This window comes from Mangifera indica, chromosome 10 (genome assembly GCF_011075055.1).
Source record: "Mangifera indica cultivar Alphonso chromosome 10, CATAS_Mindica_2.1, whole genome shotgun sequence".
NCBI lineage: Eukaryota > Viridiplantae > Streptophyta > Magnoliopsida > Sapindales > Anacardiaceae > Mangifera > Mangifera indica.
The window spans coordinates 11,325,163-11,469,341 of record NC_058146.1 but is presented as its reverse complement, the minus strand read 5'-3'; the positions used below and the strand labels follow the sequence as shown (position 1 = coordinate 11,469,341).

The 144,179-nt window shown below is 31.8% G+C and overlaps 3 protein-coding genes across 5 annotated transcripts in view; all 3 read left to right on the top strand.

Annotated features, from left to right (window-relative positions):
* Positions 1-3,852, top strand: part of LOC123227465 (ADP-ribosylation factor GTPase-activating protein AGD3-like) — a 13,106-nt gene extending 9,254 nt beyond the window's left edge. The window contains exons 11-19 of the mRNA XM_044652270.1: positions 1-30; positions 127-258; positions 340-564; positions 696-782; positions 862-1,200; positions 1,483-1,628; positions 1,722-1,815; positions 2,772-3,259; positions 3,416-3,852. The exon at positions 1-30 is cut by the window's left edge and continues 186 nt beyond it. Of these exons, the coding sequence (XP_044508205.1) occupies positions 1-30; positions 127-258; positions 340-564; positions 696-782; positions 862-1,200; positions 1,483-1,628; positions 1,722-1,815; positions 2,772-3,259; positions 3,416-3,530 (1,656 nt within the window). The 3' untranslated portion in view covers positions 3,531-3,852. The remainder of the gene's footprint in view (positions 31-126; positions 259-339; positions 565-695; positions 783-861; positions 1,201-1,482; positions 1,629-1,721; positions 1,816-2,771; positions 3,260-3,415) is intronic.
* A 38,481-nt stretch (positions 3,853-42,333) lies between these two features.
* LOC123227466 (inactive leucine-rich repeat receptor-like protein kinase CORYNE) lies at positions 42,334-45,274 on the top strand. The gene is made up of 2 exons (XM_044652271.1): positions 42,334-43,907; positions 44,611-45,274. Exons 1-2 carry the CDS (start codon positions 43,066-43,068, stop codon positions 44,918-44,920), a joined length of 1,152 nt encoding a protein of 383 aa, XP_044508206.1. The 5' UTR covers positions 42,334-43,065; the 3' UTR covers positions 44,921-45,274.
* Positions 45,275-76,602: 31,328 nt separating this feature from the next.
* On the top strand, positions 76,603-101,286 carry LOC123227336 (protein LNK2). 3 transcript variants are annotated; one of them, XM_044652100.1, is made up of 11 exons: positions 76,603-76,840; positions 84,917-85,046; positions 85,188-85,259; positions 85,356-85,482; positions 89,603-89,918; positions 90,017-90,106; positions 98,868-98,976; positions 99,208-99,584; positions 99,670-99,827; positions 100,500-100,885; positions 100,995-101,286. In XM_044652100.1, the coding sequence occupies exons 1-10, from the start codon at positions 76,817-76,819 to the stop codon at positions 100,855-100,857; spliced, it is 1,761 nt and encodes a 586-aa protein (XP_044508035.1). In that variant the 5' UTR covers positions 76,603-76,816; the 3' UTR covers positions 100,858-100,885; positions 100,995-101,286. The 3 variants fall into 3 exon arrangements, with proteins under 3 accessions (XP_044508035.1, XP_044508034.1, XP_044508036.1); XM_044652099.1 differs by having other exon boundaries at positions 98,868-99,584; XM_044652101.1 differs by lacking the exons at positions 76,603-76,840; positions 84,917-85,046; positions 85,188-85,259 and having other exon boundaries at positions 89,589-89,918; positions 98,868-99,584.
* Positions 101,287-144,179: the final 42,893 nt, after the last annotated feature.

Here is a 144,179-nt window from a genome sequence, read left to right as displayed (position 1 = left end):
GCAGTTATGCAATCTGCTGCGAAGGGAAAGGTTTTTAAGTTGCTTTTTACCTTTTTATTCTATTATTGGGATATTTCTTTGTCTTCCTAATTGTCTTTCTTCTTTTCAAATTACATAATCTTTCAGGTTCAAACTATCCGACAAGGTTATCTGTCAAAGCGGTCCTCAAACTTGAGAGGAGATTGGAAAAGAAGATTTTTTGTTCTTGATAGCCGAGGAATGTTGTATTACTATCGCAAGCAGTGCACCAAATCATCTGTAAGTAATTTATTCCTAAAAATTATTTAAGACAAGATTTGAAGTTCACTACATACTTTTTTCTATCATCTGTCTTTACAGGGTTCTGGCAGTCAACTTGCTGGTCAGAGGAATAGTTCTGAGCTTGGATCTGGATTGCTGAGTCGATGGCTTTCTTCTCATCATCATGGTGGATTACATGATGAGAAATCTGTCGCTCATCACACAGTGAACCTTCTTACCTCAACGATCAAAGTTGATACTGATCAATCAGATCTTAGGTTCTGTTTCAGGATCATTTCACCAACCAAGAACTACACTTTGCAGGTATAACTTGAGTTGTAGCTCACTTGTGAGTTTGAGCCCCTACATTATTCTGCCAAAACTGGTGGGATGGTGTAGGATTGATTGGTTGGCAATGGGTCCTCAATAATGTTTATTTGTGCTTGTCAGTGCAGGCAGAGAGTGCACTGGATCAGATGGACTGGATTGAAAAGATTACTGGGGTTATTGCTTCATTACTTAGTTCTCAGACTCCTGAGAGGGTAATTATTAAAAAGCTTTGCTTGATTGGTGGCCATCGTTTTTCAAAATCAATCTGATGATTGTAGTTTAATATGTCAGTGTCTGCCCACTAGTCCCATGGGAAGTGGCCATCACCGTTCTGGCAGTGAGAGTAGTTCATTTGAAAGTTCTGACCTTGATCATGCTGCTATTGAAGAATATACTTCTGAGAGGAACCTTGCAACTACACATCATGAACGACATTCAAGGGGTTCACTACATCAGCGTTCTTGTGTAAAGAGTGAGAAACCAATTGATGTGTTGCGAAGAGTGTGTGGAAATGATAAATGTGCTGATTGTGGTGCCTCAGAACCTGATTGGGCTTCTTTGAATCTTGGTGTTCTTGTTTGTATTGAATGCTCTGGTGTTCACCGAAATCTTGGTGTACACATATCAAAGGTAAAATCTATTCTGTTGCCTGACCTTTTTACATGTTTCCAATAAATGTTTGATGGCTTAAATGCCATAAAATTGCAGAAACGATTAAAGGTTCTGATCAATATCAATTTTATTACAAGTACACTGACAATAGAGAATATTCAGGCTGTTGTTTTGTGGAAGTGAGTTATTAATTCTTTTGATTGACAGTACTTAAAATGTGCTTGAAAAGGTTCAATGTAGATATTAGTGTTGCTTCCACTTCCATAAAGCTGTTGCCTTTGCAATTGGCCTATGTTGCAGGTTAGATCGCTGACCCTTGATGTGAAAGTGTGGGAGCCATCAGTTATATGTTTATTTCAGTCTCTGGGCAATGCCTTTGCAAACTCAGTCTGGGAGGAATTATTGCAATCAAGAAATGCATTCCATGTTGATCTTAACCCCACAAGGTAAAGAATCCTCTTAATGGTTGAATTTAGATTCTTTTTCATATGCTGCAATCTTAAGTTGGTGTCACTAACATCACCTTCTTGTTGCTGAAGCTCATACAAGTCTGATAAACCGCAATTACTTATTTTGGGCAAACCTAGTGCCTCTGATTCTATATCAGTGAAGGAGAAGTTCATTCATGCCAAGGTGTAACATATTAGCATCTACATTGATCTCTGCAGTGAAATTGTTTCCATGCTTATGCATATAGATAAATCTAAGAAATTGCATCATGTGCACTTGTTTGTGTTTTTTAGCTAATGCACTTCTTTCATTATTTGTGGACTGAATGGTGTAAAAGATTAACATTTACTTTGGCCTTTATAATTGAATTCCTTGCATGCATATTTTTATAGATAACCTATAGAATATGCATCATCTGTTGTTTTATATGTTTTTAATTCACATTTTTGCATTATTGTTGACCAACAGAGTCTTTTTCCTTTATGGTTGGCATGTCAGTCGTTCACAATTTTGAGTTTCTCTTGATGTCACTCTTTAATTAAGAATATAAGCAATAGTTTGATTTGCACTTAATTTGCCTTGTGAGACATCTCATTGGTACTTGAACAATAGTTCCTATGACAAGCAACATTTTGTCAGAAAATGTTTACTTACCTGTTTAGAATGTGATACTGAAATTCCATTTCTACTTCTGGGAAACAGTCATGATGCTCTTTTTGTTGCTTCTGAGAAAAAATCTTGTCATACTGGTCATGCTTGTAGATGGTGTGCTCAGTCAGAAAATGATCTCTGTTTGATGCTAAATGATGGTTCAATGAATTTAATTTGATTATTGATGCCAAAATTATATACAGACAAATATATGTGCATCTTTGGCTGCTCAAATTATACTTAATACAATGTGTCATATAAGGATTATATTAAAAAAAAAAAAGTTGTGGTTTTCTGGGTGATAATAAGAAACTGAAGTCTGGCAACCCAATTCTATAATTTTTCTGTTTTTTTCAAACTCTGATAAACAGGCCTCAGAATTGCATTTTTAGTAGTTGAACATCCTAATTTTTCTTCTTGTAATTGATCTTTTTAATATATGCAACCTGCTAATTATTTAAGTTCAGAAACTCTTTTTTACTTTGCAGTATGCGGAAAAGCTTTTTGTTCACAAACCAAAAGACAATCACTATTCCCACAGTGTGGCACAACAGATCTGGGAGGGTGTTCGTGCTAATGATAAGAAAGCTGTATACCGTCACATAGTTAATAGTGAAGCAGATGTGAATTCTGTGTATGAGGGGTCATGCAATCCTTCCTTAACGCTTGCCAAGGCAATGCTACTGAACGAGCAGACAAGCCTTGAACACAGCTTCAGATGCTTAACAGGGACTTCATCAGACAGATCTTTGTCAGGCTCAGTGAATTTGGGCAGTACAAGTGAAGGTCAAACCATAGATGATCTAGATGGTTGCACCCTGCTCCATCTAGCTTGTGAAACTGCAGACATTGGCATGCTAGAACTCTTATTACAGTATGGTGCAAATAGTAATGCAACTGATTCAAGAGGTCAAGTGCCACTGCACCGTTGTATACTCCGAGGCAGACCCCAATTTGCTAGACTGCTTCTTATGAGGTAAACTTTAGAATCCTTGTTTTTTAGCTTGTCAGAATCTGAGTATATTATCATCTGAATATTATATTTGCCCCATGGTAATCACCGAGGGAAGAGAGTGTGGATGATATTTAGCTATTACCTCAAAAAATGATGATAGAAATTTTTACTTATCAGAGGTGCTGATCCACGGGCTGTTAATGGGAAAGGTAAGAGTCCACTTGATCTTGCTGTAGAGTCAAACTTCAAGGACACCGATGTGCTTGCAGTGTTATCAGATTGGAACGTGTAAAATTTCCTGTCCAATCAAAGGAATTAGTTTTGTATAGTTTTATATTTGATGGAAGAATGAATTTGAGATTATTTAATTTTGGGTTAGAGGAGGTGTGGGAGTGAAAATGTGAGTGGTCAATTGAATAATTGGCTTTATTTATATGAGTTGAGAGATGAGATGTATAAGGTATGGTCATGGTGTGTTTTTATTTAATGAGTTGGATTTTATTTAAATTTTTTTTCCTTGGTGGGTGGAGATGTGATGTGAGGGTGTAGTCTAGGGCATTGTGTATTGGTGTTGTACATGGGTATTTTAGTAAATTTGTATTTTTGCCTGCAAACCTTTTTTTTCTTTTATTTTTCCCCGTATCAGTCTCAATGGTGTCAAAATTAGAGTAATTGAGAAATGTTAAAAATAAGATGTAGAATAAAGCGGCAACGGTTTCAACTTTCAACTCCAAGAGTAGACATTTGTGATTGGGGTCATAATCCTATTTCAAAAATTCTTGGGAGATTTTTGTAGCCGTGGGAATAATTGCATTGTATTTTTATATTCATTGTTAGGAGCTCTGAATTCCTGTACGGGGTCTATATTGTAAAATTGTGGTTTCCAACACACTAAGTAGCGGTGTGCAAAAACAGTGAATTCAAAAAGGCGAGAGGAAATTTTCCCACCGAAAGTATGCGTGTTTGTCAGATTGCACCGTTTAATTTAGAAAAACTTATTTATCCATTCATAGACAGTTAAGTTTGTTAGTTTTAAGAGTAAAATTTTTATTTTACCTATAATATTAAAAATAAATTAAAATTTTAACTCTTTTATCTCTCTAAACTTTAAAACATAACAATTTTTCCTTTAGGGTTTGGTTTTTAATTTTTGGTGATATCTTCGACGTCATCATTGATAGTGTCTTCCTTTTGATGTTTCATCTCCCTTTAGTGGTTTTTCTCTCAGAATTTGTCTTTCTTCTAATTGGTTATTTAAATTAGAAAGATAAAGAGTTTTGTCTTTTCAAACGAAGATGAGATTTCTCATCTTTATTAGGAAAGACGAAGAGTTTTATCTTTTTGACGAAGTTTTATCTTTCTGGCTTAAATAGTTTGTCAAAAGAGGGAGAAATGTTGAAAGAGACACCGTTGGAGGAAGAGGAAGCGTTGGAAGGGAGAGATTGTTGATGATAGTGTTGGAGATTTTACTGGGAATTGAAAACTAAACTTGGGGGAAAAATGTTGTTTTTTAAAACTTAGCTTGAGGGGGAAATAGTTAATTTTTAGGGTTTATAGGGAAAAAAAGAGATAAAATTTTAAGGGGTTAGGATTTCGTTAACTTTAATTGTCTCTCTGAGTGACTAAATGAGTTTTTAAAAGTTAAACGGTGAAAATTTGGGAAAAACGCATAATTTGGGTTGGAATAAGTCCTTTGGCCATTAAAAAAAGCAATTTACAAATGAAGTACTTTCCAAAGCATTAGTTAATAGGGAAATTAAATTAAATGCTCTAAATACAAAAATATCCAACCCTGTTAATATCGGGTGAAAATACCCCATAATTGTGAAATGACTGAAATAACTTTATATATAAATAAAGCCAAAACAAATTTCCTATGCTATTTTTCATGAAGTCACTTTTGACATTTTTTGAAAACTCTCGAGGTGACACAAGATTGATGATTTTAATGTTTCTCTAGCAATTTTTATAGATTTTCGTCAACGAAAATGAGAAAAGAGGCTAGTATATCATTTTTTTTCATATTTTAATTATTTTAGTATTGAGATTTTACTAATTGGATAAAGATTTTGGTTGTTATTAGTTAAGGTTCTTGGTTTTGAACAATTGATTTTGTGGGTCGATTCTTATTTTTTTTTTATGAATTAGTTAAAGGATTTTGTGTTAGAGTATGTGTTTGTTGTTGAAATGGGAGTTGAAAAATACAATTTTGGTCAAAAAATTAGGTTATGAGAGGGTCAGTGCTCCCCCTCGGGTAATCTTGGGGGAGGGGGCACTTTACCAAATTTTAAACAATGACATCTTGGGGGACCTTGTAGGACGAGGGAAATAGCATGTATTTTTTTTTAAATTATCCACCTCGTAATTCCTCGAGGTGGATAATTTTCTCCTAAGGCTAAATGTTGATCTAGGGGGGGGGGGGGGGGGGGGGACCTGAGGTTGAACGCCAATCTCAAGGAGAGGGTATTTGTCATTTTTTAAATAATGAGCTCTTGTGAGAGCCTAGGGGAAAGGGAAATTGTGATTTTTTAGACAATATCAACCTATGAAATCACGAGTTAAGGTAAGAAGACAAATTGATTTTTTTTTCCATTCTAGGGTTTTTTTTAATGTGTAGATTTTGAATTTCAAGTGTGTTTCTTTATTTTTAGATATATAGTTTTCAAATTTGAGGTCTATTTTTTCTATTATAGGATTTTTAGACATAATTTTTGAATTTTCGATTTGTTTTTTCCATTATATGGTTTTTGGACATATAGTTTTTGAATTTTAGGGTAGTTTTTTTCAGTTATTTCATATTAAAATATTTTAACATGAAGATTTGAAATTTTATGTCTGTATTTATGAAATTCTTATTAAATTTGTTGTGATAATAAATTTTTTTACAAGAAAGTTCACAAAAAAAAAAAAAAATGTGAGGACTTAAAGGGCCTATTGAGATTTGAGCAACACTTTTGGTAATAGGTTGCATTGCGTGTGTTGGGAAATCCTATGTTCAGATCAAATTGACATTAAAAAATGAGCAATTAAGGTTGTTCGTCCAAACGTGTTTTCGGCACTTTCTACATCTCGCAGACACAAGATTTAGTAAAGTGTTTGTACACTTCTCCATATTAACACAGATACTAATGGGTGATGCGAGAAATAAATTATGGTTTCGAGTTAATTAGGTTGATGTGAGGGTCAAACCTATTCGAGTTTACACTTATTACGGGCCTTCACATTTCTTCCATGGGGTGTTGGACATAGGATACATGACACCTATTTCAGGGGACATGAAAATGTGAAATACACAGATGTGTAGGTAGTATTTTTAGCAAGGCCATAGAGGGATGATATCGATGCCATTAAATCAATGCTATTGTATTGTCTTCATAAAGTGTCACTGGAGAATGACAAATGGAAATAGATATCTTTAGAGTATCTTTAGTTGGTGAATCATTTAGACATATTCAATTTTTACCTGTGGGGTGTATGGGTATGAGAGATAAACTTCCGTTCCATGTGCCATTCCATTGAGAGATTATGCTCCGGTACGTCGGAAGATATTGAGAAGTGTGAAATCTACGGGTTCTCGTTTGCATTCCAAGTAAGTGTGTCATTGTGAATAATTTTTTTGATTACAAAAAAAAAAATCACTACAATGGTAATTTGTGTAATTTAAACATTAATGTTGATATTGTAGTTTTTGATATACGAAATGCTAGACATATTAGTTGCCTGGGTGGAGTATTTTGATTATAATGTGCATCCATGCATGTTTTGGTAGCGGACGAGATAAATCCCGAGATGAAGTCATATGGAACAAATATTCAATAATAATGCGACTAGTAATTCTTTATTGATTAATTGATTGCTTAATTAATTTAGTAATTAACTCACAAAAAATTCTTATTAATATATTTTAATGAGCATGATGATGTTAATTTCCCAATCATGCCTACAAACATTGAGAAGCCTATAAAATGGTATGCCAACGTCATTGAGTCCATGAGAATGTCATTTTCATAGTCTTCTTCCTTGGCATCCTCGCGATGTACCTTCTCTTGTTGTCCTATCTGTCAACATTCAAGTATTGTCCCCAAAATTGAAAGCATATCACTTGCCTCTCTGAGTGTACCCCCTATTATTGTCGATGTCTCGGGTGTACCCCCAATGACCACATCCCCGATTGTGCCCTCTACAATTATGTCACCCTTTGATGTTGCATTGACACGATAGGGCAATCTTCTATAAGACGAGATGTATTGTTTGCAAGACTAGTTGTCTCATCTGAAGGATCATGTGGACATTGGGGTGACTCAATTTGATGTTAGGATGAGTCATGTGGAGCACACATTGATCTGTATCTGGCTAGATACTATCGATTAGGTTAACAAGCTATAGATATTTTATTTTTTCATTATTTACATTTTATTTACTCGTTAGACTGATGTGTATATCTTGTTACAGTCTATTCGTGATGACGTTACGACATCTTATATGAAGTGTTATTAAACAATTTATTATTAATATTTATACAAAATACTGGGCATGAGGAATCATTGGTTGACAATTCTTCATGTAAACCATACCCGATTGTGGAGATTGATAATTTGTGGTTTTAAGATGGTCGAATATAGTTTAATCTAACTGTGGGATTAATATAATTTTTTTGTTGTCTTTTTAGGATGAATGTGTGTTCCTCATTACAGACTTTCTCCCTAGCACTAGTAGAAAGATGATTGACATTGCCTCTCAAGAGGACGATGTGGTCGATGTCCTATCACAAAAAGCTCTTAATGAGGTGTATACATAAATAAATGTTCATATTTATATATGTTGGCCAATTTTTACAATCAAATGTTATTAATAAACATTATGTTTCCAGGGGCTACAGATGGTTGACTTGACAGCGTAGCTAAACCTCCACCTCATTACATGCATAGGGTAAAATTACCAATTCCATCGTGTGTGTTAAGTAAGATTAATTATTTATTTATAAATATCTTTATTTGAACGGTTCATGCAAACCGCTCATAGTTGAGTCACAAAAAAAGTCCATTTGTTCACATCCTGTGCACAAACTCATTGAAACCAATGGTCAAACGATTGATTCATGTAGTTCTAGCTAAAGGTCACTAAGCATGAAAAAACATTCCAAAAGTGGTATGAGACAACTCAAGGATCTAATGGGTAGAAGGTATATGCTATCAGAGCAAAGTCCAAAACAGCTTTCTAGAGCATGGTTGTAGAGTTGCACTAGTGGCTGACCAATGATGTAAGTGGACTTTATATAGTAACATAGTTTAAATGTTTTATTTATTTATGTAAACATAACCATTGTTGCTTTCATGTCGACAATTGGCATGTAGATTCGTTGATGATACTTCTGTGTTGGCACCAATACGAGCAGTAGGTCATGGTCTAACAGAATTTGACAAGAGCACACATTCTTTGTAGGGTTCATTGGCAACTATGACAGGTGGCATGTCACCTTGTCGGGTCAGTATGTGTGGTTTGAGCATTTTACGAAGATGGTGGAGGTAGATTATACATTGGGATTATTTTACAAACCATTATTGATTAGACATTGTATATACGTGCAGGATATCATTATTTATTTATATATTTAAAATGTCTTTATTATAATTTTTCGGTATTTGCAAGTTTTCATACTTGTAAATTTTGACTATGTTCACTGGGTTATCGAGGTCCTTGAGTTGTGATCGTGGATGATCATAGTATACGACTTGCAGAAGAGTTTTACAAGAACCCTCAATGGGCTTGTGTGTTAAATGTGACTGTATACCAACTGCATATCGACATTATTGTAGGCCACGAGTTTTTAGTCCACCGCACAAAGGACACCATGGAATGATGACTTAGTAGTGTGTTAAAAAGAGGATGTCCCCCAGCAGGACGCTAGCTCCAACAATGGTGATGTATTTATGTTACGCTTCGTAGAGTATATGATGCTTGGGCGGAGTTTAAATTTCCCTCACAAGTCCAACATATCCATGCATAGGCGTTTGACGAAAGAGTTATATTTCCATTGCATCGAATAGATTGCGTATTATACATGTGGTTATGACTTTGTATATTGGTTATGCATATGTTTATTTATGATTTTATTTGTTATGTATATATTTTATTTACAATATTTATTGGTTACGCATATAATTTCATGTTTTATATGTTTTATTGTAATATTTATGTTGTGGTGTTATTAATAATAATTTACCCGATAAGTATGAATCAAAACTCAAGTAATGCATGAAAAGTAATAACTGATAAATAAAAATTAAGGGATGTATGAAACATAAATAAATAATACTAACATAATATTTTAGGGATTATATCTCATTTTAACAAGTACATTAATAAGTTAAACATAAATAATACTAAATAGAAGGTCAAAATTGTAAAGATTTTTTACCTTTATCTCTTGTTGATGAACCTGATGGAACGAAGCTTGACACTAGTGTTGGGATTTTGCACTTTGTTTGTACACGCACAGGTTGATTACATTGACTGCAAAGCTTTGGTATAACGATTTCACCTTGCGAAGGATTTTGTTTCTTTTTTGAAAGACAATCTAGTTAGTAATGATCGATAAAGGGTGGCAGGATAACTCTTTTCTCCTTTCCATGTAACCATTCTAATTGATCTCCAAGTGGATTGACAGTTTTCATATACACTACACGATACAATTCGATGTTGTAGAAAGGATAAACTCGTAGATAAACATTGGTGAGTCTTATATGTCTTGCAACAACAACATACTTGCATGGAATATATGAAAGGTGAAACATTATTCACGTATGTGCCTGCTCATGAAAGTCCATAATGCTGATATATTTGCCACAACCTATAACTTGATACCGAATATTTATAATTGGACACACCTTCAATTTCGCAGACTTTAACACATGACAACCAAACTTTTCCTTTATCCATTATGTAACCTGGTGGGTGCATTTATCTATAATTTTAAAAAGTATTAAGACATCCGTTTGTAAATAAGCGTAAGTGTAAAAAAGTATGGTCAATTAAACAATTAGTATTAAAATTATACATACTTGTATGATTTCTCCTCTTGAAAAACCATCGTTGCAAGGTGCCCTGAATGAACTTAGCCAACATTGTGATGGGCAAACTTCATGCATGTTTGACAAGTGCATTGAATGACTCTTCGATGTTGGTTAAAAAACGAAACCTCTTTTGACAAAGATGAATATTTGGTTGACACATTGACAAAACCTTTATTGTAACAGAAACATGATATTTGGATACAACATTAGATATATAACCAATTGGCTATAGTGCAAGTGGGCGCTTATTAGGGTAGGTGTTTTAAAGCCAATCGTGTTCGATATTTGTGAATTGTAATTTTATATTAATCATTAATAAAAGGGATTTATTATTATTGAATTTATATAACAGTTAATTAATTATGATTTTACGAATAACATGTCCTTAGAATGTAAAATTATGATAAGAGAATCAAATAACTGATCATGAGAATCTTATACATACATTAAGTGATCATTTTAAAAATGTCTATAATCTAGATATTACAATAAACAAGAGCATATGTAATGATGATGAGATTACCATAGTGTTGAGTGATCTTTTTGAAAAGTGGCAAAAGTTCTCATGTTTAAACTATTCATAGACAACTTGGTGTAATACATGGGTGCACGTGATAAATATGTTCACTAGATTGACTCGATTAAAGGATATTCATATTGATAGTTGTTATAGTATCTATAGAATAAATCCTTTGAACACCATAAGTGTATGTGATCTATTGACTTGAGATCACTAGATTGTCTCGTGTAAGAATTGGTATGGTTTAATGTTATCCATCATGTTAACGTAACGAGGTAACCATAAAGGTAGTGATTGACCATATCATAATATACATAGAGGCTATGGTTGATTGATAAAGAATTTATCACTTTTGAGCACAAGAAAAAATATCTCGTATGAAAATACTGAATAACATCTATGATTACTTGAATCTATGACCATAATAGGATTAGGTTTTAGCTTGATTCGCGTTGGTTATTAGTGTTTATCAGTTTATATTGAGGAGTCACTGAGATAGACACACTTTTATATCTCAACTTCGATAGATATTGGCGTAGGGTTTTCAGGGCATCGATAACCAATAATGAAGTAGAATTTAAAACTTAAAAAACGAAAACAATCATAAAAAGCCCAGGTAGGATACTTGTTTTAAATATAACAATCATTAAACATGCAAAACACTTATAGGATGTTGTAGAATTATACTTGCGTTGATGACTCTTTCAACCTTCACGTGGCTAAAGAAAGTACACTATCCAACCATCACGAGGTGACGTCTTAGTATCCATATAAAGCATGAATGTAAATAGAGGAAATCTATGTGAAAGGCTGTTAGGGCTCTTGATTGAAATTATTGTTCATGACGAAAAGAGAGATAATACAAAACCAATGGCTAAGGTTTTTTTTTCTGTGTTTGCTTCTCTATATCTTTACGTGAAAAATATGCCTTTTATATAAATGCAGGTATCCGATCACAGTTGTAATTTCAAGTGTGCATGACACCTTTAACACACATGCACGACTCGCATGTAAGATGCACAATCATCATTCGCAAGCCATTTGCATGATTGGCATACATATGTGTACTGGTCAACATGACTAAGACTTGCACAGCTGGCATATATATGTGTGCCAATTGGCATGACCATAAACTTTTGCGGTTGTCACATAGTTGTGTGTCAGTTAACAAGTTTTTTGTTACGAAGTGTTAGCTAGTATCATACACTTGCATGGGTGGTACCATCACACTAAATGCACGATTGACACTTGGTCAAGGCATGGTCAAATCTAGTCCTTTCAACCTATTAAGCAAACCCAGTCTATTTATGATTTTTCTTTATCGAAGCAGTAGTGTTTGGATCAAGGTTAATCTAAATATAGACCAAGATTAGCGTTTAACAAAGTATCATGACCACCCAAACGATAGAATGTTAATAGAAATCTCTTAAGCGTTTAATAAATTACAGTTATGTGGAATTCAATCATTTCATCAATCAATATCTCTCGAAGTTAAGACAAAGAAATGTGTCTATCTTAGTAATTCCTTAGTATAAATTGATACACATCAATGACTAACATAAATTTGGCTACAACATTATCCCATTGTGGTCATAGATTCAAGCTAGCATAAATGTCATTTAATATTCTTATATAAGATATCTTCTCTTATGCTTAGAAATGACAAATCTTTGATCAATCAACCATAGACTCCATATATCTTATGATATGATCGATTATTATTTTTGTAGTTACCCAATTACAAGCGCAAATTAGATAATATCGAACCATACAGATCTTTATACAAGATGGTCTGATGACCTCAAGTCAAAGGATCATATATATCCGTAGTGTTTAGAAGGTTTATTCTATAGATACTAAGATAACCATCCTTGTGGGTACCTTTTAGTCAGGTCATTCTGATAAACACGTTTACAACGTGTACCCATATGTTGAACTGATACATATCTGAGAATTGTCATCACTTTTGGTGGAGTCACTCAACACTATGTGATGCAATCAAGGTGCCAAGCAGGTCAAATGATCCTTTACTTTATGAAGGTCCAATGACAAGAGCAGGGGCGAAGCGGTTCAAACAAGCTTTGAATTCATTTGTTCTTCATATCATAAGCAAACATGTGGATTCAAACCGTTCTAGTCCTTTGGAGATGCATTTTGAAGATTACAAGCTAGTTAGCTTAATTTCCTATTTTTAAGCTACTTAGTTTGTTGTTCATTTTTTTGGAGTTAATGAAGAATATTCAAGAAGATCCTAAAAGATTTCAAGAAAGATTTTTGGAGAATGAAGAATATTTAAGAAAGATCCTAGAAGATTTCAAGAAAAGATTTCTAAAGATTCAAGAAGTGACTCATTCAAACTCCTTCCTTAGTTGGCTGAAATTATAATAGTCCTTATTTAGTTAGGATTTGCTTTAGTTGTCTTTCCTTAAATTTTGCCTATCTTATAGGGTTAAGAGAATATTTCTTTTTTTTGTGTTGCCTATTTAGTAGTTAATTGGTAGCTAAATAATCTATATTTGCCAAATACAATTAGGAGTGTTTTATGATGTTATTTTGTTTCCTTTCCAGCAAGCTTTAGTTGCCTTATACTTGTTGGAAAAAGTTTTTGTTTATCTATAAATAAGTGTATACGGCAGCCCTAGAAAAAAGATTATTAGTCGTGTTATCTAAATTTACAATTTAATCAAAGAAGATGAATTTTTTTCTTTACTTTGTTCTTTGAAAACTTTACAATATCTTGTATTGTTTTCTAATTCTATCTTATCATATCAATTGTAAAGCTTATTTTTAATCTTTAAAATTGTGTGACATACATTTTTTTAATAACTAAGGTTCTTGTTTCTTTATAAACAAAGGGTCTTAGTTTCATCAATTACTTTTACCATTACTTTGAACGATCTTAGACAACGAATCAAAATTGGATATTGGGTTCTAATTTTTAAATAAAGGTGGGGTTTGTATCACTATGATAATTCCGTCATCATTGCAAATGCCCTTATTTATTGCAATGTCGGGATTATGGACATTTGCCATTTAATGCATATTTATGGTTCTCATGATTAATTATCTGATCCTCTTGTTATAGTTCCACCATTATAAGAGTATGTTATTCATATAATCATATAAATAAATAACATATGAATTGAATAACAATAAATCCTTTTATTTATGGTTAATATAAAATTACATCCACAAATACCAAATTCGATTGGCTCTAGGACATCTACTAATAATTGGTTGACTAAAGGATTGAATTTGCTCGTAACTGCGATGTTGAAAAAGCATAAGTGATGTCTACTGACACTATCCCATCAGGGTAGTCATGATGTCTTATTAAAGGTCAATCTTAGTCTATGCTTAGATTTGATTTGAATTTAGATACTACCAGCTTGATAGATAACTTATGGGTTACACACATATAAAAGTTGATTTGAACTAAAATGCGAGGATTATTTGCTGATAATCCTGATGTTTAAGGATGAGAGAGAGATCGTGAATTAATTGGACTTGTCTAATAGGGGTGAAAACCTAGTTTGACCATGTCTTGACCTAAGTGCACGACCATGCATAAAAACTGCCAGTCATGCACCTTGGTGGGATGAATGTCGATCGTTCCATGTAGGGGAGTTGATCGTGCATGATGTTTTGGAGGAGAGTCAATCGTGCATCCAACTGGTACCAACTGTGCCTTGATTCCTAAACATATATATAGGCATGCATTTGTGAAATTAAAGAGAACAAAGTTTATATTATATATACCATAGCCACAAACTCTCCTGTGCACAAAGAATCCAATCTAAGACGTCTAGTAACCTCTCAATTAGATTAGTCTCTTCCTTTATTTGTGCTCCATATAGATACCAAGGCACCGCCTCTTGAAGGTTGGATAACATTTTGTCTTTATGCAACATGAATATTAAAGGAGCCATCAATGTAGGCATAATCATAAAACACCATATAAGTGTTTCGCATGTTTATGAAACTTATGTTTAAAACAAGTATCTTGGTATGGATTTTTGGGATTGTTTAATTTTTAAATTTTTTAATTCTGCTACGTTGTTGGTTATTAGCACCTTGAAAACCTAACAAACATCAGCCTTGAAAAGTTAGGTGGCATATATACTCTTTTCTTAATCTATCATGTCAAACAAGGCCTTAACATTCTTAATTGATTCTAACCATTCTTGAACTATGGCTACATCCTTAGCACCTGTAAATTTTTTAGGCTAATGCATGTTGAACAAATTGTAAATAGGAGGCTTCTGAGGATGTCTTTTTCATTGAACCTTGTGTTGATAATGCCTAGACCAACTCACTAGCTTAAGCCAAAGAACCTCCTTACTCTTTTAACACCTCTCTAATCAAGTTTCTAATATCATTGACATCTAACATCACTTGGGAGGTAGGTTAGGACTACTTCCTCACTTAAAGCCTTTTGTGGGTTTTCCTTCTAATAATTTCTGACTATTCTACTTGTTCTCCTCATTTTCCTAAAAAACCCATAATTATGTGCTTCAAATATAACTTAACAGGTAAAAATAAAACTTTATTTATACTAATCAATTGTGAGTGCGGTCAATGTAGCATGAGGAGCTTACTTTTTTAACTTAGCTACACATATCCTAAGACATCATTTGGGTACCAAAATTATACTCTGATAGCAACTTGTAACACCCCATCTAAAAGTACTACCTTTTAAAGAAAGATGCGACTAACTTTGACTAAATGAGCATACATTCACTTGATAAATTAAAACCATTTATAACATATACCACCAATATGTAAAATTACCAAAATACCTTTTAGACAATACTGTGGAAACGTGCAAAGGATGTCATATAAATAATAAAACCATTATCATCCTTGAGATACAAAGTGTGTAGCAAAACATAACAAAAAACATAGTGTCTTAAATCCCTAATACAATAACATCATAAATACATAAATATCTTAAATAACACATGTGTCGTCATATGGACTGCACTCATTGACTATAACTCACCCTACAACCATCATATCACTTATATCGACACGCATGAAAAGTAAAATAATGAGTAAAAACTCACTTACTAAGTAGGATACTTTACTAATTTCTTATGGATAATTACCAAATTATCGGTTGCTCGACCTACCATATCTTAGTTATTTGGAGTCTATCCCTAAACTCCTATTAGGATAACTTGGATCCTGTAACTTATATTTATAACTTAAGAACCTTTAGGTTACATAATATATCTCTCGGGGTTAATTGTGTATCGCTTAGTCATTAAAGAATCACTTTGAATCCCAAGCTAGTGTGGCCATATCATCTCTTGATGAAAGTTCCATCATATTTGTAATTGTAGTTGTAAATAGGGATACAAGGATTTGGTGCCCTGACGTTATGTCATCTCTTAGGCACATTGGATACTATTGCATACACGAGAAATTTGTACTATCTCTTAAGATAACCCTATAAATATCTAGTCTAGTGCCTTAACACTATGCTTTTAACTAGGGGTGAACTGTTTTACAGTAACTCAATGGAAAAACGCGCCTGAAATGTCTGCGCACATGACCATGCATGAATGGCTTCTGATGTGGATGCTTACTAAAATTGGTGGCATTTTTCATTGGCACTGAAATTTCCATGGAAGGCACAACTGGACACTCTTTATGCACAGTCGTGCCTGATTAAAATTTCAATAAGGTCATGCACGACACCAAGCTATTCCACAAGCTATGCATGTTTTTGGAATTTTGTTAAATTTCATAATTGAAGCATGCACTGCTAGCGCCTTCCTTTGCATGCTGGCGGAGGCAAAATTTTCTATTTGGATCTTATTTTGATTAATAAAGACTAAATTGTAATTTTTTAATCTTTTTTGTTTGAAATGCAATTATGCAAAACTTAAGAGACTAAAATGTAAATTAACACTTAGGTAAAATGATTAAAATTAATTAATTTTAAATTTGTCTATGATATATGTATGTTTGCATATGCATGATTTCTAGTATACAACTTAAGAACTTTATGTGAATGTCTTTTATTTATTATTTGGGTTTGTAATAATTAAAATAGGATCTACGTGTCCTATCTTATTTAAAGTTTTATTGTACTTCTCTTCTCATCTGACTCCCCTCAAATGTAACTTGAGGTTTTTGTTTTACGAATATAAAATTAAAATAAGATTTAATTTTTCATTATTAGAAAAATTGTTACTAGGAAACGAAGTCATGTATAATTAAAAACTGAAGATGAAGAAATTTTTGAAAACCTTAAGAGTAGGACCTAGGTTGCCCAGTCAACCTTTTATGGGTCGAAGGGATTGACATTAGTTAAAGTTGTATACTGACACATTTAATTTGTGTTGAAGTATGCATGTTAGACTTTATTTTTCAAATAATCACTTTCCATGCTAAATAACTAAAATTGATGAGACCATAATAAATCTCTTAAATATATTAAGTTAAAAATAACCAAATGCGTTCTAATATAATGCATTGAGGCAAGTATCTGTTTGTCGAAAGCTTGTTTGCCTACTAAGCAAAAGATCGAGTGATTGTTTGTATTGGGTCTGACTTAACTAGTACACCTATTTTGTTCATCAAAGTGAAGTTGAAAGTGTATTAGAGGGCAAAATTAGGTATATGCAATTATCATCGCATAGGTGAGATATAGTATCCACTCTTCTGAAACTAAAAATCACAATTGATATCTCATAATTAGTTCATACAAAGCTGCTGAATTAGAGATCAAGGATTTTTGTAATTGGTTTGATTGACCTATCTAATTGGTTAATTCAAACTTATTCACCAAAGCAAAACGGAGAATTAATTCAATAGGATCTCGACCGCTAGGAAGGCCATTGTGATTTTTCGATTCTAATAGAAAGGGCTATTGTCTTGAATAAAATAGTGAGAGCATTTATTCGATGAAAGACCACGTTAAATAAATATGAAGTTAAAATATGACTTTTTTTTTAGTTTTGTAGAATAACCTTAACCCTAAACACTAACCTTTGAAAATATATTTGAAAATGAGTTTAGGTTAGATGTAAAACATCTCAACTGGTATCGATGTCTACGGATTGTACTATAAGATAAAAGAATCTTGTATGTTGTCGTACAAAATTTACTTGTTATGCTCAAACTTGATGCTGAAATAAGGGAGAATCCATTAAAGGTTTGATAAGGATGGTAGTGAATGATGACATACACATAAGAACGGTTAAACAAGTTAAAGACAGTTTGAAAAGAGAGGAAGAAAGAAGTAAGGCTAACACTAAGCTGAATTCTGAATCTTAGCCAGTACGTTAGAACATGTTAAACTCTCATAAAGGTACATTTGGCAAAAGTAAGGTAATTTGCTTATGATGTGGTAAGCTTGGCCACTAGAGCAAATACTACAAAACCTTACTAACTAACAAAAGAAGGAAGACTAAGCCTTCAACTTCAGGTAAGATTGAGAAATGAACATTTTCTCGAAATCTCATTATTATTTAACATAAGATTTAAATTCTAGCATTTGTTGATGAGAAGAAACTAATGCATTATGGATGCTATCCGAGAGAAAAGGTGGACCTATAAGATAGAAATATGCATGTGCATACCACATTAGTTGCAGGATCTATGTACTAATTCTAACCTACAAGTAAGATGAAAAGAAATTAAAACTAGTTCTAATATTTTTCAGAAATAAAATTTTTGAGAGATTTATAACTATGATTACTTCAAAATTCTCAACTTTATAAATTAATTTTAATTTGGACTGATGATTTGGCATGAAAAGATTAAGTCATGACTAGAATTTTGATTCATTCGATTTTTGTTGAATGATAGATACTATTATGTCTTTTAGAGAAATATAACCATGTTAATCTTTCACTGTTTTTAGTAAGAGCATTGTACAACTGTTGAATTTCGTTTAAACAATGAGAATTAATAGTTAACAGTTTGTGCTAGACAAAACAAATTTTGAATTTCATCTAATTCATTATAAATTTCAATGAATATGATCTACAGATCTTTGGAAATATAATTCTGAATACCTTAAAGAAATTTAAGAATGAAACAAAAAATTTGTTAATGTGCATATTCAATCACTTGGGTTAAGCCAAAAAGGTGAACATGTAAGACGATTAGTCTTACTTAATGTTTGAGGTGTAGTGGGAGTTTTAATGCCTACTAAATATTCTAAGGTAATATCTTAGTAATTGTAATTCACGTTTATGTCTATGAGTATAACAAATTTTATATGTGTTGTACGCATTGGATTGAAGTCCAATGACTAATTTAACAATGACAGTTAAACTAATGTTAAACAATTAGTTTGAGTTAGTTAAACTATATGTTAAATAGATTAACTTGTGTGATATTATAAAGAGAACTTAAAAATATTGCCCTTTCAATACCGAATAGATTTTAAAATATATTTTGGAAGTTTCTTGTAGACATCATTCTCTAAAAAAACAAGTGGGAGGATAATAGAATTCAATCGAATTCTAATGCACAAGAAAGATAGACATAAAGTAAATAATGTACCAATAAGTACAATTGAGCTTCACAATAGAGATTACTAAATTCTTAAAAGAAAATAGGTAATTAGCCTATGTATATAGAACAATGCAGGAAAGATGAGGTGTATTACAGGTTTATAAGAATTAAAATTCTCATAACTCCTAATAAACACACTATTCATTTATGACGTTAAAATCTAAGACCTATGAATGATACTAAAATCTAAATGTGCTCATATTTGCTGCATACTATTAAAAGTTTGGTAATAAACGCTATAATGGTTGTTAATACAACCAGTGGTATTAACCTTAAAAATGAGCTGATTGAGTATGCAAGTTGATGAGTTCTATTTAAGAATTTATGTGAATGTCGAAATCTAGATATATTCATACAAATAAAACCATAAAATCTTTTGGTTTTACTATGATGAATATGAAATTTGTATACAAACAAAAGTAGGAGTACAATGATAATTTTGACATTGTATATCTAAATGATAATAAGCATATCATAATTAAATGTCATATTTGTAGCTAGTATAAGACTTCGGTAATCTAGTGATCCTTCGTAAAAGAAGTTAAACTAAGTAGTTCATATCCACACTTGATCTATTATTGTAGATCATATAGATTGTTGAATTTAAGTTGAAGTGTTTATAATAGACGGAAGCTTAATAGATTCAACAAATAAGAATCCAAAAGGATTCTTTTTTGTCATGATGATACATGTCTATCTTTGATAATGTGACATTGAACATATAAATTGAGAGACAAAGATGAATAGATTTCTATTAGTGTCAGCTATTAGAATGATCATAAATATCATGATATACACTTAAAGTTGAACCTCAATCTTTTAGGAATATCAACTGCGTCCAAATAAATGCCATTGGATGACACACTAGGAAACATCTTTGATTTCCTGAAAAGAAAGATAGATGATTTTTAAGGTCGCTGAATAAGAAATAGTGACATAAGACAAATCTGGTAGAAGATAATAAATATCAATTCAAAAGGACAAGTCATATACATGTTGAAATAATTCTACGTTAAAAGTCGAGTATAAGGTATTCAAAATGCAAGGCCATAAAAGGCATATTAGACCATAAAATTGACTTCTAAATTTGTTGATTTGGTACTATCAGTGCCAAACAGTTATTTCATGGAGTCATGGTCTCACCAAACAGTCTAGTTACATGTTCCAGTGATTTCACCTTGTCAATAATAATTGACATGAAAAGAGGTTAATTAGCCTTGGAAAACTGAATGAACAAATTTTATCAATTAATACTCAATCATAGTAAAAGCAACGATAAACACATGCAGTCATTTGATATTGTTTGCATAAATGATTGACAATAATGCAAGTGGGAGACTGTTGGGGTTAGTGTCATAGAGCCAATCCTATAACGATTCAAATTTAATAATAAAGGTAATATTGTAATTTACTATGACATTCTTTATCTATAAAACATATCAATATATACTTAAACAAATGTTCTAAAAACGGTTGAACTGTGATGAGAGGATCAGTGTTCGACACTGTAACACCCTTCTCTAGATACATGCCCTTGATAGGAATATACTAAAAGAGGTGTGTACAATTGAACTATTTGAAAACTTTAATACATTATCATAATTATAAAACATACAAAAAGATGATGCAATAAAAACACTTTATCAATCAATACTTATATGATACATGTGTTTGAAAATACTAGCAAAAATGACAATAATAAAAATGAGAATAAAAATAATAAAACTATATATCTAATGAAAAATGAGTAACAAAAGGCCCTACTCATCGTGCAGCTACTAGCTAGACCGCTGGATCCCCCGTTTGCCTCACTACTCACCACCACCTACAAACATATGAAAGGAAATGCATGACTAAAACTCAGTAAGTAGTGGCCTTTTGGCACCCAAAACTATTATAAATAACTAATGGTAAAACTTTTGTTCTATTTGTAAGCTAAATGTGATCACACTGTGACACCTTGGTGTTCTAACATGGATCATCCACAGAAGGTGTGAGGACCTAAACTGAAATCGATATATCTTATGCCCTAGTGAAAGCTACTATTGTGCCTTACGTATATGCCAAATAGCTTATTGGGCTATCTAACTAGGACACCTTCATCACACAATAGCAGCTCATTTCTTTACCATATAAAGTAATCAGAACTACTAATTAACTATCGAAAGATTACCGTTATCTCGGGTACATATGTGATGCATCCCATTGACCATGTGAGTAATATCTAAAAGCCATATCCCTACCATGCACACCTAAACTAAACAAGGTAATTATGTGTTTTGGGGTAGAGTGCATTATGCATTTCATAGGTATCCGACCTTATTGCTTCCATAATTATCATCACTTATGCATATAGCTAGTGACCATCTAGTTATATGACACTAGTCTTAAGGTTGTTGACTTTGACTTAGATTCGATTAGATATGAGTTTGTGTCATTGTTAACATAGTTAAACACCTTACCTATATCTTTCTTGAATTCCTTGTTCTCTAATAGCTTATTTTTCTTTTTACTTAACTCTCCCCTTCTAGACACATAGTCTAGGGGAATAATAATCTTTTATCTTTGTCTAGGGGTATATGGTCGTGTGCTTCTCTACCTACACACATATGCATCGTAACCCATATACATGGGCGTGTGTTACTCAACACATGGTTGTGTATAGAGTAGATGCACACAAGGAATTAACTTGGACATACTCTTATACACAATGATTTACTTATGTAAGCCATATGCCTTCTCTTGTGTGTCATCCACTTTTGGAAAACCATATATGGATGTGTATCCTATACCATATGATCGTGCATATCTTCCTTCAAAACAAATGCAGGATCTTTAGACTTTTAAAATTTTTGGAACGACATATAGGGGTGTATAAGGCCATACATGACCATGTGTCGTGATCTAGAAATCACTTTCTAGAGTTTCTATAACCTTTCATTATAATTTTGGCAATACTCATACAACTAATGCATAAACAATAGTCTTTAAGCATCATAAACATATTGTTTCCACTATTCTTTTAACCATAAAGCATATATATACATAATCTCATGGCATCAAATATAACCTTCACACAACAGTGAACATTTAAGCCAAAACATATAACCTTCACACAATCAAGAAACTAGACATGTATATAACTCATCCTATTCGCATATGAAATCCATTTCATCAAATAGATCATCACAATCATGTTTAAATCACTCTAGATCACGTGTATAACATAAAACTTCACAAATCTCATGATCAAACAAGAGAAGCTACTCCACTTACTTGGATTCTGACAAAAATGTTTTTTTTGCATGACTATGGTGATTTTGATGATCGCTAACAGCTCCACAGGTGACAAAAATACCCCTTCTCTCTCACACATTCTTTATTTTTTACGATTATGAAAGATAATGCAAAAGAGTTTGGGTTATTGCATTCTTATTGTATCTCTAAGATGTAATACACAAATGTGTATAGGCCATACACAACTATGTGTCTAGTTGCATAGCTAAGACAACTTCCTATTTCATTGCGATCACAATTTGATCTACCAATTTGACTTTCTATTGACCATACATGATTTTGTATGTCTCTATACATAGGCATGAAATCTTGAAAATCATTAATTTGTGAATTTAAAAACTAAAAAAAAGACTGAAATACCCTTAGGCTTACCTTAGGTGTTACAATCCTCCTCTACTAAAATGAATTTTAACTCGATGATTCCTCCAAAAAACTTTTACTAAAAGAATCTACTTACATTTAAGCGCTTTAACTCGTTGGCCTAATATTTGAACTAGACGCTTCTCGTAGACCAAATCATCATTTGGATCGACATCCCTAATATTGAGCACATAGGTAGGGTCACTAATATACTTGTGTAACAATGATACATGAAACATATTATGAATGTGATTTATGCTCATTATTAGCACAAGCTAGTAGATAACCTTACTTACACGCTTCAATACCTTAAAGAGTCTTACAAATCTTGGTGTTAACTTGCCTTTCCTGTCGAATCTCATAACAAACCTGTAAAGGGCTACTCTGACAAACACCTTATCACTCATCTGAAACTCAATATCATATCTTCTCTAATTTTTGTAACTCTTCTAATGGTATTGGGCTTGTTTCATCCTCTCTCTAATCATCTTTACATCTTCAATCATTCTTTAGGTCAGCTCGGGTCCTAATGACTAAGCTAAGGCACCTCTCTATCCTATCTCATGCTAGTGCAATAGTGATCTACATTCTCTACCATACAAAACCTCATAAGGTGTTATCTTGATAGTTGTCTAGTAGCTACTATTATAAGCAAACTCTATCAGTGACAACACATCCATCTAACTCGCTCTTCTGTCCAGGAAACAAGCCTTCAAAATGTCCTCAATCATCTGATTAACTTTCTTAGTCTGTCCATTGGTTTGAGGATGACATGTTGTGCTAAATATCAATCTTGTACCCAAAGATTTCTACATACCATGCCAAAATGCTAAAACAAATCTAGTGTCTCAATCTGACACTATCGTCTTAGGTACTCTATGAAGTCTGACAATCTCTTTCACATAGATCTGACCCAACTGATTTGTACTCATAGTGTCTTTGACTACTATAAAATATGTTGGCTTGGTTAGCTAATCCATTATAACCTATAATGCATTATAACTACTTCTAACCCTTAATAGTCTAACCACGAAATCCATCGATATGTGTTTCTACTTCCATTCAGGAATGCTAAAGAGCTGCAAAAGTCTAATGGACTCTGATATTCAATCTTAACTTGTTGACACATAAGACACTTAACCAAGAAGTCTACAATGTCTTTCTTCATTCTTAGCCTTGAAAATATCTTTTTCAGATCTTGATATATCTTTGCACTCTAGGGTAGGTCATGTAAAAGGAACTGTGTGCCTTTGCTAGGATCTTAGCTTTCAAACTCTACTTTAGGGGAACACATATCCTCCCACAAAACCTTAAGATGTCTTCTATCATAATGAACTTAGTCATAGTATTCTCAACCATTTTCTATCTGATTTGTAGACATCCCTCATCTGATGTTTAAGCTATATAGATCTTATCCAAAAAGGTTGACTAAATTTGGAGGCTTGTTTACTGTTGTGATTACCTCAATATGTTTTCTCACCAACTCCTATTATAACTCGCGGTGAGTGGTAATTTGTGATATGAACACTTTCCTACTAAAGGTACCTACAACTACATTAGTTTTACTCAAGTGGTAGTTAATCTTGCAATCATGGTCTTTTACCAAATTTAACCACTATCTATGTCGTATGTTTAGTTTCATTTTAGTGAAAAAATATCAGAAGCTCTTGTGATCCACATAAATATTACTTTTAACCCCTTATAGGTAATGCAACCATATCTTAAGTGCAAACACTATAACTGTCAACTTAAGATCATGGGTGGGGTATCTAGTCTCATACTCTTTTAACTGACAGGAAGCATAAGCTATCACTTTCCTTTTCTACATCAATACAACTCCCAAACCCTGATATGAGATATTTGTGTATAAATCATAGTTCTTACCTTCTTTTGGCAAGGTAAGAATGGATTTGAAGTCAATCTCCTTTTCAATCCCTAGAAACTCTACTCGTAGGCCTCTGAGCATTTAAAATGAATCTCTCTATGTGTTAACTCTATAAAAGTTCGAGTTAACTTGGTGAACCCCTTAATAAAGTGTCTATAATAGCTTATCAATCTAAGAAAACTCCTAACCTCTTTATCTATCTCAGACCTCTAACACTCTAGTACTTCCTCAATTTTGTCATCTATTGAAACCATATGACCCAAAAATGTCACTCTATTTAGTCAAAACTCACATTTAGAGAACTTTGTGAATAATTACCTTTTTCTAAGCCTTTAGGGCACAAATCTCAAGTGCTGCTCATGCTTCTCTTGAGTTCTAGAGTAGATTAAGATGTCATCAATGAATACCACCGAGAACTTATCTAGAAAATCTTAGAATACCCTATTCATAAGGTCCATAAATACTGCAAAGGTATTGGTCAATCTAAAGGGCATAATTATAAACTCATAATGCCTACACCTTATTCTGAAGGTAGTCTTGGGTATATCTTGCTCTACTACTTGGCCTTGGTGATACCTTAATCTCAAATCTATTTTTTGAAAACACTGAGGTACCCTTGGGTTGGTCAAATAAATCATCAATCCTCAAGAGTGGGTACAAATTCTTCATTGTCACCTTATTCAACTCTTTATAGATAACATACATCCTTATCAATCCATCTTTCTTCTTTACGAATAGAATTGGTGTCCCTTATGGTAAGTGGATCGATTTGATAAATCTACTATCCAATAGTTCCTATAACTGTTTCCTTAATTCTTGTAATTTGGTTGAGGTCATTCTATAGGAGGCTTTAAAAATTAGTGTTATTCTCGAGCTAACTCAATATTGAACTCTAACTCTTTCTCTATGCTAACCCTAGAAGGCAATTAAGGAATACATCTAAAAACTCTTACACTATTAAAGTATCTTTTATGCTTGAAACTATCTCACATGATTCCTGAATCACGTGTACTAAATATGCCATACACTCTTTACTTAGCATTTTCTTAGCCTTGATACTGTTAACCATCATGTTAAGAATTCGACCCTCTCCAAATGTAAATTATTCACTGTCATCCATATTGAATCTAACTTTCTTCTTCTTGTTGTTTATTTATGTTCTATATCTACTCGAGAAGTTCATGCCTAATATCACATCGAGGTCTGACATATCTATGGTTATTATGTCTACAACCATGACATGTCCTTCCAAGAAAACTCTCCCTTACCAACATTAAACTGTTATGTTTAATATCTTTATTTTGATCTAAGGGACAACTAAAGGCTCCAGTCTTAATCTTTCAATAATGCCTCTAGCAATAAAACAATGTATGGTACCAAAGTTGATTAAAGAATATAAAAGATAAGAATGAAACAACAATTGACCCGCCACAACTATAAGGTTAGCATTTACCCGTGTCTAAGTATTTATGAATACTCGGGCCTGTCTTCCCTCAACTATTAACTCTACAAGGGTTGTAACCGTGACTAAGGTTGTACATGCTTAGCAAAAGTCCTAGCTACTTACATTTGTAGCATACCCTTTATCTAGCTAAATACTCGTAAGTATGCCTCCTACCATATCTATGACATGCTAGGGAACTATCATGTCTGGGTTGTTCCTTTTTTCTTTATTTCTTATCCTTACAATTCTTCTTATTCTTAGGTTGGAAGAGCTTCTTGCCTTTGCAGTCTCTACTAGAACCATCTCTATTATTACCAATATAGGTAGCTGACTTTGTCTTTACACCTAGGCTGGTGGTGTAGACTCCTTTAACAACTCTCTGTCCTTAGCCATGCGCTACCTCATGGTCTTAGATCTTAATGCTTAATTGAAAGCCTCTAAAAAAGTCTTGGGAGAATTATTTCCCATTATCACATCTTTGGCTATGTCTAGCCTCAACCTTCTTACAGACATATCCAATTCGCTTCTTTTTGAATTAGCCATGCCAAAGGCATACTTGGCCAACAAATCCAGCTTAGTCGAGAACTCTTAAACAGACATGTTCCTCTGTTTTAGATAGAGGAACTCTCAAGTCTTCATATACATGACATCAGTTGAAACAAACTCTGACTCAAAGGCTTATTTAAAGTCTACCCATGACATCTTTGAAACTCAACAGGTTTCATATAACATCTACCACTAGACCTTACAATAATCTTTTAGCAAGATATTGGCATACTGTATCTTATCAATATCTATTATTGAGTATATTCTCATGACATCCTTTATTGCCTCTAGCCATTCTTTGGCTAGTAATCCCTCTGATACTATACTATTTTTGAAATTTAAGGATTGATGATGACTAGATAGGCTATAAATAGGAAGTTTTTGTCCTCTATTGCTAGCTCCAATCTCTACTCGAGGTACTTTTGCATTCCTCCTACTCTATTAAAAAGGTGTCTTTGTATTTGAATGTAGCTTTGACATTGGTAGAGCTTAGGTTGGATACCCTACATTGACTAACACCTCTTTATTCTATCTCAAAACGTCTTCCATAATCAATGGATAGCAACACTATCAATGGAAGGCACAACTCACACGCTAAATGCCTATTCCTGAACCTATGTTTAGCTTCTTTCTTGACTAAGGGCCTTTAAGCATCTTTGATTAATCTCCTAGGTCTCTACATCTTGAAATCACAACAACCTTTAGACATATATTACTATAATGTAGAGTAAATATTTTATACTTACAACGGTAGGAATGCGGGGGCAATTGATGCTACATAATGGGCTATTTTCTTACTTAACTTTTTATGCATATTTCAAACGCATAAAATTTTTCACCTTTTTAGGTATCAAGATTATGCTCTAATACCATAAAATAACACCCCTCTCTAGATACATAGCCTTGATAGGAATATACAAAAAGAAGTGTGCACAACTGAATTATTTGAAAACTTTAATGCATGATCAAAATTACAAAGTCTGTAAAAAAGTGATGTAATAAAAACACTTTATTAATAAAAACACATATGATACCATGTGTTTGAAAATACTAGCAACAATGACAATAATAAAAATGATAATAAAAAAATAAAATTATATGTCTAATGAAACTAAGTAACAAAAGGCCCTTCTCCTGGTGTAGCTACTAGCTGGACTACTGGATCCCCTGTCTGTCTTGCTATTCACCTCTATTTGTAAACATATGAAAAGAAACGTGTCAATACAACTCAATAAGTGGTGGTCTTTCAACACCCAAAAGTATTATAAATAACTGATAGTAAAACTAACATTCCATTTGTAAGCTTAATATAGTCATATTATAACACCTTGGTACCCTAACATGCATCATTCATGGAAGGTATGAAGACCTAAGCTAAATTTGACATATCTAATACCTTGGTGAAAACTACTATTGTGCCTTGCGCTCATGTCAAATGACCTATTAGGCTATCTAATTGGGATACCCTGATTACACAAGAAAATCTCTTATAATAGCTCATTTTCTTGCCACATACACTTATCAGAACTACTAGCTAACCATCCAAAGATGACCCTTACTTTGGTTACATATGTGGTGCAACTTATTGATAATGTGAGGAATATCTAAAAGTTGCATCCTTATCGTGCATTTCTAAACTAAACTAGGTAGCTGCACGCTTTGTCAAAAAATGCATGATACATCTCACAGGTATCCAACCTTATTGCTTCCACAATTATCGTCACTCATGCACATAGTTGGTAACTATCTAATTATGTGACATTAGCTCTAAGGTTGTTAACTTTCAACTTAGATTTGACTCGATCTGAGTTTGTGTCGTTGTCCATACAGTTAGACACCTCACCTATGTCTTTCTTGAATTCCTTGTCCACTAATAGTTTATTATTCTTCTTATTTAACTCTTCATTTCTATGGACATAGCTTAGAGGTATAATCATCTTTTTTCTTTGTCTAGGGGTACACAGTCATATGTTTCTCCACCCACACCCGTGTGCCTCCTAACCCATATATATAGGTATGTGTCACTCAACACATGATTGTGCATAGAGCATATGAACACAGGGAGTTGACTTAAACACACTCTCATGCATGATGATCCACGTGTTCAAACCACGTGCCTTTTAACATATCACATCCATTTTTGAAAAGTCATACACTAGCATGTGTCCCATACCAAACGACTATGCATATCTTCCTTTAGAACAAGCGTAGGATTTTCAGACTTTTAAAATTTCTAAAATGACACACAAACATGTATGGGATTATACACAGTTATATGTAATGATCTGAAAATCGCATTCCAGGGTTTCTATGCCTCTCTAATTACAATTTCAATGATACTCACATAACCAATGCATAAACAATAGCATCTAAGTATCATAAACATATTGTTTCCACTATTCTTTTAACCATAACACATATATATACATAATCTCATGACATCAAAACTAAGAACAAAGAACATTCAAGCCAAAACATATAACCTTTACATAATCAAGAAACTAGACATGCATATAACTCATGCTATTCGTATATGAAATCTATTTCATCAAATAAATCATCACAATCATGTCTAAATCATTTTAGATCAAGTGTATAATAGAAAAACTTCATAGATCTCATGATCAAACAAGAGAAGTCACTCCACTTACTTGGATTTCGATGAAAATGTTTCCCTTGCATGAATATGGTGATTTTGGTGATTGATAATGGTTTCACAAGCGATGAAAATACCTTTTCTCACTCACACACTCCCTGTTTTCTACACCTATAAAAGATATTACAAGAGAGTTATGATTATCACATTCTTATTTTATCTTCAAGATGTGATACACAGACGTGTATAGGTCATACACAGTCGTGTGTCTAGTTACATAACTAAGGCAATTTCTTGTTTCATTGTGATCATAATTTGATCCACCAATTTGACTTTCTGTTGACCATACATGATCGTGTATCCTTCATATATGGGTGTATACCCTTGAAAATCATTAATCAGGAAATTTGAAAATTAGAAAAAAGACAAAATGTCATTGGGCTTACCTATAGATGCTTCATCTATATCTTAGCCTCAAAGAGATATCGTATGATGAAAGGATCGAATTATACAAGTAACCATATCACTGATAGGTTAAAAAGTCATATGTTGACATTTCATTAATCAGATGGCCAAGATGTCTTGCTAGAGGTCGCTTTTAGTTTATTTTTAGAGGGATATCAAGTTAGGAGTTTGATACGAATTCAATCACTATTGACTTAGTGGAGAGACTATAAGTCACACACAAAAGAAGTTGATCAAATTCAAAAGGTGTAAGATTTTTTGGATTGAATTTAAGTCAAATCCAATCTAGATTCTGGATTAAGGGCTTTAAGTCTTAGAAAGGTCTTTAGACCCAAAATTATATTCTATGGTACTGAAGGATTAAAGTGAAATAATCTTGAGTGGTTAAGGTTTTATGTGAGAAAGTTTCAAGCCCAACTCATACCTTCATATGGGTATAAGATTAAATAAATAATATATTTATAACCAACACAGGTAGGCTTGCATGAATAAATAAATAAATAAATAAATAAATATATATATATATATATATATATATATATATATATATATATATATATTCATGTTTCTCACAAGAAGGAGAATGCAAATGTTCTCACGAGAAAGCAAAAGCCATGGCATACCATGTGCACATAAAATAACCCTATCCACCACCTAAGATGAAAATGCATTGTCATGACTCTCATCAAAACTAAATTAACCATTCTTAAGTCTTAATAGCCTTTGAGCATAATTTTAGCCTCTAATCTGATTCCTGCTCATGTAGATACCAAGGTTTAGGCCCACACTTGGTTTTGCGAGTGACTTTGTAATCTGTCTTAATAAATGAAAGTTAGAGGAACCATCTACATAGGTATATTCTATAAACACCTTATAAGCGTTAATAACATGTTTGTGAATTAATTATCCTACAAGGTCAATCTAGAAAGTGTCTTTGTAGTATTTTTGTTTATTAATTACTAAGTATAAACAAAAATGTTATAGTAGCATCATTCAAGTCTTGTTCAATTACTAAGAAAAATATATGTTTGCAGATGTGATCAATCGTGAAACGTTTATCGTAATGGAAGCACAACTATTGTTAATGACGCTACTATAATTCAATTGGTGTCAAGCACCTAATTTAACTATTTGGAGTTATGTTCCTTCCCTTTAATGAAGTCAGGTTATGTGAGAAAGGAAAGGTTTGATTCGATTGGGTTTGTTCAACTGAACCTTGACGTGGAAGTTGTTATGGTGGTGCCTTAGAGCTAATAAGATTTGTGTATTTGTAATTTTACAAACGTTTATTTATTATTAATAAAATGTATTATATCATGTATTCATATTTGTATTTATACAATATGTTCATAAAAATGTTATACCCCTATAATGGTAGAACTGTGACTAGGGAATCAAATGACTAATCGTAAGAACCCTATGCATACATCAAATGGTCATTCTAAAAGCTTTCATAATCATGACATTACATTGAGTGAGGGCACAAGTAATGATGATAGAATTATCATAGTATTGAGCGACTCTACTGAAAGGTAGTAACAGTTCTTATATGTCGAAGTCGTTAGTTAACAGTTTAGTGAAACACATAGATGCACTTTGTAAATATATTCAACGAATTGACTTGATTGAGGATTTTTATATAGATGGTTGCTCTAGTATCTATGGAGTAAATCCTTTAACTCATGGGTGTATGTGATCCTTTGATTTAAGGTCACCAAACCATCTCATACTAGAACCTTTATGATTTGATGCCACCAACGTGCCACCATAAAAGGGGTAACTATAAAAATAGGCATTGTCCATCCTGAGGTCTATATGGAGACTATAGTGGATTAATAGAGGATTTATCACTCCCGAGTATAAGAAAAGACTTATTTGATGAGAATACTAAAAGATATTAATAACCACTTGAACTGTGGCCATAGTGAGACCAGGTCGAAGCCCAATCTGGATCATTCAATCATTGATAAATATCAATTCATATCAAGGGCGTACTAAGACAGACATGTATTTATGTCTCATCATCGGGAGATGTTAATTCACAAAAAGATTATATTATACATAATTGAAAAGTTGGTAAGGCTTTAGAGTTGTTCATTGATACTCTGTTAACCAGATGGTCATGATATTTTGTTAAAAGTTAATCTTGGTTTGTGTTTAGATTTGATCTAAAATTGAACACTATCAATTTAGTAGAAAGCTTATGGCTGACACATATATAATAAGTTGTTTTGGATTCCAAATGCATAAGATTATTTAAGATGGATCTAGTTCAGATATTGGATTAAAGATCTTGGAAGGTTTGAGGGACCAAAATGTAATAATCCTAGTGTTTATGGGTTATAGAGAAATTATGATTGGATTAGGCTTGTCTATTAGGATTGAAAAGTCCAATTGGCCTTTGATCAAAAAGATGAATGACTATTCCTCTTGTAAGAACCATCGTTCGTGCTAACTTGAATTTGGATATTTTATCCAAAATCTTATCCATATGTGTGGTGTGATTTTTAAGATTTCATAGATTTTGGATGAGACAAGATAAAAAGTAGACGATCATTTCTTTTAGATAAATGTCCATTCATGGCAAATTTTATAAATGGAATCATGCGACCATAATTTTACTTCTTTATTACCTTTTAGAAAATACATAGAGAACATTCGTTACCCAAACACTGTCACTTGTTCATATGTCCCAGTAAACCACAATGAGTATTTTCTTGCCTTCACTCAATCCAAACTTTGTGTGGATACCTACGTGCCTCATTTTCTTGGGTTGGAAAACACATTCTTTGCCACATAAAGATTAGTAAAGCCCATAAATGTTGATATTGCCTTATTAGACTATGTCTAATTGAATATGTATGTTAATGTAATGCATTGTGCATAATATGATCCGTTTTAAATTTTCAAATTTGTTCTTCCATTATCATGATTCTAATCATTAGAGTGCTCCAATTGAGGCCTCTAGTCCTAGACTGGAAAATCTTCTTGTATCTCACTTTCAAAGATTTTGGTGAGACTAAAGACTAATAAAGCCTTGGGATATTAAACTTGTATATCAACTCTAACTTTTCTTTCAGTTCACTAAAGAAAAAACTATTTCTTGTTCTATTGATAAGATTCCCACACATGACAAAAATCTATCAAATTGATTTTGATAATCATTGACTGTTCCAATTTGCTTCAATTTGTAAAGATCTATAAATGAGTCTTCATACTTTGATTGTCAAAATCATTCTGTTAAACCATCATAGAGAGTCTAATATGTTAGTTCTCAAAGTATGCATTTCTACCTTTGGAACTACAGTTACTTGTATAACGACATTACTTTATCCAAACTCTGTGTGGATACCTAAGTACCTCTCTTTCTTAGGTTGGAAAACATATTCTTTGCCACGTAAAGACTAGTATAGCCTACAAACATTGATATTGCCTTATTAGACTATGTTTGGTTGAATATGTATGTTCATATAATGCATTGTGTATAATATGATCTGTTTTAAATTTTTCAAATTTGTTCTTCTATTATCGTGGTCGGTTTCTTGTCATTAGAGTGCTCCAATGGAGGCATCTAGCCTTGGACTCGAAAATCTTCTTATATCTAGTTTTCAAAGATTTTGGTGAGACTAAAGACTAATAAAGTCTTGGGATGTTGAACTTGCACATCAACTCTAACTTTTCTTTTAGTTCACTAAAGAAGCAACTCTTTCTTGTTCTATAGATAAGATTCCTACACATGACAAAAATTTATCAAATTGAGTTTAATAATCATTGATTGTTCTAGTTTGCTTCAACTTGCAAAAGTCTATAAATGAGTCTTCAAACTTTGATTGTCAAAATCATTCTATTAAACCATCATAAAGAGTCTCATATATTAGTTCTCAGAGCATGCATTTCTACCTTTGGAACCAAAGTTACTTGTATAACAACATTACTTTATCCAAACTCTATGTGGATACCTAAGTACCTCCCTTTCTTAGGTTGGAAAACATATTCTTTGCCATGTAAAGACTAGTAGAGCCTACAAACATTGATATTGCCTTATTAGACTATGTTTGGTTGAATATGTATGTTCATATAATGCATTGTGTATAATATGATCTGTTTAAAATTTTTCAAATTTGTTTTTCCGTTATCGTGGTCGATTTCTAGTCATTAGAGTACTCTCATGGAGGCTTCTAGTCTTAGACTCGAAAACTTCTTGCATCTCACTTTTAAAGATTTTGGTGAAACTAAAGCCTAATAAAGTGTTGGGATGTTGAACTTGCACATTAACTCTAACTTTTCTTTTAGTTCACTAAAGAAAAAACTACTTCTTGTTCCATAGATAAGATTCCTATACATAACGAAAATCTATCAAATTGAGTTTGATAATCTTTGACTATTCCAATTTGTTTTAACTTGTAAAGGTTTATAAGTGAGTCTTCATATTGCGATTATCAAAATCATTCTATTAGGCCACTATAGAGAGTCTCATATGTTAGTTCTCATAACATGCATTTCTGCCTTTGGACCAAAGTTACTTGCATGACGATATTACTTTTTCCAAACTCTGTGTGGATACCTAAGTGCCTCCCTTTCTTAGGTTGGAAAACACATTCTTTGCCACATAAAGACTGGTGGAGCCTGCAAACGTTGATATTGTCTTATTGGGCTATGTTTGGTTGAATATGTATGTTCATGTAATGCATTGTGTATAATATGATCTGTTTTAAATTTTTCAAATTTGTTCTTCCATTATCGTGGCCGGTTTCTAGTCGTTAGAGTGCTCCAACTGAGGCCTTTAGTCTTAAACTCGAAACTCTTCTTATATCTCGCTTGCAAAGATTTTGGTGAGACTAAAAGCTAATTAAGTCTTTGGATGTTGAACTTGCAAATAAACTCTAACTTTTCTTTTAGTTCACTACAGAAACAACAACTTTTTGTTCTATGGATAAGATTCCCATACATGACAAAAATCTATCAAATTGAGTTCGATAATCTCTAACTATTCTAGTTTGTTTCCATTTGCAAAGGTTTATAAAAGAGTCTTTATATTGCAATTGTCAAAATCATTATGTTAGACTATCATAGAAAGTTTCATATGTTAGTCCTTAGAGCATACGTTTCTACCTTTGGAACCAAAGTCAATTGTCTCTTTCAAGATGATAAACTACTATGTGAACTTGATCTTTAGGGATATAGCTTGGAAGTCAAAAAACTACTCTACCCTATAGATCCATGTTGTTAGATCCTTTGATCCATTATATTTGAGAAAATTTACTTTGGCAAGCTTGGAAGTGACAACAATTGTGTTGGTTCCTTCATCGTTAATGGTCAATAAAACTGTCCTTTACTTGTTCGACAATGTTGGATCGTGTGCTTGCAACAATTGAAACATGTTTTCTTCCTATCACTATAACATTACAACCATTTGTCTTTGAAATGTCTTAGTAATTTGTTTTAACATTCATTCCAGACCATATAGCACCCATTAGTAAGCCCAAGGGCATTATTGCTAATTAATGATGTGTTATCAATGGTGTATACATTTGTGTATGTTAGGATTCACAATTGTACATCATTAACAAGATTTCAAATTCATGGATAAGATACCAAGCACGATCACAACAAAATCAAAAAATTGTCTAAGTTGTATAGCGTCATAGATGCTCATGTATAGGAGATACACGCCTGTGAATCATGCTTGGTAGACAAAAATTAAAAAAAAAAAAGTGTTTAACCTAATGGTTGAAATATTTTGCATTCACAATAGATAAGTACCAAAATGTGGGAGAGAGTTAATTGCCTTGGGATATCAGAAAAGAGCCACTGACCATCAAAAATCTTATAGCCATGTAAAGAATTACTGGTTATTGGAGGACAAGTAACTGTTCTTTATAGTTTCAAGTTGATCACTAAAACATATATAACCTATATATGTGATTCAATGACTATTGAAATGTATTTTGGTGATTGTAATGATAGAAGTGATAATTTGATGCCAATAGAATGTTGGAATATGTTTAATCATGTGAATGTTTAGGTTAATGTTTCATGTACAGATCCATGTTTGGAAAATGGCCATGTTCTGAGAGCTAAACATGTTTAATTGTCTTTTGATGCATGTATGAAGATATTAGGGTATTTAGAAACTAGTATGTGTATGTAGAATAAGGTATATGCCATGGAATTATCGAAAGTCACCAAAAACAAAAGATTAGAAAGTTATATGTAATGATACACGACTGTGTAGGACATTTTAAATGTCTTTGTATCCCTACTATGAGAAAGGAAACTTAGCACGACATGTTCATCTTAAGAAGAAGCACACACGACCATGTGGTATAAGACACAGACCTATGTATGGCTTTCCTAAAATTGAATGCCATGTGTGAAATAAGCATACCCATGTAGAGGTGTTATTAAGGATACGGAGGTGTAAGTAGTGTAACACAACAATGTATGTGCAATTAGAGAAACATTGAGGTGCAATGTATAAACACACACATGTATACACTAAGAATAGGAAAAAACTATTTTATTGCTAAACTATATGCAACAAAAGAGAAGGGAAAACAAAAAGAATAGAAAGACCTTAATAAGACATTATAAGATACTTAGCTATAGAAGAGTGTCTAACTGTATAGAAGATGACACAAGCCCTATTCGCATTGAATTCAAATCAAAAATTAAAAAGTTAGGAAAAGTGGTATACACTTAGATAACCACCAGTTGTGTGCATAAGTGACGAGATACGTGAAAGCAATAGGGCTATATAAGACATAAATACCCATGAGTTGCATCATGCACTCAGTGCTAAGGCGAAATAGCCACATAGTTCAGTTCAATTCAGTTCAGGTGTGCATGGCAAGGGATAGTGGCACTTTAGTTAGTTTTTCACATGGTTAGTAAGATGCATCACATATGTGTCATGGTATGGGCCATCTAAAGATGGTTTTTCAATTATTAGTCCCACAGTATGCATATGTGGTAAGGGAGAGACTACGACATCAAGGATTGCAAGTAGAGTTTTCAGGAATCAAAGAAAACACTAACATTAACTCTTATTTTGACTTTTCCAATAGAGGTCAAAGAGTATGATATTTTTATAAATGGCTCACATTAAGGATTAGAGGCAGTGTTGACGTAAAAAGCTAAAGTTATAACATATGTCTCCCATTAGTTGAAAGATTATGAGATTCAATACCCGACACACAACCTAGAGTCAGTAGTAGTTACATTTGCTTTGAAGATATGATGACATTACTTGTATAGGATCAAAAGCGATATTTACAAGGATTATAGAGCCTCAAGTATTTATTTACTTAGAAAGAACTCAATATAAGGTAGAGTCAGTGGTTAAAGTTAGTGAAAGATTATAATTGTGAGATCAAATACCACTTAAGCAAGACCAACGTAGTTGTAGATGCCTTGAGCAGGAAAGTACTTTTGTCTTAGATTACAGCTCACCGAGAGTTACAATCAGAGCTAATGAGAGAGCAAATTAAAGTGATCACTGTTAGTGCCCTAGGAACTATTCCTGTTGTCAGTTTTAACGCATTTTATCTCATATATATGTGTGTGTGTGTGTGTAGTAATTTATTAATAAAAGCAAGGTTCTTTTACTCATATATATAGACTATTTTCTTTATTTATATTAATATAAAGTATATATGTGAAATGTCCTAATAATTCACTTAGTATATAAAACTAAATTATCAAATTGTTCCCTACAGATGTGATATAAATCGAGCAATAATATCACATAGTAGGCATATTGAATGCCTCCATTGAATATCATAAGATGATATTACTACGGATGATGTTTCCCTACAGATGTGATATAAATCGGGTAATAATATCACATAGTAGGCATATTAAATGCCTTCATTGAATATTATAAGATGATATTACTATGGATGACAATGATGGTCATATCATTAAGGTATTAGTATGGATTAATAGTTAGTGAATTATTTTTCAAACGAGTCCAATAACAATAAGTCACATGATTATTAAATTGTAATTAATGACTTATCATATGATTGTACTAGTTTAGAAACAATCCATTGACATAAGACATCACGGTCGGATCTGATATGGATGTATATGGTTCTTCTGCTGTACAAATATGGGTAATCATATTTCGTATAAAAGGCCATGTTAGTCATGCATTATTTGTATACAAAGACGAATGATGATCAAGACAGGATCTATTAACTCGATTCAGTTTTGACTTCCTAAACGAATGTCTATAAATATTGGAAACCAAAATCTATGACTAGAGTATAATATAAGTCATACGAAGATTGTTCATGATGACACGTTTTAAATATATCGATCAATGACTTGTAGAGTATCGAGATTAGGGTTTTAATATACAATGAGCCTGAATTTGATCAAGATTAGACAACGAAAAGATTTTACCTATATGAAACATACGATTGGGAAATTAGGTACAATATAGTGTTTCTTCATCGTGGTTTAGGAGTTATGACACATTGTTAGATGTTTACCATAATCGTTGAGTTTTCAGACAGATTTTCCAAATCATTTAAAAAAAATGCTTATAACTACTTTAAAGTGAACCTAAAGAGTCATACTAATGAACCAAATATTTTATAAAGTGAGGATTAATTATTCGAGGTTGGCTAGCACTTTTTGAATGGTAATAAAGATTACATCATATAAAATGTTGACATACATTGTGATCATAGATTGAATTGAGAATTTACAAGGACCATACAACAAATAGATATTTGCTAACTAAGCCATTATTATATAAATGTCCATTTTAGGTCATTTAGGCTTATAAAGTTCATTTGAACTGAAAAACACTTCTATCACTAAACTCCACTCCCTTATCTCTAAGAATTTGGCTAAGGTGATTTAGCTTGGTTTGGTAAACTACTTTAGAGGCTTGACATTTATGGAGCTATCATCTATCATTTTACACCAAATACTCGAGTTGATAGGTTGACAAGTGTCAAAGGAGGATACAATATCTTGTGGGTCATAGTTAACTGGTTGACCAAGTCAACGCACTTTATAATAGTTATAGACACCACATGTACAAATTAGTTAGGTCAGATATATGTCAAAGAGATAGTCAGACTTCATAGGTACCCAGTAAAGGAAAAGGTGAAGAAAGATGATGAAAAACAATCACGCATATACATAAAACCAAGAATTACCTACTCATTTGCTTTTGATTTTACTTTAGGATGATGAAGGTAGCCTTCCATTTGCAAGACCTCCAAAGAAATCCACCAACAAGCCAAAATTCCCCTTTTGTTGAGAGTTTTTTAGTTAGAAGGTAAAGGATTTAGTTTGGTTTTAGTGAGAGAATGTTTTTTCTCAAATGAAGTTAGTTTTTTCAAAATGAATTAAAAGGCCTCCTTTTATAATAGTGACTCATTAGTAATTTTAAAATTATCATTTGGGTTTAAAATCTTAATTTAAACCAGGCCCATGCAAGTATATTAAACATATATTTTAGCCACTTTAATTTTATCTCACTAATACCTTAACTTTTAAAATATTATTTTTGCACTCATATAACATTTTATATGATTTTTATTATCTTTTGAAAGGTCCTAGCCAACCTCGGATAATTAGTTCTCATTCTTAAAAGCTTGGTGTTCACTATGACATAGTCGTAAGTCTCCTTTTGAAAGATCTGAAAATGTATGTAAAAATTCAACGACTATGATAAACATCTAGTAACGTGTAATAAACCCTAACCACAATGAAAAAATGCTCAATCGAACCTAATATCTCTAGTTGTATGTTTTGTGCAGGGTTATCGCTCTGTTGTCTAATCCAGATCGATTTCGAGCTCATAAACTGTCAAAGTCCTAATTTCGATTTAATACAAATCATCAATTAATATATTCACAATACGTCATCACGAAAATCCTTCTTATGACTTATATTATACTCTAGCCAAAGACTTTGGTTTCCTATATTTATCAACGTTCACTACGAAGCTAAGATTTGAGTTTAATCAACACATATCAAGAACTCAATATTTTCCAAGTTAATGGATTCCATCTTGATCACCATTCGTCTTCACATACAAATAACACTTGACCAACATAAATGGTTTCTAAGGTGTACATTAACAAAACTCCCACTTGTATTAAAACCGTTCGTTGTTGTATCGCATACCCATCTTCTCCAGATGATGGTCCTACTACTTCAATGTCATTAGCAACATTGTTTGTTGACGGTGTCTTATGTATTATTATCTCTCTAGTTCCAATGAATTCTTTTAAAATGCGATATTTTTGCTAATTATGTTTGGACTTCTAATGTAACTTTAGTTTTTTTGCCTGTGTAATAACACCAATATTGTCACAAAGCATGGTGTTATTCGATAAGCTATGTTTGGAACTACACTAAGTTTCGTTACAAACTTGCGCATCCAAATAGCCTTTTTGCTTCTTATGAAACAACAATATATTCAACCTATGTAGTGGAGTCAACTATGGCTGATTATTTGGAACTCTCCCAACTATTCGCACCTCTATTACATATGAAAATTAATCTTGACATAAACTTTCTATCATTAGCGTCTAACTAGAAATCAGAGTCTGAGTATCTTTGAATATTTAACTCTGAGCATCCATAACTCTGAACAAGATCCTTAGTTCTTTTTGAGTACTTAAGGGTTGATTTCATAGTTAACCAATGTTTTTCCCTTATGTTAGTCTGAATCTGCTCATAACACTTATAGTAAATATTATATCAGGTCTATTACAAAGTATTGCATACATGAGTCCACCCACAATCGAAGCATAAGGCACATTACACATATGTTATTGCTTTTCATTAGTCTTTGGACTCATATCTTTAGAAAGATGAAGACCATGAATGAAGGACTAAAGTCCTCTTTTTGAGTTTTCTATGTTAAACATTTTCAATAATTTTTCTATGTACAAGTTTTCAGATAATCCAATCATCTTTTTTGTTCTATGTCTATAGATATGAATTCCAAGAATATAGGTTGCATATCCTAAATCTTTTATCAAGAAGGTTTTGGATAACCATATTTTAACCTCATTTATCATGTTAATATCATTACCCATCAGAAGTATGTCATCTATATACAATATGAGAAATGTAATAGCATTAACTTACCCTATTTGTAGACAAAGGGTTCATCTGAATTCTTTTCAAAACTAAACGATTTGATTGTTTCATCGAATTAGATGTTCTAACTTCTTAAGGCTTGCTTTAATCCATAAATAGATAAATGCAACTTGTATGCCTTATGTCTTTCAACAGTGGATATAAAACCTATGGATTATTCCATATATATGTTTTCCTTAATAAATTCATTGAGGAACATCGTTTTGACATCTATCTACCAAATTACATAATCATGGCATGTTGCGATAGCTAGCATTATCCAGATGGATTTAACCATAGCTATAGGCAAAAAAGATTTCCTTATAATCCAACCCTTGTTTCTAAGTATAACCTTTTCGCTACAAGGCAAGCTTTGTAGGTCTCCATCTGTCTATCTTTACTAGTCTTACTCTCGAAAACCCATTTACAGCCTATAGAAACAATTCCTTTTGGTGGATAAACAAGTGTCCATACTTGATTAACATGCATGAATTTTATTTCAGAATTCATTACTTCTAGCCATTTACTTGAATCAGTATCCAGTATAGCTTTCTCATAACTTCTAGGATCATCACCATGATTCATTTCTTCTATAAGTAAGATTCAAAATCTTACTTATAAAGAAATTTATATCCATTCAGAGGTCTAGATACCCTATAAGTTCTTTGTGTTGGTTCTACTTTCTTCAAGTTGAATCAATCTTCTTTGTCCTATGTGATCTAATCTATAATGTTATAGAATCTTGGGGTTTGTTTTACTTTGAATTCTATTATTAGTAATATAATTTATTATATGATAATCATTCAGTTTCAATACATACAAACTATTTGTATTTATAGTTTTACTCACTAAAATATTTTCAAAAAAATTAAACGTTCATTTTCATTAAACTGAATATTGTAACCAAGTTTACATAATGTACAAACAAAAATTATGTGTCTAATGGCTTTTATAAAATACAAAACTTTATATAGTCTTAAAATTTGCCCTATTGATGGTTGTATGTGGTAAGTCCCCATGGCCTCAACTACAACTCGTCTCGTTCGCTATCTTCAAAATAATCTTACCTTTTATTTGTTTATATATTTTAAAAATTAGTGAATTTCAGTAATTGATATGACTAAATGTGAGAAAAAGTCAATTTTCAACTGCTAGTATGACAATTTGTCGTTTTAGTATTATTCAAATGGGAAATATTCGATCTCCCTGATTCAAAATCACCAAAGCTTTGATGATTAAACATTTGGTGTGCAATTTAGTGTTTTATGTTTACTTTTACTGAATATGTTAACAATTTAAAATTTTTTTTTTTTTATTAGTTTGAAGCAGGAGTATTTGTACAAACACAAAGAAAGAAATATGGTTACCAAACTCTAGGTTGAAACACTCGGCACAACCCGACTCACAACGCTCATATTTTTGTACTAAATTTGTTGTGGAGAGTAGGGTATTTCTGTTTCTTCTCTAATAATAGCTCAAAAACCACAGTAATTATTGGGCAAGAAGGGACTTTGGTCTTGTATTGGCTAGGTTTAAGTCTTTGACATTAATTCTGAAGCTAGTTTTGAAGTTTAGCAAATGCTGAAAGAAAATATGGTATTTAATGTTAAGATGCTTGAGAGTGAGTGTGAAAATCTTGGAACTTTGTAGGATCAACGACAGTCGGATTCTTTTGAGAAGGAGATGATAAGAGTAAGTGGCAAATGATTCTGTGTCTTTCTTTTGAAGATTTTGAGCAGAAATTCCTTTTTCATCCAGTAAACACTCGTCGTTTGAGAGTTTATGAAGAAACTAAAAGGTTCTCTCTTCTGGAGTTCTTGTTTTCAAGTTGAAAGAGGGAAAAGTTTGGAGCTTTCTTTGTTTTTCTTCCGGGTTTGAGCTCTGAAATCCTTATCTTTGTCTTCAAGTAAGTTGAGCTAACAATGAAGTTTTTTCATGTGGGTTTTGCGTTATTATGAACTTTTTGTTTTCCTTGGTTTCTTTTTGGTCTCATGGAGAAAACCTCAACAGTGTTTCTGCTGTTAATGATTCTTTGGTTTCAATGCGCAAATGTGCATTGCCAAGAAAGAATTAGTGAACCTCCATCTTCTTCTAAGTCAAACCAAGGCGATAATGAGATTAAAAGAATTATCCTTAGCATTGTATTAGGAATATTGACTGGTTTGATTGCAGCCATTCTTTTTGCTTGCATAGTTAGATGCTTTTTTGGTTACATGAACCAAACTCCGATTCTCAAAGGGCCTGTTATATTTTCACCAAAAATTGCTTCCAAGACTCTCCAAGCAGCTCTGGCAAATGAGAACCAGTTGCTAGGCTCAAGTCCTAATGGAAAGTACTACAGAACAGTTCTTGATAATGGGCTTACAATTGCTGTGAGAAAGCTTGAACCCTTTGAAAGTAGTGGTTCACCTGATAAACAGAACAAAGTGGCCAGGAGACGGATTCAACAACAGCTTGAAATTCTTGCAAGCTTGAGACATAGGAATTTGATGAGCTTACAAGCTTATGTTCGCAAATCTAATAGGTTTTTTTTGGTTTATGATTATGTGCCAACTGGGAGTCTCGAGGATGCTGTGAATAGAGTTAGGGAAAATCAGTTGCAGCTTGGATGGGAAGTCAGGCTTAGAATTGCCGTTGGGGTCATTAAGGGGTTACAGTATCTTCATTTTAGTTGCGATCCTCAAATTTTGCATCTTAATTTGAAGCCTGCAAATGTGATGTTGGATGCTGAATTTGAGCCAAGGCTGGCAGATTGTGGATTGTTGAAACTAATTCCGGATTTGGATAGAGCAACTTCTGCTTACAGTGCTCCAGAATGTTTTCAGAATCACAGGTATGCATGCATACATACATACATACATATATATATATGTTTTAATTTGTAGTGTAGTGAATTGTCAATAGTTATGTTAACATCAACTGGTAGAACTAGTAATGTTTTGCATCCGAGCTCTTGACCACAATTGAAGTTTGCCTCAGGACAATGGTTCTTGCTCTTGGTTTTCCTCTTATCTACACTACTATGGAATTAGGATACAGTTATTGCTATTAAAATGAGCCATTTTGATTTCTGAATTAGTAATTATTCTCATGCTCTTGGCGTTTCTGCTCTTAACTGGAACTGTAAAGTCTGTGGTGGTTGATTGAAAATGACACTCTTGATTTGTATTGTCAATTAGGGGCTATAATGTTCTGTTTCTATGATTTCTAGTTGTCTAGAATTGGAGCGAAATTTATTTAGTTAACATATTTAGCACTTAAGACGGATGTAGAACATCATTTTAGATTTGTTTTTTCCTGTTGTCTCTGCTTCTAAGAGAGTTTTATAGAGCTCTAGGACCTTCCATCGCCTTCATTTTTGTTTTGGTTTTCTTATTAGTGGCTAGTCCAGGTACATCATCTGTTCTAGTTAGCCAGCTTCGACTAAAATCTGTTTTTTATGAATGCCATAATTTGTTTCAAAGCATTTATTTGAAGCCAAATACGCAACATCTGGTATAATGAAGTTATAATTATAATATGATGTATATTTACAGTTATACAGTTAAGAGCGATGTCTTCAGCTTTGGGATGATATTGGCAGTTCTATTAACTGGTAGAGACCCCAGTGATCCATCCTTTGGTGAAGCAGCCAGTGGTGGAAGTTTAGGGCGGTGGCTTCGGCATTTGCAGCAAGCAGAAGAAGCACGAGAGGCACTTGATAAAAGTATTCTTGGGGAGGAAGTTGAGGAAGACGAGATTTTGATGGCAGTGAGAATTGCAGTTGTGTGCTTATCAGATTCACCTGCAGATAGGCCTTCCAGTGATGAGCTTGTCCAAATGCTCACTCAACTGCATAGTTTTTGATTCATGTGTAAGTAATCCATTTCAGAAATTGGGTACTTTCTCTGTTCTACAATGAGAGCTTTGGTCCGCAATCGCTGTGGAGTTCAGTTTAGATTTTAAAGATGCAGTTATCACTTTTTGAATCGAATCAAAGTATACGATGTTCAGTTTCTGTACATGACTAATGAAATATAGATTTCTAACAGGAAGAAGTGGACCATTTGATCATTGAGCCACATAATTGTGTTCTCAAACATCTAGTAGTGGTGGGGTTTTGTTGGCCGTCTTTATTTATACACAACTTTATTGAAATCAGTAGGATTACTTCATCATACAATCTGGCAAGTTTTTATTTGCTTATTCACAGTTGTTGAATATGGTATCATTGTATATGTACATCTTTTTGTTCTTCGTTGGTACAAATTCTAATAATAATAAGGCGAAAGGAATAATTCTCATCTATCTTTTAATTTTTAAAATCATATTTATCTATTTATAGACAGTTAAAGTTAATAAAACTTTAACCCTTAAAAATTTTATCTCCCTTTTTCTCTCTAAACCCTAAAAAATAACTGTTTCCTCTAGGTCAAGTTTTAAAAAATAACTTTTTTTTTTCAGGATTTAGTTTTCAAACTCCAACATTATCTTCGGCATCATTGTTGGTGATCTCTCCCTCTCGACACTTCTTTTCTCTCTGACAATTTCTCTTCTCTTATTTGGACATTCGATCGACATCAAATGAAGTTGGGGGAATGTCATTTTTTAAAATTTGGTATAAGGAGGAATGATTAATTTTTAGGGTTTAAGGGGAGAAAAGAAAATAAAATTTAAGTTTATTTTTAATATTGTATATGAAATGAAGATTTTATCTTTAAAACTACAAAAGTTAATTATCTATGAGTGGGTAAATAAAATTTTTAAAGTTAATAGGTAAGAATGTAGGAAAATAAAATACTTTGAGTGGGAGTAAGTCCTATCCTTTGGCCTAATAATAATAATAAATGAGATTCCAAATCACAAGGCTTAGTGCAAAAAAAATTTTAGAAATCCAGCACAATGCCATAGGTTTGGCGATATGTTTAATAATATAATGGGTTAGAAGAAAGAGTCTAAATATCTGTAAGAGTAGTATAACATAGAGTTTTAATTATTATATTTGCCAATTTCTAAGTTTCTTTTTTTATTAAAGCTTTTTTTTTTTCACAGTTATCTTTTTGTTATAGTTCCACCTAACATTACATCAAGAATTATTTTTTATTTTAATTAATACCATAATTATAAAAATTAATCATCTGATTTGAGATAGATATATTTGGTTGGTTAAACCTCTAAGAATAATCTAATTGAGATGGGGGTTCTCTTAACAAAAATAATAATAATAATGAAAAAGTAGGGCATAAAAATAGTTTGTCCTTGGTAAAGCATGTGACAAAAACATGCATGGAATGCATAGGGAGGATTAAAAGTCTGGAAAAAAATGCATGTGGTCTGGCTGACTCACTGACAAGTCATGGCTGCCCTCCCCTCTGCAGCATGGTCCAAAAGTACAACTGTCTGCCTATTCCCGTCAATCACTCCACAAGCCTGTCGTTTGTCATTTCATATTTCAAAATTAACAACAAACCTTTTTTAATTTTGGAATTTGTAAGAGCCTCCGATAGGTGGAGATAGGTCTGACCACAGCTGGCCTAGAACATGGTTGATTCAAGCATGATTTGAATAAAAAAATAATTTAATTTAAATTAAAAATAACTAGAATTTAAATAAAAGAATAGTTTGTTTTGAATTTATAAATCATATTTGTGATTCAGATTTAATATTTAAATTCATATTTTATTAATAAAATAATAATATTTTATTAAATAAAGTGTCAAACAATTTTATTTTATCTAATAAATAATAAAATAATATTATTTTAATAATTATTTGATGTCATTCAAATCGATTTATAAATTAAGTTCAAACTAAATTGAGTTATTTGTTCAACTTGTTAGTCCGATTAAGTTGAACTTCTTCTAAATTGAAATTGACTTAGTTTAAAAAATAAATTGTCCTTTCTAACTTAAGTAAGGCAATATTTGAGCTGAATTTGTTTAACCTAAAAAATGAGTTTAGCTTAAATGAGCATAAAACAAGTTTAGTTCAAGCAAACTTGAACTCTAGTTCAAGCAAACTTGAACTCTAGTTCGAGCTCGAACTCAAGTTTAAGCTTGAGAGTTAAATATTTTTTAATTCAAGTTCAAACATGAATTTAAGAGTGTTTCATTCACCAAGCTTGTGAACTTAAAAAAATTTTATACAAATTGACTAAAATAATATCATTTTGATCAATATATATATAAATAATATCATTTTTTGATCGGCTACAATACTAAGCAAAGTTGGCTTAACACTATAATGAAACTCAAACTCGAATCTACGCTTAACTCTAAGAGTTAAAAATTTTCAAGGTCAAGATCAAGTTCGAGCTTGAGCAATGTTCATCTCACCAAGCTCGTAAGCGTAAAAAAAATTAGTATAAATAAAATAAAACAATATTATTTTGAACAATATGCATTAAAATAATATTTTTTAATAAACTTTTACCTGGTTATAATATCAAACTAAGCGCAAAGCTTGACTCCACATTATAGTTAAACTTGAGCTTGATTCCTCTTAAACGAACTGAGCTTGAATAACTTTGTGAAGAGCTTGGTGAGCTCAAACTCAATCTCAAGTTTTCTCAACGAACTAAGCTCGAGCCCTAAGCTCAAACCAAATTAAAATAACTTTCAAAATTGAATCAATTTAATTCAAATTTAACCCTATTTATATGATGGATTGTTCTTTGACGTAAATATTTCCCTTCATTCTCCTATGCTCCACGCACCTTTCTCACGTATGCTCTCTTCATTCTCCTTTACTTGTGATTAACTTTGTAAAGTGAATTAATAATTGCTCTAGCATCTGTAAGTCGATTTTTTTTTTTTTTTAAGTGTATAAGTTATACCTATAACCAAGCTAAATAGGTTATTGTTTGACTTGAGTTTAATTTGATTATATTTAGACAAAATTTAAACTTGAATTTGACAAGCAAAAAAGTTGTAATCTCGAATTCAAATTCCAGATTAAAACGGTTGTTTCAAGTTTGGTTTAAAAAATTATAATTAAACTATATAACTTATATATTTATCAATTACTCTTATATTCAAAATCAAAAAAAAGATTTTAATACTAAATGTGCAAGATTTTTAACTTTTAAATGTTTATTGATATTATACTTAAATTAAATTATGAATTTGCGATTTCATCAAATCGAGCAACAAAAATCACAACCCAACTTGTTTGCAACACTAGTTTTACCCTTTTGTGGTTGTCATATTTGATTCTAATGTTGGTAGTCTTACGACCAACAAGGTTTCTCTAAATAATAATATTTTCCTCCAAATACATAAGCAGCAATCTACACTTTTTTTTTTTTTTCACTTTTCCATTAGGATTTTATTGATTGACAATTTGACATACATTTTTTTTAATACTTAAGCCATTAAATTAAAAAGAAACAAAATCCCAACAAATATATATATATATATATATATATATATATATATATATATATATATATATATAGAAAATTAAAGTAAATACCCATTTTACCCTCATTTAAACAAAAATGCCTCAAAAATTTTTGAAAATACCAAAATTATCCTTCACCACTTCTATATAAACTCACATTCTCATGCATTTCTCACATCATTCAAACTCTTTCATTTTTATTCAATATTTGATATTGTAGGTTTGTTTAGAAAAAAATTCGTCTTTCTGAATTTGAATCGAAACAAATCAATTTGTGAGAAAAAGGTATTTATTAGAATCTTAACTCAAAACTTAATTTTATTTGTTAAATCAAGTTCGTATATTATATAAAAGGGGCATTGGGATATTTTTAATAATTTAGGGGGTTAAATGAAATGTTAGAAAAATATGGAGGTATTTTGATATCAATCAATGTATGAAGGTTTTAAAATATTAGAAAAATATAAAGACATTTCGATACAAGACAATATATGAGAGTGTTAAATGTAATATTAGATAAATATAGGGGGTTAAAAAATGTTAGAAAAATATGGAGACATTTGGATATTAAACAATGTATGAAGGTTTTAAATAAAATATTAGAAAAATATAGAGGTATTTCGACACAAAACAACATATGAAGGTGTTAAAGAAATATTAGATAAATATAAGAGGTTAAATGAAATATTTTAAAAATATAAAGTATTTTGATATTAAATAATGTATGAAGGTTTTAAATGAAATGTTAGAAAAATATAAGGGCATTTCGATACAAGACAACATATAAAGGTGTTAAATGAAAAATTAGATAAATATAAGGGGTTAAAAATGTTAAAAAATATGAGGGTATTTTGTTATTAAACAATGTATGAAGGTTTTAAATGAAATGTTAAAAAAATATCGAGGCATTTCAATACAAGACAATATATAAGGGTGTTAAATGAAATATTAGATAAATATAATAGATTAAATAAAACATTATTTTGATTTCAGATAATGTGTGGGTGTATTTAATAAAATATTAAAAAATTAGAGGTGGCATATTGATATTGGTAATTAGGTCATTGTGGATTTTTTATGATCAATATTTAATTTTTTACCACAGGGTTAGTAAAATGGCTAGTTATGTTGTTGTTCGTTTCCAAAAAGAATAGATCAAATGTGATGAGAATACGATGAAATATGTTAGAGGTTTTAAAAAATTGATTAAAATTTCCTCTAGAACAACACTTGAGAGATTTATTCAACTTTTGAGTGAACAGTATGGTATTGATCCAATTAGAAACTACATTTAACTATGTATGAAATAAAAAAGAATTGAGCTCGACTACCTTATAAAGATTGGAAATCACGAAGATGTGTAAGACCTTATTGACATGTCTCAATACTTCAAGAAATATATTCTTGTTTTTGTTACATGTACTGCAATCGAAGGATAAGAAGAAGAAGAAGAAATTAGTAGCTACAATGATACTAAAGTGAAAAAGAAATCTACTAGGGAAGACTTGATTGATTTTTGTAATAATGCATTTTCTATTACTATTGAATGGGTTTATGAAGACAAAGAGAGAGTTCTAGATTGAGGTGACTTTGAGGGGAATGAGATGACTGATATTCTTCTTGTAAGGTAAACTTCAAGGATATGTCACATGTTAACTATAATAGAAATAGTCTCTAGCTTAAAAATCTTATTATAGGTGGCGAGAATTATCAAGACCATTTTTTGATAATGTCGCCACAAATCGATTTAAGTGGCTACCCGATTTTTCTCCACAGTTTTTAATATCATCAAATGGTGTAGGATTGATCCGATAAGGGAATGCTATAAACCTTAGTGACGTTTTTAATGATAAAAAACACTTGAAAGATGTTATTGTCCAATTTGCCTTAGAGAAAAGATTTCAATATAGAGTGATTGAGTCTGACATGAGAAGATGGATGATTCGGTGTTATGATAAGAAATGCAAATGATTTATATCAGGAAGAAGAGTTAAACCTAGTCAAGTCTTCTAAATCAGTAAAATGAATCCAACTCACACATGTTCAGTTTATCAAATAATGCCACATCATAGAAAAGTTGGGACCTAAGCTTTAGGTCAATTTATGAAGTCAAAATTTATGTTGATTGATTGTATTTATCGACCTAAAAAGATTATTATCGACAAGTATAAAATTGATTTTTCATATTTATAGGTTTGGCAGGTAAGAAATTGAGTATTAAATTCATTGAGAGGCTCATCAAAAGAATTATTTATGCTCTTACCCGATTAATGCTATAATTTAGAGCATGCTAATCTGGGAGCTATGATAGCTATAGAAACAAACGATGAGCATCACTTTTAGTATTTTTTATGGCATTGGGATGTTTTGTCTATGCATTTAAACAATATCTTCGACCTATTATTTGCATTGACGCTGTTTTCCTTAAATGTCAATATCTAGGACATTTATTTCTTGCGGTGACCCTTGATGGTAATAACCAGATCTATCCAATTACTTTTGGTGTTGGTTTAAAAGAAGATTATGAAACATGGTGTTGGTTTCTGACAAAGCTTAAAGAATGCATCAATGAAATACTTGAGTTGATAATAATCTCAGATCGACATCATGTTATATTAAAGTCTTTCCAAATGTACACTATAGTGTTGTTGCCATCACCTTCTCTGTAACATGCAATCAAACACAACTCACAGGTAACTTGTTTATACATTTATAAAATTTTTATATCTATTAACATTTTATAAATTTTGAATAACGAAGTACTCATATTATTTATAAACTCGTAAGTTGTGTGTTCATACTAGAAAACTACAAAGTCATATACAGAGGTAGATTTTGAGGCTATGATCTGATCTATTGATGTGGTGGTTCTTCAAGTTAAGGTTTGCCTACATGAGGCAAGGTTTTATCGATGGAGCAGGACACATTTTTTAGGGCATCGGTATAACATAATGATAACTAACATTGCAAAGTCATTTAATGCCTCGTTAGACAAGCATAAGATTTACCTGTCATGATGTTCATCGAGTTCATTCGAGACACATTGCAATGATGGTTTTATAAGAAGAGAAACCATGCAGACATGTACGAAGTTAGTACTAATTATCTATTTAAGAATGACTTTTTACCCTTATGTTTGTTAACATATGTGCTGATGCTTTTTCAAATTGCAGATGAATACCCCCGCTATGTTACACTATTGATATAAGAGAAGTTTGACTACCATGTGTTAAAAGTTGCATGATTAGGGATTTGTCTAATTACAAATGTTCGATATCAGGTTATAAGTAGTGGTGGATACATGGGCATTATGGACTTTCATGAAATGGCTTGTACATGCAAAAAGTTTTAGTTTTCATGTATTCTATGCAAGCATGTCATTATTATTGCAAGACATATGAGGCTTACAAATGTGTATGCATGGGTTCATCTTTTCTTCACTAATGATTACTATTGTGTAATGTATGTAGAACCTTTTAATCCACTTGGGAACAAATCAGAACGGGTACCTGCCCCTGAAAAAATTATCCTACCTCAATTTTTTGATCATCGTTGATCGGGTCATCCTTCAAACAAAAATTGATGTCTTTCACAGGGAGAGATCTTTACACCAAAGGTTTGTAATAAACCAGGGTACGTTCGAACACAATGCAAAAGCCCAACACCAGTTCCAAGCTCATCTCATTGGGTTCATCTAGAAGAGTAAAGGAAAAAAAATTTCATAACCTTCTATTTAGTTTGATTAATTTATGATTTATGTATTTGTTAAAATGAGATATAATCGATACACTTTGATTAATGTTCCATTTAAGTACTTGTTAATATGTGATGTAATATATTTAGTATGAATAATGTTTTACTTATATAGTTGATAGAATGAACATTATTTATTTACATTTTTTAGTTTGATTAATGTATGATTTACTTATGTTGTTGTTGAAATGTGCATTATTTATGTAATTGTTGGAATGAATATTTTGTAGCTTGATTAATAAATGATTTACTTATGTAGTTGTTGGAATGAATATGATATCAATATTATTTATGTTCCAAACATTTGTTCATATTATTTGAGTTCGGATTTATACTTTATCAGATACGTTGCAATAAAACTGATAAAATAAGGGGAAAAAAAAAATCAAATGCATAACTAATAAACCATCATAAATAAATATATACATAACAACTCAGAAATCATATAAATAAACAACGATAAATACAAATATACATCTGTGATTTACTCGATGCAGTGAAACTACAATTGTGACACCAAAAGTCATCGGATTAAGGTGGACAACTCACAGGGAAAATCGAGGCTCCATGAAAGTGTCAAACACTCTATAAAGCATAACATAAAAATACCGTAATTACCAGAACCCTCGCCCTGTTGGGGGACACCCTCTGCTCGATGCAATACCAAGTGATCTACTTGTAGTGCAAGCCTAGAGGTGGCTCAAAAACTCGTCAACTCTAATAATGCTAATACGAATGTCATGTATGGTCGCATCCGTTGTGCGAGCCCATCAATTTTGCCTATGTGAGCTATCTCGGAGTCATATACGGTGATCAACCAATCATGGAAAACAAGGACTTCGATGACCCAATGGGCACAATCGAAGTTTATAGGATGAAAACCTATAAACATTGAGAAATTTTAAGTGAATACGCATGTTGTATATAAATTAATTCAAAGTAAATTATACTAGAAACACACATATACAATACCTTATTGAACTCCCCTCATTGTTTGTAAAACTGGGTGTGCAATCTACCTCTACCATCTTCGTGAATAACTTAGGCCACTCATACTCATCTAGTGGCGTGGTACTCTAACTATCATATACCATCTCGATATGCCCCACGAAGAAGGTGTGGACTATCATCCAACTCTATGGAATGATGGCTTGCTGCTTGTGCTGGTGCTAACATAATAGTACTAAGAAAGAATCTACATGTTGAAATAGATATAGAACATGAATTGTATTATGTTTCGACAAATATATAAAACATTTAATCAAATTCAATGTATATATACCACTTATATCGTCGGTCAACCACTCGCCTCTGCTTAGGCCTCGATATATCTATCGTAGCAGAAATGAGTACACCAACACTCCACTAAGCATCGTATATGGTAATCGAAAGAGATGCCCAAAACACATCATCTCAAACAACCGCAGTTACTCCAGTGTCAATGTAGATTTAATCTTCAATATTGTGGTTTATTGGACATGACAAGTAACCTCTACTCAAAAGTGTCATGCCTCATCTAAGATTCTTAATTCATTATCGTCACGTTTTCTTTTGTAAGAAATATCCTAAAAAAATTAAGTTTATAAAAATTTCATAAAAAACAGATATAAAATCACAGACAAAAAAATGAGACCTAAAATTCAAAAACTACATTTTGAAATACCTTAGATGAGAAAAATCAAAAAATCAATATGAAATTAAAAAATTACACATCGAAATACCCTAGATTTCAAAAAAGTAAAAAAATTGAACTAAAATTTAAAAACTACACGTCCAAAAATCTTAAAATGATAAATATAAAAAATGAACCTAAAATTCAAAAACTACAAGTTGAAATACCCTATAATGACAAAAATTTATCAAAAATTCAAAAATTACAAGTCAAAATATCCAACAATGACAAAAATAAAAAAATGACCTGAATTTCAAAAACTAAGTGTTGATATACCTTGTAATGGCAAAAACTGATAAATCAATTTAAAATTCAAAAATACATGTTGAAATACCCTAGAATTCAAAAAAAAAAAAAACTGAACTAAAATTTGAAAACTATATGTCAAAAAATCTTAAAATGATAAATATCGAAAACAGACCTGAAATTAAAAAACTACATGTTGATATATTCTAGAATGACAAAAACTAAAAAATTATCAGAAATTAGAAAATTACAAATCAAAATATCATAAAATGACAAAAATAAAAAAAGAACCTGAATTTCAAAAACTAAACATTGACATGCCCCAAAATGACAAAAACCAATAAATTGATCTGAAATTCCAAAATTACATGTCGTAATACTTTAGAATGATAAAAATGAAAAAACTGAACTAAAATTTGAAAACTACACATCCAAAAACTTGAAAATAAAAAATATAAAAACAAACATAAAATTCAAAAACTACACGTTGGAATATTCTAGAATAACAAAAACCGAAAATTCGATTGAAAATTACAAGTTGAAATATCATAAAATGACAAAAATAAAAAAAGAACCTAAATTTGAAAACTAAATATTGAAAAAAAAAAAAAGGATGTTTAATTTTTAACTTTCAAGGCAATTTCGCTTAGACCCCTATTGTTTAGGTTAATTTATTTAATTTAATTTTCCTATATATATATATATATATAAATAAAGAATGCATTTTTATTTATGATACTCGAGGAGAAAACTATTATCTTGGAAAAACTTGGGGACTCTTCAAAGGAAAATTAAAATCTAATAATTTTTTTGGAACTTTTTTGTCTTCATTGGTTTACTAGAGTTGAAAATGGTGGGTTGGATTGAGAGAAACTGAACAGGAAAAGAGAGGGGGTTCTCTGAAAACTATATGGATTATATTGGTTTACTTACGAACTTACATATATGTTGAAGCCTTCTTATAGGATATTTGACCTTGGAAAAAAAAAATGCTCCAAGTTTGCTACATTTACTAATTCCATCTTTCCTTTCTCTATGTAATAATGAACTTTAATTCATGAATTTTAAGGGTTAAGATCATTCCTTAACTGGCCGAGGAACCCCCAACTACTTGGGCTTCCTTATTTTGCCCTTCATAAGCTTATTAACTTGGCCTTAAACTTATGTAGATAGTTTTAAAAGGTGTACATACTTAAGCTAAGATCAAGATTATCTATAGTAGTGTATTTCCAGCTGGGGATTGTGAGACAATTGGAGAGGACGCTTGTGATACAAAACTATGTGCATTTATTTGATACTAATTTGAGCATCAATGATAATTTGTCATTATTTGATAAAAATATAAAGTAATATCTAATCACATGATAACACATTATTATTGTATATAAATTGAAATTTATTATAAGTGTACATAACATCATTCTATCCAATGCAAACAGGCATGACTAGATTAGAGTTGAAGGACAGAGAATATTCGGTTTACTGCAGTCCAAACAAAGATCTTTAGTTTGCAAACTGTAGAATATGAACAAGTATCTTCTGTTTGAAATATTTTATAATGTTTCTAGGAGAACTCTGCTAACCCAGAGTATCAGGAAGAAGTTTATTAGAACAATTTATTGATGACTTAATAATTGAATGTGTCTTATTCCTACCCAATGTTTAGTGAAAATCCAAAGTCTTACCTTCCAACTTTAAAAAACCTAAATATTCACCCATGAGGTAATTTCTATTAAAATTTTCAGTTAGTGCTAGGGGTAAAATCATTATTTAATAAAAAAAATTTAAAAACTTTTGTCACATTTCCCTCCCTCATATTGAAAATCTCATGATCCCCCCCCCCAAAATTTTCCTTCAAAGTTTGAATAATGGCAATTTCCCCTTATGGTTTTTTCCTCTTTTCTCTAATGATGATCCACCATTTTGGGCTATCGACCTTCCTCTCTCCCGTCTTATCTCTCCCTTTCGGCCTTTCTCCCTCTCCTTTTTGGCCATGGATTGATGGAAATTGTATGGAAATCCAAACGATTTTTGTCTGGATGATGATGTCCAAACGAATCATCCAAATATGTTGTCATCCAGATAAAAAGTCACTTGTTGTCTAGACGATGTCATGGCTTAAGGAGAGATGACTAGACTTTTTTTTATGGATTGGGGAGAAGAAAACCCTAAGTTTTTTTTTTGGGGAGGGGGGCAGGAATGCTACTTTTCAAAGTTTGAAAACTTTAAGTAGAGGTGAAGTTAGTTTTTAAAACTTATGGGGGAAAAGGTAATGAATTTTATATTTTTAAATTTTTTTTGTTAAATAACAGTTTTGTTTTTAAATTTAACTGAGTTTTTTTTGAAATTTTTCTCATAGGTGTGTGTTTAGGTTTTCGAAAGTTAGAAATGATCACTCTAGAATTTTATTATATCTTGGGTGGGAACAAGTATTTTGGCCTTTCTACTTCGTTTCTTACATAATAAAAGAAACTTCATATTTTTCTCTATTTCTTTCATCTTTCTCTTGCCAATTAATTACATTTATAACATATCATGAGCATAATTCACTCAACACAATTCATTTTGATATATTTCAATATTATTATTGTTAATTATTCAGTTTATCTAATTCATTCATATTTTTCTTTATTATTATTCTCCATTTATAAAAGCAAACAATAGATATCATCGTCTGTTTGTAAAAGCAAATGGTAATTATTTATATTTATGTTGTTATTTTTGTTCTTCCATTTGTAAAAACAAAGAATGGACATTGTTGCCTGTTGATAAAAGCAAATTGTGATTATTTATATTTATGTTATTATATTTATTTTTTTGTTTGCAAAAGCAAACAATAGACATTGTTGCCTATTTGAAAAACAAATTGTGGTTATTTATTTTTATGTTATTTATATTTATTCTTCCGTTTGTGAAAGCAAATTGTGTTTGTTTATATTTACGTTATTTTAATAATTATTTATCATATTTAAATGTAAATTATAATTATATTTCACTTGCAACCCAAAGTTTACAAAATCATTGAAAAATATGAATACAAAGTCTTAAGTACCATCACAACTAAGGTTTTAAATGTTATAATTTAAAATCCAATATTCTGAATATTAATCACAAATAAGAACTTTTGTGAATATGAGACAAATATGAACATGAAGTTTTGACACAATAATTTTTGTTAAATTTTGTTATTTTCATTTTATAATTATAATCATATCTCATTCGAAATATCATCAAAATTAAAGTTTTAAAAACTATAATATTTTGAATATTAATTACAAAACCAAAAGTTTTATAAATATAAAATAATATCTGAACTTGAAGTTTCAAAAAATTAATTTCAATACATTCTCTATAAAACTAGAAGTTTTATGAATAAGTGATAATATCTAAGTCTTAAGTTTCTAAGATTTGATGGATAAAATGATATTAAATGGGTTTTTGACACGTTTTTCCACCTAGAATATATGACACTTTAAAAAGTGATTAAATAAAATGCCCAAAAGGACATGTCTAAAACTATTATTTTTCTGGCATCGCATTCATGAAGGATTGTGAGCTGAATATGTGGATATAATGGTAGATCTACTAGATTCGTGGAGAAATTTGAAAGATAGTTTGAACATAAAATTTAAAAATACTCTTAATGACTTTGTAATTCAATACAACTCTATGATATTTAGAATCTTTCCCCAATTGAGATAATATGGAAGAGAAAATATTATTCGTCTTTCATTTTATAATATGGTCCTATACGGAAATGAAATTATGAATTACTGTTATATTTGTTCATTGATGAAAAACCATCAAACTCGACCTGCAAACATTACATCATTCTCTGAAATGAATGTGACTACCAGTAATAGCTATCATGGGTGTGAGTAATCTCATAGATGAAATAAATTTTTACCCAAAGTTGTATATAATATAAAATCTCAATCATACCACCAAAAGTGGAATAAAATTGAAGCAAAATGGAGAATAACATAGAGTAAACAACAAAACAATGAAAATATATGTTTGTTATAAATGTCATTAATTGCGTACTTGTCATACACAAAAACATTGTGTGGACCTATATTGAGTATCCATAAAATATAATCGAATTTATTGATAATTCAGATCTTGTCGACGTAACAAATTGTAATGTTCTAAGACTTCTTTCAAGAGTAAAAATACAGGTCACTTAACTAGTGACGTGAATGGCCAATATTTTCATAATTAGAATCCATCATATATCCTTATTTTGAAGTCATGAATATTATTTTGTGTTTTATTATTAGGTTTTTTTTTTCCTTTCACTGTTTTATGTATGTTATGACTAATATAATTTTTAAATAAAAGAAATGAACTCTAAAATTGAAGCATTGACTTCAAAAATTGATGATGGAGACATGTATTTTGTGGATAGTGCAATAAGACACACAATTCTTAAGGAAAATAAAATTGTCCTAACTTTAGCATTAAGGAAAAGAAAATTTAAATCCCATGTGATATTACGAATGTTTTAATAGTATTTTAGATACCCATTTGAATCATCTTAGTGCCTAACACCATATCCTTAATTATTCTGTCAACCCAAATGACTAATGCCAAATGATGTAAGTTAGCGTCTTGTACGCCTAGTGAAAACATAAGACATCCCAGATGCCAATTATAAGTTGTACCCTCTACACAGATCGGTTGGGCTTCAAACTATAGATATTATATCACAGAGGGGGTAACATCTTTGGCCTTTCCTGAGAATTGTACAAACATCCCATATATTAAGACATCTAATGCTGGTGCATTCACAAGCATCTTAGATACTAAGATGCCTAGTGCCGATACATGATCATTCAAAGGTATCAAGGTCACATGGATTAACCATGATGCTTTCATGACCACACTATATAGAACTTGATGACTCAAACTAATATTATACATCATTCCTAATTTTTGACTTGGAACCACTCCAGTCAAGGTTAATGCTTTTATTGACATAATTGGACACACCCATAACAATTTCAATCACATACTTTCTTTATTAGGGCCTTATCATGTGTTTTCCTTACATTCACCTCTCATAAGGGTGAAATAGTCATCTTTTAAACCATTTTCCCCAATTATACATAGGGATATGTCTTTTATACACGAGGGTGTATGGGTTTCCAAAACTACATGCACACAAGCATGCATTATCGCACACGAGTAATCTAAGGTGCATGTACAACTGTGTGTTCCATAACACACGGGCGTGTACCCATTCCCAAACCTACACACATGTGTAGCATGAATTTTCCAAATTTTGGATTAAACTTCTCATGCGTTTTCCAACTCTCTAATTGTAACCTAATGACTCTAAAATACATTATAGCAATTTTAGCTATATGAAACGTGTTCTGCATCACTAGTCATGCCAAAATAGATCCCAAAATCCTTGAATAACATAGCATGATATAGACAATAACCCTTAATAGTAGACACAAGATCATGTGAACCTAATTCCAACTCTTTTAAATAACTCAACTATCACTAATAAGTATTCAATATCATCATCATTCCTTTATTGATGAACTTTAGTTAGTTTTCTAGCTACTAAAATACTTACAAACATTCATCTCTAAGTATATATATATACACCCTTTAATCAAGCAAAGTCATCATCCCATAACATATAATCACCCTATTCATTTATTAATTCATAATCATCAATCACAAAACATTAAACAAAATAATGATAGTCTTCATACATACAAACTTAACTATCTCGTTACAAGGCAGTTAATTTTAAATCACTATTAGAAGGAATCGCCTCCTTACTTTCTTTCAAAGTCCTAAACAAGTCTTCACATGGCAATGATTAGCTCATATCGATTTTCTTTTACACATTTCTGGTGTTTAAGGCTTTAAACTTTCTTAATCTCTTTCAAAGTAATCTAAAGATAGTGGGTGAATAATTAGCTAAATGCATACAGGTACCCTTTAATTTTTTTAGAAAAATGTCATACATGGCTAGGGTTAGATTCAAACTGAGATTGTTTGAGTTTAAGCTCAAACTCAACTCAAACAAGCTTGAAAAAAGCTGAACAAAAATGAGCTTAAGCTATCTAGCCAAGCAACTTGTGTAGCTTATGAGCCAACTGAGCCACCCAAGTGTGACTCTTCAGTTTTCTCTTTGAAGTTTGAAATCTTCAAAGTGAAAATTGAATGTGAGCTGGCATTGAAAACCTTATAGTAAAAATTGAAAATTGAATGTTATGCTACCCAAATGTCATTAAAACTTCAAAATGAATGGTGTCGTTTCACTTTAAAGTTTGAAAATTGAATTAAAGTAAGTTTTTTCCCTTGCTTCTTAACACATATGTCTTCAAAGTTTGACTTTTCAATTTTCTTCTTTAGTCTTCTAGCCTTCTTTTCTTCTTTTGGCTTTCACAATCTCATTAATCTTCGTTTCTGTGTGTCCATTTTGTGTTTCAAAGTTAGGCATTTGATGACGTCAGTTCTTATAGATAACAATGTTCGATAGTTTGATGTGTTCCAATAAAAAAGAACTATGTTTGATGTTCGAGCTCCTTTGTTTGTCAAGTGTTTGCATTAATGATAATGAGTTTGGCAATGACAAAACAAGGGAATATCAAGTTTATTGTTTGTTATTTGTTTACCTGAATTTGTTAATTATTTTTTGGAATTTATTGAACCCTAATTTTTGAATTAGGGTTTCTAATTTGGGGGTTTTTACCTTTGTGTTAATTTGGTTTAACAAATGAAGTAATACTAGAAAGAAATGGAGTAATACTTAGATAGATGTAGCTTTTCTTTGTTAATTTGGTTTTGATAAATCAAAGTAGTGTTTCTTTAAGGCTAGCCTAGCCAAACTTATAAGTAGCTCATCTATGGGTGAGCTCGAGCTTGAACAACTATTTTTTTGGGTTGTTGAGCCAAGCTTTAGCTCAAGCTCATTCATTCATTAACCAAGCTGAGTTTGAACTTGATTGAGTTTAAGTTTGGCTTGACTCAGTTTGAATCCAACCTTATACATGACTATGCATACCCTTATACATAGACATGTAGTCCGTTACTCATTAATGGCAAATTCCAAAATCCAGGCAAAACAATTCCTTATTTAATATTCAAACATGTTGACCACATATAGGCGTGTAAACCAACATACACAAGTGTGTATGTCAACCATACTTAGCCAATTCACACACATCCAATAAGAAAAGACTATATTGCCCTTACCATAACAAAATAGGTGTGCCCTTCCCACACGATCGTGTAACCCTAAAAACCACAAATAACATAATTCAAACACAATAAAACATACATTGGAGTCAAATGATGAGAACAATGTAAGTCAGATATACTTGCATGATAATGACACATGGAAAACATTATGACTCTGATCCATGCTTGCTAGCAACATAAGTCGGTAGGTAACCTTATCTACACACTTTAGAATCTTAAAAGGTCCTATAAACCTCAGAGCCAATTTACCTTTCCGTTCAAGTCTCATCACATGACAGTAGAGGTAACTCTAACAAAAATTACATCACCCATATTGAACTCTAAATTTCACCTTATATGATTTACATAGCTCTTTTAGTGATCTTAGGCTTGCCTTATCCTCTCGTTGATTAGTCTCATATCCTCAATCATTTTTTGGGTCATCTCTGGTCCTAATGCCTAAGCCAAAGCATTTCTCTCACTTATCTCATCTCAATGAAGTGATAATTTATACTTTCTCTTTAAAATGTCTTATATAGAGCCATCTAGATGGTAATTTGATAGTTATTATTATAAGAAAACTGTCTCAGTGGTAACACATTGATCTAATTTGTTCACTAATCTAGATAACATGTTTTCATCATGTTTTTAATCACCTGATTAACCTTTTTAGTATGTCTATTAGTTTGAAGATGATACGCAATGTTGAAGGTAAATCTTGTACCCATAGATCTCTACAAACTCTATTAGAAGGTTGATACAAATCTTATCTCCCTATTTGACATGATCATCTTAGGTACTTCATAGAGCTTCATAATCTATTAACAAAAACATAACCCAATTTATTAGTGTTGGTGTTGTCCTTAATTGGAATGAAATGTGTTGACTTGTTCATTCCATCCATAATCATCTATAAGGCATTATATCATCCTATGACCCTAAAAAATCCTACTATAAAGTTTATAGAGATATGCTTCTATTTCCACTTGGGGATACTTAAAGGTTGTAATAATCCTTACGGTCTTTAATGTTAAACCTTAACTTGATGACACACAAAGCACTTGGCCACAAACTCTGCCATATTCCTTTTCATTCTTGACCACTAAAAGACTTTCTTAAGTCTTGATACATATTTACACTCTTAAGGTGGCAATGTAAAGGGAACTGTGAGCTTCAACAAGAATCTTATTCCTTAACACATCAACATTGGGAACACAGACTCAGTCTTTGAATTTAACATATCTTCAACAATATTGAAATCTAATTCAGTACCTTTAACAACTCTCTACTTATTTGATTTCATCACTCATCTAATAACTAAGCTACAAAACCTTATTCAGTAAGGTCGATTGAATCCTCAAACCAGTTATTAGTCTAGAAACCAACTATATTTGATCCATCACCAACTTCTACTATAACTTCTTGTAAATAGTGATCTGAGATACTTTTTTACTCAAGATGTTAGCTATAACATTAGTCTTTCTTAGGTCATACCTGGTATCACACTCATAACCAGTTCTAACCATCTTCTCTATCTCATATTTAACTCATTTTGAGTAAAAAAGTATTTTAGAATTTTATGATTAGAGTAAATATTGCATTTTACCCTATAAAAATAAAACCGCCAGATTTTCAATGTAGATACAACTATGACCAACTCCAAATCATGGGTAAGGCACTAAATTTCATAATCCTTGAGCTGCCTGAAAGCCTAAACAATCATTTTCCCTTTCAACATCAATACAACTCCCAGACCTTAGTGAGAAGCATCTGTATACAAATCATAATGCTTACCTCAATCGACAATGCCAAAACTAATGCAAAAGTCAATCTCTCATTCAACTCCTAGAAGCTTTTCTCACAAGTATTAGACTATTTGAAATGAATATTATTTTAGGTTAGCTCAGTCAATAGTTGGGTTAATCTAGTAAAACCCTCTACAAACCATCGATAATAACCTACAAATCTAAGAAAACTATATGTTTCCTTGGCAGTCTTGGGTCTCTACCACTCTAACACAACTTAAACCTTACTCGGGTCCACGAGATACCATAAGTTGAAGAAATATGTCCTAGATTTGCCACTTAATCTAGCAAAAACTCATATTTAGAAAATTTGATGTGCTTCTCTTGAGTCTTGGAACACATTAAGATGTCTTCAATGAACATCATCAAGAACTTCTTAAGACAATCCTGAAACACCTTGTTCATCAAATCCATAAACACTATTAGAGTATTAGTTAACCCAAAAGGCATTACCACGAATTCATAATGCCTGTATCTTATTCTAAAAGTAGTATTTGGAATATCTCTCTCAACAAATAGGACTTAATGATGCCCTAATCTTAAGTCAATCTTAGAGAACACTAAAACACCTTTCAGATGGTAAAAAAAAAATCATCAATTTTTGATAATGGGTATTTATTCTTTACTGTCACCTTGTTTGATTCTGTATAATGAATTTACATGCGTATTGACTCATTATTCTTTTTCACAAATAAGATAAATGCATCCCAAGTTGAGTGACTAGGCAAGATAAAACCACTATCCAGAAGTTCTTATAATTGTGTTTTTAATTTATGGAGTTCAACTGGGGCCATCATATGCAAGGCTTTAAAAATAAGCATTATCCTTAAAGCTAATTCAATACTAAACTTAACCTCTTTCTTAGGAGCTAACCTTGGTAGATCATTTGAAAACACGTCCAAGAACTTACATACAGTAGAAGTACTTTGCAAGTTTAGCACTGACTCGTTAATTGTACTCGTAACATGCGCCAAATATCCCATACATCCTTTGCTCAATATCTTTCTTACTTTGACACTGTTGACCATCATACTTAGCACGTAACCCTTACCAAAAGTGAACTCCTTACCATTATCCAGTTAAAATTGAACTTTCTTCTTCCTACAGTCAAATCTCAGCTCCATACCGACCAAGAAAGTTCATTCCCAAGATGATGTCAAGGTTAAACATATCAAACACTATTAAATCTATGACCATCTCTTGACCTCTAAAAAATAATGACTCACCCGACAACATTTGGTTGCTTAGTATCTTATCACTATTAGACATCTTGAAATTAATGTCTATCACAAGTGTAGACTCTAATCTAGCCTCTCAATAATCTATCAGGTAATGAAATTATGAGTAGCACCAAAGTCAATCAAAACATATAATGGACAGGAATGGAAAGATAACTAACTTATAACAACAAATAGGCTTAAGTCTAGGTTATTACAAAGACTTTTGCCTGTCTTTCCTCTACAGTTTGATCATCAAAGGTTGATGCTTTTGTCATACACTCATAGGCAAAATAGTCAGGTTGCTTACATCTAAAGCAAAGTCTATGTTTAGTGATATAGTTTCCAATATGCCTACCACCATATCTACACAAGTAGGAATATCCTTACATCTCGATTGCTCATCTCTTCTAGGCTGTTCATCAAGGCTCAACCTTTTACCCTTCTAACCCTTTTTGGAACCTAGGGATTGGAAACTCCTCTTACACTTATTATCACGATTACTTCCTAGAATGACTGATCATACCTTAGGGTTGAGGTTACTTTCCTCTCTCTCTAACCATCATCTATCTCATGACCTCAAATCTAAAACCTTGCCTAATGCATTAAGTTCAACTTAGGAGGGTTATCTCTTGTTAACATATCTTTGGTGATATCAAATCTTAGCCCATTGATAAAGATCTCTTGTTTTACCCTTATATATGTTGGCTACACTAGAGGCATATCAAGCTAATACATTGAGTCTTATGGAGAACTCCTTAACAATCATGTGATGTTACCTCAAGTTAAGGTACTTTTGTGCCTAAACATAGAGGATATCAGGTGCCATGAACTTTTTCCTAAAGGCCTCTTTAAACTTGGGTCATGTCATCAGATTAGTCTGATAGGTGTTATGTAGTGCTTGCTACTAGATCTTGACATCAACTCTCAGTAGGTAACTTGTACATCAGACCTTCTCATGGTTGTCATCTCAAATAACTTTTCAACCTCGAGCAAATCCTCAACTAGAATTGATCCAATCCTTGTACCGCCAATAAACTCTAGGGCAAATGTATACTAGACAAGTTATAAATAAGATGTGTATATCTTATACTATTACTTGGAATGACTGTCCTTTTTACCTCTTCATCTACTTTCTCATGTGGAGGCAACAAATTGACAACCGATGGTTATTACTCAATAATAAGTGAAACTTGAACTAGGTGACTCACACTTTTTGAGGCCTTTTGATTTGCTCAGAAGACCTTTTGTACAATTTGCCTGATCATAGAGCTATCTATCTAAGGTACTATAGGTGTGCTTAAAGTCTGTCATTATGACATTCCCTAATTACCCTCTTAGGTTAAGACCTCATTAGCATTGACGTTAGTGTTATCAAACAATCTCTTGGATTTCTCCATCCTAAAACCATATATATAAGCACAACTAGATATATCACAACTTAATTACAAGTTAAAACAATACTTACAATGGTCGGTGCATGGAAGCAATCATTGTTCCATAAAGGACTACTAAAACATTTATATATATTCAAACACTTTTTTGGGTCCCACAATCATGCTCTTATACCAAAATATAACACTTCTCTCTATATATGTACCTCTACATGAAATATGCATCTCTAAAGATGTGTCTACTAAAAACTTTATTTGAACATGATTTATGTAAAAAGAAAAAAGCATTATGAAATAACATCCCACAATCCCAAAAGTGCATTTACTATTTCTTAAAAACAAATTATAGAAGTTTGAAACCAATTAATATTAGTCATAGTGCATAAAAAAATGTTATAAGTCCAAAATATGTGAATATAGTCTGACATAAAAAATGACAAAAATGCCTCTACTTTTATGCGTTACCATGAGCTAACTTACTAAGTCCCTTGTTACCACTCTAATACTCCAAAATCCTACTTGTAACATCCAGTAAAAGAATACGTGAATGAAACACAATCATTAAGTAGGTGATCTCATGACACCTAATTAATATACATACACATCACAATAATTCAAGAAAACGTGTGCCCTTTATTTAAATCTCTTGTGGTATTATGAATGTTTTTCCAACATTATGGATATCCATCTGAATCATCTCAATACCTATCCTTAATGATTGTGTCATCCCAAATGACTAATACCAAATGATGTAAGTCGACATCCCATACATTTGGTAAAAACATGAGACGTCCTAGATGTCAATCATAAGGTGTATCCTACACACATGTCAATCAGATTTTAGGCTATGGATACCATATCAAAAAAGAAGTAAGACCCTAATCTTTTCGCAAAATCACATAAATATCCCAAATGTTAAGACACCAAACATCGATGCATCCATGAGTATCCCAGATCCTAAAGTGTCCAATGCTGGTGCATGATCATTCAAAGGTATCAAGGTCACACTAACTAGCCCTAATGCTTTCATGACCATATTGTACATAGCTTGGTGGCTCAAACTAATATTATACATCATTCATAGTTTTCAACTCAAAACTACTTTGATCAAAGTCTATGTTGTCATCCATACAGTTAGGCATACACATAACAATTTTAATCACATAATATCTTCGTTAAGGTGTTATCATGTGTTTTCCTCATATTTATCTCTTATAAGGGTAAAATAGTCATTACTAATAATGTTCATAATCATTACTAATCTTCTAAACCTTTTTTTCCATTTTTCCCAATTATACATAAGGTTGTGTCCTTCATACATAGGGGTGTATAAGTTTCCAAAGCTATATGCACATGTGTATGCACCTATCACACACAGGGTGTAATCCATGGTGGCATACATGGTTGTGTGTCCTATACCACACGAGTGTGTATTCATTCCTAAACTAACACTACTGTTACTTAAATCTAATATGGGAAGAATTTCCCCCAATTATACATAGGCATGTGCCTAGCAACACAAGGGCATGTAGTGTGAATTTTTTAGATTTTGGATTGAACTTCTTATGCATTTTCCAACTCTGTAATCACAACCTAACAACTACAGAATACATTAAAACACTTTTAGTTGTATGAAACGTGTTCCACATTTCTAATCATGCCAAAATAGATCTCAAAATCCTTGAATAACATAGAATGATATAGACAAAACCTTTAACAATGAACACATGATCATGTGAACCTAATTCCAGGCCTTTCAAACAACTTAACTATAATCAACAAGTATTCAACATCATCATCATTCATTTATTGATGAACTTTAATTAGTTTTCCAACCACTAAAATACTCACAGACAATTATCTCTAATCATATACATATACATACTTTAATCAAGCAAAGTCATCATCCCATTGCATATAATCACCTTATTCACTCATTAATTCATAATCATCAATCCACAAAACATCAAACAAAATAATAATATTCTTCATACATATAAACTTAACCATCCTGCTACAAGGTAGTGAATTATGAATCATTAGTAGAAGGAATACTGATGTGATCTATAGAAGACCAAGAATGTGTGATCTAATAATGAATGATTGGGACAAGAGTGTTGTAGGCTAGATAGCGCTGAGAACATTGAAGATACAAGTTAAAAATAAGAAGCATGATGTGACACTCAAGAATGACTTAACAAATGACATGAAAATATCAAACATATGGGAAATGATGTGGCACATCCTTGGTGACATTTTTACTTGTCAAAATATGCAATGGAAGCTTGATTAGGCAAAATTCATGTGAAGAAAGCAAGAGAATTCAATTAAAGTTTAGCTTCCTAGTATTTCTAGTATTTTAGTTGTTTATGAGTTTTATTTTTTTTAAGAGCTTTAGTTTTATTTTCTTTAGGAATTATAGTTACACTAGGATTATTATTATCTTATTTAGATTTGGATTATTATTCAAATTAGGATTGCCATTATCCTGGAGAATAGATTTGTTATTATCATATTTAGACTATGACTATAAATAAACATATAAGCCTTGATACAGTTGATATAGTTGACATAATGAAATTGTGAGATTTTTTTCTTAGTTTTTTTGAAAACTCATGAACTTATCGAAAATATTTTCTTGTGGTGTTCAAATATGACTTATCATTCTCATTCTTTTCTATGTTAGAATATGGCGTCAACCTATACCTTTGGTTTGTGTTAATTATAGACATCGAGTCAATGTTTTTATGCTTTTGGTTCGTGATTATCCATAATAATTGGGTCAAGGTTTTTATACTTTTGATTCATGTTTCTTATAGATATTGGGTCAAGGTTTTCTTATTTTAAAATTTGATTAAGCTTTTTTAGGTTCTTAACTTCCTTGCTTGCATGTATAGTCTTATAGTTCATCTGTGAGGTTCATATCAAATCGCCTACTTACCTTTCTTCCAAAGTCTTAAGCAAGTATTCGCACGACAATGATTGGCTCCTATTGATCCTCTTTTGCATCTTTCTGGTCTTTAAGGCTTTAAATTCTCTTAATCTCTTTTTAAGTAATCTAAAGATAGTAGGTGAATAATAAGCCAAAATTTCCTAGGTTCCTTTTTATTTTTCTAGAAAAACGACATATACGGTTGTATATGCCCTTATACATGAGCGTGCAGTCTATTTTTCAATAATGATAAATTCTAAAATCCCTACAAAATGAATCCTTATTTAATATTCAAATGCATTGACTACACATAGACGTGTAAGCTAGCATACATGGGCATTTATGTTAACCATACTTAGCCAATTCACACACATCCAACGGGGAAAAACTATATTACCCTTTCCATTATCTACATAAGCATGTGGCATTTCCTACACGACCATGCAACTAAAAATGACCAAATAAAAAACATAACTCAAACACAATAAATCATGCATAGGTGTCAAATGATGAAAATAACCTTTGATGTACGTACGAGTATTATAAAGGGCTTAAGTAGTATCTTGCCAAAAACTACTTTGGCTCCCAGTTTTTAGCACCATTGCACTATTGCCAGACAGATATCACTCACCTCTATTTTATTGATGATCTTATGATATTTTGTCATACTAATGCTCTTTTTGTAGGAGTTGTTAAGTCTTCTCTAGATGAGTTTGTCAGAGTCTTTGGCTTGGTTGCTAATTTAGAGAAGATTTATTTTCCTATCAAGGTTAGTGAACAGGTTCAAGTTTAGATTTAGTCTATTGTGGGCTTCTAGTTAAGTGTTTTACCTAATTGGTATTTGGGGTGCCTTTTATGACCACTCAACTTAGGCATTTTGACTATTAGTCATTGATAGAAAAGATTCTAGCTAGGATCAGACTTTGGAAATCAACCTCTCTTACTTATGTTGGTTGATTAGAGTTGATCAAGTTAGTGTTATTCTCCATACAGGTATACTAGTCTTCCATATTCTTCTTCAAATTGTTACGAGGCAAATTGAGGGAATATTATGAGGTTTCCTTTGGTGAGACATCTCTTTTTCATATTTAGAGGTCGAGTTGGCTTGTGCATCATTATGTTACCTCTCAAGGAGAGGGGTTTAAGGATGAAGAAGTGTAAGGATTAGAATAAGACAATAGTTTTGAAGCACATTTGAAGGCTTCTTATAGATCACACCTTTATCTAATCATCTTGGTTACATAAGGTCCTTCTTAGAGGTCACTCTTACTAACATATGAGGGTTACTTTTAGGGCTTCATAAGTAGGTAGAAAGATTTTTGCTAGTAGAGATTGGTACAAATGCCTCATTGTTAACTATATTGGTAATGGTCGGGACACTTCTTTATAGCTTGACTATTGGCTTTCACAAGGTCGTTTGTGTGATTTGTTCTTTTCAAGGTTCTGTCAACTATCAGTCTACCTTAGGATGTCAAGGTTTTTGATATCATTCATGATGGCTTATAGGTTTTCCCGTTGAGTAGTTCAAAGTTTTGGCATGTTTGAGACTCTATCACTATAAATCCATGAATTGGGGTCTCTAATCACCTTATTTGGAAGGGTCACCCTTCTAGCAAGTTTTCTAATAACTCGACATGGGACATGTTACAAGCTTAGAGAGATGTTACCTTTATGCACTATTTGCTTTGGTTCCCTAGGCATGTTCCACACCACTTTTTCATTGTTTGAGTCATTTGAGTACTATGGATCAACTTCAGTATCATAGGGTTTTATAGTCCCTCATTTATGTTTTATGTTTTGTGTGGGTCAACCATAGAGACTCATGACCATATTTTTTTAGCTATGATTTCTTTGCCTCTATTTGGGGAAAATCAAAGCTAAGACTCTTTTGACTTGGTCGAGTTCCTTTTAGTCCTCATTGGTACATTAGACATCTTTACACCTTAGGCAAAAGAGGGACATTTGACATTTTCTTTCCCGGTTATCCCTATCTACCACTGTTTACTTTATGTAGTATAAGAGGAATAATCGGGTGTTCCATCACACTCCCAAGCATCGTTGTGAGATTGTTTTTGATATCTATGTTGTAGTTCATGCTAGGATTATTACCTTGGAGTTGAGGTATAAGATATCACCTCAATATCAAGCTATATAACAACTACCTAGTTAGTTTTTTTTTTTTTTTTTTGCTTTGAGCTTGCGTGCTCCTTTTGGCTTATTATGACTTTTACTTAGTTTGCTTGCATGTTTATATAAGTCTCCTATGACTTTGCTTAGGGTATGCTTCTCGTATTTTATACTTTAGTTTGTTTTATAAAATTTCTTAATTTCTCCCAAAAATTTAAAAAAAATGTATTTCTATGCAATGGAATTGATTTTTAAGCAAGTTGGATAAGCAAATCGTCAACTAGAATTCAACTATGTGTGTATTCTCTACTGCCCAATTTGGGCAATATGCATTCTAGGAAAATTACTATAACTACCTAAATTAGGTAAAGCTTAAGAACCCCCAAAAAATTAAGGGCTTATTAACATTTACTACATATAATGGTGGTTTATTGAAATTTGACTATGTATGATATGTCAAAGGGGGTAATTAAAATTTGACTATACAAAAAAGGGGCTTAATGTAATTTCACTAAGCATAATAAGAGGTAAATGTAAGAATAATACACACAATGAGGTAAGTATGATAATTTCAAACTAAAAGTTTTATGAATTTAATAATATGGGTCTTTTATACATGGTATGCATAAAATGTTGAGTTTACTTATCACACCCATAAGTACATCTTAAGAGTATTTTAGTTATTTTTCATTTTGATTAATGATTGTGCATGTGGTATTGTTAAAGTATGTTGTAAGATTGTGCATGCCAAGAGTGCACACCTGTATATTAGTGTAAGGGCATTTTGGTCATTTGTGGGATGATATATAATAATGCGTGATGAAGATGTTTGCTTGTACACTCAATAAATGGATATAATTTAAGTTGTTTACCATATACAACTGTGCATGAAAGAGTGCAAAACCTTGCATAAGATTAGTTCTTGGATAAAACATATCTCTGGAGATCATGAGACACAATAAGGCTAAATGAAACTGTCTAGATGAATGTGTAAGAGAGTTACATGATCTTGACTAATGTTATTTGATGAAAACATAGAAGAGTTGGCCTATTGGCCAAGAGAAAATATTGCTAGCTTGTACACACTTCTTTAACATAAAAAGAAGTCTTGATCACTAAAAAGAAAAGAGGTCACCAGAAAACATCATAAACGCATAAAGATCTAGTATTTGTCGAAAGCCAAGTAGGCTATCAATGGCCCTTTTTTCTTAGTCTGAATTGATGAACAACATGTGTGATTCTTGTGATGTAAATTAATATGTTTTGAGTATGAATTATACGAGATGAAAAGACTAGAATTGAAACATATCCAAAAAATAAACCAATGACTTAATAGTTCCATGTTTTTTAATTGAACTCATTTCTTGTACAAAGGATAATCTATATATATATGTTGATGAGATTTTTCTTTCCTAACTAATATATGCAATTAACAACAATTCGTAACCCCCTATGGGTAGTTTAAGTGATAAAAGATGAGACTTCATGTATAAGAAAATATGAGTTCAAATCTTCTCTGGTGACATATTAAGATTAAACTCTTGATTTACTTGGTTTAATAGTTGTGGGGTTAATCATTGGATCTAGGGTTTGTCTTGCTCGTTGTAGTTGGTTTCGACCTATTGTAGTGGTTTGGCTCAGGTGGGGTTTCTCGCTACAAAAAAAAAAAAACTAATATATGCAATTTCAAGCCTTATACAAGATGGGCTAATATAGTTGTGATTAAGATTTGTAAAGACCCTAGTATGTCTACTATAGATTAATGATGATTAAATGAAAGATTGAAATAAGGAGATAGAACACCAAATTTTTAACATGGTTCAACCAATGGTCGAAATGCTTTCATCTACAATGTAGCTATTAATTATTGTGTATTACAACAAAATTGTTGTAATGGTGTAATGACTAGTTTGGACTCCCTCCTCTCTTCTTTTATCCTAGTAACACTTATCTCAAAAGAATATCCTCTGAGGCGAATAAGAATCCAAAGAGAATGTGTTAGTTTGCTTTACTTCTTAATCATGCATTACAACCAAATTTACAATGAAATATTTTAAATTTAGCTCATATCAAAAATGTAAAAAGAGCATTGAATTAACTTCATAATTATACATGTGAAAAATTAAAAATAACATTGAATTAATTTCTTAATTATACGTGCAAAAGATGCTATTAATATTGAAAAATCAAACATTTCCATAAAAGAAATAAATAACGTGCATATGAAGACATGAACTAAAATTTATACATAAATATATGAACATCATGCAAAATTCCTTCCTCATGCAATTCTCACTCATTAATCCACATTCGTCTCACAACCCTAACATAATTATCTCTTACTTGCGATACAATCATAAAAAACGAATAAGTGTTAAACACTCAGTTTATATGTGACCTTAAAAGCACCTTAAAACACTCAGTTTGTATGTGACATTAAAAGTACCTTAAAATCGTGCACACAACTTATCTTTTGATTAACTTATCGTTCCTTTTCATATTAACTCGTGTATTCTTTCATACAACTAACTCAATTAAAGCACATCTCTAACATTTCTTATGATGAAAAAATACATTGAACTTGCTAACCCCTATCCTTAAATCATCATAAAAGCATGGAAATCTTTTTTGCATCATAATCACTTTACTTTACTTTGTTGGTCAGACTAGGCTGCAAATGTGTAGACACCTTGGCCATGTGAGAAAATAAACTCTTGTAATCCCCTTTTTCATACACACTATCACATGGACTAAAAACACCTTAATACGGGTGTACACTATTACAAGCATGTGCATAAAACATCCCACGATCCATATAAGGAATAAACTTGTGCAACCCTATTTCCATCCACACATATCACATGGACAACTAAGATTGATGCCCAACTATAGATGTACTTATATCATGCTTTCACATTTTGAGTTCTTAAGTGAAAGATCACATATCATTGACTTTATGAACACGTATCACATATCACACAACGATAGTACATCTTTATGTCACATATTACACAATAGTGGTACATCTACTTAATCTTATACCATTGATCACATAGTATGTGGCTTTCTACTCATACCTTATGTCAAAGATCACCCATCATTGGCACCAATACTCCTATCTTGAGCCACAAATCAACAATTATGACTTACTTATTCATAAATTCTTACCATTGATAACACAACCAAGGGCTTACTTATAATTTTTATCATACTTCACACATTTTATGACCATTATATTATGCTCACACAATCAATGTGTAGTTTCACTACTTAATCTCATAACTTATAATTTTTACTTAACGTATGCCTTAGTTCACACAACATAAGACTTCTACCACATCCATATGTCTCAGTTCACACAACTTAAAGTTTGCAACTTAAGGCACTTTACATTTCATATCCAATGGAACAATTTGTAGAAAAGTTGTTCATGGACCATGAACGATCATCTCTCTTCTTGATATGGAACAAGCATTATTATCTTAATAATGACTATTTGCTATTATACTTATTAATAACTGTTTACATCCCATAAATGATTACCTCCGTTAATCTCTTTAGAGATAGAAAAACCATTTATCAACTATGAATGGGTAATTTATCGAGTATAGAATACAATATTGGTGTTTTCCATGACAAATTTCTATACCTTAATACATAATTTTTAATCTCTAAGGTTCTAGATCAATGATTCATCTCAATACAATCTTTGCATACAAAATTTACATAATATTTTGTCATTTATGCATACACAAAATCAATTCTCAAATTTCGCTTGTTCTCAAATCAACATTGTCAATTATCAATGTAAATCATCACAGTAGGCTCTTGAATATGCTTGTTACTATTCCAGAATCACAACATGATCATTAACATACTCATTTTCACAAAATTTCCTCAATGGAATGGCATGATTTTACCTACTTTCCTCACTTTCGTCAAATGCTTATTCTTTGAGCTTCAATTTCTTCAACATTTCCTCCAATAGTGTAAATTTGACCTTCAAAACTCTCTATTTGATATTTTTGAAAGATTATAAAAAAATGGTGACACTATTTCTCTCAAAATCAAACTCCTTTATATAAACTTTTGTAATTAATTTTTTCAAATGGGCATTCATCACTCGAAAACAGGTGTTCCAAACAATTATTCTAGTTAAATCGTGTTTCCCTCTCTTTTAGAATCATGATTTTTTTTCTAACTTTAGTTTTATAGTAGACATTTCTCCTATTAGAACGAGTGTGCCAACACCTTTACATCTTTGAGTGATTGTTCATCGTTGATGAACAAGATTTTGCCATGGAACAAATGTTCATATAAAGAAAGCGAACATCCATCAACTATTTTCTTATTTAAAAAAATTAAATCAACTTAAATATGTAAAATGACTTGAATGCCTTTGTAATGTATTTGTGGGAGTCTTGTATTTATATAACTTATGGATAGAAATTTTTTTACAAAGGATATTATTGTAATTAAATTAAAAATAAGATTATGCTGAGATAAAATGCGGCCATTACTAAATTTGATCCACCATGATTTTGTCCTTCTCGCAAAACTTTTCAAACCTCTAAAACAAAATTTTCTTAGAATGCAGTCGACAAGAGATAAAATATACGCATGGAAAATATTTGGTCCACACTCATTGGCGACCCTTGAAAACGACCACTTAAACAACTTCCACCGCTATTTGCTATCTCTCGTCATACCCACCAAATTGAAGGGGAAAATGTCATTTACACTCCCCAAGTTACTCTCTCGTGTTTACTTCCAAAGTAACAAGTCGTACCCAAATTTTTACTAATTGTTGCGCAAGTGAATCATAATTTATTTTATATGCTTCTAACTTAAAATGGTTTTAATGATCACTCTATGTAATGAATATGCTACAAGAGAAGTGATTTATCAAGAGTGACAAAATGAATTGACATGGGAGGCACCTTTACACTGGAGGGTGCCATGGTTCCTTCAAAAATTGTAAAAACTTTTGAGTGAAAAAGAGTAAATTAACCTCGACACACTTTATCATAATCTTTTTACACAATTCTCACAAACATAATCAAAGTGAAAACAAGTGACATTATTGGCTTCTCTAGAGGCGGACTTTGAGCTCCACACTTGTTTACATGTAAGATTTATCTGAGATTGGGTAAAAAAAAAAAATTTTAATTTAGGTACTACTAATTTAATCTACTTAAATGATATATTAACCATTTAACTTTGGTATAAAATATTGAACTCGGTGAATCTATTTATAACACATTTCATTTTCATAAACAAAAAACCCCTTTTTTAATTAATAATATCACCAAATGAGATTGTGGGTAGTAAAGGATAATCAAAATGTATTCAATATAGTCATATATGAGTTTAGTTTATCAACATAAATATGATTAACATCAATCTTGACGAACCAATGGATTGCATAAAAATTACAACATCAAAGTGATATAAGCCATTAATTATGCAAAACTAGTTCTAGATATAGAAAGCTGAAAAAATATTTCCATCCTATGAGACTTGAAAAATATTGTTAAATTTTACTGGACCTTAATTGTACTTTCGCCAAGCCTCAAAGATTCACTCGTTAAATGAAATGCAAATTGAAATGAGAAAAAATGCCAAGCTGTAAACACTAAATCCGCTTCGTCTCCCAACCACACAAGTTTAGATACACTCTGCCACGTGTAACGACGCAGTCCACTATTCAGAAAATAGACCAATCAGACCCACGTGAACGTCACGTGAGCTGGGATCCACTTGTGGGATTTGTTACAGTTGAACTCTCTTTTCTCTATTATGCATGGCTTTTCTTCTTTTCACTTTCTCTGGTTTCCAAATTTTGTCTTGCAACGGCGAAAGTGTTTTGTTTTCGATTCTTGTTCGGAAACGTTGATGCTTTAGTTACTTCTTTTAGTTTTCTTTCATATGTTGGCGATGTTTGGAGTAATATTCGAGCGTGTATCTGATTTTTCCTCTGCTACTGGTTTCTGCTGCGGCTTCTTTAGCTATGTTTGATTGGAACGACGAAGAGGTAATCCTTTTTTTTTTTTTTTACTCAGATTTTATTTTATTGTTACTTTTTTAAGATGGTGCGGGGTGAAAATGGAATTAATTGAGTTTCAGAATTTCTGTAACGTTTATTGAAATTGATAAGATTTCTAGATTTTTGATTTGTTGTTTGAATCATTTTTGTTTGAATTATTATACATATCTGCATTCATTGTTAATGGGTTAAGGTTTTTGTGATGGGTTATAAGTTAGAAGTGGAACTTTCTCTTAAAATATTGTCAGGGAGTTTTGGAGTTGCAAGGAACCTGAGCCAATACCTTGTCAAATTTCTAGGAAAATGGGTTACCTTGGCCAATTGGGAGTCTATAACAGTTTGAATTTAGTGGTCGAAAAGTGGGTTTAATTTTTAGGAGATAGTGTCTCCAGGAAAGAGGAGAGTTTTGTTGTAGTGCATGCAACGCTATGAACAAATAGAACAAGAGTAGTACATTTACAAACAAATTATATAAATTTATTCATACAAGTGAGAGAAAAAGTAAATCATCATATCACCCAATCATAAATGGCCATCAGATATCAAGGATAGAAGTTAGGCTTTTTATTAAAAGGGAGTAAGATCACTTCAATTTTGGTACTACCAGATCTTTCAATCTATTATCCTTTTCTAAATGTTTGAGAAAAAGTGGCTTGATTAAAAAGTTAATGAGAGGATTTCTTATGGAAAGGGATGAGTTGTGGAAGAAAATTCATTTCACTGTAAAATTCAATTTCACATTCTTGTAAAAAGAATGACCTAGGAATTTGTAATTTTGTGATGAGAGATAAGGCCTTTTAAGTGGGGATTTCCTTTTGAAGGCAATTCTCCATGCCATGAGGCTATAAGGAGTATATATGCATTGAAATTGAAAAAAGAAAAAGGATAAGATTTTTGTTTGGGGATGAGGGTAGTGGGGATATTCCACTTTTTAACCATTTATAGAATTTATTAACTGCAAATTTTCTATAAAGCTTTTGTTGAAAGAGATTGATTTCTTCATAGAACAACTTTCAATGAAAGTTTTTGACTTCCCTATTAATTTGGAGGAGCTAGCATCTTTGATATATGTGATTGAATGTGTGTCTGTTAGGATTGGGACATTTATCCTCAATCCAACGATTAATTTTTATTATAAATATATGTTTAGGTTTTAAAAGAGAGGGGAGAAGAAAAATGTATTAGGTTTGGTTTGAGGGCAGCCATCTTTGGCTGATTTAGGGAGGTCTTCGGCGCCTCGAACGGCCGGAAAATGGGAGGTCCCGAACTCCTCAAAATGTTCGGTTTATCATTATAATGTTTTGGTTAATGAAATAGTTTAGTTTATTATGTTTTAATTTTGTGTTTTGGTTAAATAAGAGCTGGGTTCCTAACAAATGGTATTAGAGTATTCGATCCAGCAGGGAAGATAGATGATGGTCGGAAAATGTTCATGGAGGAGGCTGACTTGAAGAAAAACAGAGAGAAATGAGTCCGAAAGTGCAAAAAGAGAAGAAGAGGAAAACGAAAATAGAAGAAGAAGAAGAAGGAGAAGAAAATGAAATGTCGGCAAAAGTATTTAAAAAAAAAAAAGACTATTACAGAAGGCAGAAAGGAGAAGACGCTAAGAAGAAAGAAGAAGAAGAGAAAAAGACAAGAAGAAGGAAAGAGAAAGGAGAGAGAAAAAAATAAAAAAAGATAGAAAAAAGGTGGAGGCCAGGGCGTTGGTTTGTTGGAAAAAGAGAAAGAGAAATGTGGCTGTGACTTGTTGGGAAAGCAAAAAGAAGGTAGAAGCTTTGGGAAGAGAAAACGCAGCAAAAAAGAAGGCAAAAGCATTCTTGGAAAGAGAAAAAGAAAGATATGATGCCGTTGAAAAGAAAAAAAAATTAATTAATAAAAAAAATTAAAAAAATCAGAAAAGGAAAATTATAAAAGAAAAAAAAATATTTTACAAATTACCATATTGAGGACAAGATGGTTTTGAAGGGGAGGAAAATGTTAGGATTGGGACACTTGTCCTCAATCCAACGGTTAATTTTTATTATAAATATATGTTTAGGTTTTAAAAGAGAGGGGAGAAGAAAAATGTATTAGAGTTTGGTTTGAGAGCAGCCATCTTTGGTTGATTTAGGGAGGTCTCTAGTGTTTTGAACGGCCGGAAAATGGGAGATCCCGAACTCCTCGAAATGTTCGGTTTATCATTGTAATGTTTTGGTTAATGAAATAGTTTAGTTTATTATGTCTTTTATGTTTTAATTTTGTGTTTTGGTTGAATAAGAATTGGGTTCCTAACAGTGTCATTCAATTTTATGACGAAGTCTAAATTGTCAAAGTTGGTGGAAGATTTGGATATTGTGGAATGCAACTGTTTTGGCAATTATTTTTGGGTTGCCTAGAATGTGATAAATAAGGGAAAATTATACTATCTCTATTTGTGGAGTGTCCTGCTTTTGGAAGGTGAGTGATGACTCAAGATGTTAGTGAAGTTGGAAATTTAGTTGTTTTTTCAGAACTAAACTACTCTAATGAAATGAAACTTTAACATGTATTGGGTTGTTGTATTGCTAGTCATTTTTATGGGTGTTTGGGTGAAATACATGATTATTAGTATTTTATGATATACGATATATATCGTATAATATGATATAATGCAGGTAGAAAATGGTACATATTCTAAGATGTGTCAAAAATTGGTAGGTGTATCGCACATTAAGATACATATTACTGATATAAATTGATTCAAGAAGTGACAATGTGATAAAAGTGTATATGAGAAATTTAAAAATTATAGAATATTTTTTTCAAAATGATGACATGACAATAATTATTTTATATTAGTTTAAAAAGATGTATCTTATAATATAATGCATGATACATGATACAAAAAACTAGTTTTTTAATACACGATACAATATGTGATTTGACTACCATGAGATAATAATATTAAATCCCAATAACTAGAGTATTTTTTGTTATTAATTTAATTATTGGCTTTTAATTAATTTCAAATTTTTGGGTTTTTCTTTTAAAATTAGATAATTTTAATTAATTGAGGTATAATATAAAATATGAGATTTGATGAATGATATAATACATCCTTTACCTACCTTTCTAGATGGCATTATATAGTATTATGTTTGTGTATTAACCATTTGTATTTTGTATTTGTCAATGCAATGGAAGGTTTTAACTAAACATATAAATTAGATTATTTATCTCTATATTGTCCTCTTGTACAATATAGTGTCGTATCACTTAATAAGGCCTAAGAGTCAAACATGAAGAAAATTAATTTAGTATTTAATCCGAGCCTTGGATGGATGCATTCTTTCTACTTTAATTTCCAAATTTCCTTCCCATTCTATTTGTTGCATCCATCTAGGTGATTTACATTTCTTTTTTTTGAAGCCCAATGCATGTTATTCATTGGCTAGTGAATCTCAAATGGAGCCGCTATATGTCAACGATATCTAATACAATAGTTGCCAGCCAATCATATGATGACACATATGAGAGTGTATATATTTGTGTACCTAAAGTGGGTACACATAGTATTGCTCTTTACTTAAACAATAAAACTATGTGTACCTACTTTGGGTACACAAATGTGTACACATTTATATGTATCATCATGTGATTGAATGATTTTGAATTAAGAATAAAACAATAACCAATCATATGATGACACATATGAGTGTGTATATATTTGTGTACCCAAAGTGGGTACACATAGTATTGCTCTTTACTTAAACAATAAAACTATGTGTACCTAGGGTACACATTTACACATTATATGTATCATTTCTTCTTTGGAATAACATCCAATCTTGCTTGTACTGGTTTTATGCTTTATTTATGTTCATCATAGTCAATTATAGCTAATCATATCTTGATGATGCTTTTAAATTGTGGGAAAGTAAAATCCTAGATTTGTTGGGATTTTGGTCTAATTATTATATTTAATTAGTTATTGTTAATCTGTTAACTAGTTACTTCTAATAATCCTTGTAAATTAGTAATTTGTAATCTCTATAAATTAGTGTTCTAGTTATAAGAAGTAATCTTGTATATATTCCCTAGTAAATAGTAAAGAAGCAAGAAATTCTTCTCTAAACTCTTCTCGTTTCATAGTATCAGGAGAGGCTTCATAATCTTCAAATGTGAAAAACGACTAGAACCCACCAACACCAACCGTGGTTGAATCCTCCATGACTAGTCCTTCTACAAATATCTCACTAAACCGTGCTACACCTTCCACTAATGATAGCCATATGTTATAGATGGCTTAACACAAGTTGTATGGAACCACTTTTTGTGGGTGTTTCCAATCAGTCTTGTTGGTAATCGAATGCAAAGGGAAGGCTAACTATCTCACAGGAATGACTCTTATGCTCGAGAAGACAACAGTAAACTATGGTACTTCGGAGGTTGAGAATTCAATCGTCATGGTGTGGCTTATCAACTCCACGAAGCCCAAGATTGGTAGGGCATACATTTTTTTAAAAAAAGACTAAGGAGATTTGGGAAGCTGTGCAGGAACTCTACTTAGACATGGAGAATACAACACAATGCTTCAAAATTAGATTTGCAGTTTGGACAACACGATAAGGTAACATGATAGTTATTGGGTATTATAATGTTTTGATAAACCTGTGGCAGGAGATGGACCTGTTTTAGGATATTAGTTGGGACTACCCTACTAATAGTGTAAAAGATAGCAAGATGGTAGAAAAAAAAAACCGTTTTGACTTCCTTCATGACATAAATATTGAATTGGATGAAGTACGTGGGAGATTAGTTGGTGCAAAGCCCCTTCCCTCCATTCGAGAGGCATTTGCAGAAGTTAGGTGAGAGTAACGTCAAAAGAAAGTGATGTTTAGTCCATCCTTGAATTCCAACGCAATTCTGACTTATTAAAAATCAGCCTTTGCAATATAAAAACAAGAAAAATCTACACCTTCATCTTGCGATCAGCTGCAAAGGGACAAACAATGGTGTGATCACTGTAATAAACCATACTACACAAGAGAGATGTGTTGGAAGATACATGACAAACTAGCAAATCATAAACCTCGAAGCCAAAAAGGGCTAAACCAATCAGCTTATGCATCAGAATCTAAAACTGAGAAGTCCAACAATCTCCACTTGTCAGCAGACCTGATTGCACCTTTACACTAGCTCCTGAACCAAACCAATGTATCAAAAACCTTGGATAGAACAAGATCTTCTAAACCAATAGCATCGATTGCGCATATAGGGAATATAAGGCACTATTTGTTATCTAACAATCTTGATGAAAACTTATGGATTGTGGACACAGGTGCTTCAGACCATGTGATTGGATCAATAGATACTTTATCAACCTATGGGGCATGTGATTGTAACATTAATATTTCAGTGGCAAATGGTACAGTATCTCCAGCAATAGGTCAAGGAACAACTTATTTATCAGATTTAAAGTTGAAATTGGTCCTATATGCGCCAAAATTGAAATACAATCTATTGTTTGTTAGCAATGTGACTAAAGATATGAATTGTAGCATGACATTTTTTTCATCTCACTGTGAATTTCAGGACATGACTTCAGGAAAGATGATTGACAGTGTTGAGGAGAAGGATGACCTTTATTACATTTCTGGAACTTGTCACAACTATAGACCTAGGTTACTTAATAAATTAGCTCTTTCCTCTATTTCACATTACGATGTTATCTTATGGCATAAGCATTTACATCATAATGGTATTTATGAATTGGTTAAATTACCTCTGGGTCACTCCACTATTGGCTATCGTTGGGTTTACACAGTCAAGACTGGTCCTCATGGTACTATTGATCGTCTCAAGGCCCGGTTGGTTGCTAAAGGTTATACTCAGGTCGATGGTTTGGATTATGGTGACATATTCTCTCTAGTGGCCAAGATGTTTTCCGTTCGGTTATTCTTATCTATGGCTACCATTCTTCATTGGCCTTTTTTTCAGTTAGACATAAAAAATGCCTTTCTTCATGGTGAGCTTTAGGAGGAGATATATGTGGAGCAACTGCCTGGTTTTGTTGCTTAGGGGGAGTTTGATTTGGTTTGTAAATTTCGATGCTCACTATACGGTCTAAAACAATCTCCACGTGCCTGGTTTGGACGCTTTATTACAGTTATTCAAGAATTTGGTATGACTCGATGTGAGTCAGATTATTTTGTATTTTACAAACACACGTTGCGAGGAAAGTGCATTTATCTGGTTGTTTATGTTGACGACATTGTTATCACTGGTGATGATTAGGAGGGTATCAATCAATTAAAACAACACCTATTTAATCATTTCCAGACCAAGGACTTGGGAACACTTAAATACTTTCTTGGGATAGAAGTTGCTCAGTCTAATACAAGTATTATTATCTCTCAGAGGAAGTATGCCTTGAATATCTTGGAGGAGACAGGGATGCTGGATTGTAAACCTATTGATTCTCTTATGGACCCTAATACTAGACTTGTGCCAAGACAGGGGGAGCCATTTGCAGACCCTAGGAAATATTGGAGGTTAGTAGGTAAACTCAACTATCTGACTATCACAAGACCAGATATCTCTTTTCCAGTTAGTGTTGTCAGTCAATTTCTCCAATCTCTGTGCGATTCCCATTGGGATGCAACTATTCGGATCTTGAGATATATTAAGAGAGCACTAGAAAAAGGATTACTCTATGAAGACAAAGGTCATACTCAGATTGTTGGATATTCTGATGCTGATTGGGCAGGATCTCCGTTTGATAGATGCTCGACTTTAGGATATTGTATTCTTGTTGGTGGTAACTTGGTTTCATGGAAAAGTAAAAAACAAGATGTTGTGGCTAGATCTAGTACAGAGGCAGAATATCGTGCTATGACATTGGCTACCTATGAGTTTGTATGGTTGAAACAATTGATTCAAGAGTTAAAATTTGCAGATATATCACAGATGAAACTTCTTTGTGATAACTAGACAACACTTCATATTGCTTCTAATCCAGTATTCGCTGAAAGAACGAAACATAGAGAAATAGACTGTCATTTCATTCGAGAAAAAATTTTATCAAGCTGTATAATTACCAATCATGTCAGCTCCAATGATCAACTTGTAGATATCCTGACTAAGTCTCTTAGGAGTCCTCGTATTGAATTCATTTGTAACAAGTTTGACGCATATGATTTGTACGCTCTAGATTGAGGGGGAGTGTTGAATTGTATATGAGTTGTATCTCTAAATTAGGAAACAAATAATTAGGGTAATTGTATCTTTGTAAACTAGAAAAGTACATATACTCTTTCCTAAAGTAGGATTTAGAATTTCATATAAATATTGATGTAAATTCACTCTTTTGATATATAGAACATTTTTCTCAAGGTTATTCACATTTGGAAGTGGTATTTCATGGTACCGTAAATATGAAAACTCATTAACAACCTGAAAATGTTTTTCTTCCTGAGAGTATTATAAACTATACTGATATTTAGTCCTTGTTAAATCTTTTGAAACTTTTAAATTTTATTGTTGTTACAAGTTCTTACCTCCCTGGCAGTTCCTGATCTTGAATTATTCTTCATATTCGTCATAGTAGCAGCAATTTAGCGTTGACCGTTATCTCTAATGTTAGCAATTTGCCAAATGTCAATACCAAGAACTGCTTGAAGATTTGTTGTCTATTGAATTGTCACATATTTTGCTGATGCTTAACACTGCTTCAGCTATAAAATACCAAAAGAATCCAACTAAATATATGGAAAAAGATATATTTGATGGTTTTTGAAAGTTGTATTTCATGGTTTCATTAATATGAAAATTCATCCACAACAAATGTAAATGTTTTACTTGCAGAGAGTTTCATTAATGAATACCATTATTTATGTCCATCAAATCTATTGAACATTTTAAATTTTATTTTGGTTATAAATTTTTACCTCCCTGGTCAGGTCTCTGATTTGAAGCAGCATTTTAGTGTTGATCATTATTGTGGCGATTTATTATAGCCAGATGTTAACACTATAAACTGCTTGAATATTTGTTGTTTTTTGAATTTTCACATGTTTATCTGATGCTAGACTATTTTGTTTTCAGCTTACAAATATAATATGGGGTGAGGCTGGGGAGGGTGATGACCATATTGTCCCATATCAAGAGGGAATTAAAGATTATTGCAATAAGAAGGAATGGAGTCAAGAAGCGACAACCATTAAGTCTTTGAAGAGTAAGTTGCCTGGGGCTAAAATTGATTTTCATTTAAAAAAGTTGGAGAGCAGTTCCAATTTTATAATTGAAAGAATATCTGCCTCGGGATCCAGCATGGGCTCATGGTCTGATTTATCTTTATCTATTGCTGCCAAAACAGATGCAGATCCCATGGGTACGGAAGTTTCTGATAGTATAGAAAAAATTACCAAAAATAACTCTACAACTGGTGGTAAGAACATTTACATTGGAAAAGAAAATACTAGTAGATAGCATGATCTAGTTTAAGATATTTGACATATCTTGTAACACCCTGTACTTGTAACAGCCATGAAACCTGAACTTGATAAAGATCCTGAAAATTTCCAAAATTCCCATGAAGATAAAGACCAAGGGGATTTTGACTACAGCTGGGCTAACATTGGAAGCTTTGATGATCTTGACCGAATTTTCAGGTAATTTATGCATCATATATCATTATGCTTGCACCTTATTGCAGTATCATTTTGGATAATTCTATACTAAAACCTTAGTTGTTTAGCATTTAGTCTATAAAGTTCTGGCAAAGAGCATGATATGGAAATTTTTTTTTTGTTGTTGACCATCAGTCTATCATTGCTAGAGAAGTCAATTCAAAAGCTTAATCTAGGCGGAATTCTTTAGTACCTTGTATCACATGCTGCTAGAGAAAGAACAGGGCTGTGTAAAATTGAACATGGTAAAGAAATGATCTAACAAATGGGCATGAGATAGAATGGGTTTGTCATGTTAATTGCAATTAGGGTAAAGAAAGATCTAAGAATGTGACAAAAGAATGAGGTACAAGTATGCCTTTATTTATTTATTTATTTATTTTTGATAGGAAGTGTCGATCTGCTTATTAGTGTAAAAAATACTTTGATAGTGGATCAGAAATTCAGTACTACAAAAATAGCCCATCTAAAATGGGGTAAAGCTTTACCTGTGCAAAAAATAACCAAAATCAGAGAAACACAAACGGCATGGACAAATCTTAAAATACCATAATCAACTTACCACCGGAACTAGTTAAGATGTATAAAGACAAAGAAGGTATCCTCACAGTCTTTTGAGACAGAAGCCTAAAGAAGGGATGTTAATTAAAATGGGCAAACATTTTTCTGTGTATACTTTTTTAGACAAACTTTTGTGACATTTACTTTTCTAAACAAATCCATAATTTTTTACTAATAATACCCTTTCCATTTTACTTTGCTTTCTCGCTCCTCAACAAACACAACGACAACACATTTCAGTAGTGTTCTTTCTCCTACAATATTATCACATTCTAAGTAAGTTTCTTAATTTATATTTGTCTAAATCAAAACTTTCATCCAAAACTTGCTATGGAAACTTTCATTGATAAAAAAGTTCAAGCTTTGAATACCGATTCTCAGAAGAGGTTAATATTATGTTATTATTTTGTTTGTTGGTAGTTAAAAATAATTTCATTATTTGTTAACAGTCAATATCTATTGTATTAATCAAAATAGAATAAAATGTCCAGATTGGAAGGAAATCCAGAAACACGATTTCTTGGAAATTGAAATGCGTTTGCTTAATGTGGTTTGTGTTTACGCTTTCCTTTACGCATTTGTGTTTTTGCAATGTGCAAACCCATAAACCCGCAAACGCAAACTTAATATATAATAAAAAAATAATTATGAGTTAGTTTAATGGTTGCAAACACAAATTTTGATGTCCAGAGTGCGCATTTTAAGCACACACCCCATTAGGAGTTAGTTTGTATATAATTAAAAATAATAATTTAACAAAAAATTCAAAAATTTCATGTTAGCTCATGGAAGAAAATATTAACTCTTGTGTGATTCCAATTTTAAATTGATAACGGAGAATTTCCACATTATGTGTTGTATAATATTATATCACATACTTAATCTCATTGTCCCATTTAGCTGTTTCATATTATAAGAATATTTTTAAAATTAAAAAAAAATCCAAATTCTACCTTACAATGGGTAGGTAATAAAAACAAATGATAATTTTATCCTATTTAATAATGTTGCATTACCACATAAATAATATATAGAATTTGCTACATAAAATAATACATTAATGTAACATTTGATGACCAAATTCTAGCTCTATAAAGACTGAGATTCATATATATATGATATCATTGGCCTTATCCTAGTTGCCATTAATGCATAATAGATGCTCCAACAAATAGCTTTAATATTTCTAGGTCGGTCCATCTTGTTTTTATATATTATATTAATTTATATAAACAATGGGAATTTTTAGTATGCTCTTATCAAGATTTAAAAAATAAAAATAATATCAGTTGGTTAATGTTGCCAAAATATTACAGATGCAAAAAAAGGCAAATCCGTCAACAACGTTTGTAAACCCTTGCAACCCTAGCAAGAAAGAACTTCGCAAACCCACAAACACAAATTGATGTTGCGGGCTTGCGCATCACAAAAACACAAACGCATAAAGCAACAGTGCAACCGTAATATGCAAACCATGCAAACACGTATACATGACCGTATTTAAATTTTCAAGAAATCATGTTTCCTTTAGATTTGGACATCAAAACTTGTTCTACTTTGATTAATACAACAGATATTGATTATTTATAAATAATGAAATTATTTTTTACTACCAAAAAACAAAATAACAAGATAATATCAACCTCTTCTAGGAATCAACATTTAAAGCTTGAACTTTTTAATAAATGAAAGTTTTCACAAGAAGTTTTGAATGAAAATTTCGATTTATATAGATATATCAATTTAATGATGTTGTAGGAGCAAAAACATCATTGGAGTGTGCTACTGTTAGGTCTGTTGAGAAGCGAGAATTATGAAGAAGGTCAAGTGGAAAGGGTATTATTGGCAAAAAATTATGGATTTGCTTAGAAAAGTAAATGCCACAAAAGTTGGCCTAAAAAGATATACATGGAAAAATGTTTGCCTATTTTAATTAATATCCCCCCAAAGAATATGCCCGCCTCTATTAAAATTTTAGAGAAATCAACCCAAAAACTTTATCTAGTAGTGGAAAAGCATAAAATGTATATGCAGTTTTAAATAAAATTCAGAAGCTCACAAAACTTCTTGTTGTATCATTCTAGTGGTCTGTGATTTGAACTGATGGTGATTAGTAATTATTTGAAACCTAATTAAATTCTAAATTAAGGTAATTATTAACCTAGTTGATAGGAATAACTTTTAACGAAAATACAACAAAATTGGTATTGCAAAAATTGAAGTACATAAGTTTAAACTAATTTTTTTAATTAATACAAACCAACAGGTAATAGTGATTAAGGTTTCTTAATTCACCAATAGTTGGACCCTAATTTTCTAGTTATTAGTAACTCCCCACAATAACATGATAGTTGTGGAATCAGTCTTTTCATCACTGATATATTTAACAATCAGGTGAATCTTATACTTGACAATGATTTTATTTGTTTGTTGATTATCAAAACACATTTTCCTAGAGATATCCGTCTTAGGTTTCAGTAATATAAGAATTGAGTAAGCACTTAGACTATGGGAAATGAAAACTTAATCTTTTAAAATCTTTATTTGTCTATTCAACTCAGCTCTCTCTTTGGGATATCCTAGAGTGGTTAGGTTAGTGAGTTGAAACTTTGGAACTGAGTCACTATCATGTTTAATTTCTCTCTAAGGTGGTTGCTCATCATGTAACCCTTCAGGTTTTACAACCCTGAATTCTCCCAACAATTAATTCAACTCAAGGGAATGGTTTAACTAGGCTCTAACGAATCCTATGGATTATTCTTGAACATCAAATCACACACAGCATTTAGTTGCACATGCAAATCGTTTAGGAATAAAATATAAATGCTGTCTTTATCTGACACTGAAGGTGTGGGCTTAGATTTTGGTTTTTCCTTACAGGAATTGGTGGGGTCTGTAAAATCAATTGAAGGTTTGACAAACCTCAAGGCAATGCTTATCACCTTGGGCAAACTATTAATAAATATCATCTCTTTCAAAATTCTTTAAATCATGATCCTAATGCGCATGTTTAGCTTTAAAAAAGATGTAGAAAATATCCATGAGAACATTATAATGATATCTTAGGAGTAGGATACTAGTCTGAGAGGAACTAAACACCCTTGAGTCATTGGTAGAGAGGTTTTATCTATCCAAGGAACTCTAAAGGGATGTGGTGATACTCTAAGGCCAATAGTTAACTAGTAAATTGAATCGACAATATTGAACATAAATTTATATCGAATAGATAGGATCAATCCAAGTAAGAAAGTTTTTCCCTTATTCAATGTAGCAAGAAGACTGCTATGAGAAGCAAAAAATTATAAAATCCGAGAATAAAGAAGCAAATCACAAAATTCTAGAAAAAGAAAAATCTCTAAAAGTGTTAAATAAATAGTAAGGTTTTGAGTCTACAACTAAAAAGATTTCAGGACCTTCAAGATGTCCTGCATCATTATATTTGGGCTCAATTTATTCTTTTCTTTATTGTTTCCCCATTTATGCTTTAATATTGTAATGGTATCCATCTAACTCAATATCCTTACAAGTGATGATTTTGCAGCAATGATGACCCAATGTTTAGCCGAGTAAATTTGGGTAGTGGTGATGATTTATGGCCTTCTCCTAAAGTTGTAACTGACAGCCCAGCAAAATCTTTCCCCCTAGTAGCAGACTCTCCAAGTTTGGAGTTAGGAGCACTGAAGAATTCATCTGACCTAGTGGAAGTTAAATCAGAATTTGAGCTGGAAGAGGATCAGTCATTGACCCTTCGCCATGGAAAATTGAGTAATCCTGTTGAAAGTCTGCAGAGTGCTCATGCCATCCTGGATCATGTAGAATATTGTGGTAGTAAAAGTAAGCTCAAAGTGAGGGAGCAGGTAAACTCAATTAGCAAGATGAACTGTTCTGAACTTGTTTGTATTATTTCTTGAATGAGTGAATCAATATAAATTCCAATTTTGTTTGGCTTTTGTAGAGTGATTTGGATATTGGGAATAATATCAATGCATTAAACTCTTGCGTAGTTGCTGAAAATGTTTCAAATGTGGATGGCTTTGCAAACAAGGTATCTTTTTTTTCTCTCTCTTTGATACTAAATTAAGCCAGGATTGTAATGTAGTATATTGCGTAGATGTTTAAGTCATCTCATAATAAGAAAAAAGATAAAATGGAAGTTTCCATGTGAGGATCCAAACAATAGTATAACCCCTTGAATATACTTCCTCGCATGTAGTGTGAGCCAAGCTTTAATTCAACAAAAACAAGCTCAATACCAAATACAGACGTTGGCTCATGACATTTGGAGGTTTTGAATTCATGAGCTTTTACTTTGATATCATATTGACTAATCACTTGGCCAATGGCTTAAGCTATCAAGTACAAGTCCAAACAATAGTGTATAACCCTCTACATGGGACTTGTTTTTGTGGATCCTAAAACTAGAAGGCCAAATGAGAATGAAGAAACCAGAACCTTCCATTTAGCACAATCACATGATACCAACCGCTGAAACTATAAGTTGGATACGACGTCATTTTAAACTTGAACTTATAGTGAAACTTATATTATTTTACCATGATTTGTGGATAATAATATCCCCTTTTAAATCTAGTCTATTTTTTGATGCACTCTGATACAAAAATCATGAAAAATGAAAAAATCAGAGAAGCTAGAGAGAGAAGAGAGTTACACATATGCAAAGAAGAAGATGATGAATTATATATTTTCATGTTGAAATTTAATTTGTTACCAAGGGTCCTATATAACAATAATTGACTATTGTGCATAATTATCATCCATGTCACTAGTTCTTCTTTACAACTCTCTCTCTCTCTCGTTTTATATATGTATATATATATATATATATATATATATATATATATATATATATATATATATATATATATATATGTGAATTATTGAGTTATTGAACACCGCCATTTGGGATTAATGAAACATTGTGTTTCATACAAGTTCCCTTTTTTGAAAATTGTTGGACGACATTGTTTGGGACGCCCAATGGTTCAAATTCATATCAATACCTTATTCTTTGATTGCCTTGTTCTCAAGGGGTAATTGTAGAAATTGACTCCTCATCTCCTTAGCAAATTCCTAGGCTGCCATAAGTGGCAAAAATTCTTACCATTGTACCAAGACTTTAGCAGTGGTAACATTTCGATGTTTTGCCATACGCCGATCGAGAATGGCTTGAGGGGTGCGGCTTGAAATGGAAATTATGTGTTGTAGAGTGTCAAAAGCTTGTATCGAAGCTTGTGCTAGTTTGAGTAGAGACACATAAAAAAGATTGTGTATTTCGACAATAAGAGTTATCTAAAGACACATAAAAAACATTGTGTTTTGGATTTGGAAAGCACCAAAGTATCGAGCTTGAAGTTTTGGACTTCGTAATGCATCATGATTTGTTGGTAAGATCGGAGTTTGACATAAACTCAATCCCATATTTAAAACTGAGTGATCACACTTGCTTTTTACCATGTCAAACTTTTGACTTACCTAGCTAAATTTTCCAAACCAAGCACGACTATTTTGTTTCAGACCATACAAGGATTTGTGAAGGCGACAAACTTTCCTATACTCCCTTCAAGTAACAAACCCAGGTGATCACTCCATATAAACTTCTTGTTGAAGGTCACCATAAAAAAAGATATTCTTGATAGCTAACTTATGTAAAGGCCAACCATAGGTAGTTGCCATAGAAATGAATAAACAGACAGATGTCAAGTTAGTAACAAGAGAGAAAGTGTCTGAAGAATCCACTCCATAAATTTAGACATATCCTTTAGCAACAAGACGTGCCTTTAAGTCAAGCCACTAATCCATCAGGATTAACTTTAACTGCAAACACCCATTGGCATCCAATAGATAGGTTTACCACGTCCCAAGTACTATTACCATCTATGACATTCATCCATTCCATCATAGCATCATGCCGGCTAGGATGAGATAAGGTTTCATAAATAGTTTTGGGAATAGAGATAAAGTCGAGAGATGTAATAAAGGAACAAGAAGAAGAGGATAAGTGATTATAAGAAACAAAAGAAGAAATAGGGTAAGTACATTGGCGTTTACCTTTTCAAAAGCCAATATATTTAGAGGTTGTTGACGTCTGAAATAAACCTAGGTAATAGGTGGCCTAGCAAGTGTAGAATCATCAGGTAGAGAAAACTCTAAAGAACTAGTTGGCGTGGGATCAACAGGTGGAGAAACCTTTAGAGGACTAGAAGATGTAACAGTATATACTAACAAATCATTGTCCTCCCCCTGGATGAAATAAGTGGGAGAGGTAGAGAAGAAAGGAGTTTACTTTAAAAAGGTAACATCAGCTGACACAAGATATTGGTTAAAAGTAGGACAAAAACACTTATACCCTTTTTGAAGATGAAAGTAACCAAGGAAAACACATTTTAAAGACTTTGGATCTAACTTTGTGACATAGAGATGAATATCACGAATAAAATAAGTACTATCAAATATCCTAAGTTTAATAGAAAATAGAGATTTATTTAGAAAGAGATCACTGTAAGGAGTCTGACCTTGAAAAACAGATAAAGACATATGTTTAATCAGAATAGGAGATATGGAAACTACATCAGCTCAAAATTGTCTAGGAACTTGCGTTTGAAATAAGAATGTTCAAGCTATCTCAAGGTATTTATTTTTTCTTTCGACTTCTCCATTTTGAGAAGGGGTGGTAGCACAAGAAGATGAAGAATGCCTTTTTGAATCATGTACTTTTGAAAAGATTCGAAAAAATATTCTTTGGCATTATCATTTCGTATTGTGTAGATAGAAATATTAAATTGTGTTTTTATTTCAGCACAAAAGGCACAAATATAGAAAATGCCTTAGAACTATTTTTTTTATTAAATAAATCAAGTCATATGAGAATAATTATCAACAAAAGTAACAAAATATTTAAATCCAGTTTTGGACACAATAGGACAAGGATCCTAAACATCTGAATGAACTAATTCAAAAGAAAAACTAGCTTGTTCATTGACTCTAGAATCTAAAGACAAATGATGATGTTTGACAAACTGACACGATTCCCACTCTTATGAAAATACATGATGAAACTGAAGACATAGTTTCTTTAACAGAGGTAGAGAAGGATGTCCAAACCGATAATGTGCTTTGAATGAAGTTAAAACACTGAAACAAGTAATGGATCTTGACACTTGCATGTAAAAAATGTATGGGTTTAGGGTTTAGGGTTTAGAGTCTAGGGTCTAGGGTCTCTACCAATAATTTGCATTGTTATAAGATCTTGAAATAAACAATGATCAGGAAAAAATGAGACACAACAATTAAGGCTACAAGTGAGTTTAGTCATAAAAATTAAATTGAAAGAGAATTTTGGTAGACTTAAGACAAACGACAGAGAAATTAATAGAGTTGGATTAATAGTTCTAGTACCAAAAACATATGATAGGAGTAGATGAAGACTTTAGTGATTCTTGGTACTAAGAGAATTTGACAAATTCATTTGTAGAAATCATAATGGTCTCTCCAGATGATAAATTGGTTGTATTCTTAGTGGTTGCAATGTGTGATTGAGATTTTGGGGCTCGATTCTATAATTTTTTACAAGGGCACTTTGTATATCTTGGTTCATGATAGTAATAGCGTACAATCCCTCTCGAATTCTGATTTTCACTATCAATAACTTTATCACAGTTGTTGGTTCCCCCTCCTTTATTACCACTCTTGTTATATGAATGTCCAATTTCATGTGCACTACTACGATTAACAAGAGCACTATTAGTACCCTAGTAAATATCTTATGCAAAGATGAGATCTCAGGACTAACGAGTATTTGAGATTTAGCAATTTCTTATTCAAGAGGAAGACTAATTAGGAAACTCATAATGGCCATCTGTTTTCGCTGAGCTTGTTGAACTTTTACATCAGGACTAAATGGTAACAACATATTGAGTTTTTCATAAGTTCTTTTAAAGTCTATAAAATAAGATGTGATAGTCCTATCATGTTTTTCTGCACGATAAAACGCTTTGCACCCTTTATATATGCAAGAAATATTCCCTCTTCTAGAATACAAGAAATCTAGGTATTCCATTAGTTCTTTAACTAATTCACAATAATTAATTAAACTAATTACCTAACTTTCAATGAAATTTCGTATCTATAAGAATAATCAGACATCATCTCTCGACCATGTTTGTCTAGTATCATCTATAGGAGGCGTTTGCATAAGGTGATCATCCTTCTCAAGGCTTAGTCGATAAAGTTGAACTGTCTTACTTCATTCTAGATAATTGGAAGCTTGTGTTCCATAATTTTTGACATTACAGGAACCACATCAGCCATAGTTATAAGTTTATTATTAACTGTAATTACACTAAAAACACCCAAATATGAGATACAACAAGTTGCCTGACTGAATGATTTTAGCAATAGTTATAAAGATGCGTTGTATAGAGAGAGATGTCGCTGGAAAATAGTGACCAAAGTCTAAAAAGGGATAAAAGATCAGCGAAGGCGATTGTTTTGATGACTGTGACGGCGTGTGCAACGACAAACAGGGTTGGGCTTCTGAGGTTTTGATCGTCGGTGTCTTTTAAGTGCATTGGTATTGGTGGTGAGAACTTACGCTCGTTGGAAAAGGAGATCGGTGAAGGATGTTGTCAAAGAAAGAAGTGGTGCATGTGGGTCATGCGTTGATCTTCTAATGACTAGATTTTGGGAGATGGCCAGTCATTAGGGGGCACTTTTTCCTACGTTAGCGGAGAGATGGAATAGTCACTCTACAAGGGTGACTCAAGACTTTGCCTACTATAGCAGGAAGAAATTGACAGATTAGCTCACTAGGGCAAGCCTCACTCTGATACCATGAACAAAATTGAAGAGGAATCATTTTCATTCGTATTTCTTTGTTATAAAGATACATGTATATATACAAATTAGGAATCCTAGATTAGGAAAACAAAATATTTGATTCCTATTATTATGATCTTATAATCAAGTTCTACCATAATGAAATCCCTACAGTCAAGCCTTAGTATCTGTATAATCTATTCTTATATGGTAATATACATATTTTACATATTTTGTAACAATAGGTAAGGATTAAATGTAAAAGATGTTGGTGCATGTTCTAATACCTTTCCTAATACAATAGAAATATCTAAATAATTTGGATCAAGAAATTCAATTTCAACAAATTTAAGAGCAGTGTTTCCTCAACAGTTACAGAATTAGAACCAAGTTCTGCCACCTTTACAAGTTTTTTTCCCACTTGACAATGATAGTTTTTCATTCCTTGTCACCTAATGCCTTGAATAAAGTATTGGATATGGGAATTGTGTTTATAGGTAACGATAAAGTATAGGGCTCGGCTCGGTTCATATATGGACGGCTCGAGTTCGGCTTGAGATCGACTCGAGCTCAGCTAAGGCCAGCTCGTTTCGGGGTTGAGTTCGGTTCGGTTCGGTTCGTTTTTCGTTATCAAAACGACATCGTTTTTAATATATATTAGTTAAAACGACGTCGTTTTGTATAAAAAATTTTTAAAAAAAATCTACCGAGCCAGCTCGAGCTTGGCCAAACCCAGCTCGTTTCGGGCTCGACCGAGCCGAGCTCGAGCTCGAGCTGCTCGGCTCGAGTCTAGCCCTAATAAAGTATAAAAGATGTTTGATGCATGTTTTAATACCTTTTAAAATGCAATTGAAACATCTAAATCATTTGGATCAAGCAATTCAATTTCATCAAATTAAAGAGAAGTGCTTACCTCAACAATTTCAAAATTAGAACTAGATTCTGCCCAGATTGAGTAACTGACATTTTTTTCCTTGAATACTCTTGTAGTGGGCAAGTCATATTTGATTGATTTTCCCTTACATTAATAGGCTCGGACTCGGGTAAAGTAAATGTGTGGGACATAATGGGACTAGAGATTGGAATTAATTAATTTAGAAATTTAGGAAGAAACATGAATGATCCTTCTCTTCCAAGGGTAATATGCCCCTTTGAAGGAGAAATAACAATAAAATGTTCATTTTCAACCAAGTGGAAGAGAAACTAACAAATATGCATATGAGCAATGTTTTTAAAATTGAACCGGTTGTCTCATTAGTTTATTGTTCGACTGGGTCAATTGATTCGACAGGAAACTAGTTGGTTCAACTTATTATCAAATTATAATAAATAGATTTTATTTAAAAATTTATAAAAAATAAAATCAATTAATATACCTACACCTATGCAGATTAGAACATATCATTTGATTTCAATGAAACAATTAAAATAAAAAAATGTCTCAATCTCATAATACAAAAAAAAAAAAAAACATAATTCTACAAGTTGTTATCTATAAAAGATATTTCAATGGATATGAAATAATTTTTTTTCTTTATTTTATTTTATTTTTGAACTTATTTTTTTTATAAACCTTTAAAAATTCATCAAATCTAATAAAAAATAATCAAATTACTTAAAAATAATTAAATTTTCAAAAAATACCATAAATTTTGGTTAAACCCGATTTTGACTGGTGCATCCAATTCAACGGGTTTGACCGAGTCAATGCATAAACCACTTTTAATGTTAACTGGACTAGACTTAGAGCCGATTCTCAATTCAACCGGTTTAACTGATCGGTCCGGTCCGGTTTTAAAAATAGTGCATATGAGGGCTCATGGGTCAAGTTTGCCTTTGGTTTGAGAATGGACATGTACAAAAGACACAACCTAATATTTTAGGGCTTCAAAACTGCTTCTAATATTGTTTTGGAGAATTATTTTGATAAAGAAGTGCTCTTGTAATAGCTAGAATGCGTCCATTTTTACTTTTAGCAACCCCATTTTGTTGTGGTGTATTGACACATGAGTAACTCGATGACTTATGAATTATACCCTTTCTTAAAAATATAGAGCTAACACTGCATTACCCTTTTCTTGAAATTCACAATGAGATGGATGAAAAATAACATTGCAATTAGAATATTTGGTGACTGTTTTTTGTTGATACAAGATTTGTAAACAGTCTAGGCACATGAGGTACATTTTTTAGAGTGAGATAATTATTTGTATGAACATCTCTGTGACTAACAATGGTGTTTATTGAATCATCAACAATGGTTATTTTCCTATTATTTGGGCATGGCGTATATGAAACAAATTTGTGAGAAAAATAGGTCATATAGTCTATGGCTCCTGAGTCAACTATCCATAGATTTGGGTGGATTATATATGAAATATTAAGTGCACGAGAAGAAAAAGAAATACCTATGTTGGCAAAAGTACAACTACTTGTTCTTGTTATTTACTCTAATGACTCCAATGAACTTGTCAATTTTTCAATCTCTTTTTTGTTGAACTCAACTGTTCTTGAATGTGCTTGAGGACCCTCTTGAGTCGTTTATTGAGTATTTGTCACGTATATTTGTCTCTACCCTTTTGATTGTCCTTTCTTGGAAGGTTTACCATGAAGTTTCTAACACTTGTCTATTGTGTGATGAACCTTTTTACAATAATTGCACCATAGAGAGTCTATGTCAAGAGAAAAAGTTGCCTAGTCTAAGAACAATGAACCTAGGAATAATCCTGGGTTATCTACAATAAAAGAATATAAACTGAATAATAAAATTGCATCTAAATTACTAAAGTGAAATACCCAGGATTATTAAAATATCATAATTCATTAAAAATTTATCATATTATATATTGTTTGCAGCCCAGTCTCTAGCCAGTCTTTGACTGGAAATCCTCAACTGCAGGACCAGGTAATTTGGTTCGGCATGTATGGTTTCTATTCAAATATTTAATACGAAATACATAATTTGTTGAGGTAAATCTTACTAGATAAAAGTAGAGATGTGATATGTTTAACTTGATTTCTTCATTAGCTTAGCATTCAAGGCACCAAAATTTCAGAACTGGCATCTAGCTATTGATTCAAGTCTAACAGATTCTTGGTGCAATGGTCTGTTTTATTAGATCTCTTGCTGTGCAACCAAGGTACAATTATAGATTGAAACATTAATCTTAGTGTGTGTGTGTGTGTGTGTGTGTGTATAGCATCTTCAATAGGCAGAAGTTAATTGCTTGTTAGAGTGAGGCAATAGAAACCTATTGGCGTACTGATATAGAGAAATATAGGGGATACACGCTATTTCACTAAATAACTCCAATACACTAGCAAATAACTTAATGGAATTTAGTAATGCATATGACATTTTTTCTTCTGTCTGTCTTATTTATTGTGTTCAGTTGTTAGCACATTGACATTTTTTCTTCTGTCTGTCTTATTTATTGTGTTCAGTTGTTAGCACATTGATAAATGAAACTTTATATGGAACATTGATGTTATCCTAATTTCAGCTGAAAGTTCGTATAGTCCTTTCATGGACATAGCATAGGGGTTTAGTTGGTTGGGAAGTTATGAGTTGTATGCTCTTCATCTTACATAGTTTTGTTCGGCAAGAATTGTGCATTTCAATATTGAATATTGCTTAAGGAGCTCTGACAAAGAAAACTAGTTTCATTCTTTGAAAGAACTCACCTTTGGAAATTACTTCTCCAGTAGTCTCTTATTAAGATTAGAAATATGTGATATTGCTTTGGGTTTGGACCAGAAACATAGTAAAATGTTACCTTGCATGAATATTCAGTTTATTCAGATCACATATTCTTTCAGGCCTGGCTAATTGTATTTCTAAATGACATAATTGTCTGATTGAGTATATAGGAAAAGATGTAATTAGATTATGAATCGAACTAAGGTTTTTGCGTTTTTTCTTTCACCAAACTTGCAACTTTGTATCATTTTATTTTCCTGAATCTTTGCAGGGATACAGGACAAAATATCTGTTGAAAATTCAGAAAAAGTCAGAAGAAAAAAGAGGAGAGCTATTGCAAGATTTCTGTGGTATCTGGTCTCCCACTGGTAACCCAACAGGTAAGTATGAGAACCAATTGGCTCAGTCAATGCTACTTTCTTCTCCATCATTGGTCCCTAGTCAGCCAAGACAACTTAAAAAATCTGAGACTTTGCAGTACCACCAAATCTCCAATTCATTTGTCACTTCTAAATATGGGAACATTACAAATCCATATCCTGCCATGCCTGTACTGCTGCACATTCAGTCTGGTAAACTTACGCACCAACCCTTGCTTTCGTGTAATGAAGTTTCACCAGGTAAAGCAAAAGTTGTTAATAACTCAGCAGCTGCTTCAGCAAATACTTTGGCTATGACACCACAAGAAAAAATTGAAAAATTAAGGAGGCGGCAACAAATGCAGGCGATGCTTGCTATTCAGAAACAACAGCAACAAATCAGTCATCAAGTTTCCTCTATAGATCATTCCATGTCTCAGAAGTTCCAAGAAAGCCAATTCCAACATGTTGAGGGAACAGACCTTGAAGTTGAACATCTAAGCGTTCTTCCTTCTTTTGACCCTAATTCACCAATAGAGCAAGATGACTCCAATACAATCTATTTGGCATTAGATAACTATTCGGTGGAGGAAACAGTGCTTTACCGCCTTCAGGATGTTATTTCTAAGGTTGGTCTTATTTTTCCCACTAATTTCTTGTTTTTATGAATTTGCTTGAAGTTGGAGGAAATGCCAAATCCTTGTTTCATTACAGTTGGATGTCAGAATAAGACTTTGTCTACGGGATAGCTTGTTTCGGCTGGCACAAAGTGCAATGCAGAGGCATTATGCTAGTGATACAAGTAGTACCAACAAAAGTAGCATGGAAAAGCCTGAAGTTGTTGCAAAAGCAGAAACTAATAGCTCTACCAGGTTAGTACAGTATATGTGGTTTCATTTTCAACTTCAAATGCTCAAAATTCTAGGTTTCTTTGTTTTCAATCTGAAGCAGAAGTACAGATACGGTAGTGACCATCTGTCCACTAGCAAAATATATATATATATGCACCTCTGCCTCTCTTGGTGTGAGTGAGATTCGATTTCAATACCTCTTCCACAATCCTGAAAGATTTAATCAGTTGACCTTGTTAGCATGCACAAGTGGACAAAGTTACATGCATGTTTTATCTTTGAAACTGTTACAGACGAGTAAAGATAAGTGGACAAATACATGTTTTATTCTGTACCTTCTCTTGTTCAGATTTATATTTGCTCAATTCTCTCCTTTTCTTCTTAAAAAGAAAACATAGAATTAACTTAATTAGTTAGAAGTAAATATTAATTGAATGCAATAAATAATTGCATGTGTTAGCTGCTGCCACTCTGCTTCTCCCCTCAAGCTTATCTACAAATCTTTCTGGTTTCATGTTGATCAATCAGGCTTCAGAAATTGTGCTTGTTTAACCAAAATCACTTCATGGTTGGATTTTGTTTTCATAAATTTTGTAGGTTCATTATATATAGACACCATGTATTCATTAACATTTCATATGTTGAGCTCAACTTTGTTTCAATTTGGTTTCTTGGAACGTGATGGTAATGCAGGTATCTTAGAATGCCTGATGCGGAAACAGAAACCAATCCAATTGACCGGGCTGTGGCTCGTTTGCTGTTTCATAGGCCACTGGAGCAATTAGGAAAACATTCTGAGACTTCTGAATCACCTAAATTCCCTAGTGACCATGGAACAATGAATTTAATGAACTTGCCAATGGGAAGTAAGCTAGAAATTCCTAATGTTACACAAAAATTTTCTCACCAAGGATCCAAAGAACCTTGTCCAGTGCTTGAGCCTCAGCTTATTGATCAGTTTAAAACCAGTCCTTGCTTCGACACTTCAGAAAATGCATCAAACTATGAACCTGCAGATAGTGGAGCTGCTGTGGTTGAAGCCTGTCAGTGAAGAGAATATTATCACAATTTCTATGAGGGTAACTCCTTCCTTTATTATTTCCATGACATTAATTCTCTGTCCATTTTGATATACCTTCATGTCCATACGGATTTACTGGTAATGCCAAGGTTTCCTTTTCTTGTCAGCCAACTGGAGCTTCATTAAGTATGGTATTGGATGGAGTCTTAGAAGTTCGTCAGCATTTTGAATATTATAAGTGCTCGTTCGGATTAAAGATCATGTGTCATTGTGGAAAATATGGAAATTGTCATCGTATGTTTGCTTATGCATGTTTCAAGTAAGTTTAATTCAACAAAGCATCTTAATCTGATGGTTGAACTGTATCATTATCGCCATACTGAAGGCGCTGTGTAATTTGTTGTGCTGCTTGTGTGAAGGATTCTGTCTTCTTAAATAAGTTTTGTTGGATCGATAATATGCCAATATCTTCAAACTGTTTTCGTTACTTTTTAAGTTCTTAGAAACAAATAATTTGTTGCAGCTCATTGTGAAATACATAAGTTGCACGCCACATTATTTCCATATATAACAAAATTTCCATTGTTGTTGTGTTAGTTTATTATGGTTGAAAATGAAATTTCCTTTGCTGGATAATAGACGGAACCTATCTAATTAAGCACGCCTAACCATCAGCTCTGAGCTCACTCTTATGGAACCTGAATCAACCAGTAAAATAGTGTAAGAGGTAGAGGAAGGATAATCTGTCAGGTTTAAGGAAAACCTAGACACATGGCTCTCCAATGTTACTATAAGTTTAATGCAACCACTTAAGAAAAAGCTTGGTAGGTATAAGCTATAGATGATGTGACCTCAGATTTATCTTAACTTAGATCAGTAGCTGTTAACATCATGGTTCAGATAATTTGAAAATTGGCAATGGTTAACTTCTTATGTCTTTCACTGGTCATACTTTTCTGCCTAGCAAAGTTTACTCTAAAGCTTTACATTTCAAAAATATTCTGTGTACCCACAGCACAAATAATTTGCTTAGTATCTCCAAAATAATTAGACACAATAATGTTGTGGAATTCTTTGTTGAGTGTTCTGTCATTAGTAGATAAAACCACTTATGCTGTTTTGTTAGAATGAGGCATTAGAGATGGGTTATATGAATTATTTCCACGAAATCTCCTCAAACTCAAACATGCTTCCATTCAAACACTATTCTGTGGCAGTACAGACTAGGCCACCTAAGCAGTAAAGTTCTTACCTAAGTTCTTGATCAATTTCTCTTGCCCTTCTCTTTTCAAGCTAATTTATTATGTTAAGCATATCAACATGGTAAGCTCTCTCAGTGTAGTTTTTCAAAAACTAATTCTGGGGCTTCTTTTTCTCTTGAATTAATTCATTACTATATTTGGGAACCCTCACCTCACACTTCAGTAAAAGGTATAAGATACTATTTTCATTTTATAGATGATTTTAATTGATTTACTTGGATCTTTCTTTTGAAACTTGTAACACCTCTTTCAAAATATATACTCTGAAGGGAATATGAATTTGAAGTGATGTGCTTACTTAAAATTTCTTAACATGCTTGTATTTCAATTGCACAACAAAACTTAAATCATACACGCAAGTATGATAAACATCACTCAAAGCATGCAAAAATGTGTCATCATAATATTAACTGAAACAACATCATCTATACATTAATAGTATAAAATCAATAATCATGTTTGAGAGTACATAAACTGTTGGAAAGTCTACATGTCAAATCCAATTACGTAAATTACATTATATAAAATGCGTTTCAAATTTATTTGTGTTGATGACGAATGCAATTCGATTGCGATTCGAGGTTCAACCGTTAGTCTTTTCCACAACATCATTTGCTGCCATGTACGTTAATCTTGAGAAACTGTTCTATATGTATTCCATGTTGGAAGGAGAGGTAGAAGATTAAATTTCTTCTATGTTATCTGTTAACTATTTAGGGGAATGCGGTTTTTGGACATACACATACAAGTCTGATTGCCAAGTCAATTGCCTTCCAACTACTCATTGGTAGTTAATGCAATTGGGTCAAGTTGACTCGTCATGAATGGACCTAGATTTAATATCTGTCTCTCACACATGATGAGAGATCCGAGTCATACACTTAGACACAAAAATCTCATTCAACAATGCATTTCATACTTGCAAATATGTCATGCATTACTATCATTTGTTTAGAATAATACAGTTGCTTCAACCCAAATAAAATATAATAAGGTGTTAGTCTCGTTGTATCCAAGACTTACTCGATAACACTAGCTCCCTTTATTCTCTCAACTATTGTTCTGTTGTTTTCTTATTTATCTATGATCAAGTCTATTATCTCATATGATTGACAAGATCGACCGACCAATGAATACATGTGATATATAAGTTTTTCTAAATTTTCAATTTAAACTTAGTTGTTTTTCTAGTCAAATTTCATAGATCGAATCATGTGTGGTCATAAGTGTCAAGCTAATATAGCAAACACTAAGAGTAAATGTCAAATAACAACAAAGAGTCTAAGGACATTGAAATGAAATGAACCTCATAAAGTCTCACACAGTGAGAAAGCGGAAATTCATCCTCTCACTACTTTAATTGGTTGATTTACTTATGCATACATGATATGAAACATGTGCTATAGTGTATTTTTCATAAATGTCATTACATCAATATTGTACAAATCTTAGTTCAATCATTACACCTAACATCTAACTTGAGTTCTTAATCATTTTCACACTTATAGGTATTTATTAATAACACACATTTGACATCCACAAATTATTTGGATGTGAGAAATCCAAACTGGTTATTATTAAATATATTTATCTATGAATTCATCTTGATAGATTATTAGGGCGACATTTCAACTCTAATTTTTCTTGAGAAATATGTCTCCTATTTGCGCATTCTCTCAATGTAAGCTTTCTCAAGAAGTATGTCTTATTTTTGCTCGTTCTCTTAGTGCCAAAGACGATTTTTTGTGTGAGTGAGCCAATATCTAACTTATGTGATATTATAATCTTGTTGAGCTTTCAAACAAAAACAATGTGTATACAATGAAAACCAAAGAATTTTAGGATGCAAGTTCAAAACAAAATAACTTGAATTCAGGGTTTTCAATGTTGTGTCACCAATACAATAAATAAGCTCAATAACTTATTAATCACAACTTATGCAATCCAAGAGATTTAACATATACAAGATATACATTTCTTAGAACACGTTTGGTTAAAGAATCAGTGACCATATGATACATAAAAATATATTGTATGCTCACTACCCTCTTGGAAATGATGTTCCTTACAAAATTGTATCGAGTGTCGATTTATTTGGTTCTACTATAAATTTGGGATCTTTTATGAAAAACTATCCCAGTTTAATTATAACAATGACAACTATTGCTCTAACAATATCGTCTTGTATACCTGAATTCACGAAGAATCTTCTTAACCAAATTGTTTCTTGCATAATCACTAAACATACTATAAACTAGGCCTCTATTATGAATAAGGTTATGCATGTCTATTTCTTACTGTTTTATTGTATGGGCCCTTTTGTAGTAAGAATGCATAACCAGAAGTAGATTTGTGTTTGTTTAAATCACCTCCACCAATTGGTATCTAAATAGTCAATCAAACACAAAATTGATCCTTGATAACATAAACAATGATCCTTAATGCCTTTATATATTTCAATATCCTCTTAACAACTTTTTAGTGTTATTTTCTAAGGTATGACTAATATAAACTAACTAGCCCAACAACATAAATAAATGTCTAGGCATGTATATACCATAGCATACATAAGATATTCGACGACATTTGAATAGGGTACTTTTGACATTTCTCTTCTTTCTTGTTGAGTTTTGGGACACCTTTCTTGGTTCAACAATTTGCTTTTTGACACAAGAGCATCAACGGGTTTATAATTGACCATATTGAATTATTCTAGAATCTTTTAAATATAATGCTCTTGTGACAATGTCAAAAGTTTCTTTAAACGATCCCTTTTAATTTTAATTCATAATATATAATTAGTTTGACTCGCATCCTTTAGGTTAGAATTCATAGACAACTATCCTTTAATAGTCATCGTATACTTTAAATAATTTCCAATATTAACACATCATTTACTTATAGAGATAGAACTACAAATTAATCATTAGACTTCGTCACATAGACATAATGCTATTGTTTAATCATTTTTAAGTTATAAGACATTATATCCTTATGAAATTTAAGTGCCGCTGTTTGGATGACTATTTTAGGGCATATATTGATCTTTGAAGTTTGCACATTTTGTGTTTCTGGGCTTTAACAATAAAATCTACAAGTTGTTTCATGTAAATCTCTTCATCAAGTTCTCCATCAAGGAAAGTTGTCTTGACATTCATTTGATGCAACTCTAAATTCAAATGTGTTACTACAATTAAAATAAACTGTTTCTTCATAATCTATACCTTTTTATTGAGTATTGCCTTTCGCTATAGAGCAAGTTTTATTTCTGACTATTGAGTCTTCCATTGTACTTTTTATTTTGACAATTAACTTGTTCCTAATAGGTTTCAGACTCGATGATAAGTCAACCAAACTCTAGACTTGGTTTATTTATATGTTTTTCATTTTTTCTTCCAATGCATGGCATTTTTTCTTATCAGAAGATGAAAGAGTTTCTTTATAGTTTTAGGTTTTTCATCATCATAAGAAATGGTAATGAAAACCTCGTTTTCAATTTAAAAGCATCGCTTCCATACCTTTAAATCACCATTCCTACACAATTAAGGATTATTGCTCCTATTATCTGAAATAGATTAAAACTTAATATCATTGCTCCTACTAAGTTAAGATAAATGAGGCAAGCAATTGAGGATCATTGTTCTCACAATCTATAATAGGTTGGAGCTCATTCTCATTTATTTCCACTATTTAAAATAGGTAAAGGTATTACCTCTTGAGACTCAACTAATGGTTGTTGAGATGTACTTATTCCGTATTGTTCTTCTATCTTATACAAATAAAGATCTTTATTAGTATCATCCCTATTAGGAAAAATATTTTCTATGAATGTAGCAGCTTTTGATACAATTTCAACTAATCTTCTAGCAGAGTCCTCCCTAATGAACAAATATCTTTTGGAGTGTTCAGAGTGTCATATAAAGATATATTTTTTCTTCTTAGTCCCAATTCCAAATTTATGGGAAGAGTTATGAATATATTCTGCTAACCCTTCAATCAAAATTTCTGTTATCTATAATTCATAAGGAGTGGAAGCAACTGATTAAATAGGTACTCGATTAAGTATATAGGCAGCAGTTAATGTCATATCACCCTAAAGTAATGTTGAAAGATTGTCTGTATCATCATTAACCTAGCTATTTCTAATAGAGTTTAATTTCTACTCTCTACTACACCATTTTGTTACAGAGTTCTTGGAATTGTTAATTGTCTTACTATTTTTTTTTCATTACATAGTTCCTTGAACTTTTAGAAAAATACTCAAGATTTCGGTCAGTTCTTAAAGCTTTTATCCTTTTATCTAATTAATTCTCAACTTCATTTATATATTGTTTAAAACAATCTATTGTTTTTTACTTATAAGAGATCAAATAGACAAGACTGAACTGAGTATAGTCATTTATATAAGTAATAAAATATGAGGCATCATGCCTTGCCATAACATTCATAAGACCATATATGCCTGAGTATATAAATTGCAAAGGAAGTTAAACTCTTATAGTTTTACCGAATGGTTTTCTAGTAGTTTTTTCATTTAGGCAATGCTTATATTTAGATAGTCCAAAGTATGTGAAAGTTCCTAATAAACCTTTATAGGCCAATCCGTTTATTTTATCTAGGCTAATATGTTATAATCTATCATATCATATATTTGCAATCACATCTATACTTTTAAAAGTAGCAAATAATGAAAAACTAACATTATCATTATGATAATGAAAGGTTTCTAACCCATAAAACCATTCAACAACTAATCAAATCCATTAAAATCACTTCAATTATATATTTTGATAGAGTTCTAAGAAAAATTCAAATTATATCCTAGTTTAAGTGGAACAAGCATTAAGACCAATATTCATTGAATATCTGAAGCATATAGGACTTCATGTAGGTATAGGATTTGGACGCCTTGCAAAACTTATTTACACGTGCTTATCCTTCTTACTTCAACCTTTGTGTTATTGCCTACATAAATTCATCTCGTCTCTCTTGAAATTTGACAAAATTCCACAAAAGTTCCTCTGTTATGAGCTACATGGTTTATGGCTCATGAGTATACAATCCATATAGAATGAGACTCAGTTGATTTTACAATATTAGAAATTAATGTTTCATCACTTAAAGTAGAATGAGACAATATCCTTTTTAGCTTTGTGCATTCACGAGTGAAATAACCTTTGTTGCTATAATTGTTATAGGTCATCTTGACTTTGTCTCCACTTTTAGTACTTTTGCTACTCTTTTGTTTTTGTTCTTGTTCTTTAAGCCTTTTATGACCTCTTTCCCTTTCTTGGATTTGTACCAGTTATGTTTGAAATCATAAACTTGTAGGACTCGACTTTGCAACATATACATGAGTACTTGGTCCAACTAGCTCAAATCACTCGTCTTTTAGCTCAATGTGGCAAGAAATATCAACAAAAATCTTTATATTCTTATTGTGGGCATATGCACCTTCATATGTTCCTAACTTTTAGAAAGAGATCATTTTACTACATAAACCTATTGTTCATTTGTCAGTTGTACCTGACTAACTTCAGTTCCACCTTACTGACTTTCGTTCCATAATCATATTTGATATGTCCCTTAATCTCTATTTCATCAATTCATTGGGGACCTTTTTATATGTGTCAAATTTGATGGTCAACTCCCTTAGTTTGGGAATTATAATTCCTCTAAATTTTCTTTCAAAAACATACTTATGGTATATATAGTTGAACATTACTGATACTCATATACCAAATCGTCATACATGGAACTAGTCAAGATGTCGCACGAAGTGAGTCTTTTTTCTTACATATGTGATATGTGTCCACATCACGTTTTTGTAAGGTATTATCTGAATTGTATCCTTCAGTCAATTGCAGCTCTTTCATAACCTGATTCACAACCTTTGAAGGCCTTTTGCTCATCTAAGGATATAATATATCTTAAAGTGTCATACGTTATAATTATCCCTATTTAATTTCTCACCCTTATTCAAACATCTATAATATTTTAAGATGTTTTGGTTCATAAGATCATAGAGACATATCAGACACAATATTAACTAATGCAATTAAATACACATCAATTGTGACAATTGTGCATTAAAAATTTAAATACCTTATATAAGACATAGAATTGATAGTTCAGTATGTTCCCAATCATTTTTCATGACTTAAATGTTTAACATTTTAAAATTCAATCCAATTATGTCAATATTAATTTTGGATGAGAATTCCATTAAACTCTACCAATCTCATAATTCCTACATTTAACATTTATAATATGTATACAATAAATGTTTCACTATTATGATTAGGAGCATTTCATCATCCTATATAATTTTTTGAGTAATTTTATTCATGATAAAGTCTCTATGTTGTTTGCAATAAACCAAATACCTTGCATTTCGTTGATTTGAGAATCACAACAAAGTAGTGGATTTTCTCACTTTACTTTACATTGCTCGTCAGCAAGTTGTAATGTATTCACACAATCCCAAAAAGTTCTTCATATTCTTGTCCCAAACAAGATCATTTATTATGGAAGTCCAATGGTCAAGTATGTATACAAGTAAACTATATATATTTTAAATAAGAATTTGCTACTTACTTTTTAAGTATAAATTTATATATATATAGAGAGAGAGAGAGTTCCAACATGCACCATTAAACTATTAAATGATCACATCTTATACTATATGTGATGGTCCTTATTCAACATGTTTGCATGATTTATAAATATGTTTTTTGAAACATAGATATGTGTTTGCATAAGTTGGAATAAGGTATTACATGCTTTTACACATTGTAAGACCTATAGAATTTGTATCATGCATCGATCCAAACATTAAAAGGCTATCGATGGTCTTGCTTGTACCAACTATCGATGTCATTATCATCAGAATCTAGTGAAATGTTGACTTGAACATCATGGCTTTGGTCTTCAAGTTAGTCTCTGAATTCGTTGATTCAAGGTTGTTTTCGATGTGGTTTTCTAAAAAAAAAAATATGTAAAAGACATTTAGCAATTGTAATAATATGTTTCTAAGCCCTAATTCCATGCAATGTGATCAATTTTAAATTGAGCATGTTATTAAATTCAACAACAAATTACAGAATCTAAAATGTATTTACACACAGAAATCATTGGCATGACAATCAAACTATGTTGTGATACCAATGTTAGAAAATATACATGCTAAATCAAATTCTATAAATTATAGTATATAAAATGTGTACCTAGGTTTTGAATTTGTTCTTGTTGATGGCAAATGCAGTCCGAATGTGATCCAAGGTTTGACCATTAGTTTTTTTCACAACACCATTTGCCTCTATGTACATTAATCTTGAGAGACTGTTCTCTATGTCTTCTATGTTGGAAGGGGAGAAAGAAGATTAAATTTCTCTTGTGTTATACATTAGCTATCTAGAGGAATGTAATTTTTGGACATATATATGCAAGTCTAACTGCTAAGTCAACTGCCTTCCAATGGCTTATTGATAGTTAATGTAATTAGGTTTGGTCAACCCGTCATGGGTGGACCCAAACCTAATATAAACATTGAAAGTGCATAAGTGATAGATACAATAGACATGTCTCAAAATTAATACATCACATAAATTGATAAACATAACTTGAATATGACTGTCCCCTCCTCATGCAACATCAATGTCAAGTAAACCATTATTTCCCTCGCATACCCTATATCTAACCTCTCCTACCTATAGAACTATACAAAGGAACTTATGGGTGCAAAAGCATTTAGTAAATAGGTGATCTATTAAGGCATTACAATCAATACATAACATATCCTAGTGTTCCACTATTATTTCTTTATTTCTGATACCTTTGATACATATACTCTAATATTTTTTGATATCCTAAATGTCTATTTTATATAAAATATGGCATCCTAAATACCTTATCTTAAAGGATATTATCATCTCAGATAACTAGTCCTCGATTTATGGTATTGATTGGATACCCATCATTAGTTAGATGATTCGAATATCTTATTAAAGCACATTATATCTCATCTTGAAATCCCAAATGTCTATGTTTCCTAAATTTGGTCCACGTAGCATATTACCAATCTGGCTTAGGTTGATTAAGCATCAACAACCTAACCACGTAAGAAATCACTAAGTATAGTTCCCCTTTCTAGTTATGTCTAACCAATTGGATTGTCATCTAAACCATCCTTGGATGATCCCTACTATGGAGGCGTACATAATCATCTCGCTGACCATGTAAGAAATAAATAGTTACAGTTCATTCCATGCATACTTAAATGAACTACTTTACGCGCACCTTAGATGTTGCATGCATGAAATATCTCATAAGTGTCTAACATAACTTACATGCTTTCACATACTCTTTTAAGCCATATTGCACATAGATAATGGCTAAAACTAATGCTTTAGTTGTTTCTCACTCATATACAACTTTTTTTTATTTTTACTCAAATCTGCTTTATTTAGAGTCTATGTCATCTTTCACATTGTTAAACACCTATTCTTTAAATCTTGCCTTAAAATTTTCTATTAAGATAATCTTATTTGATACCCTTTTCCAACACAAAGTATAGGGTTAAAATTGTAATTTAATCTCTATGTACGGGTCTAAGTATCCATGCACACCTGTTTATCATCCATGCATATGCACAAGCATGCATATTCTCTAGTCATGGTCATGCTTCCTCTTTTAGTTAATGGTCATGTGTCTAAATAGCTAACATTGGTAAATCTTTTCCATTATCCTTACTATGTAACTATCATGTCTATAGTCGTTAATTCGACAATTACATGCACAAACATGTATCCCATAATGCAAGATCATACATCTGATAACTTTATGCATAGGCGTACACCCTATAATGCACTATCATACATCCTTTTGCAATAACTTTATAACTGTGCAACCCATGCACAACCATTCTCTACCTAGTGAGTGTATGACTATTCATCTCCAAGTCCATGATTATGCATCGTCATTTTGAACTTAGTTTCTAGCGATTTTGAAAATAGATCTCTATGCCTTAGTATAATAAAGTAAGTCTCTTTTGCCCTAAGTCTCATTCATCATCCAATCGTCATTACAACATGCATATATATTCCATCTCCAAATTAACCATATTCCTAATTCATAATAACTATTTTCGTGTTACACAACCAATTTTCCATAATATTATACTTATTCAAATAGAGTAGATAAACATCACAAATTCTATATTACCCAACATACAACATGCCTTAATTCTATAAAACTAAAACACAAACAAGGATATGAATATTCTATTTGTTCTTCCATCAACAAAGTAGTTTTTTTTCACAGTTGTGACATTTTTCAATGGATCTCCTTTTTTTTTATGACTTGAATTTTGGCAACCAAAGACCTTTAAACTATCTCTCATTTATGTGTTTGTAGAATAAGAATATGAATTTGCAATACTTTCTTTTAGCCAATAGGCCAACTCATATATTTTTTATTTGAGTAGGAAATACATTTGTGAATGCAATGTGATAGGAAGTATTTGCCTTATTGAGATTGAAAGTCATAATTAAGGTTGCATAATTTGTTAGGGTAACATCTAACTCGAGATCGTGGGCTTTTAGAGATTAATTTGAAATTTACTTATTCAATAAATCCAAACTTGCACCCATGTTAAGGGAAGAATTAATGTGATAAGATCTTAATCCATTAAGAAGTTCACCAGAACTTTTTGAGGACAATAATGAAGGCTACTGGCTTGAGACAAATAGTGACAACATTTTGATTAATTAAATTCATAATATTAATAAATTAAAATAAGATTACTAATGCCTTTTATCTGTAATTGTATATAATAATCACCATGTCAACATTGACTTATAAATCAATTTTCGATAAAGAAATAGGTTTGCTGGAAGCAATTTCACTAACTAGTACCAAAATCTTTGGATTATACTATGTTAATAAAAGAGGTTGTATATCCTTAAGGGGTCGTTACCCTATAAGCTTAATCCCAATGCCACCCAAAAGTAAGAAGATTATTTTAACAAGTATTTGCATGATTTCATGAAGGTTTAGTGCCTCATACTAACTTCCATGTCACTTGAGATTTAGAAACAACATGAGAAGATAAATGTGCCATCTATCTTTGCACACCTTCTAAGTTGTATGTCACTTATGCGGGGGTCGAATGATATAATGTGTTAAGTGCATTATTTGATTGTAAACTTTTTGAGGAAAGCCAAACTAGCCCTCGTGTGGTTAAGATAATTAGTTACATCAAAAGATTGCTAAGATTGGGTTTCATCATAAACAATGAGCTTGTCACTAACCTAGTGTTGCAATCTCTCCCTAAGTCATGGGCTAATTTCATCACGAATTTCAACCTAAACAAAAAGGAGAAGTCTTTTGAGGAGTTGTATATGCTTAGGATTGTAAGAACCCTACACATATATTAAATGGTTATTTTAGAAATATCTATAATCTCAACATTACTATGATCAAAGGCACTTATACTAATGATGAGAATATCTTAATGTCAGATAATACTAATGTGTTAAAGTTATTCATAAACAACTTAGCGTAAAGATTGGTGTATGTTATAGATGTGTTCATCGGGCGAAGCCAACAAGATAATATCTATATGGATGGTTCTCTAGTGTGTATAGAATAAATACCTCTAAATACCATAGGTGTATGTGATCCTTTGACTTAAAGTTGTCAGACTATCTCATGTAGGGATTAGTATGGTTTGGCACTATCCAATATGTCACCATAACTAGGGTAACCATAAATGTAGTGATTGGCCTCATCGTGAGATACATTGAGGCCATGGTTGAATAATAAAAGATTTATCATTATCGAGCATAGGAGAAGATATCTTACATGGAATACAAAAAGATATCTATGACTACTTGAATCCATTGCTACAGTGGAATTAGGTCACAACATGATCTAGGTTGGTTATTGATGTGTATTTATTCATATCAAAGAGCTACTAATATAGACATAATTTTATGTTTTAGCCTTGAGAGATATTGGTTGACAAAGAGATTAAATTGCACGTTACCATGATATTGTAAAAACTTAAGAGATGTCTATTGACACTTTTTTAACTGAGTGGCCATGATACCTTACTAAAGGCCAATCTTTGTTTGGGCTTGATTCGATCGAATCCAAGCACTAACAATTTAATAAAAAGCTTAAGGGTCACAAGCACATAAAAGTAAATCGAAACTCGAAGGCAAGGGTTATTTGATGATAATCTTGGTATTTGGAAATGAGAATGAGATTATGAATGAATTAGACTTGTCCAATAGGTTGAAATAGTCTAGTTTGACTTTTCCTTAACCAGGCACAACTGTACATGGTGATTACTAGTCGTGCACCACCGTAAGGAAAGGCATGGTCATTCTATGTTAAAATGTTAGCTATTCCAAACATTTAAATTATATAAATTGATGTGCATTCGTGAGAAAAGTAAAAAAAAAAAGTTTATTTTGGCAAAACCCTAGCCGCTTACTATTTCTCAAGTACACACATATTTAATCACAAAGCCCTAGCAACCTTTCATGATTGAATAAGCCTTTAATCAAGTTCATGTTTTGCATAGATATCAGGGTACTGCCTCTTGAAGGTTAGATAATGTCTTCTCTTACCATGTAAAAAAGACAAATGAGTCATTAACACAGGTATAAATTTGATTAACACACTATGTATGTTAATAACATATTCATGAATCATATGTTCAAAATGGGTATTTTGACTGAAGTTTTTGGGATTCTTTGTTTTATAAATTTTTAAATTCTGTCACATTGCTAGTTGTCGACAACCCAAGAACCTAACACTAAGATGGTTGTGATTCTTCAATTAACGTATATATTTCATATTTTTAAGAATTAACAGTAATCTGAAGGGTTTATCTTCTCAAAAGGGATAGACTTTCCAAAGTTACGTGTCTTTATTAATGGTAACCTTATGCTTAGGGAGCTTTAATTGCATGTCATATTCTTTGCCTAAAAAGGAATTTATGATGATGTGTCAAGAATCCTCATACAGAATAGCTTATAAAGTTTTGAAGCTATTTATTGCTAATGATGTTGCTTTATTGCATTCTATTACTTGATAGACTATATTATAGTAAATAACAGTAAAATATGCCACAATAAAAGTTTTGATTGACTCCAACTTTTAAAGTTGGAGGAATGATATTAATTATGCACTATATATCAAAGAAATAAATTTTGCCATATGAGTACATGAACCTCCCAAGCATAACGATGAAGTTCATTTGAATTTAAAGGATTTTTATTTTGAGTGGGAGAAATCTAAAGAGTTGATATTACTTGCTATATATATATATATTGTCAGCTACCACAATGATGGTTTGCCTTAAACCATAAATATTAAGGAGTTTGTTCCCTGAGTTAGTCAGATGGATAAAACATCTAACAATATTAGAGTTTCTCAGTTAATGAGTAATATAACTTTGGAAAAGGATATGACTTTTCCAAGGTTTCCTATTTTTTAAAAATATAATGTTGGTCAACAGATGATGACTAAGTAAGTGGGAGTCCAAATTAAAAGTTGAAAACAATATGGATATTGAAGTTTGGCATAATGAGTTTTTTTGTGGAAATTTTAATGATTCTAGGACCTTATAATGTAACGAGCTCTTATTTTGGAATAAAATATTAGAATTAGAGATGATTTTATGTGATCTTTTATTAAGACATTTTCAAAGGGATATTTGTGTAAGGATTTTGTAGCATTCGAAAATGGAATAATAATTTAAAAATGATCAAATAACATAAACATATGTTATAACACATATAAGGAGTTAATAAGATATACCTGCATATATGTCTCCTTCGTCTTTCTCTGATGGAGAAAAGTCGTGCTTTCAGGACCAAGCACAGGCCAACTCTTTAATATCCACATGAACCAATAATAATGAAGGCTTAACTATGCTCAAGGCTTCCTAGAACTCGAGAACAATTTTGTGGTGAGAGGGAAGGAAAAAATCTTACTCAATAGCTAAAGTTATATGTAAAATAAAACACTGTAGGTTTAAAGCAAGAGGATATACTATATATATATATATATATATATATATATATATATGCACATACATACACACACAAACACATGTCTCATTTGGGACTTGAATATGTCTCAAGTGACACAACCATAGACACCTGAAACTCATGGATGTCTTGAGAGGACACTATTTGGGTGTGAATTGTCTCACTCATGCATGCATATGTATAACTCACATAAGCTATAAATTCTATCAACATATTTAATATGTATATTTTTTCCATTTAATTCTCATTATTTCTGGCATTCAACCCATAATTATGGGATTATTGCCTTAGTTACAATAGGATAAAATCATATCATTATCATAATTTCAATTTTAAATTAGGTGATGTGGATTTGAGTTAATCCAACTCAGTCCTACCAATTCTTGCATACACCCAAATAAATTAGGATTATTACATTGAGGTCCCAAAGTACATTAAAATATACTTTAGGTCCACAAATCTTTCCAAAGCTCTAAATTCTTCATCTAGAATCTGGACCAAATCTAACTTTGACAATCTTTATGCCCTCAGACTTTATCAACTCCTTTTGTGTGTGACCCATAGAATGTTCACTAAATTGATAGTGATCAAATTCATATTAGGCTTTCAACTCCGTATCCATCCAAACACAAACTAAAATTAGCCTTTAACAAATCATCATGGCTACTTAATTAGTAGAAGTTAGTATGTAACTTTTTTAACCTATCAGTGATATGGTTACTTATATAATTCGGTCTTTTCGTCATATGATATCTCTTTGAGGCTAAGGTATAGATTAAGTGTCTCCCTTAAGGCTCCTTAAATTACATAGATTAACTTCTATCAATGATCATATAATATTGAATTAAGTATCAACTTAATCCTATTATGGTCATAGATTTAGTTAGTCATTGACATCCATTAGTATGCCCTAACTAAGATATCAACTCTCATGCTTGGGAGTGGTGAATCTTTTATTGATCCACCATAACTTTTTGTACAAATCTTGGTATGGCCAATTATCAATTTTATGGTAATTCTTTAACTAGACTATATTGGGTTAGTGTCAAACCATATCAATTCTTATATAAGATGATCTAGTGAACTTAAGTCTAAGGATCACATGTACCTCATTTCACTAAGAGGATATTTTTCGTGGATAATAGAGCACCCATCCATATGAAATCCTCTTTGTAGATTTGTCCAGTAGACACATCTATAATGTACACTCATATGTTGCACTAAGTTGTCAATAAACAATTTTGATACATGAGAACTATCATCATTTTATGATGAGATTGGTCAACGCTATGATAACTCTATCACTATTACCTGTGCCTTTTATCATGACAATATCAAAGTTACAGACATTTTAAGAACAACCACCTAATGTGTATATAGGGTTTCCACAATCAAGTGCTAAACATTGATACCTTTGTTACAATTAAACTATTCTTAAGATAATTATCTATTTTAAATAAAATACCAATAATATAAATGTCATTTTATTAATTAAATCTCAAAGATTACATTGAATATCAATTGTGATGATTGGTTTTAGGGCACCACTCTAACAATTTGGTCACAATCGTTAAATGGTGAAGGATAATTTTTCTAGAATGTCATGTGGTGGAATTCTTTACCAAATGTGTTAATAAGGTCTTTTGGTGACCATGGTAATTTTGGACATATTTTTTTTGTGGTATGCGAAAAACTATTTTGAAAAGTATAGAGTTACCTTCACCTAGGATGCATAGTTCTTTTATGTTGGGTACTAGGTACCCTATAACACATGCATCTAGTTCATGAGATCGTAAATTTTCAAGGATAGAGTCATTTTGGTCTCATGGGTGTTAAAGTGAGAGATTAGACCAATAATGATTTCTATATTATTGTTAAAGATGGTACCCTAGTTTGTTGTGCTTGAAATATCCCTATTGGAAAATGGGATAAGACCTAGGTTATGAGTATGTTCCTTGTTACTTGAGTTTCTAAGATTCATGTACTATTTTGTCACATCTTATGACATGGTTAATATTTATAAAGGTAACAATACATCCATATTCGTAATTTGTTTTGGAGTAGGGGTACGTAGTGGTTTTGTCTAAAAATTTAAGTTCTTCTTGACATGGACTCAAATAACCTTGTGCAAAGGTTAGATATATAATTCACTACTATAAGTTTGTTCTACTATAGATATGATAAGGATTCTCCTCAAAATATTTTTGCTCCTAAATGAGGTATACGGTTTTATAGAGCTAAGTGATAAATTTGTAATTTGCAATGAGGTTCACAACTTCAAAAAAGACTTCAAAAGGTAGAATAAAAGATAGTCTTTTACTTAGAACTTTACCAGATGGATGTCAGAATTATCATTTTGAATAGATGTCCTAATGAAGAAGTTTATATGATGCAATCAGATTAGTTTGAAGATTAAAGAAACTTTTAGACTACAAACTAAAAAAGTTTATTTATGATTAAACAAAACTTCTTGACAATGGTATGTTATATAAAATAATGTTGTAACTTTACATGACTTCATAAAGAACTAACTAAGCAAGTATGGGTCTATGAAGATCAGTTGGAGTACATGTATCTTCATTATATGGTTACCTAAGTCGATAGCATTTGTACTGATTTGTTATTGAGACCAAAACCAATTCTTGCTCCTAACTTTAATGTGAAGATATATAATTTATTCTTAGCATTGAGATTCATTATGATAAGTATTATGGACCTATAACATCCCTAGTCCAATAACTTGACCTACTGTTAAGATATTGTCTACTTTGGAGACACAATCCATAATGGTTTTGCTTCTGGACTTTGCAACCTAAAACATATCTTAATGGTTTAAAGAGCTCACAAACTATTTAACCAATCAAATTCTTTCACCCCTAACTGATATGGGATACATAGACAAAGTACATACATACGCAACATGTCTCCCATGCTTTACCAATATGGGATTTGCCTAAGGGTATCACATACACCCCTCCTTACGAGACTCAGCGTCCTCGTTGAGGTTTGCCTTATCATCCTTCAAGAGGACACGCAGAGCCATTATATAATAGGTGATACCCTTAGGTAAATCCCATATTGACAAAGTATGAAAGAGATGTTAGGTCTGTATGTACTTTGTTTATGTATCCCACATCGTTTAAGGGTAAGAGAATTTGACTAGTTAAATGGCCCAAAAGCTCCTTAAATTGTTAAGATGTGTTTTAGGTTGCAAAGCCCAGAAGCAAAACCATAATGGACTGTGTGTTCAAAGTGGACAATATCTTGACAATGGGTCATGTTATTGGACCAAAGATATTACAAATGTGGTATCAAAGCTTAGGATATGATTCTGTAGACTTTAAGGAAATAGGTATTATGTTTTAATAAGTTTAAGGCATGAATCTAGTAGCTCATTAAAGAATGGTGAGATTAAGGATTTTAGAATTAGATCCAATAAGATTTATTTCGGATTTTTTATATAATACTTGAAGTTACAATATATATCTTGGTTTATGGTATATATTCTACATAGCATTGTTGATATATTAATATATGATTTATAAAACTTGCATGGTTAATTCCAATGGTAAGGAATTCAATATAGATATGGTATCATTAGACATCAACAACTTTTGAGGTTATAGTGGTATAAGGATGGATTGGTTAGCAATGTATCATGCTAGAATGAATTCTTTTTATAACGAAGTTGTGCTTCAATAGTCTAGGGAAGTAGAATTTTGATTCAAGGAAAGTGAATTTCTAATATTACCTCAGTTTTTGCCATTAAAGCAAGAAAATATTTATGAAGCTTTACAAAGGATTTTTAGCTAGTGTAATATCAAATGGGCATGTTGAGACTTGTTTGGAAGATATCTCTATATTTAAGAAGTTTTCTAATATATATATATATATGTGTGTGTGTGTGTGTGTGTATGTATGTATGTATTTCAAAAGGCATGTTTTGTTTACACTTTGAAGGAAAATAAGTTTGCAAATGCCTGAGTGTTAGAGACTACTCTTATTTTTAATGGCTCTTTATAGAATGAGAGTTAAATAATGTAAAGATTTAATTATTGGATTTATTGGATAAAAGTTTCATTCACCCTAATGGATTACTTGGAAGTTCTCTAGTATTATTTGTTGAAAAAAAAATTAATTTTTGACTGATGTTAACAATTCCTTTCAGCAGTGGTGATTTCATTATTTATTGTAATACATCTAAGACATGTTTTGGATGTGTGTTAATGCAAGGTGGTGGTCTATGCTTTTAGGTAATTTAAGAACTATGAACGAAATGATCTGACTCATGATTTGAAATTTGTTGTCATGATATCCACTTTAAAAATCTAGAGGAATTATCTTTTAAGGAGACATGTGAGAGTTGCACTAAAAAAACAATTCTTGAAGTAGTTGATCACCCAAAAGGAATAATTTGAAACGAATAAATGTTTAGAACTTGTGAAGAATTATTATTGTCATATCAATTATCATATTAGGATAGCGAATGTTTTAGTTAATGCTCTTAGTAGAAGGTAATAAGGAGATATAACACAATTGATTCCTACTCAAAAACATATTTTGGATTGTTTGAGGAAGTGTGGCATCAAGGTAGTATTGGTTAGACAAGTGGTCAAGTGGTCTATTGTTGAATATAAAGGTAAAATTGATGCTGATTGAGAGATTTAAAGTGGCTTAAAAGAAAAATCAATTATTATTCAATATTGTTGATGAAGTAAAGAAATATAATAAAATGAAATTCAATTTTCTTGATAATGATATTTTGAGGTTTAAAAAATGGATGTGTGCCTAATAAAGATAATTTGATATGATAAATTTTGAGTAAAGGTTATGAGTCTCCTTGTAGCTTTGATCTAGAGAGTAATTGTAACACTTGGATTCAAGTATGTTAGTACACTCTACTTCCAAAATTACCCCTAGAGTTGATTTTATAACTTGTTGTTTAAAGAAATTATAAAAGAATTATAGAAAACTACTAAATGAGCAATAATTTTCAAAGGGGGTAAAATGGTCATTTTAAAAGGATTTAAGAGACAAAGTGGGAATGTAAATTGAATGGCACACTTGAAATTATATAATGGTGTTAAGGATTTTTAGTAATTGGTTAAGGATAAAATAGTTATTTTTGGAAAAGGTTAAAGGTAAATTAGTCCAAAAAGCTTATAAAACCAACCAACTATTTATTTTCTTCTTCCTTGCTGAGAATCTCCATAATTTTAACTAAAGTTTTTCCTTCAAGCAAAATTCATCAAAAAACCTAGCTAAACCATCTAATTTTCAGAGCTTCCAGTTATTAAAAGTGTAGATCTATCAATTTTGGTAAGTTTTAAGGTAAAAAGTTTAATTTTTAAGAGATGTCAAGTTTAGAGTTTTGATGGATGATTATATTTTTGGTTGATTAAGGTTGCTAGGAAGAAGAAAAAAAGGAGGATAGGCTTACATCACCTAATTAGCAAATAAAAGGTAAAAATTTCATACTTTACATACTTGAAGTAATTCGATTTTAGTTATTTAAATAACCTTTACTTATATAAGTGTGTAAGGTATTAGAATTAAGGCGATTTATGCTTAAAAGAATAAAGAAATTCATTAGGACTTATGAAGTAATTTTTGCCATAAGGGTATTTTAGACATTTCATATTTTTGGGGTTAGCTTAATGGATTTTGTGTATTGAGTATGTGAGAAATGATGAATTGATGGAATAATTTGCACTATAGGTAGACATATAACTTTTGGCCATAAGGACAAAAGTGTCATTTTATGTGATATAGGTTAATTTTGCTTAATTATGTGCATGATATGTGTAATAACCCTTATATTAAACCTATATTGTATTTTTTGAAATTAATTCGATGCATGAGATATATATAAATGCATGAGAAAATAATATGATGTTTGATAAGGAGTGAAAAGAATAAGGGAAAACAATGAATGAACATATTTTATATTATGGTTATACATGTATACATGAGGAATCATAACATATGCATGATTTCAAAAAAATAAAGATGGAGGAAAAACATTTTCTAAGTTATGCATATTTTCAGAAAATGGAAAACAAGTGTTTTTAGTTTTATAATGACTCATATGATACAGAAAAGCAGAAAACATACTTAAAATTCTTACACGCGAGCTGTACTGTGTGGACAACAAAGAAAGATATCAGTTGTACTGTGTGGACAACAAAGAAAGATATTAGCTGTACTGTGTAGACAACAAATAAAGATGTTAGTTATACTGTGTGGACAACAAAGAAAAGAAAAAAGAGAAATATGCGTGTAAGAGAGGATTGTACCTTGTATGGTGACTGCGAGTACTGTCTTATGTAGTCTAGATCGGTCAATAAAAATATTTGACAAACAAAAAAAAAAGAAAAAATTAGCAAATATTTTATGAAAGTCATTTGCATTAGAATCATGCATGTAAGCCTATATGGCTAATAAAGAGTTGAGAAAGATGTACGATCAGAAAATAGAAAAGTCATGAGACTCATACATGCATAAATCATACAAGTGAATCATATTTGTATAGTAAGGAAATGAATAAATGGATTAAAGAAGAAAATTATGAAATGTGTTTAATGCGTGTTTCGTGTCAATTATTTTGTATGTTAATAGCCCAGACACGCTGAGTATGAAAGAGATTAGTACTGGTATGAAATGTTTTGAGTATTGGGTATGATCTTCTTAATGAGCTATGGTCGCTCACTCCGTTTAATTTAATATTTTACAGGTGAAGAGTTGCAACAAAGGTTCCCAGGGAGCACTAGTGAGACATGAGGTTAAAGGAGGAAGACACCATATTTTTGTTGATTTATATATCTTGATGTATATGTGAATATATGCATAAATATATACTTGATATAAATATTGGTAGATATGTATATATTTTATTTCCTATATGTAAATATGTGATTGTGTATATATATATATATATATATATCTATATCTATATATGTGTATATCTATGGCTAGTCATGAAGATTGGTTATAAAGTTTCAGTGGGTGGTAATTTTTATAATGGTTATTATTATGTACTTATTTTGTTAATTGTGATTAAGTTGATGAAAATCCAATCGGTTGGTAGGACTGGTTTGTATGAATTGCTAATTAGGAGTGTTATAGGACATAGTTAAAAAAAAAAATTCTCTGTGCCCTCAAAAATAGGGGAACTCTTGCCATTTTTCTGTAACACACCTATTGGTTAGGAGATGTTACAGTAATAAAAGATATTGTGATTTAAAGGATAATTTTTGTAGCGATACATGAAGAAGGATATAGTTGGGTGATTTTTTGAATACCACTTTTGGTAATAAAGTATGCTTGCAATAACTATTTTCGCTCTAATATTGTATGTTAGATTTGAGTTTTAGGACCAAGGCTTGTTCGAATTACTTTTGATAAAATCAAGTTTATTATAGAAAGACAAGATTTATGTTGATCTTTATAGGCGAGAATCAGATTTTCAAATTTCAAATTTTGTTTTTATAGGGATATGACTTTAGAAGGGAGGTTTTTGATTTAGCAAGAGAAGTAAGCTAAGCGCTAAGTTTATAGGTCATTTGAAATTTGGAAAAGATTAGTGCGGTTGCATATTGTGTGGCCTTGCCACCAAGTCTTTGAAGGTGTCGCAATGTGTTTTATATTTTGGTGTTGAGGAATTATTGGCATGACCCTCCCTGTATGTTAGTCTCCTAACCAACCCTCAAAAGATTTGTTGAATAAGGATAGACATTGGAAATCATTGATAGAAAAGATTCATTTCTAAGGACTAGAGTTATCCCTTGGGTAAAGATGTACAAGAATAATCACTCAGAAGAAACGAGGTCATGTGGAAAAGAAGAATAAAATAAAGATGTATCCCTGGCTCTTTAAAGTTTAAGGTATGTACTAATTTCAAGGACGAAAATTTTTTTTAGGGGGGAAAATTGTAATACCCAAAATTCAATTATTATTATTATTATTATTATTATTGGCATTAGTATTATTTTAAATAGGATAGATGTTATTATAGGAAGAGATTTAAATTTTTAGGGGATAAGGTAAGTTCAAATTTGAAAAACATTTTATTAGTTAAAAGCAGGGATAAAAGTCAAGCTTGCCATAAAAAGAAAAGATACTTTTATTTGTCATTAAATTGAAGGTAAATGTGATTTCATTTTAAAGCTTATGTTGAAAACAAAAAAAGAAAAGACATGATATTTTCTTTTAAAGCAAAAAGGAAGATTTTGAGTATTAGTTTTAGAAAGAGAAGAATTCTCGATAAGAAAACTAAAATAGTGAAGCAATGTTGATATAATTTCTCACATTAAGGTACGTCTCAACATTTTCATTTATTTGGGTATATAGGTGTTTTATGATTTGAGGATTGGGTTTTTTTAGAATTTCAATTCAATTGTGTCATTGTAAAGTAGAATATGTCCTAGTTTATATTGTACATTATTTGTTCTATAAGAGTAGTATATTAGTTTATATAATAAACAAAAGAAAATATATATTATTTTTGGATTTTCATTGATAATATTTATGTTACCCTTGAATATTTCTATTTGTTAATAATAATTTTTCATATATATTATATTTTATGTTATTTTACATATCAACTCAATTTTATAAAAATCTGGAATTTTTAATAGTTTGTTTATATACGATGTGAGTTTAAATTGCTAGTTTAAAGTATTTAAAAAAAATTATTTAAAATGCTACAGAGTATTATTAACCATTTTATGAATTTTATTTGATTTTATAAGTTATAAAAAGGGCAAAAAATTTGTTAGAATCTTAAGGTGTTAAATCTTGAAATTTTTATAGAGTTTGTAACTTATAAAAGAATTTAGTATTTTTATAGTTTTCTTAAACATTTTCAATCTGAATATATTTTTTATATATAAATTTAGTATGTCTAGTTCTACAATGAAAATTTTCGTAATTTTACTAATTAAATATGATTTATGAAAGTTGTTATAAGATTGAGTGTTAAACATAAAATTTCTGTGGCAAAGTCTGTGACTTGTGAAAATAATTTAATTTTTAGAGCTTTCTGAAGTATTTTTTAGTTAAATATATTTTTATAAATAAATTAGCATGACTAGTTTAATTTTGGAAATTTTCACAATTTTACAAATTATATGATATTTATTAAAATTGTTACAAGATTATGTGTCCAATTTGGAAGATGCTTGGCAATGTTAGTGATTTGTTAAAGAAATGTGTTTTGCTTGGCTTTTTAAATTATTTTCAGGTTGATTTTTTTATTTAAACCATCAATATGTGAAGTTTATTTTTGCAAAATTTCGTAATTTTTTAATTTATATAGAATTTTATAAAATTACTAGAAGCTTGAACTATCAAACCTAAAAACTGTTGACAGTGTTCTTTAGCTGTGGAAGAAATTGATTTTTCAAGAAGTTTTTATATCCTTTTAAGGTAAATATTTCTCTAGTAAACTATGTATATGTTTTCTTTGTCCTTGCCAAGTTTTGTAATATTTCAATTTGTATAGAAATTTATAAAATTTATGAAACAAAGGTTCTATATTGTAAACATGTGTTAGTTGGGTTTAAAGTTGTTCATTTGAGTACCTTTAGAATTTGTGAAATCAGGATTGAATTGAGGTTTTTCAATAGAATCTAAAAGGATTTCAAGAGTTATTGACACAAGTTGAATTCAATGATTGTGGCTAGGAATCTAAATAGGTTTTGTGTGATAGTTTGAAATATATAAGAGTTGTGTGGATATTTGCTCTTAATCAAGGAAAGTAAAAACTATTCTTTTTATACGCACATAAATGTTATATGTTTGGAAATGATAGTCAAATCTAAAAATTTTGGTTTTCATAAATTATATAATATTTTTATACACATTTTCTATTAAACTTAAAAATTCATACAAATGTTTTTGTAACTTATATAAATATTTCAATTTGTTTATATATAAATACTTTTGTAAGTTATATAAATATTTCATTTTGTGTATATAAAAATGTATTTATCAACTTTTTAAATGGTTCGTTTTGTTTATATATAAATTTTTAAGTTATATGAATATTTTGTTTTTGTATATATAAATATTTTCATAAGTTATGTGAATAATTCATTCTGTTTATATATAAAAGCTTTCGTAAGTTATATAAATATTTTGTTTTGTTCATATACAAATGTTTTTGTCAAGGTAAAAAATATTTTTGTAAACATTTCTTGTGATGTATCTCCGGTCACTTCAACATTTTTAGCCCTTAAGTTCTTAGCCATGGAACACTCGGCCCAAACTAATGAAGGAAATGAGGGAAAAGCTCCATGCAAGTCCAAAGAACCTTTGTCATCTCCAATTTGGCCAAATCTTACTTTTGGGTGCACACTCATTACTTGCATCCAAGGCCTTAATGAAAATGAAGCTTAAATGAGTCCAAGAAGCCAATTATAAGCCCACTTTGAAGCCCAAGTAGATGAGATAGTCATTCATCACTTAAATTGGAGCCCAAGATGCCATGAAGCCTATTTAGTTGAATTGCAACTAAAAAGAAAGCAAGTAACTTTAGTTGGTGGACATAGTTCCACCTTTTAGGGAAAAGTTGTTCCCTTTTGTTATTTTCTTCATTAATATGGTATGACTTTAGTTTAAATGAATGGCTAAGCTTAAATAAAGGGCATAGTTTGCTTGTCTAATTAATGCCCATTTTGGCTGCCACTTCCTCTTGTATATAAGAGTGGTTTTTTCCATTTGTAAAGGCTAGACTTCTTTGATAGTAAAAATTCTCAAACAAAGTTTTGTAACTTTTCTTTATTTGCTTGTTCCTTTATCCAATTCATCTTGGAGGAAGAATTGGTGGTAGAAGATCCCAAGGTTGGTGGAACTTTCCTTTATGCCTTGGTTAATTTTCTTGTTACCCTTGAAATCCAAAGTGTGAATGTGAGTTGTTTGCCTCGGATACTGTTCACAGTGTATGTTTTTGCCATTTTTAGATTTTACCAACAAACTTTGAGACAAGTTTTGAATGCCTTGTTGATTGAGTTGTGATTGCTATCATATACCATTAGAAAGCTCTTTGAATGTCTTTTCCAATGATCTATAATTTGTATGATTAAGAGGTCATTTGATTGGTTAAAATTAAAAGAAAAAATTGTTATTTGTCATATGAATAGTAATTTCCATAATTGAGTTTGTGTGTTGTTGTATTGTCTTGATGGATATGCACCATTTGGTATCAGAGCCCAGGTTGTTTATATGATTTGTTGACTGATTTCTACCTCTCGAAGCTACTGTTCATCATCAGAATTTACTGTTCACTTAAAGTTACTATTTACAAAACCTTAATTTGCTTAAAACACAAACCTTCCTTAACCTAAACACTTACCAATATTCCCCCCAACCTTTAAACACTTATAACCTTTAGCCTTTACCTACAAGCCATTACCCAAAAATGTCCCATAAAAGAACTTCATCCTCATCCTCCTCACCTTCTCATCCTTGGGAATTTGCCCACATGTCACTAAAAGAAGAGGTTAAAGGAGAATTTAAGGTCATTAAGGACCAAATGAATCAAATGATGCAAATGATGAGAGACTTGACCCTCACTCAAAGTCGAGCACCCTTATCACAACCCAAAACTTCAACACAAAGCCAAATACCCCCTTCTCCACCTCACCCAACCTAACTACATCAACCAAGAAGGCATATTAGATCTTCCCCTCTTCCTTCTAGACATCACAGGGAGGAATTGATGCTTCATGATTATTCAAGTGAGGAAGAACAAGAGAGGCCACCTAGGAGAGAAAAAGATGATGATAGGGGTTGAAGGATTTAAATTCTGAAATTCAAAGGGAGCATAAGTCTGGATGATTTTGTTGATTGGTTACATGCTATAAAGAGAGTTTTTGAATATAAGGGTTATTTAGATGAGAAGAAATGTAAACTTGCCATCTTAAAATTCAAGGATTATGCATCCTTATGGTGGGAAAATCTTAAGAAGCAAAGGGAAAGAGATGGTAAAGAGAGAGTGAGATTTTAGGAGAAACTAAAGAAGCTTATGAAGAGAAGATTCCTTTTAGACAACCATAAACAAGATCTTTACCTCAAGCTACACACCTTTAAGTAAAGAAGTGATGCAGTAGAGTATTACATAAGGGAGTTTAAGAAGCTATTAATGAGGAGTGAGTTGTCGAAAGTGAAAGAGCAAACCATTGCAAGATTCATTGGTGGCTTAAACCAATACATTACTCATATGGTAGAATTGCAACCATATTGCACTTTTGAAGATGTTTGTAAGTTGGCTATTAAGGTAGAGAAGCAAAATAAGGCCATGAAATCTATAGTTGCTAAGCCATTTACCAAAGAGACTTCATTCTCCAAAAGTCCTCCTTTCAACAAGAGAACCACTTTTCAAAAGGGTTTTCCATCCAACTATAAGGCTGTCAAAACCACTTCTAAGGAGAAAGGGAAAGAAAAGGTTATAGAACCTAGCAAGAACAAATCAAAGATAGGAAAACTTGATTTTTCCAATAAAAAGTGATTCAAATGCCAGGGCTATGGACACTTCCAAACCGAATGCCCAAATAGAAAATCTTTGTCATTGATAGAGATTCAAGCTATTGAAGAATCTCTTTAAAAAGATGAAGAAAATGAAGATTATGGCCATAAAGATGGAGCTGCCGAAGAAGAAAAAAAAGAGGTCATGCAAAGGGCTGATTAATGAGAGATGTTAATAATTTAGAAGAGCATTGCATTCTAAGTCCTTTCCACATGAGGAACAAAGGCTTCAAATTTTCCAATCAAGATGCACTATTAGAGGCAAGGTGTGTTATTTGATTATAGATAGTGGAAGTTGTGCAAATGTGGCTTCATCTACATTAGTAAAGAAACTTGGATTGTCTACCATACCTTATCCTCAACCATATAAGCTTCAATGGTTAAGCAATGGGACCAGCCTTCAAGTAGCCAAACAAGTATTTGTTTCCTTCTCTATTGGCAAGCATTACCAAGATGAGATTGTGTGTGATGTAGTTCCCATGGATGCATGTCATTTGTTACTAGGGAGACCTTGGCAATTTGATAGAGAAGTAACTCATAATGGTAAAAAGAACACTAATTCCTTCAAATTCAAGGGGAAGACCATTACTTTGCTACCTCTTAGTCCCCAAGAAGCTATTAAAGCTATCAAAGGGAAAAAAGCTAGAAGGAAGAGTATGTATATGAATGGGCAGCAAGTAGAAAAGGCTCTTTTGAGTTTGTAACCTGTCTTTGCATTAATTATACTTGAAAGGGAGATCAAACATGAGAAGAAAGAAGCCCATCCCTTAGTTTAACCTCTCTTAGCTGAATTTGAAGATGTATTCCCACTAGAGCTTCTATTCGGCCTCCCTCTTATAAGAGGCATTGAACATCAAATTGATTTGGTTCTGGGTGCACCATTGCCTAATAAGCCAACCTATAGATGCAATCCCATGAAGACTAAAAAGTTACAAAGGCAAGTGGAAGAATTGATTGAAAAAGGCCTTGTAAGGCCTAACATAAGTCCATGTTTTGTTATAACCCTACTTGTTCCTAAGAAAGATGGCTCATATAGGATATGTGTGGATAATAGAGCCATTAACAATATAACCATCAAGTATAAGTATCCTATCCCTAGACTTGATGACATGTTTGATGAGTTACATGGTGTTTATGTCTTCTCCAAAATTGATCTAAGGAGTGGTTACCATCAAATAAGGATGAAAGAAAAAGATGAATGGAAGACAACCTTCAAGACTAAGGGAGGCTTATATGAATTGTTGGTTATGCCCTTTGGCCTTTCAAATACTCCAAACACCTTCATGAGACTTATGAATGAGGTACTCAAACCTTTCATTGGCTCTTTTGTTGTTGTGTATTTTGATGACATATTAGTGTACAACAAAATTTGTGATGATCATGTCTTGCACTTGAGGAGTATCTTTGATGTATTGAGAAAGAATAAGTTGTATGCAAAGGAAGAGAGTGTGATTTCTTTGTAGACCAAGTTATGTTCCTTGGATATGTAGTTTCCAAAGATGGCATCCAAGTTGATCAATCCAAGGTAGAAGCCATTAAAACTTGGCCCCAACCGAAGACTCTTACTGAAGTAAAGAGCTTCCATGGCCTTGCTTATTTCTATAGGCATTTTGTGCCTAATTTTAGCACTTTCATGGCTCCCATCACTGAATGCATGAAGAAGAATGGGTTTGAATGGTCCATGATAACCTCCAAAGCATTTGAGGAGATTAAAAAAGGTTATGTGAAGCCCTTATCTTAGCCTTACCTGACTTTGATAAAGTATTTGAAGTTGAGCATGATGTTAGTGGAGTTAGCATTAGGGCAGTCCTCATTCAAGCTAAAAGACCTATAGCTTATTTTAGTGAGAAGCTTAATGATACAAAGAGGAGATATTCTACCTATGATAAAGAATTTTATGCTATTGTTAGGGCCTTAGATCATTGGAGTCATTACTTAAGGCCTAAGCAATTTATTCTCCATTCAGATCATCAAGCTTTGAAGTTTTTTAGTAGCCAACAAAAGATAAGTGCAAGGCATGCTAAATGGGTAGAATTCCTTTAATCTTTTTCTTTTGTTTCTTCCTATAAGTAAGAAGCTTCTAATACAGTTGTTGATGCACTCTCAAGGAGACATTATCTATTATCCATACTTGATGCACGAGTCCTTGGGTTTCAACTCATGAAAGATTATTATCATGAAGATGAAGAGCTTGAAGAGATCTTAAAGAAGTGTTCAATGGGTGCCCTTGAAGACTACACTGTCCATGATGGTTTCCTCTTCAAAGGAACCAAATTATGTATACCTAAGGGTTCTTTTAGAAAGCTTCTCATTAGGGAGACACATGGTGGTAGGTTGGCAGGTCATTTTGGCATAAATAAAACCTTAGAGATGCTTAAGGAATATTTCTATTGGCCTAAAATGGTTGGTGACGTCCAAGCTATTGTAGCAAGGTTTGACACTTATCAAATGTCCAAATCTCATTTCAAAGCTGGTCCTTACATGCCTTTGCCAGTTCCAGAATAGCCTTAAGAAGATCTAAGTAAGGATTTTATAACAGCTTTTTCTAGAACTCAAAGGAGGAAGGATACAATAATAGTGGTGGTTGATAGGTTTTCCAAAATGGCTCAGTTCCTACCAAGCACCAAGATTGAAGATGCAAGCAAAGTGGCTAACTTATTCTTCAAAGAAGTGGTGAGACTTCATGGAATCCCTAGAACCATAGTTTCGGATAGGGATACCAAATTCTTAAGCCATTTTTTGAGGACTTTATAGAGTAAATTGGGTAGTAAACTCATGTTTAGCACCTCCTATCACCTACAAATAGATGGCCGAACTAAAGCAACCAATAGAAACTTAAGAGCCATTTTGAGAACTATGGTCTGTAAACATTTGAGAGATTAGGATTTGAAGCTTGCCTAAGCTGAATTTGTATACAATAGGAGTTAAAACATTACAATCGGACACTATCCATTTGAGGTAGTGTATGATCTCAATCCTTTAACTCTTTTGGATTTAACTTCTTTGCCTTTTGATGTACAAATTCATAAGGAAGCCAAGGAGAAAGCTACTGCCATGAAGAAACTCCATGAATCCATCAAATTTTAGATCATGAAGACCAATGAAGCTTACAAGAAGAAGGTCAACAAATATAGGAAGCCATCCATTTTCAAACCTAGTGACTTGGTTTGGGTGTATTTGAGAAAAGAGAGATTTCCAAGCAAAAGAAGGAGTAAGCTAGCTCCAAGGGCTGATGAACCATTTGAAGTGCTTGAGAGGGTGAATGATAATGCATACAAGATGAATCTTCCAGATGAAATGGGAGGAGTCTCGACCACCTTTAACATTAGAGATCTTTCATCATATATGAAGGATGGTCACCTTGAGGACTTGAGGGCAAATCCTTCCCAACCCAAGGGGGACAATGTATCTCCGGCCATTTTAACATTTTTAGCCCCCAAGTTCTTAGCCATGCACCACTCAGCCAAAGCTAATAAAGGAAATGAGGAAAAGCTTCATGCAAGTCCAAAGAACCTTTGCCATCTCCAATTTGGCCCAACTTTACTTTTGGGTGCACTTTCATTACTTACATCCAAGGCCTTAATGAAATGAAAGCTTAAATGAGTCCAAGAAGCCAACTATAAGCCCACTTTGAAGCCCAAGTAGATGAGGCTGCCATCTATCACTTAAATTGGAGCCCAAGATGTCATGAAGCCCATTTAGTTGAATTGCAACTAAAGGGAAAGCAAGTAACTTTAGTTGGTGGACATAGTTCCACCTTTTAGGGAAACGTTGTTCCCTTTTGTGGAAACATTGTTCCCTTTTGTTATTTTCTTCATTAATATGGTATGATCTTAGTTTAAATGAATGACTAAGCTTAAATAAAGGGCATAGTTTACTTGACTAATTAATGCCCATTTTGGTCGCCACTTCCTCTTGTATATAAGAGTGGTTTTTTTCACTTGTAAAGGCTAGACTTCTTTGATAGTACAAATTCTCAAGCAAAGCTTTGTAGCTTTTCTTTATTTGCTTGTTCCTTTATCTAATTCATCTTGGAGGAAGAATTAATAGTGGAAGATCCCAAGGTTGGTACAACTTTCTTTTATGCCTTGGTTAATTTTCTTGTTACCCTTGAAATCCAAAGTGTGAAGGTGTGAATGTGAGTTGTTTGCCTCGGATACTATTCACAGTGTATGTTTTTGCCATTTTCAGATTTTGCCAACAAACTTTGAGACAAGTTTTTAAATGCCTTATTGATTAAGTTGTGATTGCTATCATATACCATTAGAAAGCTCTTTGAATGCCTTTTCCAATGATCTATAATTTGTATGATTAGGAGGTCATTTGATTGGTTAAAATTGAAATACAAAATTGCTGTTGTGCCATATGATAGTAATTTCCAGAATTGAGTTTGTGTGTTGTTGCATTATTTTGATGGATATGCACCATCTTGTAAACCGAAGGATTTATATAAATATTTTTGTAAGTTATATAAATATGTCATTTTATGTGTATATAAAGGTTTTTTTTATTATAATATATTTTCATAAACATTTGTTTTAAACTAAAAAATTTATATAAGTATTTTCATAAGTTTTTATTTTGGTACAAGTGTTTTTGACAGTTATATAATATAGATATTTCGTTTTGTTTATATGGAATGGTTTTTGAGAGTTATAAAGTATTTCTATACACATTTTTGTTTTACCCTAATTTTATTTACTTAGTTATTGCTTTTCAAATTTATTTTGGTAGTAACCAAAGTAAAATTACTTATGGTTTTTGATTCATTGTCTGTAATCTTTGAATATCTACTTTGAACTTTGAAACTATAAGTTTGGTCCAACTAGATTATCTATTCTGTTGTGCACACTTCTGAATTCAGGCTAGGTCATTGGGATTACAAGTGACATCTGATTCTAAAATTTTGGTCAGGTCACTGGGAGTACAGGTGACACTACATGATATGAATTTGAAAATTATTTTTGACTTGAGATTGATATATACTATTTCTTTACTCGAGATTGATAGATATTTTTTACTCAAGATTTATATATAATATTTTTTTACTTGAGATTGATATATGAAAAGTTTAGATATATTTTGGTATTTATACATTATTTTATATTCGTTTGGCCCTTTTTGTTAGTATTTGAATTAAATATTTTTACACGCATATTTTCGTTTAGTTTTTGCTTACTGCGTTGATAGCTCACCTCCTCATCATTAGATTTTTGCAAATTAAATATTGATATTGAGTGTGAGTGACTATTTAGCAATTGAGGAATAAGGAGTAAAAAAGGGTCAACTAAGGAGATTGAAAAAAAAAAAATTGTATCTAAGTGAGTATATGTTTTCTATTGAGGATAGTTATTTTTGTTATAATGTTTTGAGATTGAAGAAAAACAAAAGACTATCAAGACATTATTTGGTTAAGAAATTTCAAAATTGTATTATACGCTTATATTAGTTTTTGGGTGTTCCAGGACCCTTTTGACTTATCTCAAAATGACATACTTGAAATGTATGCTTGAGAGGTGCAAAATGCATTATGGCAAGGCAAATAATGTGTCTATTGTGAAATAAGATAAGTTTAGCATCATTGGCTATCTAAAGAATGAGGGTGAAAGGTAATACATGTGAATTGCCTTTTATGATAGAACAATTGGAAGTTAGATGTATACATAAATATGCATGAAACTTGATATTACTTATGCATTTGAGGCTCTCAGTTGATACCTTACAAATATAGTTCTTGCTCCTTGGGTTTATAACTATAGAGGTGATGAGATATTAGCAAAAGATTAAGGATAGTGATTATTGTCAAACTATAATAAAATCTAGCTCTAGATATGTTAAGTTCATTGAAAAGGTCATATTCTGGATAAAATGTCAAATAATTGTCAATAGTGGTCTCAACCATGTACATGAAATTTATGACCTATTATACATCTCAGGTTATGTTGTCGAAGGATCACATTCTTAACTATTTTTCAATTTTTAGAAAATTTATGATCACTTATGATAATAGTGCATTTGTGTTCTTTACTAAGAAGAACAATATTGCAAGTAGATCAAGTTATAAAGAAAAAAATATCATGCAGTCAAGAACCTTGTACAAAAGAGGATTATTGTAAAGGAGTACATAAATATAGAGTTGATAGGGTTAAATGCCTTAACTAAATGACTTAGACTAATAGTCCATACAATCATGTTAAAAACATAAAGGCTTTTAGGGTCTTTTAATATTTAGGGTTAGTAAGAGATATTGTAATTTGTTAACTCAATGACATGCTCTTTATGATTGAGCTGATAATTTTATTTTGGTCATAATCATTTTGATGCAAATATATAATTATAATTATATATATGTGTATATATATAGTTATAGTACAACATGTGTCTTAAGAATATTGTTTCTCTTAATTATGATAGTTTTATGACTAAGACCAATAGACCATACAGTTATGTTAAAAACATAAAGGCATTTAGGGTCTTTTTGAAATTTATATGTACAATAGGTGTCTTTAGAATAAAGTTTCTCTTGTGCATGACTGTTGTATGGTTGATTATAGGCTAGAGGACTATTTCCCACCCAAGGATTGCTGTTTTTCCAAGTATCCCCATTTAACTTTGAAAATCCCAAATACCTACCTATGAGCAGTTAAATTTAACGGAACCATAACCTCTTAAAATTTTATCTCTTTTTCCCCCTAAACTTTAAAAACTAAAAGTGTTACCCTAACCTAAGTTTTAAAAAATGATAGTTTCCCCCTAGGGTTTGGTTTTTAGATCTCCGACATCAAATCTGACGTCGTTGCCGACTGTTTATCCCTCCCAAAGCTTCCTCTCCCTCTGACAGTCTCTCCCCACCAATTTGGACTTCTGATCGACATCGAATGAGGCTTGGAAGACTATAGGAAACAAAGAGCTTCGTCTTCCCTGATAAAGCTCTTCATCTTTCAGAAAAAGATTGACATTCAAACAGACATCCAAATGGGTAGAGAGAGACCACCGGAGGGAGAGGAAGCTTCATGAGAGATAGACGATTGACAATATTGTCGGATTTAGCATTGGAGATTTGGAAACCAAACCCTAAGGGGAAACTAGCATTTTTTAAAACTTCGGTTCAGTGAAAACTTTTAGTTTTCAAAGTTTAGGGGAGAAAAGGAGATTATATTTTAGTTTTAATATTATAAATAAAATGATAATTTTACCTTTACTACCGTTAAATTTAACTACTCATAGGTGGGTATTTGAAATTTTCAAAGTTAAAGAGGAGATACTTGGGAAAACAACAATCCTTGGGTGGGAAATAGTCCTTTGGCCTTGATTATATTAAAATATATGTATACAACATATGCCTCAAGAATATAGTTTATCTTGGATATGACAGTTGTATCTATACATCATGTGTCTCAAAAATATGGTTTGTCTTAAGTATGATAGTTGTATGAGTATATTTCCTTGTTTATCTCAAGAGTATTAGTGAAGCATATTGGCTTCATTGGAAGTCATGGATTTCTCTAGCTTTTATATTTAAACATATTAATTAAAGTGAAATCATATTCAATACTGACAAGAAATAACATATTTCTTTTATCACTTTTGGATGTTATTTCTATCATACTTCCAAATTAGTAATCCATGTGCTATGGTTATGAGTAATTGTAATCATAGACGTCTTATATTGTTTTGATACCTATAAATTGTCTTGGTTCCTTATTAATAATTATATTAATAAGATTATTTGATTGAAGTATTGTTTATGGACTATGTTGTTTTTCTTAAAATGAGTAGCCACTTTAAAAATTAAAATGTTATTTACCTGATAAAAAAATGTTTTATTTTCTTTTAAAAAATTGATAATCAATGTTGCCTAAGTGAGAGAATGTTGAAAATTTCTTATATGGATATACATTGATTATGTTTTTATTTGATTAAAATAAAATTGGGCAAATGAATTATTCATAATCAATTTGTTGGACATTGTGTGATCATATTGCAAATACCAATTACACTTCACATTTGGCCTTTTTAATTGGGTGACAAGTGTAGGTTGTGTTGTAGTCTATTGGGCCTTTGATGAGAAGGCCTAATAAACTTATTGCACAAAAGTTATGTGAGATATGTGTATCATTCACAGTCATCACATATTTGTTCTAAATGTTATTGGGTAAGAAGACTGGTTCACAAATCAATTGTTGATTGAATAGAATAATTGCTTCAAATCAATCTCTTCATCATATTGCACAATCAAGTTTGTCTAAAACCCTATGAATTTTATTACAGTGTTTTATAATCTTATGTAGAAAGATTGTTAGATAGTTGATTGAGAAATTATAGTTAGTCAACTTATCTTTATCCAATATTATCTTGTTTATGAGTTTGTTAGTAAGTCAACTTTGTACTTTGCATATTTCATATGAAAGTAAGAAAAGAAACAAAATGATATATATACACAATTCATTTTAAGTTTAATAATTTTTAGTCTTGTTGTTACATGGCTAAAAAGCAACTTTAAAAATAGATCTTTAAAAAAGATGATATATATATATATATATATATATCCAAGAACAAGGCTGGAATTTTGTTAGCAAGATAAACACGTAAGGTGAATATTAAAACATGATGAGATTAGAAACAATCCTTGCCTTTTCAATACCTGCAAAATAGCTTATCGATGTTATGTATCCATTTTTTGTGTACTTAACTAGGTATTCAAAATTGGATACATATAAATTTATTATAAATAACTACAAAATCATAACTAGGGCTAGATTCAAGGCAAACCTTACTTGAACAAGGTAAAGTTCATTTTCCTGTAGGCCTGACTTGTTTTTAGTTCGAGCTCACCGAATATGGAGAAACACTAGTTTGTGTTCGACTCACTTCATAATTTAAAAGTTCATGTTCTGCTCAGGTTCGTGTGGATGGGCCAAACTCAGCTCAAGTTCGCATAAGATGTTTGGCTCGTTTCCCTAAATGATGTCGTTCCTTTTATTTTTTTTTATAATGCAACTCATGTTTGGCTCACGAGTTGAGCACAACCTTTGTTTAGGTTCGAGTTTGTTTTCTCTACTATTCTTTAGCTCATGTTTGGGTTCGTGTTTGTTTATCTCATGTTCTTATTTGGGCTCATTCTAGCAAAACTTATTTTGAGGTCGAACAAACTCACTTCAAATCCAACCCTAATCATAATGTCTTGAAAAGTTCTTTATACTTGAAAAGAATGTGTTACTATATCTCATGTTCTTGAGTTTTTATAAACAATTTACTGTGAAAATTTGTTTTGATAACACATTTTTGGTTTGAAACTATTGATGAAGAATTTTATGCAAATGAGAAGTAAATAAGAATATCGATGTGACCTTTCGCAATGGATTATGGTTAATGGAATCAAGAGCATGATTCCTATATAAGCAACAATGAACAAACAAAAATGTTCCACCTAAAATCTATTGACCAAATTTCAACAATGACAATTAGTAGTCCATCTAAAATCAATCAACCGAATTTCAATAGTGACAATTTTTCAAAATTTTTGAATCATCATACGAAGGTTCAAACTGACATATGTCATCTCACATACCTTAAACATAGTTATTATGTGTTGTTATGCATGGTTGATAAACTTGTTGCTCAAATTTATAATTGCACAGTTAGATTCGAAACGATTGTTAATTAAATTATAGAAACTGGATGCCCTAAATAAGATTAAGCAAATTTATTAATAAAGACCAAAATAAAGTATGTGTGTGCATGATAAGGTGTTTGATTGTTTGCTAAGCATTTGTATTTTATTTATTTCGAGGAATATATATTTATACTTTTTATAATAGAGTTTGTGTGTGCTACTTTTTTTTGCTTTCTTGTGAATTTCTCTTCTCATCTAACTCAACTCAAATGTAACTCGAGTTATCTTATATCATCATTGTAAAAAATTGGGTAGTTGTACAATTTATGTAATTAGGATAGGTGAAATTTTATGTCTTGTAATCGAGGAAAGGAAGAAAGACAATAAACGTTCTTGAAGATCCGAGAAGGCATAGCAAAAGAGCAGAATCCCTATGTTGACCTTGTTAGTCCCTCTAGGTTTAAAGGAATTGGTCATAGATAAGCCATGTATTGACACATTTAATTTATGTGAAATAATACATGCTTTGAAACACCCTTAGGTACATTCCAAGGGGACTATTTTCCTTTCTCTAAACTTATGTTTGAATCTTAAATGAATTAGGTTGAAATTTGAGATTGAAAATGTATATTAGCTTGACATATGATAGTGCATAGTGAATTCATGCCTATAGATCATTCGCCACACAGGCAGCCCACATGAGCTTCCACCCTAGCAAAGAATTAAGATATACACTCATATATACTTGGGATGTATAGTCGTACAACATGTGATATTAGAAGCCTCGATTAAAGTAATCCTGGTTAAAGAAGAAGAGCTAAGTATTTATATACAGTCAACCTCTTAATTTTACACTTCCTTTAACTCAAACAAATTGAGAGAAATATGATTCAAGTGAGGCAAGGCTTCTAGTAGCCAAGAAAAGAGAATTCCATTGAATGACTAAGAGAGAAGAAGAGGAAAAGAATCAACATTGAATCACTTATCGGAATCTAGGTAAGTAGGATGATATTTCCTTATGGATGCCTAGTTCTTGATGATTTTGTGATTTCATAACACTCTGATTTATTTGTTTCAGATTGTTGTTGGATTAGTATGCTAGATGATATGAAGTATGGTGCTTGAATCTTGAAACCTTGATGTTTTTTATGAGCTCTCAAAATTATAGGTTACATGTGGTTATATGATACTTTATGTGTTATGCATGAATGCTTTATCTTTATTGCCTTGTTTATAGCCTTAAATACTACAAAAATCTAACCAAGAATTGGTCGTAATGATCAGGACATGTAGAGTCACAGGCGTACATGATGTAGAATAATAAAGAATTACAAAGCCATACGCCTATGCACAGCTTAATGTACACTTTTACTTCCTTTCTCTAAAATATTATTTTATAGGTAAACGAACATACGATGTAGCATGCATGATCATCCATGGCTTGGATGAGGTTTTTCAACACCATGTACACCTGCACATCAAGCAAGTATGGTTGTGCATGGCTAAAAATTTTGACAACGCCATAGGGTTTCAAGGTTTGAGATAATGAATAGCACTCAAGAGACATATGCCCATGCACCTTAAGCATGTATGTTTAGGCATCCTCTTTCATGCATGTATGCTTATGAGTGGCTGGGTGTGATCGTACATGCAAAACCAAGATGTGTGCCCATGACTTCATGAGAGTGATTGTACATCTAGTAAACAATGTATAACCGTGCATGACCAAACATACTACTATACCTAGAAGAAGATGTATAATCGTGACTTGGTTATATACATGTTGTACATAGTGAAATCCTACAACACTCACAAGTAGACCTGGCCACGGTTCAAAAATATAAGGACCCTGAACTAAAACCGTAACAGAACAATTCGTCCATGGTTTAGAACTGTCAGTTCTGGTTCATGGCCCCAGTTCAGAACTGACGGTTTCAATTCGAAATCGATATTAAACCGTCAATTCTAATACATGATCTTGATTTAATTTTTAAATTATTAATTACAATAACTGAAAATTAAAAGAAAGGCTCGGACTTAATTTTTCAATTAAGCTTCCTACGTATCTTCTTGGGGTTTAGAAGAATCAAAGCTTACGTAGTTCTCTTACCTTTGCATATCTAATAGCTAGCAGTACCCCCTTACCTTATCATTCACCTTCACTATCTTAAGTATTATTTCTCGTCGTCATCGAACTATCTGTAGTTAAATCAAGCAATTCTTCATTGAAGTCCATTTTTATTTTTTGTTGTCGTAATTCGGCTCTTGTCTAATCGTCCACACATACTTGGGCTTCAATAGATTTGGGAGCCAAACTTGATCGTCTCTCATCCAATATATTACCCCCTTGACTAAAACTTGTTCTACTACGACAGTTGATACTGATGCTGCTAGAACTTGTTTAGCAATAGCTGCTAATATTGAAAAAGTTGATGCGTGTCGACTCCACCATTCTAAAACTAGAAAGTTTTTACCTATATTGCTGTCACCAAACTCAAAAATAGTAGTTAAATAAATATCAAGCTTTAAGGTGGAGTCTAATGTTCCTCTTGGTCTTTTGCCCCTTTGTATCATAATACGATCACCATAACTCATATGTTGGGATAATGATGGGGTAATAGGTGGTAGAGAGGAAGAATAACCACCAGAAATTAATGCATATTCAACATAAATTTCTTTAATTAAATTTATAATATTAGTTATAGTTAATGGAATATTAACTTCATCTAATTGCAAACATTCATAATATAATGTCAAATAATCCGTGACACTATCTAATTTAAATCTAGGATAAAAAAAACATGCAACAAGAAAAAGTTCTGGAATTATTTTATAGTAACTTAACCATTTTGTTTTCATTAAAGAAATAACTTCTTGTAGAATAATATCTTGTTCGGCTTCTTGGAAAGCCCCAATAATGGTAATAGTTTCATTTAAAAAAAAAATGAGAAGTGGGATAATAAACCCCACTTAAAGTATATGTTGCATTATTAAAATTTCTTAATAAATTTAAAACTTTTTTACAAATATCCCAATGTTGGGGATATAATATAACTTGTTGCACATTTTGTGAAATAAATGAGCATAATAAACCCCTATAATCAAATGACTCGTTGAGTAATTCATATGTTGAATTCTAACGAGTCGGCACGTCTTTAGGAAATCTTTTTGGTCTTTTATTATGTTGTTTACAAAATTTACCCCATTCTTTTATAGTTTGGGGATGTGTCTATAAATATGAAATTGCTATTTTTATTGGACTAATAAAATTATTAAGACAATGTAAACTATCTTGTACACATAAATTTAATACATGACATACACATCTAATATGAAAAAATCTATCACCTAAATTAGGTTTACAAATATCAATTAAATAATTTATTGAGGCAGTATTTGAACGTGCATTATCAAATGAAATTGAAAAAATTTTATAACGTAATTTATATTCTTCTAATATTCCTTTAATTATTCTATAACTATTATCAGCCGTATGTCGTTCATCAAACACCCTAAATAATAAAATTCTTTTTTGTAATAGAAAATTGTCATCTATCAAATGACAAGTTATACCCATATAAGAGTAAACTTGCCAATGGTCAGTCCAAATATCACTACATAGAGATACACGTCCACTAAAATTTATAAAAAATTGAATTAACTCTTTTTTTTTATATAAACTAAATAATGTTTTTTTAATGTATTTCTTGGAATAGTTTTATGTGCAGGATTTAATGCAGTTTTACAATAATTATTAAAACCTAAATTTTCACCAAAACTAAATGCTAAATGATCTATTGCTACCATTTTTGTAAATTTTTCTTTACTTTTATTATCACTATACATAAATAAAGATTTGTGTCTAGAATCATACCGGGTTATTTGTGTTTGGCTTCGGCTTTGCCCCATTTTTTCCAGATGTTTTGACTCCAAGTGCTTTTTGAATGTCCCGTATCCACCTCTTTGCTTGAATTTGTAAATTTGCCTACAATAATTGCAAGCAACATCAAAATTACCATCTTCCTTTTGTATTTTCTTGAAATGAATTTTGAAAATATTAGATGTAGGAATTTTTTGAGATTGTTATTCCATCTCCATCTGTTGTTGATGTTGTTGTTGTTGCTCCACCTCTTCATATTGATTTTCACTTTCTTGTGAATAAAAATCATCTATAAGTTGTTTTTCTTTCACATTTGATATATGTGAATATTGACCAAATCTCCTATTACCGGAAGAATTTTCACTACTTGTCATTTTTTGATAATAAATAAAATTAATTATATAAATAAATTTTATAATTAATTATAAAAGATAATAAATAAAATTAATTATAGAAATAAATTCTATAATTAATTATGAATTGTATAAAAAATATTGAAATTAAAATTAATAAAAAATTAAGAAAGAATTTAATTAAATTTAAGAAAATTTGATTGAATTAAAAGATTGAGAGAGTATTAAGAGTTTAAAGAATGAGAATGAGAGTTTGAAGGATTTAGTGAGAGAGTGGAGAGATTAAGATTTGAGAGAATGGAATTTGAAGGGGTATATATAGGAAAAAACTTTTTTGAAAAAAATTTAAAATAGAGGGGTGAATTGAGATTCTAAAAATTGCAGGGGACCGTTGGTCCCCTGCAATTTCCCCTGAAAGCCAACGGTTCCCTGCGCAGGGAACCGTTGGCTTTTTAAATAAAAATAAAAAAAATTCAAATGTTTTTCAATTCAGCACAGTAAACCGCCGGTTCATAAACTGGTATGAACCGATGGTTTCACTGTTCCAATTTATGTAAACCAGAACCGAATCGTAGAAGCATGGTTTTGGTTCTGATTCAGTCCGGTTCCGGGTCTACCGGTTCCGGTTTCGGTTTTATCCGGGCTGATTTCGGTCCGATTCACGGGCCAAACCGGCCCGTGGCCAGGTCTACTAACAAGTATGATTAGGGGTAAAGTAGTAATTTCTAGTAAGAAATGTTGACCATATTGATCATAGCCAAAAATGAGTTGAAATTAAATAGTAAAATTTAATTTCAACCTATGAAAAACCATTCATGAGTCTATGGACAATTGTTCACAACCTTTCATGCCAATAGATTGGATAAAAGCCACAATCAAAAATTTAAATGCAATAAATAGCCGTTCACTTGTAAAGTGAACGCCTATTCATTCGATTATGAAAATTACGCTTAAATTGAGCACGTTATCATGATTTTAGACATCCAAATATTAATCTAGATGTTGAGTATCAACCATTAAGGTTAGTTGATTGGGAGAAACTAAACAAGAAATTCTTTAACTATTATCAAATTCACGAGCCATCGTAGGGGAATTAGTGCATTACATGATTAAAGTTTGCAATAATAAAATGCAAGGGTGGTTGTCTTGTATGAGCCAATCTATTAATGAGTTTATTTGACATCAAATAATGTACACAATTTAGAACGTAGCACAAGTTAGGCCATAATAATGTGTATGATGATCTAACAGGGGACCTTGATCTCCACTACAATATAAGATGAATAGGATCAAAAAAGGAAATAAGGAGACAAAGCTTTATCCTGGTTGGCTTGATAGTTAAAAAAACTACATCCACATATTTTTGTGTCATCTTCTTTATGCGTAAATGAAGTGATGTCTCCCTTTATCCTTTTTTATTCATCCTTCATATTTATAAAAAATAAACGAAGAGTTATATTCAAACAGAAATATGTGAGAGTTTCTAATTCAAGCATAATTATGAGAATTTATTTCTATTCTACTTGAATTAAAACAAAATATTGATAATAATAGTATTATTCTAATTGAGAAGGAAGAGATAATTTTTCTTTGTTGGCACGAAATGAATGAATAGGAAAATCCTCTTGAGGATTTTTATTGTTATCGCTGTTGTAGGATTATCGCCATTGTGGGATTAAAGGAATGAATAGGAAAATCCTTTGGATGGTTGGCGTACATAAGATACGCTTGGTCATTGTTGTTGTAGCTATTTGCTGATCATGGTTGTTTAAATGGCCCGAATGAGATGATACATTTTGGGCAAATATCTCACGAGTAGAAGAATACAGTAGATAATGCGTAATATTAAATTTAGTAAAATGTTAAGGCGGATTCTTTTTTCAAGTGGGGACTGCATTTTTTGATGAAAATGATTGTAGAAAACCTTACACGTATAGTTAATTTAATAAACACCTGCAAGTTTTGGAAAATAGGAATTCGGATCTTATTTTATTACAACAATTTTTAATTTTTGTTATATGCTATTATTCTACCTGTAATATATCTTTCCAAGAAACGTCTCTACGAAAAAGCCAACATGAAGTAACTACTACCAAAGACCAACTACAATTGTGATATTTTACATTTACCTGAGGTCTCAATATTCTCCATAGGATTGGTTATACTGTTATACATTTCAATATTCAGATTTGGAACGTTCTAAGTATGTATATGTGCGATGACTATTTCATCTATAAAACGAGATTCCATATCAAAGACATTGGCTAAACTCATATCTTTTATGTCAAATTTTTAATTCAACATATCTTTTGCAGATTTGGTCATTTTATTGTTACAGCTAACAATAAGCATGTGAAATTACAAAGATGAAGGAAAAAACAGAGAGAATGAGTTCAAAATATTTTTCTTGTATTGATATAGAATAGAACATTGCAATATATACAATTACTATCGGGTTATAGAAGGAAATGAATTAAGTCAAATTCCTAAAATATAGATTTTATCCTAATATGGCTTAACAGCCTTCCTAATATAATACAACTCAATATGGCTTGACAGCCTTCCTAATATAATACAACTCAACACTCCTCCTCAAGCTGAAGTATGTAAATCATATGTACCAAGTTTGTTACAGATGAAACTAATTTGAGG

Coding starts and splice junctions, on each gene's coding strand:
- LOC123227336 (XM_044652099.1), top strand. CDS start 76,817: ATGTTTGATTGGAACGACGAAGAG. Junction 85,260..85,355: donor AAATAACTCTACAACTGGTG/GTAAGAACATTT, acceptor TACTTGTAACAG/CCATGAAACCTGAACTTGAT. Junction 89,919..90,016: donor AGCTCAAAGTGAGGGAGCAG/GTAAACTCAATT, acceptor TGGCTTTTGTAG/AGTGATTTGGATATTGGGAA.
- LOC123227466 (XM_044652271.1), top strand. CDS start 43,066: ATGGAGAAAACCTCAACAGTGTTTCTGCTGTTAATGATTCTTTGGTTT. Junction 43,908..44,610: donor GAATGTTTTCAGAATCACAG/GTATGCATGCAT, acceptor GTATATTTACAG/TTATACAGTTAAGAGCGATG.